The 144179-nt window shown below is 39.1% G+C and overlaps 1 protein-coding gene across 4 annotated transcripts; it reads right to left on the bottom strand.

Moving 5' to 3' along the window:
• Window positions 1-78487: 78487 nt before the first annotated feature.
• HERPUD2 (HERPUD family member 2) lies at window positions 78488-120212 on the bottom strand. Of its 4 annotated transcripts, none has more exons than XM_053553428.1 (9): window positions 119844-120212; window positions 119217-119638; window positions 100222-100299; window positions 97066-97179; window positions 93153-93304; window positions 84291-84413; window positions 80979-81188; window positions 79848-79965; window positions 78488-79361 (listed from the first exon to the last, which is right to left on the bottom strand). In XM_053553428.1, exons 2-9 carry the CDS (start codon window positions 119361-119363, stop codon window positions 79200-79202), a joined length of 1104 nt encoding a protein of 367 aa, XP_053409403.1. In that variant the 5' UTR covers window positions 119364-119638; window positions 119844-120212; the 3' UTR covers window positions 78488-79199. The 4 variants fall into 4 exon arrangements, with proteins under 4 accessions (XP_053409403.1, XP_053409400.1, XP_053409402.1 ...); XM_053553425.1 differs by having other exon boundaries at window positions 80865-81188; window positions 119844-120208; XM_053553427.1 differs by lacking the exon at window positions 97066-97179 and having other exon boundaries at window positions 80865-81188; window positions 119844-120210.
• Window positions 120213-144179: the final 23967 nt, after the last annotated feature.

Raw genomic sequence — 144179 nt, 5'->3', positions numbered from 1 at the left:
CTTGGTTCTGTACTACGTGTTGTGACCGCTAACAAATGGACAATTGTCTGTTCCCTTTCTCTTTCTTGTTTCCCCCTACCCCCCATTTTCTGCCTGTTTCTTCTTGTCTCAGGTCAAGGATAAGCTGTTGGCCCCTGAGCAGGTGGAGTCCCAGTGCCAGGTTAATGTCACGCCACACAAGGGTTAGACCAGCAGTTCTCAGCCTGTGGGTCGCGACCCACGGGAACTGTATTAAAGGGCCGCGGCATTAGGAAGGTTGGAAACCACTGGGTTAGACCCTTGTGAATTCTCTTTCTCTTGGGACTCTTCCTGCCATATGTCTACAGAAAATGAAGTGGCCAGTGCCTACACCCTCAGAGCAGGTCCAGCCATCACTTTCTCTCTCCTTTTCTTTCTCTTTTACCTAGAAAAAGAAAATGTTTTACCTAAAGAAAAGTAAATGTTTCTAGACTGTCCTGAGCAGCCCACACCCCTCTCATACCTTTTGGATGCTCTCATCTCTCTCCACCATGCGAGTTACAGTTGAGCCATCACCTGGCCTGAGAAGGTCTGAGCAGGAGCATAAACTAGTTGGATTCTTGGTGCTGGGGGATGCTCCTGTCCCTGGATCTCTTCCTGCTGCCCACTGCTGTGTGTGTGCACGTTCAGGTGTGTTTCGTGTACCTTTAAAGCAAAGGCATTAGAATCAGCAGACCCGAGTTCAAATCCCTGTCTTCCCTCTTAATAACCATGTGACTATAAGGAATTTACCTAACCTTTCTGAATCACAGAGTTCTCAATTGTAAATGGGTCTCTGAAGGCTACTCGCAACTGTCAGGACTGAAAGAGATGGCAGAGTGAAGTACCTAGCACGTAATGCAATGTGTCTGAGCACTCAGTGATCCCCTGGGAGATGAGAAGACAATGCAATATGTCCCAGCACTCAGGGATCTCAGAAGACATGTATATTACATTATTTCATATAAAGCATTCACTCCACCTCTGAGGACAACAGATTTCTTCTATATCAAAGTCATTACAGAATAGGGCCAGGAAGAAAGTGGTGAGGGGGGAGTTTCACACCCCAGAATAGAGAGGTCTTTTGGAACAGGTGTCCACAAAGACATTGGGGCCTCGGGGCCTGTGGAGTGGTTTACAAGTCTCCCTGCATCTTGCTCATGAGTTCATGGCAGGCCCCAGAGGTTGTGGTAGGAGTGAGCCTGCCTGGAAGTGACATCAGGGCACATAGAGAAAGGTCTTTTGATTCCTGAGGATCAGAAGGTTTTCCTTCTCCTACCCATTCACTGGTGCTGGAAATTCCTCCTACAGGGGATACAACTTCTTTTTGTGCAATGAGAGAAGCTGAAAATGCAAATACACTTGATCATTGAGAAATCACTTGTTGGCTAAAATGTATTGGTAACAGCTAAATTAAAACCTGGGCACTTTCAAAGCCATTCAAGGATAGGCACAGAATGGAGGGAAAATGAATTGCCAATACTCCTGTTCTCAGCTGAGCTGAAACAAGGAGACCCTCTGCCTTCTTGTTTCAACTCCTTTTCTGTAAACAAGCATCCTTTTCACAAGCCATTTAGTGCTACATTTTTTATATTTGTGTGCTTTCTGTTGGTGATGTCACTGTTTTGAAATGGCTCCTATGCCTGGTGCTGACGTGCTGTCTGCCATTCCCAAGCGCAGGAAGGAAGAGCCTTACAGGGAAATGTGTGCGCTAGATGGCTTCATCCAGGCAGGAGTTACAGCGCTACTGGCCGTGAGTTTCATATTAATGGATCAACAATACAGGACATCCAGAAAAGGAAGGAGAAATTTATCAATTTGTACAAGAAGTCATTTCTGGAAGGTGCTCAAGTAATATCTACAGTGCATGACAAAACCACGAAAAAGATGGAAAAGCACCAACTCTGTGGATTCATGAGATAATGGTCCAAAAAAAGTGTGGTGGGCAGCATTGTTGTGAAGCTAAAAGCCACAGTAATTTGTGATCATATTTTAACAACTAAAATATTGTTTTATTATTGAAGACATTGCATTGAGCTAATTATTTACAAAACATATATATGTGCATTAAACAAGGTGTCTTTAGACAGAAAACACATAAACCAGGCTGTGTACAGATCAGTTGACAAAAATGTTGTGACCAGAGACATGAAGGAACCTCATCCAGTATTTTGCCTACAAGCAAATATTCCCTAATTCAGCATTCATAGTGACTTCCTAGGACATAACTACTGCAAATAATGGGAATCTACAGTAGTGCCTTAGAAAGGGAATTCTCAGAATCAACGTGACACTGAAGTATGAATTCCTGACAGTGTCTGCTTTCCTGACAGCACTTTGCAGGGTTACTGAATGTCATCACTTTCTCACTCCTTTTCTTTCTCTTTTACCTAGAAGTCAGAAAAGTAAATGTTTCTAGACTATCCTGAGGTGTGAGATCACTGCAGAGAAACAGAGGAAATCCTAAAGAAAGAGAACAAAGGGTGACCTTCTACTTCCCCATGAGATTGTGGTTCTCCCAAAGAGCCAACAACTCAGTGGCTTCTGGAGTGAAAACTCAGTGAGATCAGAATGCCCAAGACCAAAGGAGCATAGCAGCAGGGGGCTTGTGCTTGCAATTCAGTTCTGTCCTCTCTGCACTTGCTCCCAGAGCTAGAGAAAATTTTCCTCACGACAGCATCAGAACATGAACTTTGCACACCGGCAGCCCACTGGCTTACCAGGCCAGCACACTGAGAGATGGCTGCCCGCAGTGAGTCCTGGATTGGAGGAAGACCACACAGCATGATTCAGCTACAGATACTTCAGAAAAAAGGCAGGCTGACCGATAAGCGAATTCTTTCCATTAGACCCACTTCCTAGGGCTACGATCATTAGAGATCCACTCAACAGAGAGTGACATTTCTCAATGCCAGAGAACACACACAAACATATACGCCTGGTAATATTAACAAAAATGATAATAGCAATATTTATTGAGCACTTCATCTGTGCCACACATTGGGTTCCTTGCTTAACTTGTTAGCGAGCAGAACGGAGGGTACATCAAAGGCTGTGCCAATGAGCACAGCCTTGGAGGAAACTGTGTCTACAGACACAAAGGACACTGACAGATTTATGTAGACATAGGCAGTGTTATTTCTGGAGATCTCACATTGAAATGTGTATCCTGGCAATAGACGATTGCTTAATTATATGCATTGTGGGATAAATATTTCTTAAATACACACCGTGAGAAAGAGGGCAGGCTGGGGCCTAAGGACACCAAGCAGAATAGGGTCTCTGTCCACAAGGAATTTATAGCCGGCAGCAGAGAGGAGTCATGTATAACTGAAAATTAAGAAATGCGACTGTGAGAAGGGAACCGTGGACAGGTGGCTGCAGAGGTTCCGAGGAAGGGGCATTTTCTCCTGCACAGGAGACACTGGAAAGGCTCTCAGCGGGGGGGGGGGGGGGGGGGGGGGATATTTGACCTGGGCATGAAGAGAGGACTTGGGGGCCAGGGAAAGGGATGGGGCTCAGGAGATGGGTAGAGGGGAAAGCAAGGCAGGGAGGCGGACAGCAAGCATAGGGCAGAGAGTGTCCAGCATCTGTCCTGTTATCAGGTTAGAAGGAGGAGGCAAAGGTGGTTAAGATAAGGCTCTCCTGCATCACCAAAAGTAAATAAATGGGACACAATCAAGCTAAAAAGCTTCTGTGCAGCTAAGGGTACCACAACTAAAGCAAACAGACAGCCTTCAGAATGGGAGACAATATTTGCATGCTATAAATCTGGAAAAGGGCTGATAACTAGTATCTACAGAGAACTCATTATTTAACAGGGAGAGAACAAACATTTACAAGTGGGCAAGAGACTTGAAAATAATAGACAAATGGCAAAAAAACACATGAAAAATGCTCATTGTCCCTAGTCATCAGAGAAATGCAAATCAAAACCACTCCGCAATATCATCTAACTCCAGTGAGATTAGACCACATCACAAAATCCCAAATCTGCAGATGCTGGGTGGATGTGGAGAGAAAGGAACACTTCTGCACTGCTGGTGGCATTGCAAACTAATACAGCCTCTATGGAAAGAAGTATGGAGAATCCTCAAAGAACTAAAAGTTGACCTGCCATTTGATCATTTGATTCCACAATCCCATTACTGGGTATTTACCCCATTTTACCACAAGGACTTTGCACTAGAACGTTTATTGTAGCTCAATTCACAATTTCCAAGTCATGGAAGCAACCCAAGTGCCCCTCAACCCATGAAGGGTTTAACAAACTGTGGCATATGTATACCATTGAGTACTATAAAGTCATAAGAAAAGATGGAGACTTTACATCTTTTATGTTTACCTGGATGGAGTTGAAACACATTCTTCTTGTAAAGTATCTCATGAATGAGAAAGAAAATATCCAATGTACTCAATACTAATATGAAACCAATATAGAAATAACTACATGCCCACACGAATGATAAAACACAAATATAGTCTAGCAGGGGGGTGGGGGGGTGGGGGGCAAAGGAAATAGAGAGGGGAGGGAGGAGGGAGGTGGCTGTCAGGTTCTCACCTAATATGCAGTACATAAGGGTGTTCAGCATGCCCCCTGGGTGAGGGGCTCAACTACAATTTGAACTTTACCTTAGAATTGAAAACAATGTAACCTAAAAATGTGTGTACCCTCAGATAAATTTGAAATTAAAAAAAAAAACCTCTTACAGCTCTATTTTCTCATCTGTAAAATAGCACGAATACTTTCATTTCTCCAGAGAGCATGAGGATATGGTGAGATGATCACAAGACAATGCGGACTGACCTATACCAGAAATTAATGTGCAATGTAAAATATAAGGGATTATTATTAACATTGCTGCCATCATTGTGGTCCTAAAACTCACAAAAGGAGAAGTGAATGATTTCTAGCTGTGCCACTGCCTCCTGGTACAGCCTAGAGAGGCCCAGTGACACCCCAGGGCCCACACTTGCTGGAGGTTCCTGAGCCGACCAGCAACATCTCCTGTGCACAGCCATGTCTGGAGGCGGCCCGGGCCACACCCACTCACGGACACAGAAACTTGTCCAGCTTTCCACATCTTTCATTCCAGAAATAGCCAGGAGCTTTCTGCGGTTTCTGGGAAGCACCATGGAGCTACTGCTGTGTTTTGATTTTCCCCAGAAGTTATCAGAAGAGAAGAGCAGTTCCAGAGCCCCACTGAGCAGGAATGAGGGCTATGCCCTTAACTCCCTTCACTTAGCTAAACATGCTCCCTTGGCCAGCCTGACGGAGGGTAGAAAGAGTAAATATTTTTAAAAAGACAGACAAGTGATTTTGTTTTCTAAATCTATGCTGGCAGGGGGCCTGGAAAGAAGAAATATTAGTTCAGATTGGGTCTAGGGGACAGGAATTCACATTGGAGCCCCAAATGTGTACCAGACCAGAGCTGGGCATGCACTCCTTCCCTCCCTCCTCCTCACAGCAGCTGTGGGGAGAAAGGGTGGATCCTCATTTTATTGCATATGAGGGTGGGGCGGCTTGCAGAAGCTGGTGGCCTGCCACAGACACGCGGGTGACAAGTAATATAATGGGGGTCCACGTCTACAACATCCACTCTGTCTCCAGGGCTTCATTTGGCCAGATGGCTAAAGAATTGGACACACTGTCAAATGTCAGTGACTTTTATTTCCCCTCTTCTTCTATCCAAAGACATAACTATTTTTCCCCTGGCAGATTACAAAAGTAGCCCCTTTGGACAATAAAATGATGGTGCTGAATTTTCCAGCTCTCCCTTGTAATATTATAGTGTCCAACCTTTTTTCTTTTCTACTGCACATTGGAAGAATAAGAGTTGTTTGAAGAAACACCGTAACAAGAGCTGAATAGCAAAAAAAAATAGTCTGTGCATACTTTTTGTGATTTCCAACACCACAGATAAGGAAAATGAGTCCTCACAAAATCAGCATGTGGCCCATGGGCCATAGGCTGGACACCCCTGCTAGAAGTTGACACAGATGTCCCCACTCTCCCTTGATTTCATTTTGTCCTTAATTGCTAGATTCAGTCTGCACATGTGATGCTACCCAAAGCTATAGTGCTAGAGCAGGCCCCCCTGGAGGAAGCCAGGCCTCAGGCAGCAGCAACAGACTCACTGGTCTGTGTTCCTGTGATCCAGGAAGCCACAGGGGCTCCTCTGCCTCCCCCTGTCTCCTCACTGGGACTTGTAACCTAGCATGAGAGATACCAGGTTCAGTTTAGGCTTGAAACAAAAGGGAGGATTAGACACTGTCTGGAAGAAAATGTTAAACATTATTACAGAGATAAAAGATAAGAAAGACAAAAGGAAAGAAAGAGATGGAACAGTCACTTTGCTTAGAGAAAGGAGATGCAGTTGAATACAGTCAACACCTAATTTTTGTTGTAGAAAATCCAAAGACTTTGCATTTTTATGCCAGGCGAGGTGGCTCATACCTGTAATCCCAGCACTCTGGGAGGCCGAGGCAGGTGGATCACCTGAGTTCAGGAGTTTGAGACCAGCCTAAGCCACAGCAAGACCCCCATCTCTACTAAAAATAGAAATGGGTGTCATGGCTGGCACCTGAAGTCCCAGTTACTCAGGAGGCTGAGGCAAGAGGGTCACTTGACCCCAGGAATTTGAGGTTGCTGTGAACTATGATACCAGGCACTCTCCCATGGCAACATAGTGAGACACTGTCATAAATAAATAAATTTTTTATATCATTGGGCATTTACCATAGAGTGGACCTTGGTCTGCCTCTTTTCCCACATTTCCTAGAATGGGGTACTTCTCCAATCCATACTGCATATTTGTTGATAACTTTAGAGAGAAAACAAAGAAAAGAAAATGGGGGAAAGAGGAGGGAAGGGCAGGTCAGGAAAACAAATTGCAACTTCCTGGGCTTGTGTGTGTTCTGCATAATGTCAGGCTTGTTACCAGTGCGTCTCCTTCCTCACACCCTCTCTGCTAACTGGGATGTAAGCAGGATTTCTCTCATTTGAGAGATGAGAGAACTGCAGCTCAGATACTGAGTGACTTGCCCATGGTCACAATGTTTATCAATAGCTAGTTGTCACTGCACAATTACCCAAGTTTGATTCAGAGGTAATAAATGGGCCAAAAAGAATTGTGCTAGGATAAAGAAGAAAATAAATTTTCTTTGCTCCCCCAAAATAATTATGTCATTATGGCAAAAATTTAAATTTTATTATGTGTATATCATTGGGCTACTTGCTTTTGTTATGAACTTTAGCCCTGTTCTTTGATGCCAGGATCACATGGGACAGTTACATCCAGAGCTGTCATACCAATTTTACAGGGTGTAGAACTGTACAGGGTATAGAATTGGGTATAGAAATGATATGACAAAGGATGCCATAGATAGGGAAAATTAACAAACTCATATTTTATATTTATATATCAATGCGTAGTGAAATATTTTGTAAATATTTTGTAAAATTTTATGAGTATTTTGTAAATAAAAGTACCTTTAGCTACAATTTCTCATTTTCCCTATGTATGTATATATGGCAAACTTTAGGACACCCTGTAGTTATTTCATAACTATTAACATTTTTTGTGCTTTTGCATTTATTAAGTGAAAAAGCTCATTGAGTTTTTGCACAGCAAATATACTCTGCCACCAGTGCTGCGACCGAGAAATGGAACAGTTTCCGCATCCTAAAGAGAGGTTATTATTCTGACTTCTAGGACTGCAGGGTAAATTTTGTCTTTTGTGTTCAGCTCCTTTTGCTCTATATTGTTATTGATGATATTCCAGGTTGTTAAGTGTAGTTTTAGCTCATTCCTTTCCATTTCTGTCCAGTGCTCCACAGTATGGTTGTTCCATCCTTTATTGATCCATTCTCCTAGCAAAGTGCATTTGGATAGCTCCGGTTCTGAGCTCAAATGCACAAAGCTGCTATGAACATTCTAAGAGGTCCTGTCTCTCTGTGAACATCTTGCAAACGCTTAGTTTTAAATATGAGTGTAAAGGTCAACTAGCTGCCTGTCTCTTTTTCACAAATTTTCAAACTTCTTCTATTGGTTGAGTATAGAAAATGAGAATCCCAAAATTACCTCCATACAAGCCATCTGGGGGTTACATGACAAAAGAAAAGGAAGCAATGGAACATGAATTTTATGAGTCTTTGTTGTTCAGGCCAGTGTCCCTGCCAAAACTTCTCCCTCCTAGATGACTGAGTTTCTGGACCCAGTGACATGGCCAAGTTCAAGAAATTTATTCAATGGCACTCTCTAGGAAGGACAGAGTTTACAGACAGTTGGTCTCTCATCAGAATGGCTACACAGCACAGAACCAAAGCCAGCAGAGAAGTGACTAGATGGTGGAGAGCACTGGCCCTTTTCAGTGCAGTGTGTGAACTCCAGACACCACTGCCTGTCACCAACATTCAATTCTATCCATGGGAGTCAGCAACTGGTCTTCAAGGCCAAGAGGCTTTGACCATAATCGCATGGTGTGGAGGATGAACATCAAAATGCTTCCTGGTGGAGGGGCTGTGGTCAAAAACAAGTCCCTCCCAGGTGTCCAAGAAGCCCCAGAACCAAGATCAAGGATTAAAAGCAAGATAAGGAGCTGAGGAACCAAGAAAGCTAAGAGCAACATCTGTCAGGAGCAGCAGGCTGAAGCAGCCACAGATTAATAATGGAGGTCCTTGTGATGCGTGTTTCACCTGTTCCAAGTGCACATTGAATAAGGAGAGCAGAATGGTGTAATGGGGGCCAGCACCGGCACACTCAAATCTATTGATACTGCATTTCTACTATAAATTATTACCTTGACATTCTGGTTTCTACCCAGTGCTTAGTGCTGTGCCTGGCACATAGAAGGGTCTCAGTAAATATTTGTTGGAGTACACAAATGTAAACATTGGTTTTTAGTGGGCTGGAGATTGAGGTTTCTAGATTTATGCATCTTGACCCCACCTGAGTGAGAGGAGACCATCTGAGCAAGGCCAGCTGGCAGCCCGAGATACTGCCTCTGCCTCTTTCTTGTACAGCAAGACTCCCAGTTGGAACAACACAGCTTCCCCCTACTCAGCAAGCCATTTCTGCATCAGCACAAGAAATCTGGGCCCACTTCACAAAGAAGAAGCTGGAAATCTAGACAAAATGTCCTGTGACCTCTACTTATCCTTTATTCCCAGAGGGAAAATTCTAGAGAGAAGAATATTTCACAAAAGCCAAAACATGTGAGCTAACCTGTTAGTTCCCCAAACCCAGCCCTGACATCCAGTTTGGAGCTATTAGCTCAGGGTCTAGAAGAATACTGATGGAATTTAGCCAATAAACACATTTTCTCTTATCCCTGATTCCCTCTAACTGCTGTGAAGTAGTTCCCAAGCTTTCATGCACTGGTCTAATTTCAAAGCAGATTCCCTCAGAAATTTCTAATGGACAAAACAAATAAAAGAATCAGAGTCCCCTATAAGAGTAAATCACAAATGTGGTCACAGACCAACTGCTCAGAAACTACAAATATTAGAAATATATTTTCCATGCATTTTTTAAACCATTCTTTGCCTATTTATATAAATCTCACTTTCTTCCAATAGAGTTAAGGCACATACACATATATATTCTTTCCAGGGAAGGAATAGTGGCAAAGGAAAGGAATAAGTACTTAATTTACCCCTGAACCTCATAAATGTATCAATTTACAAAGTTATGTTTTAATAAAAAATAATTTAAAAAAATAAAAGGAATGCAAAAAGAAAAGTAGTTAATTTAGGAGCAAGACTACCTGGGTTCATTTTCAATCCAGCCCATTCATCAGTGGTGTGACCTTGGGTTAATGCCTTTGGCCTCAGTTTCCTCACTTGGAAAACAGAGGTAATAATATAATAGCACCTACCTCACAGGAATGTTGAGTGGACTTGAAAACTCAAAATAAGTGACTGAGGCAAAGATCTTAATTCATGGAGGTTAATTAAGCCAAAATTTGAGGCTACTCCCAGGAAAAGTACAAACCATAGAAACATTTGCTCTTTATGAAAGGGATTCAGGAACTGAGTAGTTAAGGGGAGAAAGCACACAGAAAGAAAGAAAAATGAGTAGGAAAGAAAAAGAGCAAGTGGTTACATTCTTGTGAGACCTTAGTGCCCAGGGAATCTATGTTTTACATAAGGTAAGGTTTGAAGAGAAAAGAGGAGGGAAGGAAGAATCAGTTAGGTAATGTCTCTGGGCAGGTGGGAGAACTATCTTGTCTCTCTTCTGCACCTGAGAAGATAAACTTGTAATCAACATTATTAGCCTGGAATCTAATAAACTTTAGTTTTAGGAGCTAGCCCAGGATTTTTCAATCTTTTTTAATCTCATGGCACAGTGGAACCTATAGTTAAACTTCCACAGTACACTTAACTTATGTTGATCAAAAAAAAAAGAGTTAAAAAAAGAACATACTTACTTTTTTTTTTATTAAATCATAAACACATAGATCATGTATACATTACTGCATTTATGGAGTACATTGTGCTGATTTCATATAAAATTAGGAACGCTTACATCACACTGGTTAATATATACCTCATCTCGTTTACTTAATTATTGTGTTAAGACATTTATAATCTATAGTAATAGATCTGACATGTACCCTTGCATTATGCACCATAGGTGTGATCCCACCATTCACCCTCCCTCGATCTGACCTCCTTCCTTCCCTCTTATCCCCCCTCCTCCCTCCTTCATCTTGGGCCATAGTTGTGATCTATTCCTCATATGAAAGTGTGAGTGATTGTAAATTTGTTTCATAATAGTACTGAGTGCACTGGATATTTTTTCTTCCATTCTTGAGACACTTTACTAAGTAGGATATGCTCCATCTCCATTCATGCTAAAAATTACTTTATAACAAAGATATTTGCACCAAATTGTTCACTGCAGCTCAATTCATAATAGCCAAGTCATGGAAGAAGCCCAAGTGCCCATTGACCCATGAACGGATTAATAAATTGTGGTATATATATACCATGGAATATTATGCAGCCTTAAAAAAGGATGGAGACTTTACCTCTTTTACGTTTACATGGATGGAGCTAGAATATACTCACTTTGAACCTCTTTCAAAAATAATTTAATTAATGATCGTTTCATGGCACACCAATGCGCTGTGGCACACCAGTTGAAAATTACTGAGCTAGAACTATCCTGCAAAGTTATAATTTGCATGTCCTTGTTGGAGGCCAGCAAGGAATTTTCTTATGACTGTGGGTCAGTCCTTGTAGATGACTCAGGCCTTTCCCTTTCCATGGGAGTCTGGCTGATGCAAAATGTTGGTAATGGCTGTAGGTTCGGAAGAGGTGTTGCCTCCAGGCTAACCACCCTTTTTGTATAAAGAGCTGGGGAGGAGGCGTTGTCCTGAGATTTTTTTATTTTCCTTTACAGATCAAACTTTGCTTGAGGCATAAGGAGAAAAATTAACTACCTTTATTGACTACCTATTAAGTATACTATACTTATAGGTACTAGATACTTCGTCATAGTTAAATTCAACACAATTCACAACAACATTACAAAGTGGATATGACTATGACATCTCTTAGGTAAAATACTAGAAGCTTAGAGAGGTTGAGTTTTGACCAAAATAGCATAGGAGGGTTGGTATTTGAATCCTGGTCTTTCTCATAAAAACAATTAAAAACAAAAAGAAGAACTAAAAAAAAAAAAAAAAAAGCAAGGCTATAGATGCTGCTTTCCAGACGCTGAATGGCAGTTCCTTATTCCCATAATGATGGGGGCTCAGCATTCCCTAAATACTACCCCTTTCTCTGAATTCTCAGAATACAGAAACTTCTATACATGTGGAAGACAACATTCAAATTTACTGCCTACATCTAACTACTCTCCAAAGATATTAGGAATGATCACCTTGGTAAAAGTGTTTATATAATACAACGTAAGAAGAACATGAATATTATTAAAAACACTCTGCTTTCACAAAGCTTAGGGATTGCTTGTGAGTCAGCCTACTCCCAAAAGATTTAGTTTGATACACCCTAAAATAATTCACAAGCTAGTGCAGTACAAGAGCATGTAATAGTATTCACATGTACTCAATAAATGGTATGTTTTACTCTTAACTCATTTTATCTTCAAAACAGCATTATGAGATATTTGTTATCTATACTTTACAGATGAGAAAACCAAAACTTAGACAACAAAGCTGCTAAATAGCTGCGTTAGTTATCTACTCAAGTATAAAAATAAATTCCTCCAAACATAGTAGCTTAAAACAATAATAAACATGTATTACCTGGCATAGTCATTGTGTAATCAAAAGTTAGGAAATGGCTTGAATCAGTGGATCCAGCTTAGAATTTGTCATGACTTTGCAATCAAGATGTCAGCTGGGACCAGTCATTGGTAAGCTTGAATGGAGCTAGAGGATCTGCTTCCAGGGTGGCTCACTCACGTGGCTATCAGGCTGGGGCTGCCTGGTGGTGAGAAGCCTCAGTTACTCTCCACGTGGACCTCTGCACAGGTTGCTGAAGTGTCCTCATGACAAGGCAACTGGCAACCCTTGGAGTGAGCAATCCAAAAAAGAGAGAGCCTAGAGAGATTAAAGATGGCAGCCGAGTAACAGCTTCCCTGCAACTGGGAATAGTGAGTCTGGGGGACAAGACTCCAGGCATCTCTGGCTGGTGGGATCTAACTATAATCATCCCTTTGAGGATACAGGAAGCCAGTAAGGGACTTCTGGACCCTAAGAGGAGGACAAAAAGAGTGGAAAACTGGCAAGTGGTTGCGTGTGTTCGATCAACCTAATCACGCCAGCAACTGTAAGTACAAGCAGCAGTGAGACTGCAAACCGGAAAGGCCTTACCTGTGAACTGTTTCGGTGTTCTTGGACTTGGCACTCAGTTGAACTGCCTTAGGGAGAGCTTGAGCAGGAGTGTGGAGAACTTTGGGCATTGTCTGGGGCCCCAGACTGAGCTACTGAGCTGGGTGCAGGAAGCCATTGTGAAAGAACTGCCCTGGCAAGCTCCACCCTCAGGGTCACAGAGCAAGAATTGGGCGGGTCAAAGTAACCTACTGACTGAGCAGCCTAAAGGTGGGGACTGAGCTGCCTTACAGACTTAATCCTTAGGGGCAGAGTGAGAAGGTTTTGGCACACTGGAGCCTTGGGCTGTTGCCCCGGGTAGAGTGCCGTGACGTCACAGCTCATAGCAACCTCAAACTCCTGGGCTTGGTGCTGCCCAGACCGCCATAAGAGCTGTGCAGCAACCCCCAACCGGTGACCCACACCCACCAGGCCTCCACATTCCCTGACCAGGAACTGCAGGAGCCACGCAACCCTGCATCCTCCCTCCTGTGTCCTCCAAGCTTCCACACTAGCCCGTTCATCTGGACAGGGACTCTGGTAGCTGCATGACCTTTGGAGCCCTCCCTGCCTCTGCGTGGAGCTCTTCTCCTGGCCAGAGACTGCTGGAGCCTTGGGCTCTCTGTGCCAAAGTCACTGGGTGCCTGGCACTCCCAGAACCGTGCGCACCACCCCCAGCCCTGTTGCTGGATCCGGGTGTGTCACAAACCAGAGCTGCTTCCACAACCAGAACTCCCTAGCTAGAGCAGCCCCAGAGGAACTACACAGGGTCACTCCCTACAAAGATCCAGCAACAACAGAGTGATCCCGCTGGGGTCTAATCTTGGAGAGACACCTCCCCAACTCTGAAGAAAGCCAGAGGCAATGGTGAAAAACAATCATGAGGCGAAATCAACAGAAAAACTCTGGCAATATGAATAATCAGAGTAGATCAACTGCCCCAAGGATCAATGGGGCAGAAACAGCACAAGACCCCATGCACAAACAAATAGCTGAGATGTCAGAAATTGAATTCAGGATCTGGATAGCAAATAAGATCAAATTAGAATTCCAAAAGTTATATCAAGAATTCAACAGATTCAAAGACCAAATGACCAAAGATTTCGACACATTAAGAAAAGAAGTTGCATCCCTCAAAGATCTGAGAAACACCGTAGAATCCCTCAGTAACAGAATGGAGCAAGCAGAAGAAAGGATTTCTGACATTGAAGACAAAGCTTTTGAATGCTCCCAAACCCTCAAAGAAGAAGAGAAATGGAGAGCAAAAACAGACCACTCTCTCAGAGAGCTCTCAGATAATTTGAAGAAAACCAATATTCGTCTTATAGGGATCCCCGAAAGTGACGAAGTGGCTTCACAAGGCCCAGAGTCTCTTCTCCATGAGATTATGAAGGAGAACTGTCCAGACATGCCAAGAGATTCTGAAATTCAGATAGCAGACAGTTTCAGAACTCCACCATGACTCAACCCAAATAAGACATCCCTCAGACACATCATAATCAATTTCACTAAAGTTAATATGAAGGAGAAAATTCTGAAAGCTGCCAGATGAAAGAAAACCATTACCTACAAGGGGAAGAATATCAGAATAACTGCAAATCTCTCTGCTGAAACCTTTCAAGCTAGAAGAGGATGGTCATCGACTTTTAATCTCCTAAAACAAAATAACTTTCAACCCAGGATCCTGTACCCAGCTAAACTGAGCTTCATTTATGACGCAGAAATTAAATACTTCAATGACATTCACATGTTGAAGAAATTTGCAATAACTAAACCAGCTCTCCAGGATATTCTCAGACCTAACCTCCATAAAGACCAGCATAATCCTCCACCACAAAAGTACACTCACCCAGAAAATTTTGATCAAATTCCAATGTCCACAGTCGCAAAAGGATTAAAAATGTCCACTGGACTCTCCAAAATCTTATCAATACTCTCAATTAATGGTTTAAACTGTCCTCTAAAGAGGCACAGGTTGGCTGACTGGATACAAAAACTCAAGCCAGATATCTGCTGCCTACAAGAATCACATCTTACATTAAAAGACAAATATAGACTCAAGGTGAAGGGATGGTCATCTATATTCCAGGCAAATGGAAAGCAGAAAAAAGCAGGCGTTGCAATCCTGTTCGCAGACGCAATAGGCTTTAAACCAATCAAAATAATTAAGGATAAGGATGGACACTTCATATTTGTTAAAGGTAATACTCAATATGATGAGATCTCAATTATTAATATTTATGCACCCAACCACAACGCACCTCAATTTATAAGAGAAACTCTAACAGACATGAGCAACTCGATTTCCTCCACTTCCATAGTAGTTGGAGATTTTAACACCCCTTTAGCAGTCCTGGATAGATCCTCCAAAAAGAAGATAAGCAAAGAAATTTTAGATTTAAACTCAACCATTCAACATCTGGACTTAACGGACATCTACAGAACATTTCATCCCAACAAAACTGAATATACATTCTTCTCATAAGCCCACGGAACATACTCCAAAATTGACCACCATCCTAGGCCACAAATCTAACCTCAGCAAATTAAAAAAAATAGAAATTATTCCTTGCATCTTCTCAGACCATCATGGAATAAAAGTTGAATTCAATAACAACAGGAACCTGCATACCCATACAAGAACATGGAAGCTAAACAACCTTATGCTGAAGGATAGATGGGTTATAGACGAGATTAAGAAGGAAATCACCAAATTTTTGGAACTAAACAACAATCAAGACACGAATTACCAGAACCTCTGGGATACTGCAAAGGCAGTCCTACGAGGGAAATTTATAGCAGTGCAAGCCTTCCTCAAGAAAACAGAAAAAGAGGAAGTTAATAACTTAATGGGACATCTCAAGCAACTGGAGAAGGAAGAACACTCCAACCCCAAACCCAGCAGAAGAAAAGAAATAACCAAAATCAGAGCAGAGCTAAATGAAATTGAAAACAAAAGAATTATACAACAGATCAATAAATCCAAAAGCTGGTTTTTTTAAAAGATCAATAAAATAGATAAACCTTTGGCCAACCTAACCAGGAAAAAAAGAGTAAAATCTCTAATTTCATCAATCAGAAATGGTAATGATGAAATAACAACAGACCCCTCAGAAATTCAAAAAATCCTTAATGAATACTACAAGAAACTCTACTCTCACAAATATGAAAATCTGAAAGAAATCAACCAATACCTGGAAGCATGCCACCTACCAAGACTTAGCCAGAACGAAGTGGAAATGTTGAACAGGCCTATATCAAGTTCTGAAATAGCATCAACTATACAAAATCTCCCTAAAAAGAAAAGCCCAGGACCAGATGGCTTTACATCAGAATTCTATCAAACATTTAAAGAAGAACTAGTACCTATACTACTAAACCTCTTCCAAAATATAGAAAAAGAAGGAATATTACCCAACACATTCTATGAAGCAAACATCACCTTGATCCCCAAACCAGAGAAAGACCCAACAAGAAAAGAAAATTATAGACCAATATCACTAATGAATATAGATGCTAAAATACTCAATAAGATCCTAACAAACAGAATCCAACAACACATCAAAAAATTATACACCATGACCAACTTGGATTTATCCCAGGGTCTCAAGGCTGGTTCAATATACGTAAATCTATAAATGTAATTCAACACATAAACAAACTGAAAAATAAAGACCATATGATTCTTTCAATTGATGCAGAAAAAGCTTTTGATAATATCCAGCATCCCTTCATGATCAGAACACTTAAGAAAATTGGTATGGAAGGGACATTTCTTAAACTAATAGAGGCCATCTACAGCAAACCAATAGCCAATATCGTATTGAATGGAGTTAAATTGAAATCATTTCCACTTAGATCAGGAACCAGGCAAGGTTGCCCATTGTCTCCATTGCTCTTTAACATTGTAATGGAAGTTTTAGCCATTGCAATTAGGAAAGAAAAGGTGATCAAGGGTATCCACGTAAGGTCAGAAGAGATCAAACTTTCACTCTTCGCAGATGGTATGATCGTATATCTGGAAAACACTAGGGATTCTACTACAAAACTTTTAGAAGTGATCAAGGAATACAGCAGTGTCTCAGGTTACAAAATCAACACCCATAAATCTGTAGCCTTTATATATACCAACAATAACCAAGCCAAACAAACAGTCAAGGACTCTATTCCTTTCACAGTAGTGCCAAAGAAGATGAAATATTTGGGAGTATACCTAACAAAGGACGTGAAAGATCTCTACAAAGAGAACTATGAAACTCTAAGAAAAGAAATAGCCGAAGATGTTAACAGATGGAAAAACAATACCATGCTCATGGCTGGGAAGAATCAACATTGTTAAAATGTCCATACTGCCCAAAGCAATATATAACTTTAATGCAATTCCTATTAAAGCTCCATTGTCATACTTTAAAGATCTTGAAAAAATAATACTTCATTTTATATGGAATCAGAAAAAAACCTCGAATAGCCAAAGCATTACTGAGCAATAAAAACAAAGCAGGAGGAATCACGCTACCAGACCTCAGACTGTACTATAAATCCATAGTGATCAAAACAGCATGGTACTGGCACAAAAGCAGAGAAGTAGATGTCTGGAACAGAATAGAGAACCAAGAGATGGATCCAGCTACTTACCATTTTTTGATCTTTGACAAGCCAATTAAAAACATTCAGTGGGGAAAAGATTCCCTATTTAACAAATGGTGGGGTGAACTGGCTGGCAACCTGTAGAAGATTGAAACTGGACCCACACCTTTCATCATTAACTAAGACAGACTCTCACTGGATAAGAGATTTAAACTTAAGACATGAAACTATAAAAATACTTGAAGAAAGTACAGGGAAAACTCTTGAAGGAATCGGCCTGGGTCAATATTTTATGAGGAGGACTCCCCAGGCAATTGAAGCAGTATCAAAAATACACTACTGGGACCTAATCAAACTAAAAAGCTTTTGCACAGCCAAGAACATAGTGAGTAAAGCAAGCAGACAGCCCTCAGAATGGGAGAAAATATTTGCAGGTTATACCTCCGATAAAAGTCTAATAACCAGAATCCACAGAGAACTCAAACGTATTAACAAGAAAAGAACACATGACCCCATCTCAGGGTGGGAAAGGGACTTGAAGAGAAACTTCTTTAAAGAAGACCAAAAATAAATAAATAAATAAATAAATAAATAAATAAAAAAAAGAAGACCGATGCAAGATCTACAAACACATGAAAAAAAGCTCATCATCCTTAATCATCAGAGAAATGCAAATCAAAACTACTCTGAGATATCACCTAACCCCAGTAAGAGTAGCCCACATAACAAAATCCCAAAACCAGAAATGTTGGCGTGGATGTGGAGGAAAGGGCACACTTCTACACTGCTGGTGGGAATGCCCACTAATATGTTCCTTCTGGAAGGATGTTTGGATAACACTTAGAGACCTAAAAATAGACCTGCCATTCGATCCTATAATTCCTTTACTAGGTTTATACCCAGAAGACCAAAAGTCACAATACAACAAAGACATCTGTACCAGAATGTTTATTACAGCCCAATTCATAATTGCTAAGTCATGGAAGAAGCCCAAGTGCCCATCAACCCACGAATGGACTAGCAAATTGTGGTACATGTATACCATGGAATATTATGCAGCCTTAAAGAAAGATGGAGACTTTACCTCTTTCATGTTTACATGGATGGAGCTGGAACATACTCTTCTTAGCAAAGTATCTCAGGAATGGAAGAAAAAGTATTCAATGTACTCAGCCCTACTATGAAGCTAAATTATAGCTTTCACATGAAGACTATAACCCAACCATAGCACAAGACTATGGGGAAAGGGCCAAGGAAGGGGAAGGGAGGGGGGAGGTTTTGGTGATGGGAGAGTAATGTGTGGGGCCACATCTATGGTGCATCTTAGAATGGGTACAGGCAGTTGCACTGATGTACACAGCTATGATTTAACAATAAAAAAAAGAAAAGAAAAAAAGAAACAATAAAAATTAAAAAGCAGAAAGCAAACAAAAAAAAAAAAAGAGAGCCCAGTGGAAGTTATCCTTGTGATGACTCCTAATGAGCTGCATAGCACTGTGTCAACCACATTCCATTTTTGAGGAGCAAATCACTAAGTTCAGCCCATATTCAATAGGAAAAACAGACTCCACTTTTATAGGGGAAGTGTGTCAGAGAATTTATGACATATTATAAAATAACTGCAGAGGAAACAGGGAATTCTCATTTATCCCTTTCTAACTTGTAACTCCAGCACTGTCCTTGACATCCAAGGTAGGGAGAATGTGGCGTGTTTCCACAGTTCACCTCCACATGAGTAGCAAACAACATAAATTCCAGAACTCATTCTGCTGCATCTGGGCCTAGCCTCAGTCTCTCTCACCTGGTGCTCCAGGACGTTACCACCAATCCTTTGGATTTGGCACATAAGTGGAAATTTAGTCCATTCTGTCTGTACCATGTACAGAGAAACATCACAGGTGCTTTGCCATCTAAGAACCCCTAACATTATGGATCACCTCCGGGACCCTCTGTGAAACAAGCTTTGGAATAATAAGCCCTTTAAACAAAAATTCTTTAAGAAGGAAAAATGCTTTAGAGAGTCTCATCTGTTCTAACTTTCAGAAGGGCTTCCAAATTGCAGAAGTCCACTATAACTGTACACCCTCCACTCCAGTAAATACCATTTGCTCCTCTAATTACAGGAGGAGAGGATTGAATGTAACATGCGCTGTTTTCTTTGCCTAGTACAGCAACTCTCACCCATGAATGCCCCCTGGAATCATCAGTGCTTAGGGCTGGTCCCCACCCTTAGAGACTCTTAAGTAATTGATCTGAGATCCAGGGACTTTGCAAAGCTCCCAGGGCAATTCTACCCTTCAGCCGGGCTGAAAACGTTGACTTAATGCTTCATTTTCATTGGCAAATAAGCGATTCAGCTGTGTTTGCATTAAACTCTGCCACCTTGTAATTGGTTAAATGAACATATTAATAAAGTTTAGAGGGTGATGAACCCCCAGGCAATATTCAAACTATACTAGTCTTTTTCAAAATGTCAATGTCAATTGGACTTTGGATTGCCTTCCCCCTGTGGTTTTTCTCATCTCTGTGAAATGGACCGATCCATCCAATTCCAATAAAAGTCCAATTATGGTATTTTGCACATTTATGTGACTTTAACATACACTTTTCAGAAGTACCTCCAAAACCACCTCTGTTTTACACAATGTTCATGTCTTCCATAATTCATCTCAATTTCAAAAAATCTGAGATCACCTTGGAGCAAACAAAAATTCTGCTGATGTGAGACTTTATGATAGATTTTTAGTAAAAACTCTTTCCGTACCCAAATAAACAATGCTTACTTAATTTCCCAGGTAAATAAAAAGGAAAGTAACTCATACCACTTTTTTATCTAATGCCATATCTATCTTAAAAAGGGAATATTTTTACCTGAAACATTTTTGTTTTTATACCCCAAGATATTAAAGGCTTTGGGGGGCATGGAGGGAGGTCAAAGGAATGCACCAATCCCCTTAAGTGTCCCCAAATTTTATCATACATTGAAGTCACGTGGAGTGTTTTTAAAAGTGCTCATGCCTTTAAGAGTTCCATAAAGTTTAATCAGAATCACCAGCAGTGCAAGTCAGGCATTTGTAAATGTTAGGAAATTTGTAAAATTTTCCCAGGTGATGCTATGAGCAACAGAGTTTTAGGAACTACTGTGTTAACACTTTATTACTAACTTTTTTACTTTTTTTATTTTACAGAGTCTTGATCTGTCACCTGAGCTAGAGTGCAGTGGCATCAAATAGCTCACTGCAGCCTCAACGTCCTGGGCTGGGCTCAAGAGAACCTCCTGCTTCAGCATCCCAACACCTGGCTGATTTTCCTATCTTTTGTAGAGACAGGGTCTCACTATATTGAGCAGGCTGGTCTCAAACTCCTGGCCTTGAGCAATCCTCCTGCCTTGGCTTCCCAAAGTGTTGAGATTACAGGTGTGAGCCACCAAGCCCAGCCACTGCTAGCTTTTTGTGGCTCAGTAAGCAGAAGAAATTTCCCCAAGTTGTTTTAAGAAAAAGAATCTACTCAGATTGGAAATATTTGCATATAAAAGTTTGTTTACTGCAATAGACTGTAAAGAACTTGAGAAATACAAATGTCTCCTTATTTGCCAATATTTAAAATTAAAACAGAACATATTCTTTCAATAAATTATTATCTTTATTGATCTTCACATCTGACTTAGGTTATAATAAATACAGAGACAAAGGGCTCAATACCACAGGTGCACTCAGCAAAATATAGACTGTGGAGGACAGACAGCCGATTTTTTCAACACATGGAAGAGAAGAGTCAAGACCAGTGATTTTCAACCAATGTGCGGTGGTGTGCTGTGAGAGAATCTTAGAGTGCCTGAAATTTTTTAAAGATCATAAATTAAGTTACTTTTGAAAAAGTTCAAAGCACTGTAAGTATATTCTTTTCTTTTACTTTTTTTTTTATCAACATAATTTAAGTGTGCCATGGAAGTTTAATTATAGGTCCAAGTGTGCCATGAGATAAAGAAGATTGAAAAACACTGCTCTAGATTAATTGACTGTTAAGAGACACAGCAACTGAGGGCAACGCTGCCTATCTTGATTTTAAATAAACTTTTTTTAATTTGAGAAAATCAGAGAAATTGAAACATGAATTGGATAATTATTTAATCACAACAAGGTATTGTTAAATTTTTTAGGTTTTATGTTGTTATTATGAAGATCCTTATCTTGTAGAATTACATGGTGACAAACCATGGATGTAAGTATAGATTTGCATTAAAATAACACAAGGTGGTGAGAAATAAAAATGTAAAAACATTGATTCAGAGTGGATATTAGTTGAAGTCAGATGACAAGTACATGGGATTTTACTATTCTGTTCTATTTTCATAATTATAGGTTTTACGTTTTCATTTTTTAAAAAAGCTTTAGGTGCCTGTGGCTCAGTTGGTAAGGCGCTGGCCCCATATACCGAGGGTGGCGGGTTCAAACCCGGCCCCGGCTGAACTGCAACCAAAAAATAGCCGGGCGTTGTGGCGGGCGCCTGTAGTCCCAGCTACTTGGGAGGCTGAGGCAAGAGAATCGCTTAAGCCCAGGAGTTGGAGGTTGCTGTGAGCTGTGTGATGCCATGGCACTCTACCGAGGGCCATAAAGTGAGACTCTGTCTCTACAAAAAAATAAAATAAAATAAAATAAAATAAAATAAGCTTTAGGCACCCCAATCCTTTTTGCAGGAATTATGGACCCTGTTGGTTTGCATCTCCTGTTCTATTGCATTCCCACCCTTTACCCTTTCCCAACCTGATGCAGAGAGTCAAAACAAACATTCTATTTCACTTGGAGCACTGATGGCCCTGACCAGACTTAAAGCATTATAACTAACAATGTTATGTTAACCATTTTGACGTAAGCATTCCAAATTATATATAAAATCAGCACATTGTACCCCATAGATATATAAATGTATACAGATATGATTTAATTAAAAAAAAAATAGAACTAACAACGGGTGCATAAATTCCTACAAACTGGGATAAGCATGGTCGTTCATTCTTGCTGCTATCCACACAACACACATAACATACGCAACCTATTTACACTTCATATTAATTCAATGGCTTCATCTCAATGAGATGCGGGGAATATGGCTACACTCAAATTGTGCCTAGAATTCCACATAGTGTTTTAGCAAAACAAAGCCTGGTGTTTCACCACAAGACAGAGTTTGAATGCTGAAAAGACATGTATGAGTTGCTTCAATCAGTCGATAAGTGAGTGCTTACAATATGCTAAGAACAAGCAAATAAAGTAAAATCATTCATAACAGAATTCTAATAAAGCTCTCCCTGAATTGATGTTATGTCAAAGGAGGCTACTAGTTTCCATATGGGTCGAAAAGTAGAGATTCAGCGTGGTGGAATTCAAAATAGACATTAAGGTAACTTGAACAAATGTTAAAATATTACTTAAAAACACAAAATGTTACTGAGGGATAATAAAATGAAAGCTAATTTAAGAATAAGCCACCAATATACTTGATGTATATTGAGGTGATAGACTTTAGAGACATGGATTTATGGTGATGAATAGAATCTGTAAAAATGTATACAGGGATCATACGTCTTTCCCTATGATGTTTCACTCTTAAGATGTTTAGAAGTGAAGGTTATATTGGGTCTACTTGATTCTTTATCAAGTCGCTGTAACATTTACATGTAATTTTCCTCCCAAATTAATATTTACATGCACTTTAATAAAATAACCCATGTTCTACAGGGTTCAAATTACAACACAAATGTTCAGTGGCCTTCTCTTATTGTAAGAGGCTTCTCTTTGTTGCTGCAAGTTGGGGGGGGCTGTCTTTTCTTTTTTAATTTTTTTCCCACCTATTTTCCTTCCTTCTGCAAACTACTGTTTTGTTGCCATCCAACCAGGTTCATGTGCCCACTGCCCAAGAGGAAGCCAATACCCAGAGACAGCAGGGTTCATAACAGAAAAAGAATTTATTCTGCATAGTGCTGAGAGGGGATAGGGAAGGAATTTTTCAAATCCACCTCCCTGAGAATTTGGGAGACAAAGTGTTTAAGGACAGTTTGATGGGCAGAGGATTAAGCAATCAGGGACTGCTAATATTCTGGATTCAGGACAGAACCATCAGTCCCCTGGCCTGGGCCAGTCAATCCACTAGAATATAGGACCAGGTTCTTGGATAAGGGATCACAAGACCAGATGAGTCAGTTCCTTGGTCTGAGTGGGTCAACCAATCTGCCAGAATGCAGGACGTGGAAGATATCTCAAAAACTAGTGGCTCAAAGGAGTGGGGCACTGGCCCCATATGCTGGAGGTAGCAGGTTCAAACCCAGCCCCAGCAAAAAAAACAAACAAAAAACAACAACAACAACAAAAAAAAAAAAACTAGCCTTACCTTTCACAAGAGTGATGGTATCTACGGGCAAAGTTAAGAATCTTTATGGCCACCACATATGTGACTCGAGATTGTCAGACAGGGGGAAGGTGACTAATAAATATCATTATTTTAGGGTAAACCTGTTCCTTCACAGAGTTTTGGGGCCCTTACTCTCATTCTCACCTTGCTCTCCTTCCTCAGTTTGTAAGGGTGGTTTCAGTTTGACAAACACTTAGACATTCTGTGATAAGCAGAAATGCATCCTCAGAAAGTAGCTCCCTGAGTCTGAAAAACAGCTTTCTTGTGGAGGAGTATCATCTTGTTTTTAAAGATCAAAAGGAAGTTTAAGAGAAATATTTGATAATTATTTTCTCAGTTAGTTGACTTTTCCTGGGAAGAATTAACTTTGTTTCCAATATTTGTACCTCAAAAGATAGGGGACTTTCTTCTTGTCCAATATAATCACAATCTTTCATTTTTTGTCTCCTTTCCACAGATAAGTAAGGTACGAGATAACTGTAGTACATAACGAGCTGTCTTATTAATATTTGCCCATGTGTCTTTCCATTGCTTCCAGAGTTTTTGTTTCTTACAGTATTGTTTTTCTATTCTTGTTACAATAATTATAGAAACCTTCAATGATACTTCATAATAACAGTTTGATTTGCGATCAATGTAAACTATTTTTGAAGTTTAGCACATAGGTTACTATACAAGAGAAAGAACCAACCTAAGAATATGGGGAAGGGGAAGAGGGAGGGGTGGGAGGGGGGAGGTGGGCAGAGGGAGGGTGATTGGTGGGATTACACCTGCAGTGCATCTCACAAGGGTACATGTGAAACTTAGTAAATGTAGAATATAATTATCTTAATACAATAACTAAGAAAATGCCAGGAAGACTATGTTAACCACTGTGATGAAAATGTGTCAAACTGTTTATAAAACCAATGTATGGTGCCCCATGATCGCATTAATGTACACAGTTATGATTTAATATTAATAAAAATAAATAAATAAAATAAAATAAAAAGTTACAGTAATAAAAAAATCAAAATAAAAAAAAAAAAAAACAAGAGAAAGAACCTAGGAGTGAAAAGAACCTTGTCCTGAATTCAAGTGTCAGCTCTGTCACCAGCTACCTGTGTGAGCCTAGGCAAGTTCTTTGACCTCTCTGGACCTCAATTGTCTCATCTACAAAATCAAGAGCTTAGGAGATGTTTTCATCTCCTTTAGATATTTAGACCTCTTTAGTGCTAAAATTATATGATTTTTCTTAGAACTGTCTGACACACAAAACCTTTGTGCTGTACTTGGTGGACTGGCTATCACAAACAATCTACATGCTCTCTCTCCCTGCCCCCATTTATCCTCCTTCCTCAATCTTAGCCTGGCAAGCTAATATTCTTGGTTCTCAGACTCCCTAGCACTTACATGGAATGGATGTGTAAGCAAGTTTTGACCAGAGAAACTTCCAGAAAAGCATTTTAAAAAGAATAATCTTGGGTGTGACATTCCCTCTCTCTTTCATTCCTTCTTCCATCTTTCTGCTTTATGATGTGGCCATAAGCCTAAAGCTGCAGCAGGCACAAACATGAAGACCAAGGCTAAGTTCTAGCAGATAGAGGAAAACAATGTAAGGAGCCTGATTTACAAATGCATCGCTGAACCATTATCCCAAACCCACCAGGCCTACAATCTCACTGCTTGTTGCCTGAAACAAATAAATTCTCCTCCGTTGAAAGCACTGCTAACTGGGCTTTCCATGAGTTGCAAATGAGTGCAGCCTTAATAAACCTTAAACAGTCTGATTTTTCCCGAATAGTAATTATTTTAGAACATACTTCAGTACACTTTGGAATGAATCCTCCTCCTTAATTCCTTCGGCTTGGTTCACTTTCCATTGAAATGACTTTCTTTCACCTTGTTTAGAGCTTCTAGAAATAATTCCCACACAGCATTTGAGACACCACTCATCCCCCACCTCCCTGACTCTTCCCAGTGGAGCCAATCACAGCCTTTTGTGTGCCACTGGCATCCCTGGCACTCTCCACTATTCCTGTTCTCACCTCACTGTACTATGACTAATTTAGCCTACCTTAACTAAACCAAGAGTCTCCAGAGGACAGTCATCAGATCTTACGTAGCTTGGTTTATCCCAGATACGCTTTGAATGTGATATGTGATAAATTTTCAATAAATGGTAGTTTAATTCTGCACAAGTACATTCATTTATTACTATCATAATCATTTGGCAAACTCTTCACTTCTAGGGACACTTATGGGGACAACTGGACCCCATGTTGATTGTTTTATATACAGAGTATTTAATTCTGGATAGCTCTATATAGACTGTCTCAGTGCCACTGTCATTACCTCTAAACACATTATAAACTAACTGTCAATAAAAGGTTTCTTTCCAGTGTAAAAATCTATGTTGAACTCAGCCACCCTCTTTACCTTATCTGAAGTGTGTAAGCAGCAGTAGGATTGATCCTCCCTGAATTTATTTATTAATTTAATGGAAAGAGAATATGTTATTACAGCCCTTAAATTCATGAGAATGAAAACTAGGGAGCTTTCACAAACAACGCTCAGTAACGTGTATCATGCCTGGGAGGAACATATTACGCCTGTCCTGGGCCACTATGTGTTATAAAACGAAGACACAGCAAGACCCTAATTCTTTCTGATCTATTGATCTCCTTGGCAGAGAACTGCAGATTGCATGTTTTTAAGGGAAGAACTATCCTAAAAAAGGTCAAAAAAGTAATTGGAACATAAAAGGATTATGTGACCTTACATTAAAGCCTATAGTTATTAAGTTTATTACATTTTGCTATAAACCACTAAAATGTCTATCTATCTAGGCAAAGTGAAGCTGATTCAGTTACATTTAAGAATACTTAGAAAATTAATATTTTAGTGGCTCTCATTCACTGAAGCTATGGATAAAATACATTTTATTTCTCAAGGAACATGCTTAGTGAAAAGACATGGTTGAGAAAAACTTTCTAAAAGTAATTCATATACAGAATTCACAGCTTTGGCTACAATTTTTACCTATACTATCATAAAATTAATGAACTAGTTGGGTTTGGGGGGAAGGGAGAGGAAATTACTCTCCTTTTTACTTTTCTACTTAAGTAAATTTACTTTAAAAGGAATTACAGGCAGAGGGAGAGGCATTAGGTCTTGTGGTCCACACACCCCCTCCTCCTCAGCCAATCAGAAAATTAATAATACACCGAGGAGAGCAAGATGGCGGCTGAGTAACAGCTTCCTTGCATCTGGGCACCATGAGTCTGGGGAGATATGACTCCAGGCATCTCAGGCTGGTGGGATCTTCCTATCATCACCCCTGTGACAGGCAGTCAGCGACCACACCAGCAAGTGGTCACGTGTGTTCAATGGGTCTAAACCCGCCCGCAACTTTAAGTTCAGTAGCAGCGAGACTGCAAACCGGAAAGGCCTTACCTGTGAACTGTTTTGGTGTCTTTGGACTTGGCACTCAGTTGAACTGCCTTGGGGAGAGCCTGAGCGGGAGTGCAGAGAACTTTGGCTGTTGTCTAGGGCCCCAGTCTGAGCTGCTGAGCCAGACGGAGCTAATAGTGTTTGGCGGTGGGCCACAGGGAGCCATTGTGAGTAATCTGCCCCGGCAAGTTCCGCCCTCAGGGTCGCAGAGCTAGAATCGGGTGGGAGCTGGTAACCTAGGGACTGAGTAGCTTAAGGGTGGGGTCTGAGCCGCCTTGCAGCCCTAACCCTCAGGGGCAGAGTGAGACCGGTTTTGGCACACTGGGTAAGTGGATAGCCACTTCAGCAGTGATTCCAGTGACAAGCACTTTCCTGGGAAAGCTTCTGCTCAGCAAGTTTACAAGTTCAAAGTGCCTTTTAAGAGGGCTGAAGAGAGATTTAGGGAGTCCACCTGCTGGGGTTTGAGAAATCAGCAGCCTGCAGTCGTATCAGAACTGTAATTAACATCTCACACCCCAGAAGACCACGTGTCGCCCAGACAACATTCAACGACATATATATACTGCTTTGTTTTTGGTTGTGTTTTTTTTTCTTTTTGGTTTGGTTGTTTTTTTTATATTTTGATGTTGTTGATGTTGTTTTGTATTTTAATTTCAACCTTTTCCGCACAGATCTTTTTTCTTTCTCAATTTTTCTAGTTTAATTATAATTTCCCATTGCTGCCTTTTTCAATAACTAGAACTTCATTTTTGCTAGTGTTTCTACCACTATTATTTGGTTTTTCACCAAATTTTATCCCGTACAGTTTTCTTTTTCCTTGTTTTGGTTTGATTTTATAGCATTTTTGTCTTTCCTCTCTACTTGGTGGAGGTGGGGTACTGTGTCTGATCAGGATAGCAAAGAGCTGCTGAACTCAAGGGAACCACCCAACCGGGCACCCCCAAAAGGTGGGCTTTTTTTAAGGTTGTGTCAAAGTACCCTACTGTACACCTACATTGCTCTGTCTCCCTCTTTCTGTGCCTCTCTTCTTTTTGTAAATATTCCTTTCACCCACCCCTTCTCCTTTCTCTATTTTTTTTTTCTATTCACTCAGTCCTCCTTTCTTTGATCACTTTCTTGCTCTTCAACCTTCTCACACTTCTGGTCCTGTACAAAAGGACTCATCTAACCCTTAGTCCATGAGAATTTAAAGAACAAGAGGAAGTGAAAGGAAAATTAGGGCAAGGAAACAGATAAAAGAAATCACTCATGAGGAAGAATCAGCAGAAAACTCCAGGCAACATGAAGAACCAGTCCAGAACAACCCCGCCAAGGGACCATGAGGTAGCTACTGCAGAGGATTCCACCTATACAGAAATGTTAGGAATGACAGAAAGGGAATTTAGAATACACATGATAAAAACAATGAAAGAAATGATGGAAACAATGAAGGAAACTGCTAATAAAGTGGAAAACAACCAAAAGGAAACCCAAAAACAGAATCAAATAAGAGATGAACAATATGAAGAATATAAAAAGAATATAGCAGAGCTGAAGGAACTGAAACAGTCAATTAGGGAACTTAAAGATGCAATGGAAAGTATCAGCAACAGGTTAGACCATGCAGAAGAAAGAATTTCAGAGGTAGAAGACAAAGTTCTTGAGATAACTCAGATAGCAAAAGAGGCAGAAAAGAAGAGAGAGAAAGCAGAACATTCACTGTCACAATTATGGGACTTTATGAAGCATTCCAACATACGAGTTATAGGAATCCCAGAAGGGGAAGAATACCCCAGAGGAAGGGAAGCCATACTAGAGAACATTATAAAAGAAAATTTCCCAAACATCACCAAAGATTCTGACACACTGCTTTCAGAGGGATATTGGACCCCAGGTTGCCTCAACTCTAACTGAGCTTCTCCAAGACACATTCTGATGAGCCTGTCCAAAGTCAAGACAAAAGAAAAGATTCTGCAACCTGCCAGGAGTAAGCGCCAGTTGACCTACAGGGGAAAATCCACCAGAGTGACGGCAGACTTCTCTAATGAAACTTTCCAAGCAAGAAGACAATGGTCATCTACCTTTAATCTACTTAAACAGAACAATTTCCAGCCCAGAATTCTGTACCCTGCTAAGCTAAGCTTAAAAATTGACAGAGAAATCAAATCATTTACAGATATACAAACATTGAGAAAATTTGCCACAACAAGACAGCTATACAGGAAATACTTCAACCTGTTCTGCACACTGACCACCACAATGGATCAGCAGCAAAGTAAGAACTCAGAAAGTAAAGGACAGAACCTACCCTCCACACTGATGCAAAAGACAAAACTAAGCAATGGACTCTCACAAAATAAGATGAATAGAATACTACCACACTAATCAATTATCTCAATAAATTTTAATGGCTTGAGTTCCCCACTGAAGAGACATAGATTGGCTGACTGGATTAAAAAACACAAACCATCCATTTGCTGTCTACAAGAAACACACCTAGCTTCAAAAGACAAATTAAAGTTCCAAGTCAAGGGTTGGAAGACAATTTTTCAGGCAAATGGAATTCAGAAGAAAAGAGGAGTTGCAATCTTTTTTTTTTTTTTTGTAGAGACAGAGTCACTGTACTATCCTCAGGTAGAGTGCTGTGGCATCACACGGCTCACAGCAACCTCTAACTCTTGGGCTTATGTGATTCTCTTGCCTCAGCCTCCCAAGTAGCTGGGACTACAGGTGCCCGCCACAACGCCCGGCTATTTTTTTGTTGCAGTTTGGCTGGGGCTGGGTTTGAACACGCCAACCTCGGCATATGGGGCCGGTGCCCTACTCATTAAGCCACAGGCGCCTCCTGGGACTTGCAATTTTATTTTCAGATCCATGTGGATTTAAAGCAACTAAAGTCAAAAAAGACAAAGACGGTCACTTTATATTGGTCAAGGGAAAAATACAACAAGAAGATGTTTCAATTCTAAATATTTATGCACCCAATTGAAATGCTCCCAGATTCTTGAAACAGATCTTACTCAGTCTGAGCAATATGATATCTGATAATACCATTATAACAGGGACTTTAACACTCCTCTTACAGAGCTGGACAGATCCTCTAAACACAAACTAAACAAAGATATAAGAGATTTAAATGAGATCCTAGAACAACTGTGCTTGATAGACGCATATAGAACACTCCATAACAAAGATAAAGAATATACATTCTTCTCATCACCCCATGGAACATTCTCCAAAATTGATCATATCCTGAGACACAAAACAAATATCAACAGAATCAAAAGAATTGAAATTTTACCTCGTATCTTCTCAGACCATAAGGCACTAAAGGTGGAACTCAACTCTAACAAAAACACTCAACCCCACACAAGGGATGGAAATTAAACAATCTCCTGTTGAATAACAGATGGGTGCAGGAAGAAATAAAACAGGAAATCATTAACTTCCTTGAGCATAACAACAATGAAGACACAAGCTACCAAAACCTGTGGGATACTGCAAAAGCAGTTTTGAGAGGAAAATTCATCACTTTAGATGCCTACATTCGAAAAACAGAAAGAGAGCGCATCAACAATCTCACAAGCCATCTTATGGAATTGGAAAAAGAAGAACAATCTAAGCCTAAACTCAGTAGAAGAAAAGAAATATCCAAAATCAAATCAGAGATCAATGAAATTAAAAACAAAAGAATCATTCAGAAAATTAATGAAACAAGGAGTTGCTTTTTTGAAAAAATAAATAAACAGATAAACCATTGGCCAGACTAATGAGAAACAGAAAAGTAAAATCTCTAGTAACCTCAATCAGAACTGATAAAGGGGAAATAACAACTGATCCCACAGAGATATAAGAGATCATCTCTGAATACTACCAGAAGCTCTATGTCCAGAAATTTGACAATGTGAAGGAAATGGATCAATATTTGGAATCACACCCTCTGCCTAGACTTAGCCAGGAAGAAATAGAGCTCCTGAACAGACCAATTTCAAGCACTGAGATCAAAGAAACAATAAAATATCTTCCAACCAAAAAATGCCCTGGTCCAGATGGCTTCACACAAGAATTCTATCAAACCTTCAAGGAAGAGCTTATTCCTGTACTGCAGAAATTATTCCAAAAAATTGAGGAAGAAGGAATCTTCCCCAACACATTCTATGAAGCAAACATCACCCTGACACCAAAACCAGGAAAAGACCCAACCAAAAGACCCAATCAGATTGGTCTGATTGAATTTCAGACCAATCTCACTCATGAATATAGATGCAAAAATTCTCAACAAAATCCTAGCCAATAGATTACAGCTTATCATCAAAAAAGTCATTCATCATGATCAAGTAGGCTTCATCCCAGGGATGCAAGGCTGGTTTAACATACGCAAGTCCATAAACGTTATCCACATATTAACAGAGGCAAAAATAAAGATCACATGATCCTCTCAATAGATGCAGAAAAAGCACTTGATAAATCCAGCATCCTTTTCTAATTAGAACACTGAAGAGTATAGGCATAGGTGGCACATTTCTAAAACTGATTGAAGCTATTTATGACAAACCCACAACCAGTATTTTATTGAATGGAGTAAAACTGAAAGCTTTTCCTCTTAGAACTGGAACCAGACAAGGTTGTCCTCTCTCACCTTCACTATTCAACATAGTGCTGGAAGTTCTAGCCAATACAATTAGTCAAGACAAGGAAATAAAGGGAATCCAAATGGGAGCAGAAGAGGTCAAACTTTCCCTCTTTGCTGACAACATGATCGTATACTTAGAGAACCCCAGAGACTCAACCACAAGACTCCTAGAAGTCATCAAAAAATACAGTAATGTTTCAGGATATAAAATCAATGTCTACAAGCCAGTAGCCTTTGTATACACCAATAACAGTCAAGATGAGAAGCTAATTAAGGGCACAACTCCCTTCACCATAGTTTCAAAGAAAATGAAATACCTAGGAATATACCCAACGAAGGAGGTGAAGGACCTCTATAAAGAAAATTATGAAATCCTCAGAAAGGAAATAGCAGAAGATATTAACAAATGGAAGAACATACCATGCTCATGGATGGGAAGAATCAACATTGTTAAAATGTCTATACTTCCCAAAGCAATCTACATATTCAATGCCATTCCTATCAAAATACCAACATTGTACTTTCAAGATTTGGAGAAAATGATTCTGCATTTTGTATGGAACCGGAAAAAACCCCATATAGCTAAGGCAGTTCTTAGTAATAAAAATAAAGCTGGGGGCATCAGCATACCAGACTTTAGTCTGTACTACAAAGCCATAGTGGTCAAGACAGCATGGTACTGGCACAAAAACAGAGACATAGACACTTCGAATCAAATTGAAATCCAAGAAATGAAACTAACATCTTACAACCACCTAATCTTTGATAAACCAAACAAGAACATACCTTGGGGGAAAGACTCCCTATTCAATAAATGGTGTTGGGAGAACTGGATGTCTACATGTAAAAGACTGAAACTGGACCCACATCTTTCCCCACGCACAAAAATTGATTCAAGATGGATAAAGGACTTAAACTTAAGGCATGAAACAATAAAAATCCTCAAAGAAAGCATAGGAAAAACACTGGAAGATATTGGCCTGGGGAAAGACTTCATGAAGAAGACTGCCATGGCAATTGCAACAACAACAAAAATAAACAAATGGGACTTCATTAAACTGAAAAGCTTCTGTACAGCTAAGGAGACAATAACCAAAGCAAAGAGACAACCTACACAATGGGAAAGGACATTTGCATATTTTCAATCAGACAAAAGCTTGATAACTAGGATCTATAGAGAACTCAAATTAATCCACATGAAAAAAGCCAACAATCCCTTATATCAATGGACAAGAGACATGAATAGGACCTTCTCTAAAGATGACAAATGAATGGCTAACAAACACATGAAAAAATGTTCATCATCTCTATATATTAGAGAAATGCAAATCAAAACAACCCTGAGATATCATCTAACCCCAGTGAGAATGGCCCACATCATAAAACCTCAAAACTGCAGATGCTGGCGTGGATGTGGAGAGAAGGGAACACTTTTACACTGCTGGTGGGACTGCAAACTAGTACAACCTTTCTGGAAGGAAGTATGGAGAAACCTCAAAGCATTCAAGCTAGACCTCCCATTTGATCCTGCAATCCCATTACTGGGCATCTACCCAGAAGGAAAAAAATCCTTTTATCATAAGGACACTTGCACTAGACTGTTTATTGCAGTTCAATTTACAATCGCCAAAATGTGGAAAAAGCCTAAATGCCCACCAACCCAGGAATGGATTAACAAGCTGTGGTATATGTACACCATGGAATACTATTCAGCTATTTAAAAAAATGGAGACTTTACATCCTTCGTATTAACCTGGATGGAAGTGGAAGACATTATTCTTAGTAAAGCATCACAAGAATGGAGAAGCATGAATCCTATGTACTCAATTTTGATATGAGGACAATTAATGACAATTAAGGTTATGGGGGGGGAGGAAAAGCAGAAAGAGGGACGGAGGGAGGGGTGTGGGGCCTTGGTGTGTGTCACACTTTATGGGGGCAAGACATGATTGCAAGAGGGACTTTACCTAACAATTGCAATCAGTGTAACCTGGCTTATTGTACCCTCAATGAATCCCCAACAATAAAAAAAAAAAAAAGGAATTACAAACCCCTTACCACAAAATTAATGTGTGTGTGCATGGGTGTAGGTGTGTGTGTGTGTGTGTGTATACACACATGTAAGAACTGTATGTACATATGGTAAAGAGGGTGGCTGATTTCAACATATATATACAGTTCTTATGTGTGTGGATTAATATATATATAAAACTTGTGTGTGTATACACTCATGTAAGAACTGTGTGTATATATATACATATGTACACATACATTTTACCTGCAAGGGTCTAAGCCCAAGGCTTGATCTTTTTGTTTTGAAGCGAGATTAGAGAGTCAAGAGGTGTTAGAAACATATTAGTACTAACATGAAACTTTTTTTCCAGGTTAATAGGAGGGTACAAACAATTAGGTTACATTGTTTGCATTTTCAAGGTAAAGTCTGAGTTGTAACTCTGTCCTTCACCCAGGTGTACCATATACCCATACATTGTATCCATTCCGTGACAACTTCCCAAACCCCTCTCTCTCCTCCTTCCTTCTTGAATTTAACTGTGATTTTTCTCTCATGTGAGCCTGTAGTTGTTAATCTACTAGTTTCAATTTAGTTTTGAGTACATGGGATGCTTGACTTTCTATTCTTCTGATACTTAGAAGAATGGTCTCCAAATCCTTCCAGGATAAAAGATGCAAAACTCCATCTTCTTATGGCTGAAGAGTATTTCACGGTGTGCGTATACAGCAGTTTACTATCCATTTATTAGTTGATGGACACTTGGATTGTTTCCACATCTTTGCGATTGTGAATTCAACTGCTATAAACATTTGAGTCCAAATGTCCTTATGGTGAAATGATTTTTTTCTTCTAAGAAGATATCTAGTAATGGGATTATAAGATTAAATGGAAGGTCTACTTTTAGTTCTTTGAGGATTCTCCATATTCCTTTCTATAAAGGCTGTACTCGTTCGCAATCCCAACTATGCAGGGGTGTCCCTCTCTCTGCACACTTGCCAGCATCTGCAGCTTTGGGACCTTGTGATGTGGGCCACTTTCACTAGGGTCAGGTGATATTGCAAAGTGGTTTTGATTACATTTCTCTGATGATTAGAAATGCAGAGCATTTTTTCATGTGTTTATTGGCCATTCGGCTGAACCTGAGACTTTTTATTGACATAATAATAAAGATAATTTAGAGGGAATAATTTTCTCATTATATGATTTAACATTATTTAACATGTAAAGTTTTTTTAAATACCATCAGCTGTGCACATCCTAAAGTTTGGCAAATATGAGTATAGTAGGAAGAGCTTGGGGGATTGACAGAACTGGGTATAAACTCTGGCTCCCCCACTTACCATGTAACTTGGACAAGTTCCCTTACCTCTCTTCTTCATCTGTACAATGGGGTAACAAGGTCCCACAATGGCATACAGTTAAACAGTAGGATATCATAATTTGCAAAAGCATACTGAAGTGTGAAGATGGCTGTAGTCTACTTTAAAACTTTTTTTTTGAGGCAGGGAAGAGTCTCACTCAATTGCCCTGGGGTTGAGTGCCAGGGCATCATAGCTCACAACAACTCAAATTCTTAAGATCAAGTGATTCTCTTGCCTCAGCCTCCCTAGTAGCTGGGACTACAGGCACCTACCACAATGCCTGGCTATTTTTTAGAGATGGGGTCTCACTCTTGCTCAGGCTAGTCTGGAACTCCTAAGCTTAAGCAATCCATCCACCTTGGCCTTGTGGAGTGCTGGGATTAAAGGCATGAGCCACTACATCTGGCCTACTTTGAAACTTTTTATTAATAAAATGGCTTTATGTTGGCTAGAGTAAACCATGCCCCTCAGAATTCCCTTCTAGTTCAGGTGTACCTCAATAGACATTTTTGCATGAACTTTGGAGAGTGAAAATGAAGCAGCAGCCATTTTTATGTTCAGGCTATTATATTAATAATAGAAAAATCCAAATAAAAGCCACTAGAATTGCTTCTACATGTTAAAATAGTAAGCCAAAAGCAATATCTCAACCAGGCGCAGCGGCTCACACCTGTACTTGTAGCACTCTGGGAGGCCAAGGAGGATGGATCACCTGAGCTCAAAAGTTTGAGACCAGCCTGAGCAAGACCAAGACCCTGTCTGTAAAAAAAATATCTGGGTGTTGTGGCTGCTTGGGAGGCTGAAGCAAGAGAATGACTTGAGCCCAAAAGTATGAAGTTGCTGTGAAGTATGAAGTATGAAGAAGCCATGGCATTCAACCAAGTGCAACAGAGAATAAGACTGTGTCTCAAAAAAACAAAAAACAGACAAAAAAAGGCAGTATCTCCTTCCTTTAGGGATTGCAGAGATTAGTGCCGCCAGAATGCCCTTGAAAGATACAGAGGTGGTGATTCCTACCCCATCCCCATTCTACTCGCTGATTTGGCTGGGGCAGTAAACAGAATGACAGTGAATTATTATAAATGTATTTATTCAGGTGCTGACTCCAACTGCAGCTGCTATTCCAAATATAGCTGGAGTAAATCAATATAGCTCTTAGTACCTGACATGCTGCTCTTGGTTTAGGAAATGCTTTTTATTTTCTCTCACTATTAGTAAAGATAATCAAAAGTATCTGCTTTCAGCTGACAAGGTCAGGAATTTTCCTTTGCTGTCCTATTTCAGGGGTATATAAACTCTCCAACCATAGTTCTATAAGGGTTCTGACCACATTATCCATGCTATAGAACATTATTCTGGCCAAATGCATTGATGATATCTTGTCAACTGGCTCTGGCAAGCAGGAAGAAATGACTACTGTAGCCACCACACTGGTAAGATAACTGGCCACACACACACAAAAAAAAAAACAGGGGCTTTCTACCTTGGTGGAAAAGCAAAGGGTCTGGGGCATGTGGACACATCCCTTCCAAGTTGAAGGGCTTGTGGTTGCATGTGGCCCTTCCTACCACTGAGAAAGGGGCACAATCTCTGGAGAAAGCTTGGGTTCTGGAGGCGATATGTACACGGACCTCATTTGGGCATGTTACTCTAACCCATTTACCTAGTGATCCAAAAAGCTCCCAGCATTGAAGGGAACCATCACAAGAGGACGTTCTGCAATAGGTCCAGGCTGACTTGCAGGCTGCTCATTTGGAAAGCAGAACCCATAGGAATTACTGGTGCTTCAAGCCTCAGTGGTAGACAGATTCTGGGGGTATGTCTGGCCTACCTCTACAGGGAAATCATAGTGCAGATTCTAAGGATCCTGGGCCAACCCTGTGCATTCTTACTGATTGACTACTGACCGTTTTTGTTTTTGTTTTGTTTTTCCTTTTGCTAAAGAATATTGTTTATTCCAGCGATGGATCCTTGAAAGCTGGTGGTTTCACAGAATTAGCACAATAAACCATGGCAGTTAGATTTCCACTGGGTTTTAGTAGAGACAACAGTTGGCCCTGGGCCTCCAAGTCACCGTATGGCCTGAGCTGCATATAACGTACTAGGTGCTTCTGACCTACCGAACCATAACCTTGAGGTACAAAGCAGCCCTCCTCCCCAGCTGAGACGGAGCTTCAGGGCCCTGCACTAGAAGCAGCCGAACGCCTGTGTCCTGCTCCTGTGGCCCAGCCTCCTCTCCACGCACCCGTGGCCTCACCGGCAGTTCCTACCGCCAGCAGACTAGCGGGAAAGAAGCATGGGCTGGTCTGACAGCGGTTCAGCAACGCCTGTCACTCTGCAGCTTCACTGTCCCCTGAGGGACAGTGGGGAAGGGACAACCCCCTCACACCCGGCAGAGCAGAGTGATTGTTCCTTCTGGCCCGGAGAGCCAGCCACAGGCAGGGGTCACCAACTGCAGGCCCTCTTGACACTGGGTGACTATCCTGTGCCTGGCTCCGGCTGCCCATTCTGGAGGCAGGAGTTCCCAAAAGGAGACTCCAGCTTCCTACATGCGGTTTTGTCAGGACTGGGGTGGCCAGGCGATTTACATGTTTCCTGAATCAGTGAGTTAGTTCCGTGCCAACTTCTTCCCAGTAAACAGAAAGCCAGGGTTTAGCTGAATAAAAATTTCTGAATGATCACTGAAGAAAGAGATCTATGAAAAACCTGACCATGGCAGGCGGTGCCTGTGGCTCAAGGAGTACGGCTCCGGCCCCATATACCAGAGGTGGCAGGTTTGAACCCAGCCCCCCCTTGCCAAAAACTGCAGGAAAGGACAGGAGGGGGAAGGCGGGGGAAGGAGGAGGAGGGGAGAGGAAAGAGGGGGAGAGGAGAGGAGTGGGAGGGGAGAGGAGGGGGAGAGGATAGTTAAGAGAAGTAAAAAGAAGAAAAATCTGACCACGGCTGTGGATGTCACAGGCTCCCAGAGCAAGAGGGAGTCAGAGCCTGGACTGGGCCTTAGGTATCAGTCACCTTCCCGATCACCTTCCCAGGAACGGCCTCCAGGGGGAGCTGTGCAGAGGCACGGGGAGCTCCCGGCAGGGGGCGCCCCAGGCTCACCCCTCACCCCCGCAGTGCAGCCCGGGCCGGTACCTGGGAGGTGAGGACCCGGAAGAGGCCAGGACCGGTTCTGTGAAAGATTCCCAGGTCATGCTTTTCTATTAAAAAATTCCAAACATTAACAAAAGTAAAAAGAATATAGTGAATACTTATGTATCAGTCCCTTCTAACCAAAAATCATTAACGTTTTCCTGTGTGCGCGTGCGTCTTTAGAGATTCATGGTAGGCTTTGCGGTGATGAAGCCTCTGTTCTTAGTCCCACAGTGGGACTAAGGGTGGTTGACTCGACCCTCCTCTTGGCTTCTTACAACTAACACAATCTAGGGTTTCCGGTTGTTACATCTACTTCTCCTTATTTCACACCACACCATGGTGAATCCAAGGGCCAGGAACGATGCTCAGAACTCAAGCGCCGGCTCTTTCTATTGCTACCCTTACGGTTATTGTTACTATTAGAGAAGACTGCTTGGCTGTGCAGAATGTGTCTGACACAACAACCAGGGCTTCGGGACAGGGAAGCACCCTGCCCCTTCCTACGCACACAGTAAAGATCCGAAAAGTGCAGATGCTGGGAATCCAAAAGGGAAGGAACTTGTCCGGCGAGATGGGAAAAGGGATGGGGAGAAGATTCGCCGGGGCTCCTTCAGCTTCGACTCTGCCATGCCCAGTTCTCATCTTCCCCAGACAGCCAAACCAAGGGAGGGATGACATTAAGAATCAGAAATGTCCCCTAAGGTTCAGACCTAGTAGGAGAAAGAGTGGTTTATACCCACCGGAGGCCCTCAGATTGTTTACAACAGTATTTCAAAAATGTCAGTAATCTACCTATCAAAGCCACAATTTTTGCTGTAATTTTTGCCACGTACTACCAATATTGTCACTTGTTGAATAGTTTTTGGGGGAATTGAGTCACGTTTTTACTTATGTAAATGAATATAAAAAAACTTTATATCCACTGCCATGTATTTTTAAAATATAAAACTTAAGCATATAGAAAAATGTAGCCATAAATCATAGAGAGGTATACAATTAAATATAAAGAAAATAAAACATTATTATGTTTGAGAGAGATCTTGTTGCCAGTAAGTACTCTGAGCGTGGGGTCCACTCTTTCTTTGCTACAAAGAGAGATTAGAAAGTGCTAGAGAAAGCACAGTCACTGCCCTGAGGCCTGGACCTCAACGCAGTCAGGAAGGTCCTTGTAAAACCATCTCATAGCCTTTGGAGCCAGCAAGAGCTGCGTGTAGATTCCAGTTCTGCAATTTCCTAATTGTGTAACTTTGGGCAAGTTCCCTCATTTCTTTGTGTTTCACTTTCTTTCCTCACCTAGAACAATACCACAGTTGACATATGGAAATGACCACAATACATTTTCAGGTGTGTGCTGAACCGTCAAGTCATCTCTTGCTTGAAATATTTCAGAAAAAAGAGACAAATAGAAGTAAATATAGGAAAATGTTAACAACTGTTCAACCTAGCAGGTACAAAGGCATTCGTTGCACTGGCCTTTCAACTTTTCTTATGTCTGTATGTATAAAATATTTCACAACATAAAAATAATTATGAGAGATTGAGGACTAGAGAAAGACAGTGGGAGGGTGCACTGGCCAGAAGTCCTGCCCTTTCCCTCTGTCCCAATGTCGCATACTGCTTCCCAGGTGCTGCTGTGGGGGCAACTCATTGGTGTGTGGGGGATGTGCCCTTGTGGAACCACTTCTGTGGGATGGTGCTCAGGGAACCCCCTGCAATCTCCCCTTTGAGGTAGGGAGGTGGTCTTAGGGAAGGTGAGCAGGGAGGCAGCCATGACCCTGCCCAACCTAAATCTTGACCTTGACTCCCTGGGTCTTTTGTGGGAGTCGGTGGCATGTGCAGCCATGTTTGGATGTTTCATAGGTCTTGTTATTTTTCCAGAAAAATTAATCAGCTAAAAGCCAACTTTATGTTAAACAGAGACACAGCTGGCACAAAAACATGTCCTATGGATTCAGAAGAAACATAAAACTACTGACAATGTCAGCTCTGATTTGAGAAAGAAAAAAAAAGCATGAGAATCCAGAATCTTTCTTAAAGAGCACTGGACTTTTAGATTGTCAGCAGGAACCTAGAACCTGCAGTAAAAGCAGAAAAGCTGAAGAGGATCCACTTAGTTCCTCACGAGAAACTGCAGGAAGAGAAGTTTAGACTCCCAACAAAAGCAGGAGACAGTCAAAGTTACAGGAAAAGTACAGTTACTAGAAGATGGATTCTGAGTCATCACCACAAGTGACTTTTCCGAACAGAGCAGTTGGTTTAAGGCTGGTCCCTCACCAGCAAGTGGGCGGAGCTCAGCTCAGCTCCCCCTAAGCTGCAGGTTGTGCACACCCACCTCCCACCCAGGGCGCAAGATATAGGCCCCCCGAGGACTCTGTGTGTGATAGTAAAAGTTCTCCTTTTTGTCCCCAATTTCTCCTTCCTCCTCCTCTCCTCCTTTCCTCCTCCTCCTCTCTCTCTTCCAGATGCCATACATGGACCCCCACCACTTCCACCAACATCAAGATGTCCCTCCACTTCACAACCTAAAAATAGAAATGAGTGTCTGCAAAATTAATTCAGTCTTCAGACAAACAACTAGTGGACTTCAAACAATACCAAGAAACTTGGAGCTTTCTTTAGTTGCTTATAAAAAAAATTATTGTAATTGTCCCTCCTTCTTTATTTGTTTATGCAACTGCTGCTGCTTATGAGACTATATTTTTGCTAAATAGAATCATAATTTTAATATTTTTATAAATGGTAAGTATATCATTTATGAAATGACTGTGTAATAGGTGTCCATGAAGTTCCTGTGCAATTTTAAATAGTGTGCAACATGAACTTTATGGACACCCTGTGTAATTACTTTTTATTTTTACCCCTTAGAGAGTATAAAAACTATATCTTAATTTTAATTACCAGTCCACAATAACATCAACAATAATGTTTATGAATGTCAGCAATAGATTTGCTGACAAATGCAATATTGTCTGTGCCCAAATACAATTAAAAGGCAAATGTAAAATTGTTTTTAACCTACATAAATAGATTATCTTAAATCTATTAATCTATAATATAGATCCTTAATCTATAATGTATATTACCTTAAAAAGTAGATAGGTAGATATGAATTTTTTACCTGAAAACATATCTTTCTAATATGCCTGAAAAATGTTCATTTATACACTTACTATACATAACAAAATTTGTCCATAAAATGAAATTACAAAGGGGAATTTTTATCAGACAGAGTTGTCACAATCTATAAAACATAGTGTTGGAATGAGGTTGATCAAGCTGTGAAGTCTTTAGAATGGTGCGTAACAGCACTAAGTCTGTCCCTCATAGCTTATGTGTAATCCTTCAGCAGACACTATAGCTCTGCCCCCTGGTATAGACCAAGTCTGATCCTTGTTACCGCTCCACTTCTCACACCCAGTCCAACCACCGCCACTGCCACCTGCACCATTGCAATGGCCTCAGGATTTGTTTCTCCACCTCAGTTATGATTCCCAGGCGTCTCCAAGTAACCATTGTCTCATCACAGCCAGAGTAAGCTTTACAAATAGAAAACATGTATGTATGTGGAATGTTGAGTTTCTGAAAAGATGTTCAATCTTGACAAGAAATAAGCATTTTGAAATTACTTCATTTTTTCCCCCACAGCTTCCACTAAACAAAGAACATTTTGAAATTAACATCTTGTTCAATGCAGAGTTTGTCACAAAGTAGCTATTCTATGAATATTTATGAATGAAAAATAATTTTTCATCTATCGATTAGCAAAACTTTTTATTTCTTTAATTTCAAATTAATATGAGGGAAAAATGTTTTAGGTAACACTGTTCTCACTTCCAAGGTAAAGTTCAAGTTGTAGGAGAGCCCCTCATCCAGGGGGATTGGCAAAACTTTTTAATATAAATTCATAGTATTGGCAAGGGCTCACAGAGATGGCTAGAGAAACTGTGCATTTTAGCAGGAGATTTGTCTCAAAAGTCTCTGAAATGTCCATCTACTTGGAGCAAGCACTTTCATATCTAAATGTTTAGTGTAAGAGTTTGACTAAAGATGTGCACAAAGTTGTAGCTTCTGCATCTTTGATGCAACCAAATGAGACCTTCAGAAACTAGTTGGCATCTGGTTTGTTCATTTGCCTTTTCTATACCTCTAGATTGGATCAGGAAGTTAAGAAAAAGGATTTTTTAGTCATGCACACTGATTTTTTTTCATATCTTTCTTGTCCTAAGAAAAGCTAATGCTGCTGTGGTATCAGAGCTCACAGCAACCTCAAACTTTTGGGCTTGAGCGATTCTCTTGCCTCAGTTTCCCAAGTGGCTGGGACTGCAGGTGCCCGCCACAACACCCAGCTGATTTTTAGAGACGTAGTCTCACTCTGGCTCTGGCTGGTCTCGAACCTGTGAGTTCAGGCAATCCACCTGCCTTGGTCTCCCAGAGTGCTAGGATTACAGGTGTGAGCCACTGTGCCTGGCCAAAATCTCAAACTTTTTAACACAGTTTTATTGGATGATCTTTCAATTTCACTTTCAAACATGTAGGAGAGAAGGGAAAATAAAACATTGTCTAAAGTTTCTTATGGTTATAAAATGTACAGTAGCAAAAATGTGTGATGAATTATGATTATTTTTAAAATATATTGATTAGAATGCTAAGAAATTGAGGTCTTCGGAAAAACACTGGGTAAATTCATTTTCTTGAATGCTCCAAGAAAATTACCACCTTGCACACTAGCCTTTCTTAAGTTTGGTAAACTTTTCTTAAGTAACCAGTTTTCTACTATTTCCTCTTTAATGTTTTTTGCTTTGGATAGAAAAATTGAATCCAGGGTCAGAACACCTTAGCTCCTTTCCACCTTTACTGTAATACCTGTAGCACTCTGACATTCGCTGGACAAATCTAGATTTAGAACTCTTTTTATTTTATTTCAGGGTAATGTGAGGGTACAAACAGCTAGGTTACAATATTTGCATTTGTTAGGTAGAGTCCCTCTGTATTTAGAACTTTTCACTAACATTTGTAACAAATGCTATGAAGAAAAAATAAACTGAACAGGGCACGATGGCTCATGCCCTGTAATCCTAGCACTTTGGGAGGCTAAGGCAGAAGAGCTCAGAAGTTTGAGACCAGCCTGAGCAAAAGTGAGACCCCGTCTCTACTAAAAATAAAAAAACTAGCTAGGCATCGTGGTAGGTACCTGTAGTTCCAGCTACTTGGGAGGCTGAGGCAAGGGGATTAGCCAAGATTATGTCTCAAATAATAATAAAATAAACAAGCTTTTGTCCAAGTAAAAAGAAAGAAAAGAAAAGCTAATGCTTCGCAGCCTTGATTTGAGTTCATTAATCTGGAGAAAAACCCAGAAAAAAACATTTTTAAAGCTCTCCATAGAGGAGTTTTCAAAGTAGTAGGATTGACCTGGGTTTTCCTCACCAACAGCAGAAAGGGCTGTTCTCTGCACTGCGGTTTTCCTGAGATAGGTGTGGCTGCATGGGGGATTAAATGGGGTCCAAGCCCCTGACTTGACAGAAGCTAGAAGAGCTCCTGGTGCCTGGCCAGAGGGCATCAGGGGAAAGCTCCCCAACCCCCCTGCACTCTGAACTTCTGTAACAAGCTGCTTTTCCATAAAGCAATGCTGTAAAAGGGAACTTCTTTCAGAGCCAGTCCAAACTGCCACCTTATCCAAATTCTACTGTCTAAATGAACTAGATTTTCTGTGAAGATTTCAGAATCACCTGTCACATGGTATTATGGACTGAATGTAGTTGCCAGATGAATGGCACAAGGGTCCCAAGCCAGCTCCTCCTTTGCTTCCCCTGGCCAATCCTACCACCAGCACCTCTTCTCCAAGTACACATCAGGTCAAGTACTGGTGCCGCCAGATTCTGGTGGGAGAAACATAAATACCCTGAATTAGGATAAATGTCTCCTCTGCCTGTGGGCATTTGCTCTCCGTCGGGCTGCTGAGAATGGCCTGGAGGCAGCTCCAAGTGGGTTATTCCAGGCTCCCAAGAGACCTGGGGCTACCAACGGGCACTGGGGCATATTGGACAGCCCTCGGCCTCAGAGTTAGCCTTCCCTTGCTATCAGACCTCAAGAGTCAAGATCAGAAACATCCCAAGGCAAAGGGCTGCTGAGCCTACCTAGGCATTCTACTAAAATCCTCTTAGTACCTCCATGCATCCCAGTGAGGGGAGCAGCAGTTCATCCTCTCTGGTTCCCAAATATCAGTATTCAGACAGAAAAAAAAAATATATATATATATAAACACAATAATCCAGGCATTTTAAGTGTCAATGTAACCATACATGTTCAAGGATGGATTTTTTTTTTCCCAACGGTGGATTTTTTAAGGTTATAAAAATTTCTCATGAAATAGAAAGGGGTTTTGTTGTTAGGGGAAAGATATACTGATTTCCTATGGCTGCTGCAGCAAATTACCACCAACTGAATGGCTTAAAGTAACACAAATTCATTACCTTACAGTTCTGGAGGCCAGAAATCAGAAACGGGTCTTACCATGCTAAAATCAAAGTGTCACCAGGGCTGCGTTCCTTCTGGAGGCTTTAGGGAAGACTCCAGTCCCATGCCTTTTCTCAGCGCTCTGCACATAGACTGCATATCTTCCTACATGCCTTGGCTCTTCAAAGCCACCTGTGAAGCATCTGCAAATCTCTCTCTCTCTGACCTCCTCTTCTGCCTCCCTCTTCCACTTAAAGGACTGTAGCAGCCCACATAGCCTATGGCTAGGAGGAGTGAGAGTTATGAGAAATACCTGTATAGCTCAACAATGGAACACCTTGGTGAGAAGGGCATGGAGAGGGATTTAGCTCTCCTTTTTTTTTTTTTTTGTAGAGACAGAGTCTCACTTTATGGCCCTCGGTAGAGTGCCGTGGCATCACACAGCCCACAGCAACCTCCAACTCCTGGGCTTAAGCTCTCCTAACAAGGGTGAGAGCTCGCGAGATGAGAGCAGTGGTGAATTGGCAGTCTCTACACCTGTGGTGTTGAGAGGCACCAGATCAGCCTTATATTAGGCTGGAGGAGCAGGCAGTCGGGAACATGCACATTCTATCACGGACCCGCTTACTCTGACTCTGTCTCCTCTCCTGCCTGCAGAACGCCAGCATGACGTCTCTCCGCTGAAGATCACCAAGCTCTACTAAAGACTAACATCTGTCTATTCTAAGACTGCTTTATTCTAAGTCTCTCAGTCTCTCTCTCTTTCTCTTTCTCTCTCTCTCTCTCTCTCTCTCTCTCGTCAGCTAATAGTAGATAGCACTCAGGCACCTAAGAGAAATTGTTCCTGAGCAAGGTAGCTTAGCAGTCCAGGTCGGGAACCTACTTAAGCCAGGCCCGAGACCTGGCCAGTCCCAGGCCCTGACAAGCGGTGCCAGTGGTGGGCTGTGACAAAGGACCACTATAATTACATTAGACCTACCACGATAATCCAAAATAATTTCCCAACTAGAAGATGAGCTGATTGGAAACTTAATACCTTCTGCAAACTTAATTCCTCCCTGCTACGTAACATAATGTATTCATAGGTGCTAGGGATTAGGTGTGGACATTTTTGAAGGACCATTATTCTGCTGACCATGGGGGTATATGCAAAATTTTGGTCTGGCTGCTAAACAAACAATGACCCTCGACCTACCTACAGAAGGGTCTTCAAACAACAAAAGAAGTCTTGAAACTGTGGCCTCAGGCTGCAGACAAGGAGCAAGACTTTGGGGCATCATCAGGGAAATTTCACTTGAGAAGTTTGTCATCAGGATAGTTAGGAATCTATGTTGTTGTTAATTTTTGAAATTCAACATTCAGGTGCCTAAGGTAGCATGACCAGAGCTCAGATAGGTATTTGATTATCCGACAAAAAGTAGGTTTCCATCTACATGAAACAATCAGACAGGAGAAGGCCAGAGCTTGAGTGCTTAGGCCATCTGAGAGTTAAAGCTGGGGAAATAAAGTTGAAATACAAAATTCATGCAGAAAAAGTAGGCTGACACTGTAAGACCAAGTGCATGACAGAAGCCAAGTAGAAGCACACAGAACTGGAATTTAGCATCCTAAAATTAAGCTCATAGAAGTAGAGCACCACTGGAGGCCTATTAGCCATAACGTTTGGGCAAGTCAGCCTGGATTCAAGGTACAGGGTTTGGCTGACATCATTATTCTCAGAGGTGAAATTAAAACTACATTTTTATTTTGATTCATTTTTGTTTTCTTCCACAAATTGAAAAAGCTCAGTGGTTAGAAGACAAAACTTGGCCCCATGCCCTAACCCTAGTGGAGAAGTGGCATTAGAGCTACTTAGCTGGATTCTCCCAGCCCACCTGCTCCAGCATCTTGCAAGTTACATATTGCAGAGCTCCCAGATGGAAGTGAAATGAAATGGAAACCTGGCGTCTTAATGTTTACCACTCACACCTTTCCAAGCAGCTTCACCTTCCACTGATTCCTCTTTCACTCAGGTGTCATCATGCATTTTCTGTCCTGCAATAATGGAGTGACACGTTAGTGAAGGAAACAAAATCCTGTCAGAGTGATATATGGAAACCCCTCATTGATTCCACTGTGGCTCAGCGAAAAGCTTTAATGTGCAGCCTGCTGACTAATGTACTTCCTAGATTGGAGGAGAAACAAACTACAACTGATTTCACAGCAAAATGTTATCTAAGTCCATTTTTTAAGGCTACAAAGATCTCTAATATACATATTAAGTGCTAATTTTTAAAAATATGCTATAGAGGAAAAATTTAATGGAAAGAAAACAAACAAAAAAATGTTATTGTCCACCAGATGTCAGCCTGGGTGCTACCACATGCTTTGTCATGTACACATCACAGTAATCCCATGAGAGAATGAATGATTCCCCTATTCATAGCAACTGAGCAATAGAGGCTGACTCAGAGTACAGGAAGCATTTGTCCAACGTAACTTTTGTTTTTGTTTTTTAAACAGAGTCTCACTTTTTTGCCTTCAGTAGAGTGCCTTGGTGCCATGCTCACAGCAACCTCAAACTCTTGGGCACAAGCCATTCTCTTGCCTCAGCCTCCCAAGCAGCTGGGAGTACAAGCACCCACCACAATGCCTGGCTATTTTTGGAGGTGTGGTCTGGCTCTGGCTCAGGCTGGTCTCGAACCCATGAGCTCAGGCAATCCACCTCGGCCTCCCAGAGTACTAGGATTACAGGCATGAGCCACGTGCCCCACCTGCCCAAGGTAATTTTCAAAGTTCATGCTTACAGGCTCAAGAATCCTTTACATTTTAAGTTAGAAAATGTTAAGAATGAGATTCACACATAGTTGTCTCTGATTCCCCATATCTTTTCCTCTATCATATAACATTCTAAATACTATTATTAATCCATTCGTGGATTGATGGGCACTTGAGCTTTTTCCATGACTTAGCAATTATGAATAGGGCTGCAATAAACGTTCTGGTACAAATATCTTTGTTATGATGTGATTTTTGGTCTTCTGGGTATATGCCCAGTAGAGGAATTGCAGGATTGAATGGCAGCTCTATTTTTAGAACTCTGAGTGTTCTCCATATATCTTTCCAAAAGGAATGTATTAATTTGCATTCCCACCAGCAGTGCAATAGTGCTCCCTTTTCTCCACATCCACGCCAACATCTCTGGTTTTGAGATTTTTGTGATATAAGCTAGTCTCACTGGAGTTAGATGATATTTCAAAGTAGTTTTGATTTGCATTTCTCTGATGATTGAAGATGATGAGCATTTTTTTCATATGTCTGAAGGCCGCGCGCCTATCTTCTTCAGAGACGTTTCTCTTCAAGTCCCTTGCCCAGCCTGCGATGGGATCCCTTGTTCTTTTCTTGCTTATACGTTTGAGTTGCTAATGCGTTTGAGTTCTCTGTGGATTCTGGTTATTAAACCTTTGTCAGAGACATAACCTGCAAATATCTTCTCCCATTCTGAGGGCTGTTTGCTTGCTTTACTTACTGTGTTCTTGGCTGTGCAGAAGCTTTTTAGTTTGATCAAGTCCCAGTAGTGTATTTTTGAAGCTGCTTCAATTGCCTGAGGGTCCTCCTCATAAAATACTTGCCCAGACTGATTGTGGTATATGTACACCATGGAATATTATGCAGCCTTAAAGAAAGATGGAGTCCTTACCTCTTTCATGTTTACATGGATGGAGCTGGAACATATTCTTCTTAGTAAAGTATCTCAAGAATGGAAGAAAAAGTACCCAATGTACTCAGCCCTACTATGAAACTAATTTAGGGCTTTCACATGAAAGCTATAACCCAGTTACAACCTAAGAATAGGGGAAGGGGAAAGGGAGGGAAGGGAGGGGGGAGGGGGTAGAGAGAGGGGGATTGGTGGAATTACACCTGAGGTGCATCTTACAAGGATATATGTGAAACTTAGTAAATGTGGAATGTAAATGTCTTAGCACAATAACTAAGAAAATGCCAGGAAGGCTATGTTAACCAGTGTGATGAAAATGTGTCAAACAGTCTATGAAGCTAGTGTATGATGCTAGTGTATGATGATCATATCTATGTACACAGCTATGATTTAATAAAAATTAAAAATAAAAAAACAAAGTTGGCTAGGCGATGCCTGTGGCTCAAGGAGTAGGGCGCCGGTCCCATATGCCAGAGGTGGTGGGTTCAAACCCAGCCCCGGCCAAAAACCACAAAAAAAAAAAAAAAAAAACAAAGTTGGAAACAAAAAAATAAATAAATAAATAAATAGTATTATTTTTCTGTTACTTTTCTAACCATATTTCTCAGCATGAATACAACAAACTTGTTAAAATTACTCTGTGGTCCAAGAACTGAAAGACAAGTCTCCCATGTTCTCATTCATATGCGAGAGTTAAATATAATGATAATAATAATAATAATTCATGGAAACAGAGTAGAATGACAGTTACCAGAGGCTGGAAAGGCTAGCAGGGAGGGGGCTGAGATCAAGTGGGAATGGTTAACAGGGGCAAAAATACAGTTAGATAGAATGAGAAAGATCTAGTATTTGATAGCACAACAGGGTGACTATGGTCAAAAATGATTTATTGTATTTTATATATATATATATATATATATATACACACACATATATATTTGAGACAGAGCCTCAACTGTGTGCTGTGACATCACAGCTCACAGCAACCTCCAACTCTGGGCTCAAGCAATTCTCTTGCCTCAGCCTCCCAAGTAGCTGGGACTACAGGTGCCCACCACAACGCCCAGCTATTTTTTGGTTGTAATTGTCATTCTTGTTTAGCGAGGCCGGGCTGGATTCGAACCCTCCAGCTCTGGTGTATGTGGCTGTCGCCTTAGCCGCTTGAGCTACAGGCGCCAAGCCTTTATTGTATATTTTTAAATAACTAAAAGAGTGGAATTAGAATGTTTCTCACACAAATAATAAATGCTTGAGGTAGCCAGACCTCCCGTTTGATCCTGCAATCCCATTACTGGGCATCTACCCAGAAGGAAAAAAATCCTTGTATCATAAGGACACTTGTACTAGACTGTTTATTGCAGCTCAATTTACAATTGCCAAAATGTGGAAACAGCCTAAATGCCCACCAACCCAGGAATGGATTAACAAGCTGTGCTATATGTATACCATGGAATACTATTCAGCCATTAAAAAAAATGGAGACTTTACATCCTTCGTATTAACCTGAATGGAAGTGGAAGACATTATTCTTAGTAAAGCATCATAAGAATGGAGAAGCATGAATCCTATGTACTCAATTTTGATATGAGGACAATTAATGACAATTAAGGTTATGGGGGGGAGGAAAAGCAGAAAGAGGGATGGAGGGAGGGGTGTGGGGCCTTGGTGTGTGTCACACTTTATAGGGGCAAGACATGCTTGCAAGAGGGACTTTACCTAACAATTGCAATCAGTGTAACCTGGCTTATTGTACCCTCAATGAATCCCCAACAATAAAATAAATAAATAAATAAAAAATAAATGCTTGAGGTGATACCTTCCCTAATTACCCTGATTTGCTCCATCATACCTGTATCAAAGCATCACATGTACCCTATAATCATATACACCTATTATGTACCCATAAAAATTAAAAATAAATGTTTGAAAATATATCTTTGAATGATTTAGTGGACTTATAGAAGGGAGAGGTTGGCAGGTGGTAACTTGAAATGTGTTTCTAAGAAGGAGTGTTAGGGAACTGGGGGAGACCAGGAGTCCAGGTGGGAGAGGGAGACAGGAGAGCAACCTGGAGCAGCGGAGTGAGAACTGAACTCATCCTCCATTAGATGAGGCATGTGGACTAAAACGAAAGTATCCACAACCTTCAAACCCACAACAATTGAAATCATGGAAATGTATCCTAAGGGATAATTTAGCAAATAATATATATAAACAGGCACATATATGCAAAAATGTTCATTGCAAATTACATTGATAAGGATTTGGAAATATCTCACAAGAGTATAAAAATTATATAGTATAGAAGTCCAAGAGCTAAAAATCAATTAGCAAATTTTTATACTTTTCTGTCATGCCACATTATATTTTAAAACCATGCTTTTTAAGTATTTAAGTATAAAAAATGCTTATGATACAAGATTCACCTTTAAAAATAAGAAAATGAAGAAGCTAGGAAAAGATCATTACAAACATACGTGAATGAGAGTGTCTCAGGCTGTGAGAGGAATAGGCTTCAGCTACTGTGAGTCAGTCCCCACCCAGAAGGGAGAAGCCACCCAGCTGCAGGGCACTACACCTCAGAGTCCCGCCCTCCCACCTCAGAAGGTAAGGTCACCACCTCCTCATCTGCTCAGCGTGAAAATCTCCAAGTCATCCTTGATTTCCGCTTTCCCTCACAGCCCAGGTGCATGCTAGCAGCAAATCCTATACCTCTGCCTGCACAGTAGTCCCAAATCTGACCCAAATTCTCATGATCTCCACTTTGCACACCTGCACCACTGCAATGGCCTCTGGACGGATCACCCGTCTTTTATCCTGATCTCCTGGTCTTCCTGCCACATCCATTCTCACCACAGCCAGAGTGAACTTTATAAAAAAGAAAAACAATTAGCTACTGGGCTCTGATAACTTCACTTTTCACTGCCAGTGAAACTTAAAATCTTATTCAAAAAGTCTCAAAAGTATCAAAAATGTCCCATAATTTCATATCTAAAATTTCAGCCTAAATTGACTGTTTCCATTTGGGACAGGCCAGGGTTCCACAGAGAATGATTAATCTAGGACACTTGGGTGATGGGTGTGGAGCAGAGAAGTGATGGGATCTGAATTATATTTTAAATGGACCACGAGCTGATAGGATGTGGGTAAGCACTGGTGGTTTAGTAGATGCAAGAAAATCAGGTAGGACATTGCTGGAGTAGCCAGGGAAAGAGAGAACAGGACTTAGCCCAAGGTGGTGGCAGCAGAGTTGTTGAGAAGGGAGAAGATTCTGGATATATTCTGAGGTTAAATCCAGCATGTCAAGAGGGGTAAGAGATGAGGACAAGCTTCCAGAATGACTTTGGGGTTTTTGGAGTTTCTTGACTAATGTTAGAATCTCCACCATCTGTCATCTTTCAATAAAGAAATGGAACATTTCTTGCATTTGGAATATCCGAGAGCAATTCTTGCCTATTAGATTCAGGGCATTTCATTAAGGGATTTCCAAGACCCTCTGTGCGGTTCTGGGGACCAATTACAATGTTTGGCCAGCAGAAGCAAGGCCCTGTCTGAGAAGGGGGAAGGGAAGAGGGAAGGGTTGGGTAGCATCAAGATGTAGGCACCTCAGCAAGTCCTGTTGTTTCCAATGAAAGAACAAAATACAAAAATCCAACTCTTCATTGTAAACCACTACTGGGTGTCAAAACCCTAAAATTCTTAGGACTTAAAAGGCAAGAAGCCACAATTTACTAATCAGCTGAAAGAAACCAGGTCTGGATGAAGTTATCCCAAGACTCAGTCACAAACACCAGTCTCCTTTCCTGTGCCAGAAAATGCATCTGTCTGGCATGAAAACAAATTCTCTCTATTTGACAGCAAGCTAAACTAACAGAAGAAACATTTCCTTCTGTCCTGCTTTGTTCCAGAGCTTTTGTTTCACCAGGGCCCAGGGCTATGGAGCCAGCCCCAGGGGCGGGACTTCTCACCACACATGAGGGAAGCCATGTTGAAAGCAGAGTATTTGATTCCTGGTCTTGAGGACTAAACATTTAGCTGTAAAACGTGTAAACTGTGTCCTGGAATTCTGGCTGTGGAATGTATCAGACTCTGAAAACAGCATACCATCTCATCCCTGTGTAACACACAGAGACTGAGATAGAGAAACACAGAAATATGCTGTTAGCTATGACCCTAAAATAAGGAAACCACTGGGATAATTTATCCCCTCCTGAAAATTAGACCTACCAGAGTATAAAAGCCACGTAAATCACCATCAGTTAAGTAGTGGTTATAAAGTGTTGTCCCTGGAAATGTATTAAGATGAGGACTACCATGTTTTTTCATGACACAGTTTTCTGAAAAATGTTAAAGCAGATTTTTATAAATAAAATCATGATAGATGTACCTCTGTTTTTTTTCAGTGGCAATCATCACCTTCTACCATAACAGATGATTTACTTGTTTTTTGTGTTTATTGTTTATTGTCTCTTTTCTGCCTACACCATGTACACATGTAGACCTTGACATGGTGGCTATAGCTGCTACTATGGTAGTCAGCCCAGGATGCAGCTAAAAACGCGATCCCAGGTCTTCCTGACTCTACACTTGGCATTTTCTTTCTCTCCTACTCCAGCCCTGCAGGCCTAGGATGTGAATCATAATACTTTATTAACCTACATGCTACAGGACAATTTGGTTCCCAAACAATAAAGAGATTCGCCCTTTATCAACCCTTCTCTCCTAGTGTGAGTCCTGTTATTGTGAGTTCCTCCATGTAGACAGGCCCTGACTTATTTTGTTAACCTGAAGATTTCTGAACTTACTGAGCACCTACTATGTGCCAGGCACTGTCCTAGGTACTTGGGATGTAAACATGGGCCAAAATCCTGAATTAATTGCCTGTGGAAATTGATCCTGTATGCAATAACCCTCTATAAATTCACTCTAGATCTCCATGTTTTAAATCAATCCCACACTGAAATCTCAATCATCAATTTCTGATGTTTGCCTTTAAGATAAGCAGGTAATAGGACTTATCGTACTCCAGGTTTCTGGATTTTTTTATTGAAAGTATCTTACCTTACACTTACTATAAGTGAATAAGTGCTCACATCCTGTCCCATAGCACACTTGGAAAAAAGGATCATTGATTGTAAAATATCATGGGTTGCATTAATCCAATTGTTATTTTAAGGAGATGCCTCGTACATACTCCAAGAGGCCAAACTGAATTATTACATAATTCTGAAATAACCCTCCTAAGCCTTTCATGAATCTTTGTCATTCTGCTTGCATCTGACCACACTGGTCTCCAGTCCACCAGTGTGGAGACTCTTGCCCAGGCAAATCACTGGAGGTTTTTAGCTAGAGTACAATATATGTGAAGTCATAATATCTATCTGGAAAATATTAGAAAAAGTCAATATAACGAAAAGCTTTCCCTCATCTCTTTCTTAAAATTCTTCTCCAGCTTAACCCAATTTTCCAAGTCACTTAGAGGCCTTTAAACAAAATGAAATCTTAATGATGTCTCTTCCATGAATAATTAATTGTTGGTGTACAATCTTCTGAACAAAATCCATTCTCATTAGATTAGAGGTTTTCTCAAGATATGTGAGTTCATTATGGACATTTTTACATCCTTCTTGTATCTTTCTTTCTTTGTCCATCTTATTTGTGTCTGTGATCTGAGATTCCATCACCCTGACAGCCTTCCAAAGAGAAATAGTTGTAAGACAATTAAAGACCTCTGAGAAGTGGTTAAGATGTTTTCCAGCTTTAAAACATGGCAGCTTAATTGAGGAGAGTAATGAAGGACAGGGAAAGCCTGAACTTGCTATGGTAAGGGAGGGTGGTTTGGTTTTTCAGTGAGAAAGAAGAGCATCTAGGGAAGATAGGCTTAGCTCCCTTCTTAGAAATGACTTCAGCCATCAGTCTTCTGTCTTCATGAGAACGCTGTGGTGACCAGAAAGACCTGGGAAGAAAAGAACATTGTAACAACAGAATAGGTTGTGAGTTCTTTTTAGATGATGAAATTCAGGATCATATACAGGATGGACATAAAGTTTTTTGTATTGTTTTGTTTTGTTTTTTGAGACAGAGTTTCACTGCGTCGCTCTCAGTAGAATGCTCACAGCAATCTCACACTCTTGGGCTTAAGCTATTCTCTGGCCTCAGCCTCCCAAGTAGCTGGGACTACAGGCACCCACCACAACACCTGGCTATTTTCTTTGTTGCAGTTGTCATTGTTTAGCAGGCCTGAGGCAGTTTTGAACCCGCCAGCCTTGGTGTATGTGGCTGGTGCTGTAGCCACTAAGCCACAGCACTGAGCCAGGGTGGCCTTAAAGTTTAAATTGCACACAAACTTAATGGACACCTTGTATATAATGAAGAAACTTTGGAGTCTATTTCCTTCACACTGGACAAAGAGCTGGACACTGCCATCTATTATAGTTCCGGCCACTGTATCACAAAGAACCTTATTCCTATGGCTTTCTCAGTTCCTCCTTATAAAATTCTTCCTTTCTCCCTCCTTACACGTGAATGTGTTCAATTCTTCCAAGGGTATTGTTGAATCAAACCAGATTTACTATATCTGTGGTTAAATTCTAAAAACTGATCTAAAAGAAGAGAAGGATCTCATGTATAACTTCAAACACGTGCTTGAATTTTCCCTCATAAACCTAAGTCTGTACATTGAATTACACCTAAATTATTGTTATTTTTTGAAGCTATGGTCTAAAGGACAGTTAGGTGTAGGATGGGCTTGGCAGATGTCAGGCACAGAACTTTTCGTTCTATAAATTTTGTATATAGCTATCATAACTCAAGAGACACATCTTGTTCTTTTTAATCTAGCCTGTCATGTGCATTTTTAAGATCACAACATCATCTCTACAGCCATCATTTAGGAAAGCTACATGAAATTGTGTTGAGTGGATACACTCTAACACCATGCTCCTTTCTTTCCATTTTTCACTCCTATTAACAATGTTACAGTGAGGACCTTTCTGCATTAAAAACTTTTCCAAAATTTTAAAATTATTTCCTTAGGTTCAGCTCTTCAAATTACTACGTCAAAGGATAATATAAATATTTAAATCCTTGTTATGTACTGTAAAATAGCTTTCCCAAGACACTGTTACAATTTATGCTCCCATATGTCCTATTGGCTAAACCAAGGTGAAAAGGGTAAGCTATTTTAGGTGGTCATAACGTACATAGAGGGTGACTTTAAATGTTTAGAGTGCAAAGTATAATATAAGAAGAAAAGTATATGCAATTTAAAGAATAATAAAATTAGCATCCATCTACCCTCGCCCAGTTCAAGAAATAGACTATCATGAGTACCTTAGAGGCCCTCTGTGTGCCTGAATTAATACAATATATTGTAGCAGACAGGCTAAGGAGCTCTCCTTGACACCTCCAACAGTAATTTAAGACTCTGGGTTGCATCTCTCTTATAGTTTCACCACCTTGGAGATTTTGGCTTCTAATCAAGTAGAACCAATACAAGAGAGACTGAGAACTTAGATCTGTTTTAGACTGCCTTTCTCAAGGAATGACACATCTCTGCCTTCTTTGGTGAGACCTGCCACATGGTCTCAACTTAACCATAAAGGAGGTTGGCAAATGTGCCCTTCCTTTATCCCCATACAGCACTGCCCATCACACACTGCCACTGCCACATGGCCCTTTTCTCCAAGGGATAGCCCACTCCTGCCTTCTGTGTTAACCATGCCCTTGGTTTTCTTTGTAGTTAAAAAACCGACTAGAAATCAGAAATCTGTGTGAGAGATGGATAAAAGTGACACTGTTTACACAAAGGCTCCCAAAAGAAGATAAGATGACGAAGTGTCCGAGTCATAGTCTGCTTTCAGCTTGCCTGAGAATTGCCCTTTCTGAGAATGCCAGAGGAAAAGTCATGAGTGAGCCTCGGACATCGTAGGAGTCGATACTGTTGGGGCTGAAAAATCTGTAATTTAGATCACCCACTGGACATCCATCAGAAATAGCTTCAGTGGGATGAGCCTGCTCTGTATTTTCTTCTGAATTCACAATGGTCTGTCAGCCTTCAGAAGTGGTTCAAAGCTAACCCACGCATCAGAAGGGGAGCAGGAGTGTTCATGGTCACAGTCAAGACAAGCCAAGTGCTGAAGAATCTGGGGCATCTCACCCAGATTATAAGAACAGCAGCAAGACAGCAGGGTCTTGGAATGGATGGTGCTCAGCAGACGGAGGCTGCCTCTAGGGCCGCTGTTGGCCACCCTGGTCTCTCCAGGGTTTCCTTTCACCTCTCTTCTATATTGAACCTCCTGATGCAGCATCCTGGGGATGCTTCTTTTTTGCTTTGCTCTTATTATTTGAACCATAGTAAGTTTTGCAACGCAAAACACCAATGTCTAAAGTCCAAAGAGCCCTTTTTAGTGCCTGTTCGGTTTTTTTTTCCCCCTTGCTGGACACGTGTCCTCCAACAACTTTTTTTTCTTTTTATTTGAAACTATTAAGGGTGTACAAATCAATAACTTTTTAAGAAAGGGTACATGAGAAGTACATTTTTTGAGAAAATGTAAATGCATTTTTGAGTTTGCAACACAGTTTTTACAACCATCACATACAAAGTCTGCATGAGATTTCATCGAATGGATATATCCTATTTTACCATATCCTTTTTTAGAAATTGTTTTCCATTTTTCACTACTATTTCTAATACTACAATGAGCATCTCTCTGCATATGAATTCCCTCTCTGGACCTGATACCCTGGTGGGCACTGTGGAAAAAAAGAGTCACACACAGTCTAGTGAGCACAAAACAAGAAGGTGATAGTAAAAAAGAAGAAGAATACACGCACCACACACACTCACCTAACAGAGAAACAAGTGGCTATGTTTTCCTAACAGTATGGGGTACAAAATGGCCTACTGCAAAAACTAAATTTTTCTGGGGCATTTATTACCCAGGCAAATTTTGGATTTAAATTTGTAATTATCTGCAATGTTTTTGACATCAAATAATGTTTTAAATTAGTCACCAGGCATTGCATCGGTGGCACCAGTTTCTTATCTGAGGACCTCCACACCCACATCTTGCACACCCATCGCTCACATGCCAGTCTTGTATCCAAACTTGCCTGCTGGGCCCTGCCGCCTGCAAGGCTGTCCTCTGCTCATCCTCACTTACACCCCTAAGTCAGCATATCCAGACCTGAACACAGCATCCCCGTTCCCCATCAAACATGGCCCTAACCCTTCTCCCTGCCAGGAGTCTGGAGATGATATTCCCACTATAAGTCTTCCAGGTACCAGCTGATTTAATGAGCTGAAGATGTTTATTCACTGAGGTTTCTCTCAAGAAAATTCTCAAGGATGACTAAAGTACTATGCTCACAAGGAACTTCTGTTTACCACCCTTTGAGAGGAGTTGGGGGCATCCTTGGTCACTCTACAGTGGCTCAGAACACCTGCAGGGCTCAGAAGGCCCAGGAGTAACCTCTGGTACAGGAAAGAAGGAGGGAAATACAGCCTGACAGTGAGGAGGAGAGAGTCAGACTGGGGATGTCTGAATGCAGCTTTGTGGAAGGACTGGGCCACAAGGAACCCAGTCTTTTATTCAAACTACTTCATGTTACTTAATCAAGCCTTAGTTTCCTTAGTTGTAAAACAGTAATAACAGACCTCAGCCCCAGAGATGTAGTAACAATTGTTTAATTCTTACATTTCATAAATTCTGGAATATTAGCTATAGGGTCAGCCCTCAGGATATCACAATAATGGGACATGGTCCCTGCCTTCAGGGTATCTGTGGTCGGCCTGTGAGGGAAACAAGAAAAAAGACAATGGCAATGTAGTTTAATAAGTGTTTCTGGCTTGGCGCTTGTAGTACAATGATTACAGCACTGGCCAGGGCCAGCTAAAAAACAATGACAACTGCAACAAAAAAATAGCCGGACATTGTGGTGGATGCCTGTAGTTCCAGCTACTTGGGAGGCTGAGGTAAGAGAATCGCTTAAGCCCAAGAGTTTGAGGTCGCTGCGAGCTGTGATGCCACAGCATTCTACCTAGGGCAATAAAGTGAGACTACGTCTCAACAACAACAACAAAAAGAGTAACTGTTTCTGGGCAGTGCACAAAATGAGATCATGATTACACAGTGCTTGGAAACTTGAGAGTGCTATGAAAAGCTTAGCTTCATTGTTACCAAGATACTGGGCACTCCTGACCTTGTTCACAGATCTCTCACTACTCTTGCTGTGGCTCTCCTATTTCTCCATGTCACACCATTGAAGCAGAAGGAGAGCCTTGGTTCCTACAGCCCCTTGTAAGGACAACTGATGTTAGAGCCTCTGACTAAGGGCAGGACTAAGTGATCACTTCACCTGACTCCCCCTAACTCACAGGCAGCAGGTGGTGAAACCAGGTTGGCACTAACTCAAGGCAGCCAATTTAGATGCTGGCTTTTGATAAGTGATATGGCCTGGCAAAAAAAGTTGGTGTTGAGGCAATTCCTTTCTGTTGGGAATTTAAACTTGGAAACAGAAGAATTCAGCAGTCAACAACAGGGCTGAAACTAAGAAGATGCAGAGAGCCAAGCCATGAGACAGGCAGAGGTTACCAGGAAACTGTGAGTAGAGAAAAGCACACCAAATGGAAGGGGAAAGCTGAGAAAGTCTGTAGTGAGAAGGCAGTGGAACAGATGCACAGAGAAAAGTGGCACCATCACAGAAGCCCTGGGCCATGAGGGCAGGACAGGGAGTGCATGACTCACCAGTGCCCCACCCTTTCCTCTCTTGTTCTATCCTTTCCTACAGAAAATGAAACCTTTCAAAGGAAAACCAAAGAGGCTATCTTTGAGCACTCAACAATCAAGCTGATTCTAGAAAATGTCTGTCTATTGATTGGTTCTCAGATATATTTCTTCTTTTTCTACTGCCTTCTGTGAAAGTGTGGGGAAACTCTTGATGATGTCAGCCTGGGGAAAGATTTCATGAAGAGATTTCGTTGGCATTTGCAACAACAACAAAAACAAAGAAATGGGATTTAATTAAGCTGAAAAGCTTCTGTACTGCTAAGGATGCCACAAGTAAAGCAAATAGACAATCTTTAGAATGAGAAAAGATATTTACATGTTATGAATCTGACAAAGGGATGATAATTAGAATCTACAGAGAACTCAAATTAATAAAAAAAAAAAAAACAGCAAACAATCCCATTTATCACTGGGCAAGACCCTTCTCTGAAGAAGACAAATGGCCAACAAACATGGTAAAAAAAAAAAAAAAAGCTCATCATCCCTAATTATGAGAGAAATGCAAATCAAAACCACCCTGAGATATCACCTAACCCCAGTGAGAATAGCCCACATCTGCAGTCCCAAAATTGCAGATGTTGGCACAGATGTGGAGAGAAGGAAACACTTTTACACTATTGGTGGGACTAAAAACAAATAGAACTTCTTTGGAAACAAATATGAAGAGTCCTCAAAGAACTCAAATTAGACCTTCCATTTGATCCCAAATTCCATGACTAGGCATCTACCTAGGAGAAAATAAATCATCTTATCATTAGAACACTTGCACCAGACTGTTTATCACAGATCAATTTAAACCTGCCAAGATGTGTAAACAACCTAAGTGTCCATCTACCCATGAATGGACTAATAAACTGTGATAGATGTATACCACGGAATACTGTTCAGCCATAAAAAAGATGGTGACTTTACATCTTTTGTATTAACCTGGATGAAGTTGAAACATATTCTTCTTACTAAAGTATCACAAGAATGAAAAAGCAAGTATCCAATGTACTCAATACTAATATGAAGCCAATAGATGATCTAATACATGCCCACAGAAGAGAAAAACTCTATTCAATTCAAGTTGGGGGGAGAGAGACGGGGAAGGGGCATTGGTGTTCTCCCCCACAGGGGGCACAATGTAAGGGTATATGGCACACTTCCTGGGTGCAGCACACAACTACAACAGGGCTTTACCTAACAAATGCAAACATTGTAACCTAATTGTTTGTAATCGCATATTCATCTGAAATAAAACAAAATAATATAAAATAAAATAAAAATTACTGACCTCTATATGCAAAATCTAGAAAGAAAGATGCAATTACCTTTCATGACATCACATGGTACTTGAGCATTTGCTATCAAGCATCAACAAACTTCCCTTTCGAGAAAATCCTAACAGTAATCAAGAAAGCAAATATCTTCCAAAAGCTCATGTGAAAAATGATTGATACTAAAAAAAATTTAAAAATTTAAAATGGCTGATTCTAGCACTGAAACAGAAAATATACAAGACCAGCCTGGAACACCCATTATACTTCCTGGCATAATAGCCAGGAAGTAAGGAAGTGCTCAAAAATAAGTCCAGTGGGGTGGCGCCTGTGGCTTAAAGGAGTAGGGTGCTGGCCCCATATGCCGGAGGTGACAGGTTCAAACACAGCCCCGGCCAGAAACGGCAAAAAAATAATAATAATAAGCCCAGTGATAGGGGAATGTCAAAGGGACAGGACATCACTAACTATCAGGAAAAGACAAATCAAAATCACAATAAGGTATCATCTTCCCTCACTTAGAATGGCTAATGTCAAAAAGACAGAAAATAACAGATGATGGTGAGGATGCAGAGAAGGGGAAAGCTTATATACTATTGCTGGGAATGTAAATTAGTACAGGAGCCATGAAAAACAGTATGGAGGTTACTCAAAAACCTAAACACAGAACCCCATATGATCCTGAAGTCCTACTGTGAGCAAACATCCACAAGAAAGGAAATCAGTATTTCAAAGAGATACCTACATTCCTGTGTTTACTGCAGGAGTATTCACAAAATATGGAATCAATTAGGAGTCTAGACAAAATATGGAATCAATCTAAACATCCATTAACCAATGAATGGATCAAGAAAATGTGGTATAAAAAAGAATGAAATTGTCATTTGCAGCAACATGGATGAGATAATCCAAGAATAGAAATAGAAATATTGCATGTTCTCGCTTTTATGTGAGAGCTAAACAATGGGTCTCATCAAAACAGAGCATAGATGGCCAGAGGCTTGGAAGGGTAGGGAAGAGGAGGGTATGAAGAGAGGTTGGTCAATGGGTAAAGAAAAGCAATTAGATAGAAGGAAAAAGTTCTAATGTCCAATAGTAGAGTAAGGTGAATATAGTTAACAAGAATTTATTGTTTGTTTCAAAACAGCAGGAAGAAAAGATTTGGAATGTTCCCAACACAAAGAAAAGATAAATGTTTGGAGTGAATACACACACACACACACACACATATAACTCTGAATTACTCTGATTTGATCATTACACATTGTAGACATGTATCAAAATACCACATATATTATATAGCAATAAAAGGACAAAAGGATGGGGCGGAGACAAGATGGCTGACTGAAGTCAGCTTTCCACAGAGGCTCCCGTCCAGAAGGAGACTTAAAGGACAGAAATTTAGCAACTAACCTGGTGGATTAGAGCTGCACCAAGAGAGACAGTTGAAGAACGCTCATCAACCCTGCTGAGGCAAGCTGTGACCCCAAGGAAACAAACAAAAGGTACAAAATCCATCACCAAGCAGATGAGAGTCCTCTTCCCCATGAGAATGGCTCAGAGTACCCCACAAACAAATGAGCAGAGTTCAAAGGTCCTCCCACTATACTCCAGGGGAGAGACCCTCTAAAAACTGGACCTATCTCCCCTACTAGTGTGCTATGGTGCTCTCCTGCCAGGCATAAAACTGTATATGTTCTCTACCTGCAATTCTGAGCTCCCAGCACTCCCCTCCACTCTCACTCTGAGGTCTGGAGGCCTGTCCCCCAGGAATCCAGATTCTTGGGTGATTTCTCAAGGGGTGTGGACAGGGCCTGGACTGCAGCTGGTCAGTGCTGATTCTGTGGCATGGGAGTGAGGAGAGGATGATCAGCTAAGAGGAAACAACACTGGAGCAGCAGTGCCCTGAGGCACAGAGCAGCAGCCATCTTTGGCAACAATAGGGCTCACCTCCAGATATTCCAAACCACACCCCCTGTCACTCTGGGCAACCAGCGGAGGCCGGGTATCTTCTCAGGTGGCAACCACCGTGGAGCAGATCTGGGATGGAAATGCAGGCCCCATGAGTAAAGGGTTTGCTGAGGTAGTACCCACCTGGGTGGAGCGCAGAGACTAGAAAACACACGGGCAGAGCCGGAAGATTCCCAAGGCAGGGCTGACCCAGAAGACTGCTTTACTCACCCTAAGACAAACCCGGCCCCCAGAGGACCATCAGCTTAAACAAAGGAGGGCAGGCAGAGTCTGGATCTGACAGGTAACTGTGCTGCAAATATAAACAGCTGAGACCGTACAGCAGCACAGACAGGGCCTGAGGCACAGGTTCTGGGAACTCAAGACAGCTTCTCTTCTGCAGGGAAATTTAGCAGGGACAGAAACAAATTCCCACAAAGTTGTTCTGTTCTGTCAGTAACATTAATCAAGGGCGGGGCTGGAACTGAGTGAACACTCCCAAGCCCCCATCAAGTGCCCAAGGTTGTCAGGCCTCATCTCCCCCTGCTGGATAGAGGCAGAGAGCAGCAACCTGGCTGAGCAGACATAGATTTCCTTGTGATTCAAGGAGATACCCCTGGAGTATCTGCTCATTGGAGGCAATTGGGTCACAACCCTGCAGGGTTATCAGTGACTGGGTGTGACAGAGGTGAAAGGTGGGGAAAGAGGCATCAACCTTCACAGAAAATGTACTTTCTGGGTGAGTCCTCCTGACTGGATGGAGCACCAGAGCAAGGCATATTTGAGTTGTCACCAGACCTCTGTGATCTAGTTGCCAGAGACCTTTTAAACTCTCCCCCCACCCCCGCAAGACAGATGCTGACTGACAAAATTCATTTGGATGTTTTGAACTGAGCCAATCACCCGAGGACTATCCAGGTGGTGCCCTGGGTGAGTGGTTGTAGGAAGGTTTGATTTTCCTTTTCCAATTGTTACCTGTGGGGAGCAGAGTGACATAATTGCTGGTATTTCTCCACAGCTAAGACTTCAACCCAGAGTAACTGTTTCACTAGGGTCGGACAGAGACCAGCTGAAAACAAGACAGAGCCACTTAGCCCAACCACACCAAACACGTCCCCACTTTCTCAGGCCATAGCACTGTAAGGGTCCTCAACAAAGCTCCAGGGGAAAAATCAAATGGTGTAAAATAACCATGGGTGGGATCAGCGGAAAAACTCTGGGAACATGAATAACCAGAATAGATCAACTCCCCCAAGGAAAGATATGGCAGATGTAACTGAAGATCCCATTCATAAACAGCTGGCCGAGATGTCAGAAACCGAATTCAGAATTTGGATTGCAAACAAGATGAATAGAATGGAGGAAAATTTGGAATTAGAAATTTGAGGAGCAATTCAAAAGTCAGAATTAAAAATTTGAGGAGCAATTCAAAAGTTGTCTCAAGAGATCAACGAATTTAAAGACAAAACCACAAAAGATCTTGAAACACTGAAACAAGAAATTGCAGCCCCGAAAGATCTTAAAAATACAGTAGAATCCCTCAGTAACAGAGTGCAGCAAGCAGAAGAAAGGATTTCTGACACTGAAGACAAAGCTTTTGAATGCTCCCAAACTCTCAAAGAGGAAGAAAAATGGAGAGCAAAAACAGATCATTCTCTCAGAGAGCTCTGGGATAATTCAAAGAAGGCTAATATCCACCTCATTGGAATCCCTGAAAGTGATGAAGTGGCTTTGCAAGGCACAGAGGCTCTTCTCCATGAAATTATGAAAGAGAATTTTCCAGACATGTCAAGAGATTCTGAAATTCAGAGAGCAGACAGTTTCAGAACCCCAGCACAACTCAACCCAAATAAGACATCCCCCAGGCATATCATAATTAACTTCACTAAAGTTAATATGAAGGAGAAAATTCTGAAGCAGCCAGACGTAAGAAATCCATTACCTACAAAGGGAACAATATTAGAATGACTGCAGATCTCTCTGCTGAAAATTTTCAAGCCAGAAGAGGGTAGTCATCGACTTTTAATCTCCTAAAACAAAATAACCTTCAACCCCGGATCCTGTATCCAGCTAAACTGAGTTTCATTTGTGATGGAAAAATTAACTATAAATACATTGACATGTTGAAGAAATATGCCATAACCGAACCAGCTGTTCAGGATATTCTCAGACCTATCCTCCATAACGACCACCCCAATCCTCTACCACAAAAGTAAACTTACTCAGAAACTTTTGATCAAACTCCAACTTCCAAAGTGGCAAAAGGATTAAAAATGTTCACTGGAATTTTGAAAAACTCGATACCCAAAATTTTACCAGACTTATCAATATTCTCCATTAATGTGAACGGGTTAAACTGTCTTCAAAAGAGGCACAGGTTGGCTGACAGGATACAAAAACTCTGGCCAGATATTTGCTGCATACAAGAATCTCATCTTACCTTATAAGATAACTATAGACTCAGGGTGAAAGGATGGTCGTCCATATTTCAGGCAAACGGTAATCCCAAAAAAAGCAGGAGTTGCAGTTCTATTTGCAGACACAATGGGCTTTAAACCAACAAAAGTAAGGAAGGATAAGAATGGTCACTTCATATTTGTTAAGGTTAATACTCAATATGATGAGATTTCAATTATTAATATTTATGCACCCAACCAGAATGCGCCTCCATTTATAAGAGCAATTCTAACAGAAATGAGCAACTTGATTTCCTCCAGCTCCATAATAGTCAGAGATTTCAACCCTCCTTTGGCAGAGTTGGATAGAGCCTCCAATAAGAAGCTGAGCAAAGAAATTTTAGATTTAAACCTATCCATCCAACATTTGAATTCAGCAGACATCTACAGAACATTTCATCCCAACAAAACAGAATACACATATTTCTCATCAGCCCACAGACCATACTCCAAAACTGATCACATCTTAGGTCACAAGTCTAACCTCAGTAAATTTAAAGGAATAGAAATTATTCCTTGCATCTTCTAGGACCACCATGGAATAAAAGTTAAACTCAGTAACAACAGGAATCTGCTCATACAAAAACAATGAAGCTAAATAAGCTTATGCTGAATGATAGCTGGTTCATACATGAGATGAAGAAGGAAATTGCCAAATTTTTGGAACAAAACGACAATGAAGACACAAATTATCAGAACCTCTGGGATACTGCAAAGGCAGTCCTAAGAGGGAAATTTATAGCACTGCAAGACTTCCTCAAGAGAATGGAAAGAGAGGAAGTTAACAACTTAATGGGACATCTCAAGCAATGGGAAAAGGAAGAACATTCCAAGCCTAAACCCAGTAGAAGAAAAGAAATAACCAAAATTAGAACAGAATTAAATTAAATTGAAAACAAAAGAATTATACTACAGATCAATAAATCAAAAAGTTGGTTTTTTGAAAAGGTCAATAAAATAGATAAACCCTCAGCTAACCTAACCAGGAAAAAAAGAGTAAAATCTCTCATTTCATCAATCAGAAACAACAAAGACAAAATAACGACAGACTCCTCAGAAATTCAAAAAATCCTTCATGAATATTACAAGAAACTTTACTCTCAGAAATATGAAAATCTGAAGGAAATTGACCAACACTTGTAAGCACATCACCTTCAAAGACATAGCCAGAATCAAGTGAAATGTTGAACAGGCCTATATCAAGTTCTGAAATAGCATCAACCATTCAAAAATCGCCCTAAAAAGAAAAGCCCAGGACCAGACAGCTTCACGTCAGACTTCTACCAAAAGTTTAAAGAGGAACTAGTACCTATATTACTCAACCTGTTCCAAAATATAGAAAAAGAAGGAAGACTACCCAACACGTTCTATGAAGCAAACATCACCCTGATCCCTGAAAAAGACCCAACAAGAAAAGAAAATTATAGACCAATATCACTAATGAATATAGATGCAAAAATATTCAACAAGAACCTAACAAACAGAATCCAGCAACACATCAAAAAAATTATACATCATGACCAAGTCAGTTTTATCCCAGGGTCTCAAGGCTGGTTCAATATCCATAAATCTGTAAGTATAATTCAGCATATAAACAAATTAAAAAACAAAGACCATATGATTCTCTCAATTGATGCAGAAAAAGCTTTTGATAATATCCAGCATCACTTCATGATCAGAACACTTAAGAAAATTGGTATAGAAGGGACATTTCTTAAACTGATAGAGGCCATCTACAGCAAACCCACAGCCAATATCATATTGAATGGAGTTAAATTGAAATCATTTCCACCCAGATCAGGAACCACACAAGGCTGTCCATTGTCTCCACTGCTCTTTAACATTGTAACGGAAATTTTAGCCATCACAATTAGGGAAGAAGAGGCAATCAAGGGTATCCATGTAGGGTCAGAAGAGGTCAAGCTTTTGCTCTTCGCAGATGATGTGATTGTATAACTGGAAAACACCAGGGACTCTACTACAAAACTCCTAGAAGTGATCAAGGAATACAGCAGCGTTTCAGGTTACAAAATCAACATTCATAAATCGGTAGCTTTTATATGTACCAACAATAGTCAAGCTGAAAAAACAGTTAAGGACTCTATTCTGTTCACAGTAGTGCCGAAGAAGATGAAATATTTGGGAGTTTATCTAACAAAGGACGTGAAAGATCTCTATAAAGGGAACTATGAAACTCTAAGAAAAGAAATAGCTGAAAATGTTAACAAATGGGAAAACATACCATGCTCATGGCTGGGAAGAATCAACATTGTTAAAATGTCCATACTACCCAAAGCAATACACAATTTTAATGCAATCCCTATTAAAGCTCCACTGTCATAGTTTAAAGATCTTCAAAAATAATACTTCGTTTTAAATGGAATCAGAAAAAATATCGGATAGCCAAAACTTACTCAGAAATAAAAACAAAGTAGAAGGAATCACGCTACCAGACCTCAGATTATACAATAAATGGATAGTGATCAAAACAGCATGGCGCTTGCACAAAAACAGAGAGGTAGATGTATGAAACAGAATAGAGAACCAAGAGATGAACCCAGCTACTTACCGTTATTTGATCTTTGACAAGCCAATTAAAAACATTCAGTGGGGGAAAAGATTCCCTATTTAACAAATGGTGCTGGGTGAACTGCCTGGTGACCTGTAGAAGACTGAAACTGGAACCACACCTTTCACCATTAACTAAGATAGACTCTCACTGGATTAAAGATTTAAACTTAAGACATGAAACTATAAAAATACTAGAAGAGAGTGCAGGGAAACCCTTGAAGGAATCGGTCTGGGTGAGTATTTTATGTGGAGCCCCCCCCCAGGCAATTGAAGCAGCTTCAAAAATACACTACTGAGACCTGATCAAACTAAAAAGCTTCTGCACAGCCAAGAACACAGTAAGTAAAGCAAGCAGACAGCCTTCAGAATGGGAGAAAATATTTGCAGGTTATTTCTCCTCCAAAGGTTTAATAACCAGAATCCACAGAGAACTCAAATGTATAAGCAAGAAAAGAACAAGTGATCCCATCGCAGGCTGGGCAAGGGACTTGAAGAAAAACTTCTCTGCAGAAGACAGATGCACGGCCTACAGACATATGAAAAATGCTCATCATCCTTAATCATCAGAGAAATGCAAATCAAAACTACTTTGAGATATCATCTAACTTATTAGCCCATATCACAAAATCACAAGACCAGAGATGTTGGCGTGGATGTGGAGAAAAGGAAACACTTCTACACTGCTGGTGGGAATGCAAACTAATGTGTTCCTTGTGGAAAGATGTTTGGAGAACACTTAGAGATCTAAAAATAGATCTGCCATTCAATCCTATAATTCCTCTACTAAGTATATATCCAGAAGATCAAAAGTCACATTATAACAAAGATATTTGCACCAGAATGTTTATTGCAGCCCAATTCATAATTGCTAAGTCATGGAAAAAGCCCAAGTGCCTATCGATCCATGAATGGATTAATAAATTGTAGTATATGTACACCATGGAATATTATGCAGCCTTAAAGAAAGATGGAGACTTTATCTCTTTCATGTTGACATGGTTGGAGCTGGAATATATTCTTCTTAGTAAAGTATCTCAAGAATGGAAGAAAAAGTATCCAATGTACTCAGCCCTACTTTGAAACTAATTTATGGCTTTCATATGAAAGCTATAACCCAGTTATAACCTAAGAATAGGGTGAAGGGGGCGAGGCAAGGGAGGGAGGGGGGAGAATGGGCAGAGGGAGGGTGATTGTGGGATTACACCTGTGGTGCATCTTACAAGGATACATGTGAAACTTAGTAAATGTAGAATATAAATGTCTTAACACAATAACTAAGAAAATGTCAGGAAGGCTATGTTAACCAGTGTAATGAAAATGTGTCAAACGGTCTATAAAACTAGTGTATGGTGCCCCATGATGGCATTAATGTACACAGCTATTATTTAATTTTAAAAAAAGGACAAAAGGATACAGCAGCCAATTAAAAGAGCTCCCAATGGGCAAAGTTGGAACAATTTCATCAGAAAAATAAAATAGCATTAGTAAAAATACCAAATCATAAAATAAATATCCATGAGTCCATACTAACACACATAAATGCATGAATAAATAAATAAATGGGAAACAAGAAACAATCTTCCATGTAGATACTCAGTCCTCAAAGTGGTAGGGAATTACTTCCGACTCCTTAAACATGGGCTGCACACAGAGACTTCCTTCCAAAGACAGTGCACAGTGTGGAAGGTAGGGTGGAAATAACTTCACAGTAGAGAAACCTGACCAACACTACCTCAGCCAGGTGATCAAGGTCAACATCAAGAGTGTTAGGTCATGTTGATATACACACCCTGGATAGGATGGGATGAAAATGGCACTTCACTTTGTTGTCTTCCTCCTAAAAAGGAAGTCAACCCAGTTGAATCATGAGAAACAACCCGGCAAATTCTAGATGGAGAGACGTCATGTGGAAGACCAGACCAGTACTCCTTATAACTGCCATTGTCACCAAATCAAAAGAGAGAAACTGTCACAGCTGAGAGTAGCCTAAGTAGACATGACAATTAAATTTAATGTGACATCTTGGAGGGGATTCTGGAACACAAAAGGGACATCAGATAAAGACTAAGGAAAATCTGACTGAAGTATAGACTTTAGTTAATAATAATGTATCAGTATTGGTTCATTAATTGCAACAGATGTACCAAACTAATATAACCTTATAACAATAGGGGAAACTGGGTTGGGAGTATCTGGGAATTTTGTACTAACTTTGCAATTTCTCTGAAACTCTAAAACTGTTCTAAAATTAAAAATACATTTTTTTAAGTAAAAGTAAAGTGTGGAAAGAAATATTAAACGATTGGGGCCATGTGTGTGTGTGTCTGTGTGTATGTTTTCGTTTTAGACAGTAAGGATTAAATTCCTATAGAAAAAGATGAGAATGGCAAAAATAAATAAATAAATAAAATCTCCCAAGAGAATTGCTAAGTAAGATGTAAGTTGCCATCTCATTAAGCAAATACTATGGCCTTAAAGATAGATTTTCTGCTTATTTGTTCTAAAAAGAAGGTTGTCAAAAATATAAATTGCCTTTTCCTGAAAAATAAGAATCTGTCTGAACCACCAGGAAGTGTCTATGGACCTGGAAAGATAGTGTGACAACAGCGCTTCTTGCCTAAGTCCTGGCACAGCCCCTTCATTTCTTGTCTATTGCCCTGACAGCACCCTTGAGTCTTCTGAGCATGTGGTTGGCCTTATTCTCTGTATTTTTTCTGCATGTTCGGGATATTCCTAAATAATATTAAAGTAACGTTTTAATAATTTTTTTCTTATTTAACTTTCAATTTGGAAACAATTTCAAATTTGACAAAAAAGTTGTAAAAATAGAACAACCTTCAACCCACCTTCCCCAAATATTAACCTTTTTTTATCCGTAGTAATGATCAAAACCAAGAAATTAACGTTGAGGCAACAGTATCAACTACCTAATCTACAGACTGTTGTCAAGTCCCACTAAGCTCCTCCCACAGGGCATTGGTGTCTTGTCTCCTCCAATCTGGGGCAGTTCCTCAGTCTTTGTCATTATGACCTCGACACTCTTGAAGAGTCGAAGCAAATTATTTGAACCCACTGAGTTTATAAAGGTCTGCTCGAAACAGTTCTCCTAAAAGTAACTCCAGCCGCCGGCAGTCAGGGAGCAGCCTCGACGCGGGTCCTCCTTCCAGACGACGCTGCCACCTGGAGGAAGAGCCGGGAGCGGCGGGAGCGGCCCGGCGGACCGGCTTGTTCCTGGGGATGGCAGACAAAGCGAGTTTTTAAATGTACGGTCTCGCGAACATCCGCCACGGTGCCAGCCTCCTGAAGAGCCAGGATTCCCCGCCCGGTCCGCGGGAGCCTCGGGGCAGGGGAGCCGAGCGCAGTCCGCGCGCCAGGCTCGGTGGGCCCGGAGGGAAACGCGCGGTGTCCGCCGGGCGCGCACGTCCTGGGGCCGCCTGGAGGCGGCGGACTCCGGCTTGCTCGACTTGGGCCTCAGGTACCACATCTGCTGGGTCCAGTCTTTTTCACGCTCCGGCAGGCAGCGTCTTCCCGCCAGTGCCCCCGCGCTGACCTCTCCTTCCTCCGAGAGCCCTGGCCGGAGAGATTCGTGGGGTTGCCGCGTCATCTAGTGATAGACACGGTGAAGTGCTGCCGAGCTGTCCCTGCCTCTCCGCCCCAGAGACAGGGTGTAACCTTTTAGCAGAGGTTGACACCTTGAAGAAGCAATATGCCAAGATGTAGTAAAAGCACTCTAATTTCATGTGACAGCCAGTGTGATTTATTAGGAAGATACATTTATTAGAGTCAGAAGAATGCCTGCTCTTACCAATGTGCCTTGTTCAGTCTCTGATGGTCCCATAAACATATTTCTCTCATCTTTAAAATGGGGCTGCTGTACCTAGATGAGTTCTGGGTTCATTTTAGGCCCTAGTAAACACTTGTGTTTTTCATCCTTTTCCTTTGTGTACATGGGGTTTACATGACAACCTGGAGCCGTTAAAATCAAAGGGATAGGCTGGTGCCTGACTCATGCCTGTAATCCCAGCACTTTGGAGGCCAAGTCAGGAAGATCATTTGAGGCCAGGAATTTGAGACTAGGCTGAGCTATGAGACCTCCATCTCTACATAAAATTTTCTTTTTCTTTCTTTCTTTTTTTTTTAATTAAATCATAGCTGTGTACATTAATGCAATTATGGGGTACAATGTGCTGGTTTTATATACAATTTGAAATACTTTCGCAAAACTGGTTAACATAGCCTTCACCGTATATTCTTAGTTATTGTGTGTCAGCACTATTAAGATATTTATAGTCTACACTTAGTAAATTTAACATGTACCTTGTAAAATGCACCATAGGTGTGGTCCCACCAATTACATTCCCTCCACCCATCTTCTCCCCTCCCCTTCCTCCCCCCTCCTCTCTCCCCTTCATCTTGGGTTGTAGTTGGGTTATAGCTTTCAAATGGAAGGGTGCATGCTTATAAATTGGTTTCATAGTAGGGTAGTACATTGGATACTTTTTCATAGGAAGTGTGGATGCTTATAAATCGGTTTCATTGTAGGCTGAGTATACTGGATACTTTCTCTTCCATTCTTGAGATATTTTGCTAAGCAGAATATGTTCCAGCTCCATCCATGTAAACATGAGAGGTAAAGTCTCCATCTTTCTTTAAGGCTGCAGAATATTCCATGGTGTACATATACCACAATTTATTAATCCATTTGTGGGTCAATGGGCACTTGGGCTTCTTCCATGACTTAGCAATTATGAATTGGGCTGCAATAAACATTCTGGTGCAAATATCTTTGTTATAAAGTGATTTTTGGTCTTCTGGAGTCATATACCTAGTAGAGGAATTGTAGGATCGAATGGCAGGTCTATTTTTAGATCCCTAAGTATTCTCCAAACATCTTTCCACAAGGAACACATTAGTTTGCATTCCCACCAGCAGTGTAGAAGTGTTCCCTTTTCTCCACATCCATGCCAACATCTCTGGTTTTGGGATTTTGTGATATGGGCTAATCTTACTGGAGTTAGATGATATCTCAAAATAGTTTTGGTTTGCATTTATATGATGATTAAGGATGATGAGCATTTTTTCATATCTCTGTAGGCCATGCACCTGTTTTCTGCAGAGACGTTTCTCTTCAAGTCCCTGCCCAGCCTGCGATGGGATCACTTGTTCTTTTCTTGCTTATACATTTGAGTTCTCTGTGGATTCTGGTTATTAAACCTTTGTTGGAGACATAACCTACAAATATCTTCTCCCATTCTGAGGGCTGTCTGCTTGCTTTACTTGCTGTGTTCTTGGCCTTGCAGAAGCTTTTTAGTTTGATCAAGTCCCAGTAGTGTATTTTTGAAGCTGCTTCAATTGCCCTGGGGGTCCTCATAAAATATTCTCCCAGGCCAATTCCTTCAAGAGTTTTCCCTGCACTTTCTTTTAGTATTTTTATAGTTTCATGTCTTAAGTTTAAATCTTTAATCCACTGAGAGTCTATCTTAGTTAATGATGAAAGGTGTAGGTCCAGTTTCAGTCTTCTACAGGTCACCAGGCAGTTCACCCAGCACCATTTGTTAAATAGGGAATCTTTTCCCCCACTGAATGTTTTTAATTGGCTTGTCAAAGATCAAATGACGGTAAGTAGCTGGGTCCATCTCTTGGTTCTCTATTCTGTTCCATACATCTACCTCTCTGTTTTTGTGCCAGTACCATGCTGTTTTGATCACTATCAATTTATAGTATAATCTGAGGTCTGGTAAGTGATTCCTCCTGATTTTGTTTTTATTTCTGAGTAATGTCTTGGCTAATCAAGGTTTTTTCTGATTCCATATAACATGAAGTATTATTTTTTTGAGGTCTTTAAATTATGACAGTGGTGCTTTACTAGGGATTGCATTAAAATTGTATATTGCTTTGGGTAGTATGGACATTTTAACAATGTTGATTCTTCCCAGCCATGAGCATGGTATGTTTTTCCATTACATAAAATTTTAAAAATTAGACTGGTGTGGTTGCACATGGCTGTAGTCCCAGCTACTGAGGAAGATGAGGTTGGTGGATCACTTGAGCCTGGGAGTTTAAGGCTTTAGTGATGATTGTAACTGCACTCCAGCCTGGGCAAGAGCAAGACCTTGTCTACAAAACATAAAGGAAATAAAGGAAAGAACAAAAGAGAAAGAAAGAAGGAAAGTTCATGAGAAATATGATAATGTATATCCAAAAGTTGGACAAACTTAAAAATTCAGAGTTGACCCTATTTTGAAAAGCAGCTCTGATAGTTGGTTTTTCCATCTATAGAAGTGAAATGGTAATGATACCTAACTCCTAGGGCTACTGTGAGGATTAAAAAAGTTAATACCTACAAAGCACTTAGAACAAACAGTACAAATTTGGTAAGTGTGATCTATCATTAATAACATTTCTTAGTGATCTTGACCCAAAAATAACCGGGGGGTGGGGGGGGCTTCAGAGACAGCTTTTGATTTATAAAAGAAAATGTCACATTTCTTGTCCTTTTGAATAGTACACTCCACCCCTGTGGTTTCCCCTTAGTGAACGTACAACACACACACACATACACACCATCTTTATGTGTTTACTAAATTTAGCTCCTCTTCGACCTGCTTCAACCCTGACTTAGCTTCCTGGGCCATTCAGGTAGGGCCATGGGCAGCCTTTCCGAGCTTCACAGACAGCTCAAAATACCTCAGCAAGTTGTATATTCTTGGTAAACTGAAACTTTTATCATTACGAAATATTCCTAAAGAATATTCATATATTCATAAAGAATGCTTCTAACCTGAAAGTCTACTTTGTGTGCTAAATATACAAACTTCCTTTTGGTTAATTATTTGCATGATAGGTCTTTTTCCATCCTTTTCAACTTTCCAACCTTTGAGTATCCTTATACATAGTTAAAGGTGTATTCTTTTTAAGTCTCAGAGAATTAGGTTTTGTTCTTTATCCAGGTTGGCAATATTGACTTTAAATTGGAATATTTGTTCCATGTAAACTTAATGTACATGTTGATGGATTTGTTTGTTTTCAGTTTGTTCCCATCTGTTCTGTGCTTTTTCTTTTTCTTGCCTTCTTTTGGATTATTTTTTTTTTCATATTCCCCTTTTATTGTCTTAATAGTTTTAGATTATTTTAGAAAGTATCATAGCAATTAAAGCATACACAAATGCCTTATTAATTTTTCATGTAAATCAGTGCCTTAACCATTTCCGTTTCCAAGGCAATTCAAGGACTTCAGAATATTTTAATTCTATTTATCTCCCTCTAAACTTAGATGGCTTTTTTTTTGTCATGTATTTCAGTTTTTTATATATTTAAGACCCCGTAAAGTATAAAATTGTTTTATATAGTCAAGATTCATTTAAGTTTATAAACTCCTTTCTGCACCTTTAGCTGTGATCTAAGATCATTTTCTACTTAAGATCATTTAGTGCTTCATTACTTTGGGTACTTTTCAGTAGTGGTAAATCTTGTTTTCAATTGTATGAAAGTATCTTTTTAAGATATTTTTGTTAGATAGTCTTCTAGATTGCCTATTGTTTTCTTTAAACCCTCTGAAATATCATCCATTGACTTCTGTTATTACTTTTGCTGAGAAATCTTATTGTTACTCTTTTGAAAATAATTTACATTTTCCTCTGGCTACTTTTAAAATTTGTCTTTATTTTTCGGCAGTTTTACTGAAGCAAACACAGCACACTAGGTGTGATTTTCTTTGTAATTTATCCTGTTTAGAGGTCAATAGCATTTCTTACTTGTGTAGCTTGACGTTTTCCATCAATTTGGGAAAAATCCTTAGCCATTAACTCTTCAAATATTATGTCTGCCCTATTTGCCCCAGCAAGAGTCTGGATATCCTGTGATCTTTTGGTTCACTCTATCGTGCCATCTGCTGATCTCTTAAATTCAATGACATTATTCTTCAATTCCAAAATATCGTTTCTTAATATAGTTTCCAGTTCTCTGAAATTTCTCTATCTTGTTATTTATTCCTTGAACATTTTAATTTATAGTTATTGTCAGGTCACTGTCAGATAATGCTAAATATTTGAATTTCCTGCAGGTCTTTTCTTTTTTGCTTTCTCATTTTAGTCAAATTTTGCATTCCTAGTTTTTTTTTTTTAAACAGACTTTGAATATCATAGAGAAATTTTGAGAAATTTGGATGATGTTCTTTTCCATCAGTGGGAATTTTTGCTCTGGCTACTAGAATTGAGGCTGGGCTTCTGTCTTGTAAGAACAGGACCATTTCTAGTTCACCTTTACTTAAAAAGTAGCCCTTTTTGGTCCCAATAGCAAGCCTGGACTTGGATCCTGAGCTGTAATTTTCATTCCCAATGAGTCTTCTAAAAATTCTGTCTTCTCAGCCACTGCTCTTGAATTAACATGTCCCATAAGGTAAAAACAGTGGCAAATTCAGGTTTCATCTCACTGGCATAGTTAACTCTTGCTTTCTTGATAACTGATGCCTTAATAGATATGAATATTTTGGCTTTCTAGTTTTCTCACCAGAAGGATTGGTGCAGAACAAGCTCATCAATCACCCTTTGCTCAAGACTAAACTCCCTGCATGTCTTATTTGCATAAATTTTTTTTGAGTTCAAGTGTAGGGTAGAATAGAGTAGGTCCAAATCTGTTTTCTTCCTTACTGTGTGACATTAGGCAAGCAGTTATTTAACCTCATTAAGTCCTAGTGTCCTCATCAGGAAACAGAAGTAACCTGTGGTACCTACCTTGAGTTCCTTTAAGAATTCTTCAAAAGTCGTAAAAAATTCTTTTAAATTCTTTAAAATCACATTTAGCAAACTTCCAGGAATATAGCAAATGTTCAAACATTAGTAGCAACTTTTAAAGCATAATTAATAATTTCTCATCATCTAATTAGAAAAGAAGGCACTAACAGCAGCTTAGCTTTACTCTTACATACCCTTTGCGAGGGCTGGTAACTGGGAAAGACCCTCCGTGGGTCTTACCTTCTCCCACTTGCTCTACCTATGGCTTTGGAATATTGGGTGAAATGGCTTCCTGCACCATGGAAATACTTCAGACAGGTATTGGGATACTCATTTTGGAAAGCAGTTCAATTGGAGGAAGAGTGAGAATTCACCAGTAGGATCAAGGTAGTACGCTTTGGCTAGAAGACTCATGAAATTGGTACCCTAGACTAGGGCATCCAGGGTTTATCCACTAAATATAATAGGGGTCTTTCTCTTTAGGCCCCAGCCAATAGCTGGGAAGCAGGGACCCGCTCATTTCCTCCAGTGGAGTGTCCCTGACAATGCTTAACCACTCTGTGACTTCTCCTCTCTCTACACACCCACCTCCCCACCCCAACAGAAATAAGACTGATCAGTCTCATATGTCTGCATTCTTCTCTTTCCACCCTGCTATTGCTTTAGGAACCATGAAATATTTCTGCCAGCTTTGACTATTTATTTAGCTCTCAGATTAAAACCCAGACCCTCCATCCCTCTGGATGTAATGATTGCACCATCCCTGGAACTAGCCATCCCTAATCGTGGACCCAAACAGTATTCAAATGTACCATCTGCCCATTCTTGTTTTTTTCTGTTATAAACGATACAATGAACATGTTGAAAGCTAAATCTAAAAACATGCATATCTTTTCAGACTTATGCTGGTTGAAAAGGCTATGAGCTCATTCAGGATTGAACTAAATGCCAGGCATTCTCCAAACTCATAGCACTTACATACTGTGGATGAGACAAATAGGTAAATAAATGTAAATGCCAGCGGTGTAAAACCCAAAGAAGTAAATTGTGCTTCCAGGGAAAAGCCCACCTAAGGAACTGGCAATTACATTCAGGGATGAGTGATTAGTGTTAATGAGGTAAAGAAGAAAGGAACTGTTTATGTTCTGAGCAAAAAGAAGAGCAATTTTAAAAATCTTGGAAGGAGAGAGTGCTGGAATTAGAAGAGCAGCCTAACTAAAACAGAAGTGTGAAGGGGGAGCTCAGACTGACAGGAGGCCAGAGCTCTACCTTTCAGGACTTTGTAAGCCATGTTCAATTTGTCTTATCTTTATTCTAAAACAATAGGATGACACCGAATGATTCTGTGCACATTCAAAAATATTGATGCTTGCTGGGAAGGTTATATATTACTTTAACTTCCCCTACAGCTTCACCAACACTGTGTACATCATCTTACCAATTTGATAGTTTTAACTACTACATACTTTTTTTCACAGCTTTATTGCCTATTTCCTATTGGAATACTTTTTCTAAATTTTTACTGGACTGAACCTAAGACTTCATTTATTATCTTTAATATATTTTTCTCCTATTGTTTGCCTTTAAATTATATATGTCAAAATATTACATATATGCAATCTTTTCTTTTGGGATCCTGACATAAAGGTATTTTCTCACACCAATGTTACAGAAGCATTTGGCTGTATTTTCTCTTAGTACTTCATGGTTTGATTGTTCAGATTCAATGTCTTAACTGACAACCAAAAATAAAAACCTAACTTTACTTTTCAAAAAGCTAACCAGCTACCCTTGAACTGTCACCTTTATCACTATAAGTAAACAAGGTAGAGAATTCATGAATCTTCTGCTCTATTCTGTTAACTAATCATATATGTCTGTGCCAGTACCATACTTGTAATTCTGTAATTCATTTCATGTGAGATAAGGATCTCCCTTCTACATTTGTTTGATTTTTGTTAGCTACCCAGTAGCTACCTCGTCCTTTCTTATGAAATACTAAAATGACTTTCACAAGGATTTGACAATAATCTACCAACATTTCAGATTACTTAATAACTCGGAAAGTCCATTTGGAATGGAAAGGGGCACAAAATGACTTCAGCAATGCTTCGAAACTACTGAAAATTCCATAGATTTTCACACATAAAGGGTACATTATTGACAAGTTTAAGAAATATCCCATTAAGACTGTTTACCATAATTGACTTTTTATTGAAAAAAATTACAGGGAGCAATTTCCAGCATATCTTATTTTATAAAAGTATTGCCTGTATCAAACATTTTTGTCACTGTTGATTCCACTGAAGAGCTGCCTTTTTTTCTTGAAGGTATTAGTTCCAATTGATGGGATACATGCCCTTAAAGTAGAAAGTTTCCATTTACTTTTTCTAATGTCAAAATTAAGATTACTGAGAAGTTTATTGCTTTATGGCTGGGCAAGATGCTACTAGCACATTTTCGGTAAATAAGATTCTTTATTAAAAACTCTGAGTTCATTCTGTTTTAAAACTTTCAGGATAGTTCACAGAAAATAGATAGATTTATTCAAATTACATATTAAGGGTTAGGCTACTAGCTATAGACATTTATATGTGAAGCAGCTCTTTAAAGAAATAAAATGTACAAATAGTCCTGTCTTGGTTTACTATACATAATTGAAATGAATAACACCTGGAAGACCAATAGTTATGCTATGTTCTGTTAGGATCTTAAAAAAAAAAAAATCACACATTTAGCAGTCCATTTGTGCTTAAAATATTCATATGCATGAGAAGCTTAAAGAAAAAAACCTCTGTACATGATAATCAAAAGAAAGTTATAAATTTTTTTGAAATTGCACTGTTATTTAAAACCATTTTCCTAAAGTCAGACCCTTCTTTATAGCTGGCACAGTTTTTGAGGTCTAATTGGCAACCTGGGGAGGCCCCTCTGGTATTAGTGAAGTGAAGAAGGTGGTGATGAAAGACCAAGCTGAAGCCATTAATCCAGGCCTTTGAATTGCACTGGCATCTTCACTTGCATCTTCTCCACTCTCATCTTCCAGCCCATCATCCATAAGACGCTCCTTTCAAACAAAACAAAGAAGTATTCCTGTGTCATTTCAACTACTAGTATTAACTCACAATAGCAAAGGAGACGGTTAAGTTCTTCATTAAGTATAACAAAGGAATATGAGCATGTACAAAGGAAGTGGTGCACAGGTGGTCATTAGAAAGCTTTAAGTCCAAAGTCGATAAAACCCTTGATGTTCAAGGTTAAAGGGGATAATTGTCAATATAATACAATATAGTCTTACCATGTGCATAATTTTCTTTTCAGGCTACTTTCAAGGAAAATGTTACTTCCTCCCATTTAATTCTAATACATGACAGATTCAGTATTATATTACAAGTTCTTCCAGATAAAACCACCACAATTTATAAGTTAGCTTTTCTTCTTGTGGCATTTCACAAGTATTTATGGAATATCCAATATTCTTTTATCACGTTAGTCCCACATAGTCCTGAGAAAATATCCATATTTCAAGTCTACAAAAGCCTTAATAACATACCATTTCTTCAAGTTCTACATTGTTTGGGTTTTGTCCATCGTTGTTAACTCTGGCATTATTGTTGGGAGCCTGTTGTTGACCTCCTTCTTGCTGAAAAGGAAACCATCCAGCTTGGTGCCTGTTCAGTAAAATAAAGAGTACAGAAAACAATTGTTTTTATTTATTACATTATAAAACACCTACAAGAGAAAAAATAATTAGAACTTTAATACATTAACAAGTATATACATATGTGTACATATGTATCTATCTCATATTAGGCCAGGGAACAACCCTTTCCAAAGCAATAATAGAGCCCAGGCAGAGCTAGAGGCTGCAATGACCTGTGATCACACCACTGTAACTCCAGCCTGAGCAACAGAGTAAGACCTTGTCTCTTAAAAAAGAAAAAAAAAAAAAAAGAAAGGCAATGACAGCAATACAAAAACAAGTTCAAATCTGTATATCTATCATAGGCTTAACTCCCTCTGTCAAACATTAACACATAAAGGGAGTCCTAAAATATTTTTTGGTATTTTTCAAAAATAAAAGATTCTTGTTTGTCCTTGGGGACAAGTAGACAAGGGAAAATCAGTCTACTTCTGAAACAAATCTGGCCTATCCCTATAGGACATATTATTTGTAATTATAATTTAAAGGGATGTCCTTATGCAGGAGTGAACCACATGCTTCTTCAAGTTCTACGTGACTGATAGAGTATGTTTCACTGAATTAGCAATTTTTTCTCTTTTTTTTTGCAGTTTTTTGCCGGGGCTGGGTTTGAACCCACCACCTCCAGTATATGGGGCCAGTGCCCTACTCCTTTGAGCCACAGGCGCCACCCTGAATTAGCAATTTTTATAAAATACAGTAAACAAAAAATCTGCTTCTAAACAATTCTAATAAACATTCTTGCTTAACAAAACCTGCCCTTGCTTTTGGCATCAGAAACATGCCAGCATTAATACTCCTTCACTGTGCAAACAGTTTTAAAAAGCAGTTAAAAGAAACCACAGAAAGTTAATGAATGTCACTCACAAATACACCAGTAGCATGGCTCCCATTACCATGATAAACCGACTAAAAGAAGAATAGAAGTACACAATGCTAAGGAGAATTGCAGCTCTTGAGAACGTGTACATCCAGTCTAACCAGTCTCGATTGAAGTCTTCCTCATTTAGCACTGGACCTCCCTGTGCATTCATTTGAACATTCTCATTCACAGGTTGGTTTTCTCGGGCCACGAGGTTTGGAGCTGGTGGGGGCTCTTCTCCAGGAACATGTGCCAAATTAAGAGGCTGTGAAGCAGTAGGCTGGGCTGAGTTGGCATTGGATGTGGCCTGAGCTGAAACTGCAGCTTGACTGAAATATCAAATAGATATTAAAAATAAATGTTAAAAAGAAAAAATATTTATCATATTGTATTATATTTTTTAATACTTCCCGGGGAGCCATATGTATTTTTCATAAACCTAATGTGGAACACAGCAATTCCTATACCACATTTCTTAAGTAAGCACAAAGTCCATAAAAAATAAAATAAAATTATACCAAAAAAAAGAAAAAGAAAAGCAGAGCCAAGACAGGTGGTAGAAGCAGCTCAGGAAAGGCTATTCTCTTAGCCTGGTAGTCTCACACGGGGGAGAAGAGGTGGAAGACAAGAGCAGTCAAGGTAACTCACTCTTGGACAAGAATGTTCAAACCTTTTCACTAATGGCCTCTTTTGTTGTTCTACATGGGATGAATACTCAGGCCTCTCCCTCAGACCCATGTTTTGAAATACTTATCTAAAAATGTACATTAATTATCATCCTATGCTTCTATTGTCAATGATAAATGATTTGTATTAATACATCTCAGATAACAACCCTTCAATCCCAATCCTGATTTTTTGGGAAACTCCAACTGGGGGTCCCCAGTCCTTGTCAACTTATGAAATGAACTGTAGTCCTGAAGTTTGTTTATAACTTGATTGCTTAAAAGTCAGAATAAATTTCTAAGTAAAATGATAATATATCTTGGATTTGCTTTAAATTATCCAGAAGAAGGGGAAAGTTGTAGAGTAAGACTGGCATGAACTGATACATGTTGAAGCTGTGTGATGGGTACACAGGGATTCTGGGATTCATTTTACTATTCTATTTCATTGTATGTTTTAATTTTTCTAAAATAAAAAGTTAAACAAGATAGCAAAGAAATATTAAGTACATGTTTCCCAGGCTACAAAATACTCTTTAAGCCAGCACACTAATACCTTGTATACATTTAGGGCTTTTTAGTTTACACCATACTTTGTACCTTGTGGATATTCTGGTATATAGGTGAGTTATTTTATTTTAAGGATGAAAATTTGAGACTCAGAAGTTAGATCATGTATGTAAGATATATGAGTTAGTAACAAGCTACAATAAGCTCCTCGCAGTTCTCATGAGGTTTACAAATAAGGCGAGGAGTGGACAGCAGCCAGCAGAGTACTGAGCACAAAGAAGTCAGCAAGTGACAACCATTCCCACTGCAACATACACAAACAGCCTGCGTGCAGCCAAGGACTTACAAAAGAGAGCATTAGGACAAAGGTTCATAAAGCAGGTTAGATTTATGGAGAAAGGGCTGGAGGAAAGATAATGATATGGGCAAGAGAGCCAGTGAATATTCCAGAGCAGTGTTTTTCAACCTTTTTTTAATCTCATGGCACACTTGAGTTAATCTTCCACAGCACACTTAAATTACATTGATCAAAAAAAAGTAAAAAAAAGAATTTGCTTACTGTACTTTGAACTTCTTTCAAAAATAATTTAATTAGTAGTCTTTAAAAATTTTTGCAGCACACCTAAGATCCTCTCACAGCATGGTGTGTCCCTGCACAATGGTTGAAAATCACTGTTCTAGAGCAGGCGTCCTCAAACTGCGGCCCGTGGGCCACATGAAGCGATGTGATTGTATTTGTTCCCGTTTTGTTTTTTTACTTCAGGATAAGATATGTGCAGTGTGCATGGGAATTTGGTCATAGTTTTTTTTTTTAAACTATAGTCCAGCCCTCCAACGGTCTGAGGGACAGTGAATTGGCCCCCCGTTTAAAAAGTTTGAGGACGCCTGTTCTAGAGGATGGAGAATAAATGACTCAATTATGTGTTAAAAATTTTAACCTGGCAATAGTATGAGGTAACGATGTAAAGAGCCTAAAAGGAGGAAGAATTATTGTAAAGTGGGTTTAAAATGAGAAAAGATCTGGGGGAAATATTGGAAGTAGATACAGGGAAAGGACAGGTCTATTCATGAATTACTGAGTTTGGGAAAAACAGAAATCAGAATCAAAGCCGATTAAGGTTCAGAGCTTTGATGGTAATTAAAAAGAAAGTATTAGTGACAAAGAAGTCAGGAAGGTAAAGGCATTTAAGGGAATGGAGGAATCAAATTTTTAATGTTCTGAATTGGGGGTAAAAGCTAATTTCCCTAGGGAAATCTTTCAAGGGTTAAACGGGGATGCAGGATAAAGCCCAGAAGGTCAGGAATTGGGAGTCTACAACTAAGGCATATAAAGAGATAACACGAAGGCCATACCAAAGGAACAGCCCCAGGACTGATTCCTAACTTCTCTATCAACTAGGAATGCCAAGAGACGCGAGAAGGAAGTACACAAACATACTTTGATGAAGAAGATGAAAGAATCAGAGAAACAAGGAGAGGAGAACAACAAAGGGAAGCTAGTTGATGTTAAATGAATGCAAAAAAGTCCAGAGAGTGAAAGCTGAGAAACCGTACTGAGTGCTACGTCTGCCCCACACAGACCACAATCAAGACTCAGTAAATCCAGCTCTTAGTCTGTAGCTTAGTGGTTGGGGCGCCAGACACATACGCCAAGGCAGCCAGGTTCAAAGCCTGGACCTGCTAAACAACAATAACAATGACAACCAAAAAAAAAAGACTCAGTAAATTCTCAGATACTTAGCCACATCTGAACACTGCTTAAGACAGGGCCTCCCTGGGTGGCACCTGTGGCTCAAGGAGTAAGATGCCAGCCCCATATACCAGAGGTGGTGGGTTCAAACCTGGTCCAGCCAAAAAAAAAAAAGGGCCTCCCTGACATGATTCGGTATATTCCCTTTTTCATTTGACTTCCTAGCTCTTTGTGTAGACTTGCTGCCTTCCAGTGAAACCTTCCTAAATTCTACTCTCTCAAATTTATAAAATGTTATATTAAAGAAAGCATCTGAATAATGATGAATACAATCAGGGGAGAGAGGGAGGAGCCATGAGCAGATTTAGTTGATGGAAACTGGAGGTTAACCAGTTCTTCTGCGAAATAAGTTAAAATAAAGAGACGTCTGTAAATTCCTTCTCATAATAATTTTAAATATTCAATTAAATAGATCAGTAAATGAAATAGAAAATCAACTTATTTAGGAATTTTAAAAAAGCAAATAATATAGTGAGAAACTAAAAAAATAAATCAGAGGAACTTACTATTGCATGTAATACTGATGAGCATACATCTGTTGCCACCACAGCATCTGCAGAGGGCTAAAAGCAGGATATGCTGGAAATCCAGCTGGAATAGCTTGCTCAGGAAACTGGTTGTCTACATTTCTGCAATAGAAAAATAAAGAAATGAAGTCTTTCAATGCTTTTACAAGTTAAAAGCATTTCTCTAAATTTTCATTTCTGAACTACAAGTCAACCATTCACAGAATGTATTTAAAAGTTACTCAAAAGAAAACTACTATTTTCAACATTTTTCAAATAAAACAATATGTCTTATACAAACTGACCCTAGGCCCAAGTATATAGAATAATATTTCATCCCAGTCTAATGGGAAAACAAAACAAGCCACCCACAAAATGTGTAGCAAGCCTGAATATTTATCTTCTCATGTCAACACTTAAGACCAAAAATACTTTCATTTTTAAGTATGTTCTCCTTAAGACAGATTTTGAAGTTATGTTCTCCTTAAGTCCAAAAATAAACTTCATGAAAAAATATTTTAAGGAACAGGGAACTAGCTGAATAATATTTCATATTGGTAATAAAATATTATTCTTAAAAAGTCAGGCATGATGGTGTATCCCTGTAGTTGCAGCTACTCCAGAGATTGAAGCAGGACGATCCCGTGAGCTCAGGAGCTTGAGATCAGCCTGGGTGACACAGTGAGAACCCTTTTCAAAAGAAATGTGTGGAGTTGAGCAAGGTGTCTTTCTGCCTATAATCTTAGCATTCTGGTAGGCCAACGCAGGTGGACTGTTTGAGCTCAGAAGTTCAAGACCAGCCTGAGCAATAAAAAACAGAAAAATTAAGTCATGCATGGTTGTGAGTGCTGTGGTCCCAGCTACTTGGGAAGCTGAGGCAGGAGGATTGCTTGAGCCCAGGAGTTGGAGGTTGCAGTGAGCTAGGCTGATGCCAATGGACTCTACTAAATGCAGCAGCAGCAGAACCTATCTCAAAACAAAAGTGTATATATGTGTCATGTATATAACAGTTAATAGCTGTAAAATAAACAGACATTACAAAAACATTTATAAAAATACCATAAAATATTTTTTAAATAGCCAAGATTAACAGAACATGTTTATGAATACATTGTTGTTGTTTTGAGACAGAATCGTACTCTGTTGCCCGCCCTGGGTACGGTGCCGTGACAGCAGCTCACAGCAATCTCAAACTCTTGGGCTTGAGCAATCCTTTTGCTTCAGCCTCCCAAGTAGCTGGGACTATAGGCACTGGTATGTATACATTCTTAAGGTAGGACATAATTCTATCAATTTAGCGAAAGCTGAGGTTTACATTTAACTGCTCTATTCCTCAGTTTCCTCATTTCTAAAGTAAAACTAATAATAGGATCTTCCTGATAGGAATGTTATTCTGTATTCAATAAATCTTAGCTACTTTTATTTTTACTCTCCCCTACCCATAATTCTGAACATGACTTCAAAATGTGTAATGTGAGATTTGTAAAAATTTGTAGAAATCAAGACAACTACAAGGATAAACATGTAAGTAAATGCAGAATTATTTATAAATTTCCTAATTCTCCTTTCCTCATACTACCTGAATTTTATATTTAACAATAGTTTGTCTGTCCAGAGTGAAATAAGAATAAGATATTCATTAACTATAATTTCATATTCTGAAGACTGTTTACACATATGATTGGTAAAATTGATCACAGAAACCTATTTAGAAGAGCTTAGGCAGGAGGAGGCTAAAGCTTATCAATATATTATTCTTGAACCTCAGTGCTAAGTAAGGCATCCACTCCCCTCCATATTATTTTCTCTGTCTTTGGAAGAGCAATAGAAGCTATATACAGTGGCTCACTTCTTCAAAACATCTTTCATCCTTCTGAGTAACAGCCCTCCCCCCTAATTCTCAAATTACCTCTCAAAATTCAATTAATAAGAAAAAGCAGAGAATCCTCTATTAGAGTTCCTCCCAGCAACCACACCAGGGAGCTGATGCATCTCCGAGAAAATCTGAATATTAACTTGCTGAATCAAGTATTATCAGTAAATGAGGCTGTTATCTAGATATATACTTTAAATTTTATTAGTATTCACAGTAATTGAATAATTGAATAATTCCCATTCCACTGAAAGTCAAGCTCCACCAATCTCTACCAATGGTAACAAATAAAACTTCAACAAGTCTGTTACTTTGAATGTAAAATGGGAAGACTCAATCTTTTCACTGTTTTTAAAAGTGAAGGAAAGAAAAGTCCACTAATAACCACTCTAAAAAATTTCTTTTTGCTTTCCACTACAATAGACAGTCCAGAACATAAGGAGAACATAAGATGATTGCTGAAGGGACCCGGTGCAATAGCTAACGCCTGTAATCCTAGCACTCTGGGAGGCCAAGGCAGATGGATTGCCTGAGCTCATAGGTTCAAGACCAACCTAAGCAAGAGCGAGACCCCATCTCTAAAAATAGCCAGACATTGTGGCAGGGGTCTGTAGTTCCAGCTTACTTGAGAGACTGAGGCAAAAGAATTGCTTGAGTCCAAGAGTTTAAGGTTGCTGTGAGCTGATGCCATGGTACTTTACCAAGGACAACAAAGTGAGACTCTGTCTCAAAAAAAAAAAAAAAAAGATGATTGCTGAAAATACGGGCCAGCTGCTGTGGCTCATGCTTATAATCCCAATGAGGCCAAGGCAGAAAAGATCCCTTGAGACCAGAAGTTGAGACCATCTGGACAAACAGCAGGACTCCATCGCTACAAAAAACTTAAACATTAGCCAGTTGTGTTGCATGTGCCTACAGTCCCCAATATTCAGAAGACTAACACAGGAGACTTGAGCCCAGAAGTTTGAGGCCACAATAGGTTATAATTGTGCCACTGCAGTCCAGAGTGAGACCCTGTCTCAAAAACAAACGAACAAAAAAAAAAAAAAAAAACCTGAAACAAACTAGTGTTATCAAGTTTGATAGCATAACCAAGCACACATAGAATTATTCCACTAACTTCAAAACAAAGTATTTTAACTGTATATCTCTAGTAAGATAAATCCTGAAGACAAAAGAACCACAAAAATTTTAAACCATATTCACTGATCTTACATAAATGTATGAAATAGTATTGCCATTTTAAAACTACAGTGGAACCTTCAATAGTTGACCACCTCCCTACAGCCCTACAGTGACCACCTCAATCAAGTAGATAGCCCAGACACGCACCTCATGTATTTGTTACTACAGTAGGCCTCGTTCCCTTTGTTGACCACCTCCATATGTTGACCATGTTAACAGTCCCTTGTGTGGTCAACTTACAGAGCTTCTACTATATTTAAAAAAATAAACATATACACATATAAAGCTAACAAGCAATTATGCTAATTCACTGGAAATCAAGATTTTGAGCATAAAATATGTATAAGACATTCAAATACATAAATCAAAGAAGATCTGTAAAACTCTTTAATTTTTAAGCTGAGTTTAAAATATCAGTATGAGTTCATGATTTTTTCATTTTTTCTAAAAGGAACATATTCCCTATATCTGACAAATGAAAAGATTAAGAAACATGACAACTTAAGTAGCAATGAGTACTTCTTGGCACCCAGACTGTGGTTTCTGAATACTATTTCATACCAGGGTTCCCTGAGGATGGGGTCAAGATAAGCCTGGGGCAACTTGTCTCTAAGACATTATCAAAAATACTAAAATCAAGTCAAAAGGATACCAGAGACAAACTAACTAAATGGCTACAAAGGCAAAAGAAAAAACAAAATGAGTATCAAGAAGAATGACTCTATTCATTCACGAGATGAATGCGTGATCATCAATGTCTAGTAAAAGGTTGATGAGGAAGTTTATGATGGGTGGATCAGGCTATAATACCTGAACCCACTGGACAATCTTAAAATGACTAGGGGTGAAACAGCCAAACTTTATGTGCCTCTTGGTATGATACAAGGATATAACACCAAATATGGAGAATTCCTTAAAAAATTAGCTGAACCTTAGCTAAATTTAATCAAGCCCTAGATCTAACTATCAGTTTGCAGACAATACGGGGATAGAGCGGAATGCTAAATAACACCACTGAGACAGACCCAGTCAAATCCAGATTACTGTAGGACAAAAACACAGAAACAACAGAAAAAGTACGAAGTAAAAAGAGAAGAGAGAAGAAAGGATAATTCCACATTTTTACATTTTTTATAAGATTCTTTTATTTTATAAGCACCTTAAGAAACATCAGCCAAAAGCAGTACTGTCAATTCTTTGAATAATGACTCAATCAAAACTATAAAGATATTGGAGACAATCAATAAAAACTCAACACAAACTGAGCATTATATAATACTGAAGAATTTTTAATTTTGCTGAGTTTTCCAATGGTATTGTGATTCAGATTTTTTTTAAGTCAATAGTTGTCGTATCTGTTAGAGATGCTCAGTGGTTAGCCTGCCCTCTGACATTCCTGGCATTTGCCAGAAAAACATGTGCTAGGGAATTACTGATCGACAGAGAATGAGAAACAAGAAACAGAACTGAACTCAAGCTACAGCCTAAAGCGAGAGCTGTCCTAGGTGACTAACAACCCTGTGAACAATCAGTGTCCGGTGTAAGCCACTGAGACTTTGAGGTTATTATGTAGCAATACCAATTAATAACATGCTCTGTTAACAGAAATATTAATGATTTGGTTTATCCATACAATGAAAAATCATACAGACTTTAAATGTTGTAGATTTATACATAATCCAGAAATATGTATGAACTGTGATTTGCAAAATGGTTTTAAAAGGCCAAGAGCAGTGGCTCACACCTGCAATCCTAGCACTCTGAGAGGCTTGCTCCAGCTTAAGAACAGCCTGAGCAAAATAAAGAGTCTGTCTTTATAAAAAAATAGAAAAATTAGCAAGGTATGGTGGCACATACCTGGCATCCCAGCTACTCAGGAGGCTGATGCAGGATGGTTTAAGCACAGGTGTTAGAAGTTGCAGTGAGCTACAGTGATGCCATTACACTCTAGCCAAGGCGACAGAACAAGTCTCTGTCTCCAAAAACAAATGTTCCATTTTTAAAGCACATATAGGCTAGGCACAGTGGTTCACACCTGTAATCCTGGCACTCTGGGAGGCTGAAGCAGGTGGATTGCTTGAGCTCACAAGTTCGAGACCAGCCTAAGCAGAAGCAAGACCTGTCTCTAGAAAAATACAAAAACTCAGGCAAGGGGATCATCACTTGAGCCCAAGAGTTGGAGGGTGCTGTGAGCTATGATGCCACAGCACTCTATCCATGGTGACAGTTTGAGATTCTGTCTTGAAAATAAAAATAAAATAAAATAAAAGTGCATATAGAGGGCTGGGCATGGTGGCTCACGCCTGTAATCCTAGCACTGTAGGAGGATGAGGCAGGTGGACTGCCTGAGCTCACAGGTTCGAGACCAGCCTGAGCCACAGTGAGACCCCGCCTCTAAAAATAGCCAGGTGTTTTGGCAGGCACCTGTAGTCCCAGCTACTTCGGAGTCTGAAGCAAGAGAATTGCTTGAGGCCAAGAGTTGGGGTGTTGCTGTGAGTTATGATGCCACAACACTCTACCAAGGGTGACAAAGTGAAACTGTGTCTCAAAAAAAAAAAAAAGTGCATCTAGAAAAGAGTTTGGAAGGGTATTTCTAAAAATGTTAGTAACAGTTCTTTCTGAGCGGTGGGCTACAAGCAATTTTTACTTTAAAATATCACACGATATAGAAGAGTACAATTAGTAGGTTTTCAGTTTTTTTATAAAAGAAGGCTATTAATATATCAGAGGGAAAAACTGCTGGTACAAAAGGTATTCCATAAACCAGCCAACAATTTTTGGAGTTAAACTAAATAAATGCGACAGCCCAAGAGAATGAGTTCAGAAACAGGACTTAAAATGTAACTTTGGAAATGGACAGCCAGTGTGAAGTACATGTATTGCTTTGTCCCTCTCACGTTTTCTCAACAGCTAGAGAAGCAAATAATCACCTGCATTAGGATTTCTCAATATGAGGTTCCCAGGGTATTGTTAGGTAGGCAGATTCCTGAGCACCACTCCAATACTACTAGTGATTCAAAACCTCAGGGAGTAAGGACCAGAAATTACAAATTTTAACACACCCATAAATATTGAAAATAACCTATGTGGTAGAAACACATGCAGACCAGTTAAATGTAAATTGTTCTGAAGTTTGAAAAAGGAGAACGGATCTTTTTTTTTTTTTTTTATGATGGTCAAGGTCACTAAATTACTGCTTTTACACATTTAAGTTAAAAAGACTAAGACTATGTTAAATAAAGTTTACTTAAGGATAGATACAAAGTCTTCATCATTAAAAAATGACAACTATGAGATTAAATTAAATCATGTTCACTGCTAAACTAAAAACCTATTGTTGAAATTGCATGTCAATTGTTTTCTAAATCACATAGTACTCTCTAAATATAAAGACTGATTTTTCTAACACTGACATTCATTCATTTGAATGTTTCAGCATACCAGCCACACAGATGCCTATAAATGTGTTTGCTAAATGAATATACAATGTTCACTTACAAGGACAGATGAATTTCTAAGTAATTGCTAATATATCACAATGTGCCAGTCACTGTTTTAACCACTTTGTGTACAGCAACTTTTAATCCACACAGAAATACTCTAAATCAAAAATAAGTACTATTACCTGCCTCACATAAGATAAGGATAAAACTAAGGCACAGCAGGAAAGAGACTTGCCTAAGCTAGTCAGTTAACAGAGCCAGGATTCAAACCTAGGCAGGCCGACTCCAGAATCTGTGCAGCTGCCCTCCTGATTTAAAATCAAATAGTATTCACCTAACAATAGATTCACTAAATGAAGCACAAGTACCTTTCAATGGCTTTATTGCTCACCACTCCAACGCTTTTGTCAAAATAAACACTCTTTCAGAATTTCTAATCAGCTTAATAGACTTCAAGAACTGAATGCCTTTGTTTTTCCACGTTTGTTTATTGATTTCCTCAACAGCCTAGTTTAGAGAGATTATTAATCTTTTACCAAAATATCTATTGTCTGATTCTGAAGATCTGCAGTCTTATAAGTTTGTTTTGTTTACTACAAAATATATTTACCATGAGTATGAGAAAGAGTTTCAAGTCTTATCAGCCACCGATAAGCCACTGTTAATGCATCCTTACATATTTCTCCCAGGCTTATTTATAATATTCCCAACCTTCCACCACTACAACCAAGTAAGTAAAATCTCTGTATAAATGGGGAGAAACTGAACTGTCAAAAGAAAGGAAATGAATCACAATCATAAGATAGAAAGTATTTTAAGCTACTATTCCATAACGTAAACTCTGAGAACATTGCTTTTTATAAATGAGTTTTGAGTTTTAGTAATCATTTTCTGAAAACAAAAATAGTTTCACAGGTACTTTATAAGTACTTTATAAAACATTATTTTGAAAGAAAAGACTTCACATTCAATACATATGAGACAAATGAGTTTTTTTATATTCTTTATGTTTCAGTATTAAGAACGGAATTAAGTTAAAAGTTCTAAGTAAAAAGCACCTGAATGTTTATGCTATTCTGTTTAACATAGCAGCCAATGGCTACTCCCTGGTTACATTACCTACATTACAATACTGGGGTCCTAACCATTTTCTCATTTCCATCCCCAACATTATGGATCCAGACTAGTTCCACATACTAGAGCCCCATGGCTTGCTATGTAACACAATACCTATTCCTCAAGTCGCTTTTACTTCAAAACTAAAAAATAACAGTACCCCAGTAAAATATTCCGCTTTCAGACACAATCCAGGTCCGAACCATGAGATTCTCTAAGATCTTTCCCCACGCTGAAAAATGTGCTTCACTTATAGCTATTGGCTGCATTTCCTTCAGAATTATTTAACTCAAGGAACCTGCTGTAATTGCTAAATACACAGTGGCCATAGCAAGCCTCTTGAGAAAACTACTATATGAAACTCTCAATGGGTATTACAACGAAGATTCTGAATAACACGTAATGGGTTAGCATATCCTTGTAATACACTATGGTTTTACTGTACTTCAGTTATTACCAAGACTGGCTGATCAGAAACACCTATGCAACTTTTTAAAAACGGAATGCAAGGACCTATATTTTTCTAAGCACATCATCACTCACCTATCCATTCCCCTGAAGACTAAATGGAGTAGATCTACAGTGAAACTGAGTTTTTAAAAATTTAGTTACCTAGGCTCGCTGCCCATAGCACAGTGGTTGCAGCACCAGCCACATACACTGAGGCTGGCAGGTTCGAACCCACCCCAGGTCAGCCAAGCAACAATGACAACTGCAACAGAAAAATAGCCAGGCGTTGTGGCAGGCACCTGTAATCCCAGCTACTTTGGAGGCTGAGGCAAGAGAATCACTTAAGCCCAAGAGTTAGAGGTTGCTGTGAGCTGTAACATCACAGAACTCTATAGAGGCTGACATAGTGAGACTGTCTCAAAAAAAAAAAAAAAAAAAAAATTTTTTTTTAGTTACCTAGATCCTTGCTATCCAAAGTATGGTCCAAGCATCAGAAGCATCAGCATCACCGGGAAGCTTGTTAGAAATGCAGAATCTTAGGCCCCATCAGACCTACTGAGTCAGAACCTGCATCTTAACAAGATTCCCAGTGAAAAGCACTTCCCTACATGATTCTGATATACGACCAGCTTTCAAAAGCTCTCCTGAATCCTCTAGTTCTAAAACTATGAAATCAAGTACAGGAATAAACTTCAAATATATTTTAATGATTGCAAAGAAGCAACAGTGAAAACTGAAAGTAATTCATTTTTAGGAAGGCCAATTATGACCCACAGCTACCACAATTTTACTTACCCTTGCATCACATATGGGAACTGATGGCTCTGTGCTCGGTCAGTTTGTGCTTGTGAAGGGGTTCGCTGCCTCAATCCTTCTGAGGAAGCAGCAGCTAAAGACAAAGTTTCTTGACTGGATGATGGAGTTGTTGATCCTGAATGATCTGAACTCTAAAAACAGAAATGTAATAATTTTCCAAGCATGATATTACATACATATTACTAAAAATGTATTCATGCAATCACTGCAGAATAACTGAATTTTAGAAATTTATCATTTTAAATCTTGTGTCCAGTATGATAACACATAATTAATAAAGCCAAAAATACTTAATTAAACAACAGTATTCCTAACTGGGCATTGTGGTAGGTGCCTGTAGTCCCAGCTATTCAGGAGTCTGAGGCAGCAGGATCGCTTGAGCCCAAGAGCTTGAGGTTGCTGTGAGCTATGATGCCACAGCACTCTACCCAGGACAACAGAGTAAAATTCTGTCTCAAAAAAAACAAAAGTATTCCATTTCTCAACTAGAAAAGACTGAGAAGCAGAGGAATACAAAATGCAAGTTAGCATATTAAATACAAGGTATCGTATTAAATTGTAAGGATTAAATTAATGCATAAAATCTCCTTTTATATGATTAAATTAATGAAGCAAAGCTCTTTTCATTATGCCTTAACACACAGAAAGTATCCAATAAACGGTACTAATTACTAATATGTGTAAATAGTTACTATGTGCCAAATAACGTACTACTACTACATGCTATCAGAAACACACCGGTTTAAAAGAATGAGGAACGGGCTGGGTATCGAAGATTTACAATTTATTGTTACCTCTGACATTAACAAGGACTAATGAAATTAGACTAGATTTTCAAGATTTCCTTAAGCACTAAAATTCATTCAAAAATGCCATCAACAAATATCGTTTTTTAATAAAATGAACAAGGTACCAATCAGGATTTTTAAATTCTCATGATCAAATGATGTCAGTTACTAACAGATTCAATAACTTAAAAAAATATAACTCCTGAAAACCACCCCAATTTGTTGCTGTTTGAAAACAGTTTGTCAAGTATTTTATGTAAATTTAAAACACAATTACACGTTATATAAATTATAGTTCTTGCACTTTAAAAAGCTTACTACCATATTGTTTTAACACCCTTCCATGTCCGTTAAACTTGCATTTACCTGTACTGCCTTCCTATGGACAGGCTCTCCTACCTGTCTACCATCCTAAGCCTTGCTATGTGAAAGGCCCCACCCAAGTATGCTGGTCTTTTGCAAAACTAATGAAAACAGATACCAAATACCTTACTAAACACTTTTATTCTTAGGGACATAACCTTGGCAAGATGTCTCATTAAATAGGACATCATAATACGGTATTCATTAACACAATTAACAGAGGAAAAGCATGCCTCGCCATTTGGTAGCACAAATTCAATTCTTTAGAACTAATGATTTCTGACCTTATTATAGATGATCTTTCATGATTAGCTCTTTAAGACATTTTCAAATACCTCTGAAATTTCCAAGCCATGAAAAATTAAAGGGAATTCAACTGAACTTTCCTTTGATACTTGTTGTATTTTCATAACACACACTGAAAAAAACAAATATGTATACGAACAATACAAAATCATGACTGTGCAACCCAATGGACAAGTCAATTAAGTTCTTTTCCAACAAAAACTGGAGCAATACAACTGTGTCTAAAGATTACAAATCAAACTTCTGTGCCAATCCAGAGTTATCCCTTCTTAAGCCAATGTAGGAACCATATGAAGACTGGTGGGTATTCTGACAGAGAAATTTCAGTTTAATGTAAACTAAATTCCTGTGGCTAGTACCAGAAAATATCTACCATTGAGACCTTACTAAATTAAACATAGCAACTGGAGGATCTAGTTTCTTAACTAAGCAGTTAACTGGCATCTATTAAAAGATCTTCCAATAGTTATTACTTGTCACTTGCCTCTAAGTTTTGGCTAGATTCTGGGTGTTTTTTGTTGCTGTTGTTTTTAGAGACAGGATCTCACTCTGTCATCTAGCTACCACAGTTCACTGCAGCCTCAAATTTCTGGACACAAGGCTCATCCTCCTTTCTTACCCTCCCAAGTAGCTAGGACTACAGGTCCATGCCACCATGACAGGCTAATTTTTTTTTTTAATTTTTGTATAAAGATAGGGTCTTGCTATGTTGGGCACACTGGTCTAGAACTCCTGGCCTCGAGCAATCCTCCCACCTCAGCCTCCTAAAGTGCTGGGATTAGAGTGAGCAACGGCACTCAGCCTAGATTCTTGACAAGAAAGAAAGCATATTTAGCAGTATAAAAGTTCCCTGCCTGTTTAAGAAGTTTAAAGCAAGCTTCTAATCATCTCTATCTTCTTACTCCCAAAGGTGTCACATGAAGCTTTTATGAGAAACCAAAAGTAATTTAATATAAAAGAATTAGGGATAATGTCTTTAAAATTTGTGGAAATGTCCAAGTTAAAAAGTTCAACTATTACAAAGTATTTCCAAAACAGTTTTAGGCAGATGGAAAAATAAGAAGGGAGAAATGAATACTCAAGTTTGAAAGAGATGAATACATTAAGTCTTGCCCCTGCAAGTGGAATGTATGCCCAAATCCACCCTCCCTCCTTTCCTTCCTTCCTTAGAGACAAAGTCTCACTCTGTCACCCTGGTAGAGTGCCAAGGTGTCATAGCTCACAGGAATCTCAAACTCTTGGGCTCAAGCGATTCTCTTGCCTCAGCTTCCCAAGTAGCAAGGACTACAGGTGCCAACCACAGTACCCAGCAAGCTTTTCTATTTTTAGTAAAGAATGGGTCTCATTATTGTTCAGGTTGGTCTGAAACTCCTGAGCTCAAAGGATCCACCCACCATGGCCTCCAAAGTGCTAGGATTATAGGTGTGAGCCACCATGCCTGTCTCCACTCATTTTTTTTTAAGACAGGGTCTCACTATGTTATCCTCTGTAGAGTGCTGTAGCATCATAGCTCACAGCAAACTCTAACTGTTGGGCTTAAGTGCCCTTGCCTCAGCCTCCCAAGTAGCTAGGACTACAGGCGCCCACCACAACACCTGGCTATTTTTTTTGTTGCAGTTGTCACTGTTGTTTAGCAGGCCTGGGCCGGGTCCAAACTCACCTGCCTCCGTGTATGTAGCTAGCACCCTAACCACTAAGCTATAGGCACCAATCCTCCACTCATTTTTAAAACAAAATTCTTGCCCAAGGAATCTAGTCAAGATCTAGGTAGACTTGGTGCCTGTGGCTCAAGCGGCTAAGGCACCAGCCACATACACCTGAGCTGGCGGGTTCGAATCCAGCCCGGCCTGCCAAACAACAATGATGACTGCAACCAAAAAATAGCCGGGCATTGTGGCAGGTGCCTGTAGTCCCAGCTACTTGAGAGGTAGAGGCAGAAGAATCACTTGAGCCCAGGGTTGGAGGATGCTGTGAGCTATGATGTCACCGCACTCTATGCAAGGGCAACAGCTTGAGGCTCTGTCTCAAAAAAAAGAAGATCTAGATACATAAAATGTAAATAATTTAATCCACCTTGAATAAAATATACTATATTAGACTATCTTAAATATTTCTGAAACTTCACTGGCCTGAGTGTTTATATTATATAATCCTATCATAACTCTGCTTTCTGAGTATTCTAGTAATTAAACTCCTAAAAATTGAATTTATTACTAACTCGTCACATAGCAAATTATAACTTACGGTGAATAGGCTTCAAGGTATAACTGTGTATTAGGTTCTCTAAAGACGAATTTTAAATGCCTAAACTCCAGTTGTTCAAAACCCAACCTCAATACCCGTAAGTTCTAATTGTTCTGTTTTTCATTTAGTTTTTAAAGGCAAAAAAAGATAATCAGGAAACTTCAGGGTTTACTCCTCCCAAAACAACTCACAGAATTGCTGCTGGATGCCAGTGCTTCATGAGTTTCTCTATTGGTGCTGGATTTTGGAGAACTGGGAGGAGTCCGAGAAGTACATACTAGATGAACCATATGATACTCATCTTGCTAAAATTGAAGAAGATTACATTTAAAGGGTAGTACTGCAAATGTACAGTTCAAAAAGTCAGTAGCTAAGCTGAAATATTTAAGTCAAAAATTAAGTTCTTTTCCAGCCTCAACATTTTGTAAGTAATAAATATTTATCATTTGAAACAGTTTTTCATGTTAGTATTGGGGGCCACTTCTGAATTCAGTACTTTCTCCAAGCTTAAAAAATGGTCTAAAAATACTCAGTAATTGCTATCTTAAAAGTATTATTTGCATACCAACTAGCCTTGATGCAATCAATGCTATAAAGTTGTGTCAACACAATCTTAGTATTTCTATATAGAAATATCCAGCTAGCACATTAGTATCAGAACTAAGAGTCACCTTGAAGCATAGGTTCACAAACTCTAAATCAGGGATCCTCAAACTGCGGCCCATAGGCCACACGAGGTGGTGTGATTGTATTTGTTCACACCAAATTTTTGTTTTTGTTTTTTTACTTCAAAATAACATATGTGCAGTGTGCATAGGAATTTGTTCATAGTTTTTTTTAAACTATAGTCCGGCCCTCCAACGGTCTGAGGGACAGTGAACTGGCCCCCTGTTCAAAAAGTTTGAGGACCCTTGCAAATATTTCCATTACTTGAGACTTAGCCACTATAACAGAAACTCAAATAATTTCATCATAATCTCATTTTAATTTTGACAGTGATATATAGTTTGTTACTATTTTTTAAGTCAAAACTTTTTACCTATAACATTTTATACACAGATATAAAGCAAATATTATATTTAGGCTATATTCTATAAATATTTCATGTGTTTCCACAAACCTATAGTTATGACTAAAAGAAAATATTCTAAATGATAATTAGGGTTGGCTTTCAGCTTAGTAAGATCATCAGTATGTTTATACTTCAGACATAAAGCTGATAAATAAGATGGAGAAAGGAAAGAGAAAATAAAGGAGGGCAGAAAAAAATAAAGGATGAACCAGCAATTTAAAAAGAGAAAGGAAAAAATAGGATGATAAAGGAGGCAAGAAGAAAGAAAAGATGCTCAGTGGTGAGAAAGGGAAACAAAGCTATTAGAAACTGTAAATTTATCAACTGTCCACCACAAACCTTGAATTGTGCTTAATTCTGAGATGAACCCAGGAAAAGGGTAAGAGTCATTCCCCTCCTTAAAGTAGCTCACAATGTTGTTAAGAGATCAGACTAGTGCTTCCAAGTATAATAAAGAAATATACAACACGGTTTTTTGCACTAAACTGAAAAGCACAAACTACAACTGCATTAGGAGGTTAGAGAAAGAAGCTAAGGAAAGGCTCCAGAGAAAGCTTTACCTAAGGCATGCCTAACAAAGTAATTGAAGGTACTCTTGAGTTACAATGTCCCCTTGGCTTCTCAATAGGGAATAAAATAAGCATCCAAGTATCAGATGTTTACTTAGAAACCTAGTTTCAAAAGGTCACATTAATCACAACTTGCAGTATCCATTAACCTTTGGGGAATATTTCTGTAAACATTTAATAACTAAATAGAGAAAGCTAATGTAGCATTTAAACAATAGAAAGTAATACATTGACTTTAACAAAAATAGTTCAAAGCTCTATTCAAAATGTAAACATATTCAAATGTATTTTTAAGGGACACAACAGGTTTTGACTGAAGCAGTTTTTATTTTAAGTCACCTAGTCTGAAACCATTTCTGGCAGTAAAAGCCTTTATAAAAAGTATTCATGTGCAGATTCAAGCTCTCTTTGGGATAAAATAATAAATATATCTGTCTTTCAAAGAGCAAGTAGTAGAAAGGCTTAAGCTTAAAAGTAGCAAAAAAGTGAACAAAAAAGTGAAAGTGGAGGTTTTTAGAGCTATTATATATGATACTATAATGGTGAATATATGTCATGATACATTTGTAAAACCCATAGCATGTTCAATACAATATAAACTGTGAACTAAAAACTTTGGGTAATACCACATACAGATATGTCAATGTAGGTTCATTGATTGTAATAAATGTACCATTCCATTAAGAGGTGGTGATAGTGTGGCAAACTGTGCATGTGTGAGGGCAGTGAACACATGAGAAATTTCTGTACCTCTTGCTCAATTTTGCTGTAAAACCTAAAACAGTTCCAAAAAATAAAGTCTATTGAGAAAGAAAAAAATAATATGTGAATTCCACTATTTTAGAGGGGATAGGTATTAAGCCATTTTTGAAATTTTGCAACTGCATAATTAAAATGAAATGACAAGAAGTCACACTAAAATGTCAACTAGCTAACTGGAAGGAATATACTAAGATTTTTTTTTTAAGTTTCCCACAGGTGATCATAAACAGACAGGAATGGTTTTAGATCTTCTAAATCAGATCAAGAATAACTAGAACAACATTAAGCATTAGGTAAAAGATGTAAGACAAAACATAAAAGCTATTCAATTCTGCTATATTCACAAACCAAAAAGCAGCATTCCAAGTGCTAAAAAGTTCTAAAAGTATAAATTCCAAAACAAAAAACTGCCATGAAAATAATCACGATAGCATTCAGGTTGATTTTGTCAAAAAACTATATGGAAATGTATTTTAGGTCTGAGCACAAGCATTCAAAATTAGCTAACCGGGCTTCATTCTATTTCCTGTCCTGAAATTAAACTTCCAACCCAGGCAGTTTGTATTAAAATGTCATACAGTTTAGTTAAAAGGGAATTCAGAGGAAAGATTATTATCAATGAAAATCCTTCACCACTACTGAACATTCTACTCCTGTACGTCTGAATAAGTCAATAGTGTTCTCTTAAAAAAGATGATAAATATATGAACACAAACACATGCTACTAGCTCAGAGTTAGCTATCAGATAGATAAATATACAACTGTTACCTAAGTTAATCAGAATATGTCATGTTCTTTACTTTCTAATTTATCTTTACCTGTTACACTACTCTAAGAGGTTGATTTTAAGTATCTAAAAACTGAACTGGCTAGATGAAACTGCAGAACCTATGTCCTCTCAACTTGAATGTATCTGGTATCAAAGAGTGGTAGAAAAGCTTACTTTTCTGAGAATGTCTTTCAGCTGCAGATGATCGGGAAGCAGTCTGCCCGAATACACCAATCTCTGATCCTTCGTCAACTAAAAAAATGGGACAAAGAAAAGAATTCAACTTTTCTAATTAGACATAATGAAGGTTGGGAATAGCATGCCTAAATGTAGGCAAAATAAAATTCCCTTTTGGCACAAATAAGCAGAAAACTGACATGATTAAAGAATTTTTGTTTTTCCTAATTCTATGTAAGACATTTTAGACCTCAGCAAATGGTAGCATTTCTACATAGCTAAAATAAAATTCAGATTACTATATTAAAAAGAACTTGAGGGAAAAAGGTAAACTGGAAGTTTGTCTTTTCAAAGTTGTAATGCAATGCACTTATGACTACTATTAAAAACCATTCAGCCATTTAAAAAAGATGGAGACTTTGTATTTACCTGCAAGGATTTGGAGAACATTCTCCTACATAAAGAATCTCAAGAATGGAAAAACAAGCAGCTCATTTACTCAATACTAAACTGAAACTAGGAGATTAACAACTACAGGTCCACATGGGAGAAAAGCATGATTAAATTCAAGAATGTGGGGAGAGGATTCAGTAATTTCCTACTTAACAGGTACAAGGTACAGGTATATGGGAGAAGGTTACAAATGCAAACAATGTAACCTAGTCGTATGTACCCTCCTATTAACCCAAAATCTAAATAAATAAATTTGTAAAAACCTTCAAGACTACAGAAAATGAGAAGGTGACTGGCTTTATTTTAATAGTTAACACTAGAATAAAATTGCACGGTCACCAGAGTTATTTTGCATTATTTTCTTAGTATTTTTAATCAAAACTGTATAACTAAGATTTATGTTCTACTTTACTAACATGCAGAACAATTTACTGGTTTTAATTCAAGAGCCATTTGGGGGCGGCGCCGGTGGCTCAGTGAGTAAGGCGCCGGCCCCATATGCCGAGGGTGGTGGGTTCAAGCCCAGCCCCGGCCAAACTGCAACAAAAAAAAAAAAAAAAATAGCCGGGCGTTGTGGCGGGCGCCTGTAGTCCCAGCTGCTCGGGAGGCTGAGGCAAGAGAATCGCCTAAGCCCAAGAGTTAGAGGTTGCTGTGAGCTGTGTGATGCCACGGCACTCTACCGAGGGTGATAAAGTGAGACTCTGTCTCTACCAAAAAAAAAAAAAAAAAAGAGCCATTTGGATTTAGTTACAACTTGACATAACTATTCCAGTTTTTATTATTCCTGCCACTCTCAGGAATACCTTTGTACATTTATCAAGCACACAAAACTAAAGAAAATCAATATAAGTACATGCAGATTCAACTGTCATTTCTATATGAAATCCAAAATAGGAAGTATGTTTTGGTTATCTGTCATGCTTTGTACTTAAACTAAATCTGCTAAATGTTCACATTCCTACCATTGTTTAAAATGAAAGCATTTGTATATAGTCCTCTTAAGGCCTATTTCATAACTTAGAAATAAACACTGGTCCTTGAATTCTATTAAAACAAATAACTAGCCGGGCGTGGTAGTTCACGCCTATAATCCTAGAACTCTGGGAGGCTGAGGCATGTGGATTGCTTGAGCCTCATGGGTTTGAGACTAGCTTGAGCAAGAGCAAGACCCCGCCTCTAAAAATTAGCTGGGTGTTGTGGTGGGAGCCTATAGTCCCAGTTACTTGGGAGGCTGAGGCAAGAGGATTGCTTGAGGAGTTTGAGGTTGCTGTGAGCTATGATGCCACAGCTTTCTACCCAGGGTACAAAGTGAGACTCTGTCTCAAAAAAAATAAAAAATAAAAATAACTAAATCAACAACTGTTAAATTGCCAAATCTAAGCCACAACTATAATAATTTTTAAGCAGATTATATATTCAACATGGCTATTACAAAAAGGTCTTATATTAAAAATAGCCATAAAAGAAATTGTCATATTAAGATTTGTGGTTCAGTTCTTATGCACCAAAGACCGATGGAAAGATACAGCTATCCTTCCAAAATACTTAACTCTTATGCATAATCTTAGCTTCCCTTGCAAGCATGGTGAGCGAGCCATTCTTAAAATGTGCATGTACAAATTCCTACGTATAAACAACCAAATATAATACAAGAGCTTTTTAAAAATGCATATCACAAGTTTTGAAATTTCAATCAATACACAGTAGAACCTGTGTAATTTGATCACCCAAGGAACTGCAACTGGTCAACATAAGGAAGTAGGCCTACTGTACTGATACATACATGTGGTGCATGTCTAGTCTATGAAAATTAGGTCAACAGAAGGAGGTGGTCAAATGTAGGGAGGTGGTCAGCTACGGAGGTTCTACCATGTATAAATAATGAATGAGGCACTGTGGTTTTGTGTAATAAATATATTTGGTCTTCATTATGTTTCCTGCCATGTAATCCTAAAAGCCTTGGAATCTCTGGATTGATGAGTGTCTTCTGTGTGCTAACATGGATTAGGTTGGGGGGGCTAGACTGCCTCAGCATAGGGGATGTTTGTCAGGGAAAAACTTTTAGTCCCACTCCTCAGAAGGTTGGGAGGTTGAGCCCAACCTCTGAGCCTCACTCAGAGGCCCAGAGGTTGAGCTGATAAACCAATGGCAAATGACTTAATCAATCATGCCTACCTAAAGGAGCTTCCATAAAAATCCAAACGAACTGAGTTTAGGAGCCCAGATAGTGGAACAGGTGGAGGTACCTAGGGAGTGGTACCTAGTGAGAGGGCATGGAAGCTCCATGTCCCTTCTGCCATCCGACCTCTTATGCTTCTTCCATCTGTCAGTTCATCTGTGTCCTTTGTAATAGTCTATATAATAAATGGGTAAATATAAGTAAAGCGTTTCCCTGAGTTCTGTGAGCTACACTAGCAAATTAATTGAATCCAAGGAGGGGATCATGGAAACCTGACTTATAAATGTTTGGTCAAAAGCACAGACCACAACCTATGCTTGCAACTGGTATTTAAAGTGAAGGACAGTTTTGTGGGACTAAGCCCTCAAACTGCAGGATCTGATGCTATCTCCAGGTAGAAGGTACCAGAATTGAAATGAATTAGAGCACATCCAAATGGTGTATCCTAAAGAGAAGCATCTGCAGAATTGCTTGCTTATTGGAGGTGAGAAATCTCCACATATTTTGATGAACAAAGGTTGTGAGAGTATAATAGGAGAAACTGAGTTTGTTTTTTCCTGTATTCTTACAGACATTGAATGGTAAATTATATAAACATAAGTTGAATACTAAGTTGAATACATTAATCATTCACTAATGAAGATAGTGAATGATTTAATTCCTGGAAAAAATGAGTTAGCTAATGCTTTATAAATTTCTCCAATGTACTTATTACTTCAACTGGAACCTAAATAAGTTTAGTAAGTATTTACAGCCATCATAAACAATCGCTTTTGCACCAAATATTTAATGAATTGATGCTTCTATGGCCCATCATCACTCTATACAAAAGACACTAGTCTCGTTTAATGGAACTTTTTTTACTATATAAAAATTCTTCAACATACAAAGAATAAGGAATAAAGTGAACCCCCATCTTCAATAACTACCCAGCTTTAACAATTACATATATTCTTCTATTCTTTTTTTATCTCCCCTTTCTTATTTGTTTAGAAGACAGTATTATATTTTTAAAGTATTGCAAAAATGGAAAGAAAAGTACCTAATGCACTCAATACTAATATGAAACCAATATATAAACAACTACATGCCCACATGAAAGAAAAACACTAGTCTAGTCTAGAGAGGGGTAGGAGCAAGAAGCGGGAGAGGAAGAGGGGTCAAGGGGGGGTGATTGGCAGGATCTCACCAACAGGCACAATGGAAAGGTGCTCAGCATACCCCCACTCCTGTAAAGGGCTCAACTACAACTAGAACTTTACCTTAGAATGAAAACAAGGTAATCTAAATATTTGTACCCTCGTATCAATGTGAAATTTTAAAAAAGAATAAAAAACAGTACAATACATATTTTAAGCATCATACATCATCTCTTTACTCCTGTAAAAATGTAGGAATTTTTTAAATAATCATAATGTTATCACATTCAACAAAATAAATAATTTCTTATTATGTCATATTCAGTGCAGCTCAACTTTTCCCACTTGCTCAAAAATTGTTTTTAGAAATGGTTTAAATCAGAAGCCAAAGTTCACATACAAGATTGGGTTGTCCTGTGGAAAATCTAAAAGTAGGCCTTCCATTTGATCCCACAATCCCATTACTTGGTATCTACTCAGAAGAAAAAAAAATCATTTTACCTTAACAACATTGGCACTCGAATGTTTAAAAGCTCAATTCACAATTGCCAAGATATGGAAACAACCCAAGTGCCCATTAACCCATGGATGAATAGACAGACAGACAGACAGACATTCATCCATCCATCCATACATACATAGATATACCATGGAATACCATTCAGCCATAAAAAAGAGACTTTACATCCTTTGCATTTAGCTAGATGGAGTTGGAGAACATTCTCCTTTAGTAAAGTATCTCAAGAATGGAAAAGCAAGTACCCCATGTACTCAACACTAATTTGAAACTAGCAAATGAACTACAGGTCCACATGAAAGAAAAACAATTTAAGTACAAAGGAGGGGCAGAAAAGGGGAGCTTACCAAGCTCCAACCTAATAGGTATAATGCTGGGGTACATGGCACAGCTCCTGGGTGAAGTACTCAACTACAACTGAGGACGTTACCTAACAAACTCAACAATGTAACCCAATTGTATGTACCCTTATATTAATCTGAAATAAAATAAATCAATTTGGAAAATAGTTATAAAAATAAGAATACTATATCTGGCAAAACTATCCTTCAGAAATAAAAGTAAGATAAAGACTTTTCCAGATAAAAGCTGAGGTACTTATGACCATTAGACCTGCCTTCCAAAAAATGCTGAGTTTAAACGAAAGGATGCTAAACAGCAGCATAAAAGCATACGAAAGCTTACTGTCAAAGGTGAAATACACACAAATGCATCATACTATAACTTGGAAATGGTAGTGCTTATGCTGATTCACATCACTGTTAATTTTCACAGAGAAGTTAGATAAAAGTATTTTAGAAATCCAAATACACAATAAAAAGATGAAATGTGACATCAGTAACACAAAGGGTGAGGTGGGGTTAAGTATATAGTTGTTGTATAAAATTGAAATTAAGTTGGCATCAGCTACAAACAGGTCAACATATTTTATGTAAACCCATGATAACACATACATTATTTAATCTTTGAATAGTTTCCACTTCCTTTTAATTTTTCCCATGCTATTTGTTGAAGAAGTTGTGTTTGTCTCGTGGAATTTCCCAGTCTGTTTTGGACGACTATATCCTTCTAGTACTGGATAGCATGTTCCTGTAGTTCCTGTAAACTAGATTCAGATTTCTTTTTTTTTGACAAGAATACTACATGTGCACTGGTTGGCTAATCTACTTGTAGTGATGTTAGGACTGAAGAGTGGGTTCCAATGTTGTCAGCCTGATCTATCCCTTACGTAGTTTCCATCAACCTTATTAGTTACCTGAGGTTCGACTACCTAAATCCGTTATTTCATAAGTAGAAAACTACTATTTTCCTGATTCTATAATTCCTTATGCATTTATTAACTGTGTTTCTTCTAAAAGAACTTGGCCTCATCAACTATTTGGTTCCCTGGTCGATATAAGAAAGGTAGTAACGATGCACAGGTTTTCTCTTCATCAGTTTTCAAGGTGACTGCCCAAGCAACCTTCAGACGTGACAATGAGTTTTGGGTTTTACTTTTTTAAGCGTCATTATTAGCTTGTGATTTTTGCTTTTCAATGATGTGCCATCATTTTTTTTTAAATCCTCAAACTGTACCATCTTTGAAGGTAGTAGGAGTCCCTTCATTTCACTCTTATGTCATTTTTACAAGACTTGTCTTCTCTAATAGCTTCCTTACTTTCAAGCACAAAATGCCCCAGGTTCATTTTCCACATTTCTTGCCCCAGACATGGGATCACCCAATGTTCCAGGAGCCTTGATTTTTTTAATGGGAAATTGTATCTGAAGACCAAAATCTGGAAGTAATGAGTGGTGATTGTTACTTGTCATTAATTCTAAGATTCTTCAATGAACAGAGAAAGTGGGTATTTTTTAGAAAGAGAAACTTAAATCCTAAATTCATACTGACATTTCCCATTAAATTATAAAGTACAGTTTTCATTCATTTTATTTGTATTTTCTCTTCCTTAAAATCTTGCTTGCTAATGACATTAATAAACATATGCCATTAGCAAACAGACTTATTTTATTCTACTACATGTAATTTCAAAATAACAATAACAAGATTGATGCTAACCATATTAAAGTTTAAGATTCCTTGTGGCTTTTTTCTGCCCTTAGGATACACACATTAGGGATATACAATCAAAATGCTATATTTCAGTTACTTGAAATAATTTTTGTAGCTATGTCACCATCTTGACTTTGTTAAATTCTTGTGTTTCCATTTAGGGACTTTTTTCTCTTTTTTAATTTTGGGGTGTTTCCAAATTATAAGTTAACATACATGGTAATAAACTTAAAAACTACATAACGAGGAGTTTAGTTTCTGTCTCTGCCCCTTTCCCTAATTTTGGATTACCCTCTATCATTTCTTTTTAACAATATAACACACCCCTATTTTCCTTCTTTTCTTTTTTTTATTTTCCTTCTTTTCTTACATAAAAGTACACTATACTTACTCTCCTGCATCCTATTTTCACACTAGCAGTATAAAGACATCTTCCCTATTCTTTTAGGCAAATACATAATTTCCATGATTTGGAAGTACTACAGTTTATTAATAGATATTTGAGTGTGCCCAGGCTTTTGTCATTAAGCATAGTATCCTTCCTTCATATTATGCTATTTATATATATTCTTCAAAAAGGAGATCACTAGTGAGGCTGTTATTTAGATTGGTGCAAAAGTAATTGCGGTTTTGGACCATGAATTTTAAATAATTATAACTAGGCTCAAATACATCTTTATTAATCAAAATAGGAACTATTTACAATCAAACATTGTTACCAGCAAAAAAATACGTTTATTCCGTAGCATAAAAATCTGTGCTTTGGAATTTGACGAACTCTTTTATGCATCATGCTGGTTGTGAAAGCGTTTTCCCTACAAAAAGTTGAGATACTCGAAGAAGTGGTAGTATGCCGGCGAGAGGTTAGGAGAGTATGTTGAATGAGGTAAAACTTCACAGCCCAATTCATTCAACTTTTGAAGGGTGTGACTGGGTGTTATGGAGAATTGCGCCACTCTCTGTTAACTGATGCTGGCTGCAGGTGTTGCAGTTTTCAGTGCATCTCATAGATTTGCTGAGCATACCTCTCAGATGTAACCTTTTCACCAAGATTCAGAAAGCTATAGTGCAGCAGTTCTCAACCTGTGGGTGGTGACCCCTTTGTAACAATGAAAATACATCACGACATTAGAAAGTTTAAGAACCACTGCTGTAGTGGATCAGACTGGTAGCAGACCACCAAACAGTCACCATGACCTTTTGTTGGTGCAAATTTGGCTTTAGGAAGGTGCTCTGGAGGTTCTGCTCAGTCCAACCACCAAGCTGGTTGTCACATGAAATCCATTTTTCATCATACATCATAATCCAATCGAGAAATGGTTCACTGTTGTTGGGTATAACAAAACATGACACATTTGTGGGCTGGGCAGGGTGGCTCACACCTATATTCCTATCACTATGGGAGGCTAAGGCAGGCGGAATGCCTGAGTGAGACCCCATCTCTAAATAAATAGCCAGGTGTTGTGGGCTCCTGTAGTCCCAGTAACTTGGGAGGCTGAGGCAAGAGGATCCCTTGAACCCAAAAGTTGGAGGTTGCTGTGAGCTATGACGCCACAGCACTCTACGAAGAGTGACAAAGCAAGACTCTTGTCTCAAAAAAAGAGATGACACTTGAAAACAACAACTGTTCTGATTTTCAGTCAGCTCTAGAGGCACCTCCTCACCGAACTTTTTCACCTTTCCAATTCTCTTCAAATGCTGACCAACAGTAAAAATGGTTGAGTTCTTCAGCAATTTCTTGTCTAGTTTTCAGAAGATCAGCTTTGACATTTGCTCTCAATTGGTTGTCAACTTCCAACAACAGCCAGTACACCGATATTCAAGGCTCTCCTCTCTTTTGCAAAACTTCTTGAACCACGACTGTCCTATACATTCATTAACAGTTCCTGGGCTAAATTCATTGCTGATGTTGCAAGTTGTCTCCCCAAAATGGCTTTACAACCCATTTTGAGCTTGAGTAAGAAAATCACTCAAATTTGCTTTTTGTCTAACATCATTTCCATAGTCCAAAATAAACAAGTGATAAGTCATTAACAAAAAATAAATTAAGAAATGCACATTAAAATGATATACAATATAACCACATTTATTTAAGAATTCCTTCCCTAGCATCAAATGGCAAATTTCAATAATGCAAAAAACGCAATTACTTTTACAAAAACCTAAATAAAAGCAATCTTGGTGGAGTGGCAGGGTAAAAAGCAAATTGGAATGAATTCAAAAGAAAAGAAATACAATGAGATAGTTAATACAGGTAACTAATGAGGAGTTTTGCACTAAAAGGAAAAAAAGAAATAGGACAACAGCTAGAAGGAAAGGGAGATCAAGAGCTTGGTTTTTTTTATTATTTTGCCTGTTTTTTCTTTTAAGAAGAGAGAAACAACATGTTTATATGCCAATAGGAATTAATCCAGTAGAAAGAAAAAAACTGATGATGCAGGAAAAAAAAAAAAACACCAGAATTTCAAGAACAATGTCTAATAAGGATGAGGTTATATGCAGAAGAGTTGGACTTAAAGAAGAATATGGCAGATACAGATGAAGAGTGTTGGGAGGCCTAACATAGCCACACATGAACCCTGTTCCTTCCTCCTCCCTCTTCCTTCTCTCCTCCTAAGACAAAAAGATACAAAGGGTCTGGTTAGCCTCACCCCCAGATACCAGGCAAGCTATGGAATTTGCCCGACCACTATTGCCCCATATAAAAGGGGTCTCTAACAGATTTCAATGAACAGATGCCACCTTTGCACTAGCCAGGCAATTCACCCTCGCCTTTCAATAAACCTGGCCTGGACATCTCTATTGTGGCCATTGGGCACCATTGCTTATGCCTTTCAAAGAGATGTTAAGAAATCTGGACAAGGTCCCATCTGTAAAATGAAGACAGTAACATCTACCTCACAAGGCTGAATTTTCATAACAATGGAAATGCAGATAAACCTCTTAGAATAGAGCACAGTGTCTAATGAGATTTCAATGAACGTTAGGTAATAATTTTTAATAACCACTCCTCCTACACCAAGCAGTTTCACAAGGATCTAATGATTATGTGCAAAGATTAAGAAGTTATGTGGCTAACAGGAGATTGTGTATGTTCATTAGGTACAAGACCATGAGTAGGAGGCTGCTAAAATAGGTTTGGTTAAAGGAGCAATGGCTATCACTTCTAATAACTAAGAAAGAATGTCCCCATCCTCACATAACTTAAAATAACTTTCAAGTCTCAGTTTAAAATGACATTTATAAATAACAAAAGGAAATCTTTTCATGATTTTACATTCTCTACAGAGAGAAAAATATTTTTATGTTGGTAAAAAGAAACTCATATTCAAAATCTAAATTATTAATAAAACTTCAGAATTTTAGTGAAAGGATGTAGTGTTCTAAACACTACATCATCCTATTTTTCCTGCATCATCCTTCAGAATTTTAGTGAAAGGACGTAGTGCCAACTACTTCTATATATATTTGCTTTCTACAAAGGTTATCTCTATTTTCCTAGTAAGCTGCAATAGTAATGGAATTAATCAGGTACTTTACCACAAGTATCACTTCTAAACAAAACAGGAAAAAAAATGCTAGAAAACTCAGTATTACAACGAATATATATAAATTGACAATTCAATTTAAAGAGTTTTCTCTCATAATTTGTTAATAGTCAGGTTTGAAACAAATTTTTGACAGAAACAATAATCACTGTCAATCAAACAGAGAATCCAGTCCCTAGAAGCCCAAGATTGAAAAACTTTGTAACACAAGTTAAACATGTTTAGGAAGATCATTTAGTTAAAAACATGGGTAGTGAAATTTCATGACAGTCAGCTAGCGATCATCCAAGATTATCAATAATGATAATTCTATACCAAGAATCTCAACATCAAAGGTTTTGAGAACTCCTAGTCCCAAAACTATGGGTTCCAGGTTAAGAAAAACTTACAAATAATTATTGAGAAATTAGCACATATTGTATTTAACCCCAAATATAGCTGACTAGTATTATTAGCAGCCCAGAGAAGGAATGGTAATCTATTACTCCTAAATCCTTCTTCTTAAAGCCCATAACTACACTCAACTGAAAGGTTGGGCAGCCGTTAACCTAGTCCCCAGCAGTATGAGGAAAAGACCAAATAGCACCCAGCAAAGGTGCTGACATTGGCAAGAAAACACACCACAGCTTTTTCACCATTTGCACCTCTGGAAGAGGGCTCAACGGCTCACAAAAATCATTCGGAATCATGTGCACATTTCATTCAAATCACTGGTCTTTGCCCCTCCAATGCTAAATCTAAAAGTTAGGGTTCTTTTTTTTTTTTTTTCTTGAAACATAGTCTCAAGCTGTCACCTTGGGTAGAGTGCCATGGTGTCACAGCTCACAGTAACCTCAAACTCTTGGGCTCAAGCGATTCTCTTGCCTCAGCCTCCCAAGTAGCTGGGACTATAGGAGCCTGCCACAACGCCCGGCTATCTTTTTTTTGTTGCAGTTGTCCTGGTTGTTTTAACTGGCCCAGGCCAGGTTTGAACCCGCCAGCCTCTGTGTATGTGGCCAGCACCCTACCCATTATGGGCACTGCCAAAGTTAGAGTTCTTAAAATGAGTTATCAATTTATCTCTCTATTCAAGGCCTCTCTCTCCCTCTTAAACCCAGATTCACATATCCAAATTCTATGACATCTGACACCTTCAGGTAACTCAAAGTTTAAAATTGTCTACAAGGGATCCCAATTCCCAATTCCTGAAATCTTTCCTCTTATTTTTTCCTGCCTCCTAACAACCTGTAGCCAGTTATTTAAACCAAAAACCTAAGCATTATTCTTGATTTTTCTTTCTGTTGTCTTGCCTTCCATAAATATCAGCACACCCTAGAGACCCTAACTCCAAAAATCCCTCTCAGATTAGTCTATCTCTACCTGCACAGCTATTACTCTGGTCTTCTGCAACAGCCCCTTACCTTTTTTTTTTTGTTTGTTCGTGTTTTTGCTTCTCTATAGTGCAGCTAGAATTATCCTTTAAACTTAAATCTCTAACAGATTCCCAATACATTGAATTTAATTCTAATCCCTTACCATGGCCAGACCTGGCTTCTATCTCACTCCAATCTCCTCTGATAATACTCTTTTCCTCCTCACTCACTAGCCAAAGTAGCATTCACTTAGATCTCAAGCTCTTCCCCAACTCAGACACCCCATGCCTGCGGTATTCTCTGCCAGCTCTTGCACAGCAGGCTCTTAATTATCTCAAAGATCTTAGCTTTAAAATTACCTCAGTCAGGTCTTCCCTTACTAACAAGATTACAGTACAGCATTCCTTTCACACACCCTGTTTACTTACTTTGCAACACAAACCACAATCTGTAATTAGGTTCCAATTCCTTTGTTTCTCCTAAGTAGAATATAAGCGCCAAGAACAAAGAGTCCATGTCCATCTTGTTCATTACTGTATTCCCAGAGCCCAGCGGGTTCAAACCCAGCCCCGGCCAAAAACTGCCAAAAAAAAAAAAAAAAAATTCGGAAGACTCAGGATTAGCAAATCTAAAAGTACTAATTTAATTGTCAATTAAAAGGTTTACTGGTAAGACATTTGCTCCAAAGATTACCTTATAAGTACCACTACCACTTGTTCTTTATGGTATTCACTCCCACATCCAGTAGTCAGCAAATCCTATCATCTATACTCCTTTCACCACTTCCTAGACAAAGACCAGTCATATATGGTAGAGCAGAGTCAGCTAAACATTAAGATGAAGAACAAGTTGGAAACATCCTGATGGTACTCTGTGCAGCCCAAAGAGAGAACTCTCCAACTCCAAATAAACAGCTATTCAACCAGATGGGCAATAAAAGCTCTGCTACTCGCTTAACATACATTGCTAAAAACCAAAATGAGGAAAGTTCAGCAACTGGTATAATATCCAAAAATAAATCCAAATTTGTAGAGATTCTTTTTCTTTCTAAAAGGTTTACATAAATACCATTATCTGAACTGTTTGCTCTCTTAATGTTTAACCAGATATCAAAAACAGATAAAATATTATACATCATGAATACATTTAAAATATTCACAAGAGTCTGAGAGATGAGTTTACAAAGCCAAAAACACTTTCATATTTTAAGAAAGTCACCTAGTTAGTAATAAAAGATTTCTCTATATCAAGAACTAAATGGGTCTCTCATAATTATGGCTTAAAAAATCATGTTCCTAGTATATCCAAATTTAGCATAATCAAATTCCATGTGCTAATTTTAAAATATTGACTTTTAACTTTAAAATACACTATCTAGCATATTAATAGCTCAGTAAAACAATCTTCAACCTATAGATTAGTTTGAAGAACTACAACCCACATCTTCTGAAGGTAATAACTAGTAACATGTCAGGACTTAGAATTCAACAAGTCTTAAAATCATTTAAAGATCTGGATCCTAGGAGGTACATGAAATATCTTTTCTGTGGGAAATGAATTCTGTGGATTTGTACTGGTACATATCTCCTTCCCATTTCCCATTAAATTCACCCAATCTAAAGAGCTCCAGGAAATTCAGAAACACTATAAACAGAGGCACAGTTACCCAAACTGCCTTCACCTCTTATCTCTTTGCAGCAGGAATAAGCAAAACTGGCTTATGGAAACTTAAAAAAAGTAATATTCTCCAGAATTCCAAGGGGACATTCTCTGCTTAGCTGTGTCCACTTAACAGGTCATTCACATAAAAGATAAACTTCTGATAAACATAAAAGATAAACAGAGAATGCCAACGTATACAACTGCTATATTTCATACAAGCCAGTACATTGTGAAAAGATGGTGACTTTGCAGTCTTAGGATGTTATGTTCCCATACATTCCCTATAATTTATCAGAATAAACAGAAATAACCATACACTAAGTTGCAAGGGTGTTGGGACAGCAATAGGCTATTTTATCCATTCATCCATTTATTGTTAGCTTTTGGACAACAATCTAAACATGTACATCTCTGTTTATAGTTCAATTGGTTCTTTTTAGTCTATTTAGTTTGTTTTTTAGTTTAGTATATAACAGAGATGATCATGTCCTTAAACGCCTTTCCTCATATTATTATACATAGTTATCATAAATAATGTATATAGTAATGATTAAAGGTTAGACCTTTAATTTAAGCTTCTAAGTTAGACCAACCTGGATTCAAATTCCAATTCTATTACTTAGTAATTCTACCCCAAGTCACACACTGGACCCAGTGCCTGCTGGGACAGGACTGTGGGTTTCTTGTTCACACCTGTGTTGGTGCTCAATGCAGTGTAGACGTGTTTCAAAATAAAACATGATTGTGTACGGAAAAAAAAAAAATAAAAAGAATTCTATGACCAGGCGGCACCTGTGGCTCAAAGGAGTAGAGCGCTGGCCCATATGCCAGAGGTGGTGGGTTCAAACCCAGCCCCAGCCAAAAACTGCAAAAAAAAAGAATTCTATGACCTTAGACCAAAAAAAAATGTCATCAAAAAAAGCCTAAGTTTCCTCACCTGTAAAATAGAGCTAATAATAAATCTTACATCATAAGGTGTATAGGAGGAATAAATATGATAAAGTATATCAAGTGCTCAGTAAACGGCCTGGTATACAAGGCTACCACTTAGTACACAGTAATTTCAAATCAGCAGTTGAATAAAAGCATTCTAGACAATCAAACCAGTATTTCTGTTCAGAGATTAAAAAAAAAGTTCTAAAAAAAAATCCTATTTTAAAAAGCACTGATGCATGCCATGATTAAAGAAAACATTCCTTCATGGTACTATTATTTTCCAAAAAGATAATAAAACACTATAAAGAACACCAATAACACAAATTTTGGTCAGTAGTCAAACTTTTAGCTTAGTCTCTTTTTTACCAACTTTCACATTCAATTTGAGAGTACTGAATCAAGTCCAGTAGTTTGATTCAAAGCTTTTAAAAATTTGAACTATATTGCTAGGTGATATAAAACCCTCCTAAATTTATTTTTAAAAATCTTATAAGACAAAAATTAAAATTTTTGTATACAGATTATAGCCCCTTTAAATCAACAGTTCTAAGCTGGTTAAACTATTAAGTTTTAAAAACAACATCCCAAAATAAGGTAAGAGAGAATTATAAAAATGAAAGAGATAAATTTTGAATGATTTACTATGTATTACAAGTGATTCCCACTGATTAAAGAAATTAAGACTTCCTTCTGGCAAATCTGGGTAAGGACTGTTACATTGTCAGAATAGACCCTATACAATTGATTTTAGTCTTGCTTTTTTAATTTAACAGAATCTCACAATAAAGGAATAACTTGAAAAAGCAGCACAAACCTGCCTAGCTAATCAGGATGACTGAAATTATGAAAGTGACTTATTCAGTGCCTGAGGAAACCTACCCAGAACTGAGGGACACAATCAAAATCAAGACCCAGAAAAATCTGCCTTCAGAACTGAATTCAAGGTGAGTCAGTTCCATTTTCATTACTATTTGTGTAAGAGAACAAATAGTAAGAAGATAATGAGAAAGGTGGGTAGTAGGACTTAGATATTCATATTTTTGAAGTTTTCCCCAGGATAATCCATTCTACTAGGTAAGAAGTACATCTATTTTGATATTTACATCTCTGATAACTAAATCTAAACTCAGATTTATGTCTGAAATGCAAGTAAAGTGGCCTTGTCAAGTATCTTCACTACCTAATAACAATTACCAAAACTTCAGAATTATTTCATGCTATGGGCCAGTTTCAGGATCTGAAAAACTAAAGTCATGAAGTAATGATAAAAATCATATTAGAATAAGATTCATAACTATCCATATATACTACATACATTATCATAAACTGATGTACCTCCCAGTTTCCAAAAAGTCCTAAGCTAATTACCAATACCATTCAAAATTAACTGAACTCCAAAAGTGCTTTAGTCCACACCTAAGATTTTTAATGACCAATTTGCTCAACAGTTTCATAAATATGACAACCATCTAGAAAGTATTTTTCCTTTCATAGCCCATTAAGGATCTATAATCTTTTTACTTAGTACTATATTACTAAGTAACAGTAATATGAAGTATTCAGAGTCATCAATGCAAACATTAAAATAGTGAAAACCAAAAGTGCTATCTGATTATTCTGGCTCATCTTGTCTGCTTAAAACTGTTACCAGCTCTTTAAGAAAACTTAAATGTCCCTGTGAACCTTTTCTTGAAATATTTACACAGTCCCCTAACCCCGATTGTAGAGAGCACCATTCCCTCCCTGTGTTCCTATAGCATATAGTATGTCCCTCCTGTATAACACTAGTCACATATTAATATAGTTATTTACTTACATGTCTGTATCCCCTACTAGATCTGAGCTTCTTAAGAGCAAAGGACTCTTATCATCATCTTCATGCTTAGTATAGACATTCGAAGGCCAGGTCAATAAAATCCTAGTTAAATAAATAAGTGAAGCCCAAGAAAGCGTGCTTTAGGTGAGGAAGGATATATGTATTGTGAGTTTAAGGGGGGAGGGAATGATGAATTTTAAATCTCCACAGGGCAATTATCTGTGATTAAGTCAAATCAATATCTGACCAGAAAGCTAAGATCTTAAGATTTTAAGACTTTGCAGAGGTTAGCCAAAATTCTATTAACAGCATGTAGACATGTGACCCTATCCTTGTAGGGATCCTAAAAGGACAACTTCAAATCTACATTCTCCCTCCTCCAGCAGCTCCCACTTATTTTCCTAGAAGCCACTGCCCACTGAGACCAAGACCCTCCACCTACTCCTAACCTATGAGATCCAATTAGAGCGGCGTCCACCAGACCTACCAATTTTTCTACTTCTTACTGTGAGAACTCCTGTTCCTATAAGGCTCTAGAGCTCTACTCTGTTTCCAAGTCCACCCACCTTCACCAGGTAGATGTGCAAGAAGACACACAAGAAATGATCTCCATTAAACACCAAATAGCACTTGAAACAGAATCAATGATAAGTAGTCAGTATGGGTGGTTGTAAGAATCTAAACTTTCTTTATAATATTGCTAAATATCAAACTGTTCTTAATTCTAAATAGCAACGTCACAAAGTAAACTTTTTGGACTCATATTCCAATGTTGTGAACTACCTATAGCCTTGGGGTACCATTAAGCAGCTACTCAGCAACTGTGGTGCTTCAAATCAATTCTCATGGAATAAATAAACCAGGAAGTAAACCTGTCAAATCTAATCTTTGTATAAGTTTTCAGGGAAATTCTATGACAAAAAAATACATGAACACCCCCCCAGTCCCAGACCCCACCTGCTCTCATTAACCTAGCAAAGAACTTTAGATGTTACAATTCACTTGAAGAAAACTTAGCAGAGGAGAAAAAAGGTTAAGTTTGCCACAAGGTTAGGTGATTATTTAATAGACTGGTATTTGATACACATAGTCTCCAAAAGTGTCTCCAGTGTGTCTACAAGAGGCAGGAGACTGGGAAGGAGGAAGAGAAGTTCTGCCACTGAACTTGGTCTCAAGGACACCAACAGTACTGCACAGGCAGAATTCCTGCCACTGGGGCAGAAGAGACAAATAGGTTTCACAGCCCCCTTTCAGATACTTAAAAAAGTTACAGAAAGTGGTAACTTTCTGGTCTTGGTCTATTCAGGGGCATCCAACCTGTGGGCCACATGATTTTGTATGGACTGTTTTTGCTTATCTGTCGTGTCAGAATGAAAAGTATGCATGGGGTTTTTTTTTTGCTAATCAGCTTTTGTTAGTGTTTATGTATTTAATGTATGGCCCAAGACAACTCTTCTTCATCCAACGTGCAGCAGAAAAAAAATTGGGTACCCCTGGCATATACTGCAGACCAGGTCCCTTTGGGTTATAAAGGGACCTTTATAATATATAAATATTATTATATAATATATTATATATAAAGGGACCTTTATATATAATATAATATAAAGATCTCACATAAGTATATATGTTCGAGAAAGTTCTTACAAATGGTATCTGGGCTGTATTATGGAAGTCTATCACTTTCAATCTTGACAACTTTAAAAAGCTATTTTCTACTTCAAAAATGTGTAAAAACTAATCATATGCAACAGGATAACCTCTGTAAAGCAGAAATTTTCAAATTGTTACTTTATAAATCTTAACATTTTAACAAAACATGTGAATGAGAGCTCCCAGTAGTTTGTTCCAAGTTCTTAAATACCTCAGGGCTTTTTCTCCTCTACTGAAAATATTTGTATTTCTAAGTGCTGACGAACACAGCTAATGCCACCTAAGTTTTTTTTCTAAACCTATTTTTGCAACAACTGCCCTATTTCTGTAGTTATTACAGAAGACTAAAAACCTAACTAAACAATATTGCAACTGACACAATCCTAATCCACAGGTATCTTAATACAGATCGAATGTTTTCCTTACTTAGGTGCATAAAACGTGTTAAGCCTAGAAAGCATAGTTGCCTTCTAATGGATCCATGCTTAAGTCTGCTTGATGCTAAAAATATTTATCACCCTAAAATCCAAGCTCTTCATTATTTAAACAAAAGGTGTAGTAACCAAACACTACTTATTCAAGAATAAAAATTTAGCGGGTATGGTAGCTAGAATTTTTGGAGGCTTGAGGCCAGGAGTTCAAGACCAGCCTGAGCAATACAGGGAGATCCCCATTGCTCCATAAAAAATAGAAACATTAGCCAGGAGTGGTGGTACATGCCTGTCGTCTCAGCTACTTGGGAGACTGAAACAATAGGATGGTGTGAGCCTAGAAATTTGAGGATGCAGAGAACTATGATGATGCCACTGCATTACAGCTTGAGCAACAGAACAAGATCCTATCTCAAAAAATAAAATCAAAAATTTATACAATGGAGAATGTGAACGCTTCACTTTTGTACACAGTACTCCATAAGACTTATTACTAACTATGTCCTTTCAAATCTGACTCTGAGGACAGATGGACCTGTACTGTCTGTATTTATGTTTGCAATATCCAGATATGATTCAGAATGAAAAACGCTGACACAATGATCTACATATGGCCATATGAAAGGAATAAAAAGATGTACCAAACGGTGGGGGGTGGAAGGACAGTTCTCTTCTAAAGATATGTCCATGCATCCTCTACAGGAGAAAAATGTGAAAGGAGAAGTGATGTAAGAAATTGAATCCACATCTTTAACTCTTTGCTTCTTGAAACAGATATAGTAGTCGTGAAAGTATAATTTTTACAGGTGTCAGACACTTATTTCCAAGAAAAAATTATTTCAATTTCTCTCGAAACTTCTGCACCAGCTGCTGAAAGTAAACTAGGATCTTAGTCTATTATGCAATAAAAGTTTTAGTGCTTCTTTATCTTTTTTCTTTTTAAAGGGATGCATCTGTTATTCCCATATTAAGTTGATGACTTTTAAGTTCAAGGTGTCTTTTCCAAGCCTGCCAATTACTGTGTCCCTTGATATTTCTGCATACTCTAATTAACTGAACCTCATCAGGAAGATACTAATAATGTTTCAGACACTCAAGAGACATTCACAACCTCTAAACTCAAAATACTTCACAGTGTACCAATGAGAGGCCTATTTGATTCAAGAGGGGAGTGAGGGGAGAAAAAGGGAGAAGGAAGGTACATGGCACGAAAAGCTGCTGGTCAGAGAATTTGCGCCCAGCTTTTACACACTTACTGGTTTACTAGGGTATACGTTAGATAGATGCGTTTTTAGTTTCCCCACGGTCCAGTTCAAGAAGCAGCTAATAGTCTGGTCACTGTATTTCTGATTCGGTGCTTTAATGATGAGAGTCACAGGAATCTCCATCCCACTTTGGTCCATGGTTCCCCCAAAGTCGGACAAAGTCAAGAGGAACAACAGTTAACCCCAAATGAGCCGAGGTCGTTACCGCCGGCGCGAATGGGTTAAGACGGAAGTGAGTTCTTAGTATTTCGTGTCCAAATCAGTCACAAGTGCATCCGGCGATATGAAGGCCATTGCCGGTACCAAGGATGGACCGTGGCGGTGGCGGTGGTGGTGGCGGCGGCGGCGAGGTCTGGGTGCCGGGCCGTGGATGCAGCTCTCCCCGCCAGGTCCGGGCTCCGCCGGGCTCCGGACTGTGGAGGCAGGCGGGGGAGGGGGGAGAGAGAATAAGCGATGAGTAGGGAGAGTGGGAGGGGTGAGGACACTACGGCCGCGGTCATCGCCCCATCCCGCCACGACCCCCAAAGCTGAAACGCAACAAGGCCCCTACGCGACGGCCCAGCTGCGCTGGCCAGGGAAGGGGTTAGACGCCTCAGGGCGGTCAGCCGCGGAGAGTACCTGAGAAAAGGCCGCGGGGCCCGCCACCGCCGCCCTCCGCGTCCAGACAGGGCCACCCGCCACACAGTCCGGCTGGGCGTTCTCCCCGGCGGCCACTCCCTTCCTGCTGCGCGGCGGCGGCGGGCACAACACAGTCCCGGGTCTCGCGAGGCGGCGCGGGTGTCAGTGAGAGAAGTTGGCCGAAGGTAGAGGCTCAGCTCTCTGCCTGACCCCGTCGGGCTGGGTAGCGGAGGGCTGGGCAGGGCTGGGCTGGGCACTGCCGAGGTGACGGCAGGTGGCGGAAGGGTGGGGACGTGAGCCGCGCCGCTGGCCGCACGAGCGCTGGTTTTGTTGTTGTGAAGAGGGTCTGGGTCCCCTTTAAGCCAGAAGTCTCCGGGCGGAAGTGCGTCACGCGCGGCACGCCCCTGCGCGCGGCCAGTCGGCGCGGCAGCGGCGCGGGGATGGGCCGGGTCCGGAGCTGCAGGGTTCCGCGTTAGCTGGAGGCCGGTCGGGTGTCTCCGGCTGCAGGGCCTGGCTGTCGCTTGGCCCCGGGGCCCAGCCCTACAGCGGCCTAGCCATTAGCTTAGCTGGCGCTAGCTTACCGGGTCTTGACCACACCCTGAGGATTTAGGAAGTGTTTCACCGCCCCAAGAGTTGTCTGCAAAAGTTGATGTCCTTCCTGGTGCTGAATCACACTTAACGTTGTCTGCAAAGCACGGTGCCAGAAGCTTTGGCAAAGAGGCAGTGGGGTACACTACATAAGGATTTCGGTTCAACCTGAAGTCCACGTCTACTTCCTGTATTTCCCCCACCTAACCTTTCTGGGCCTGTTTATTTCTCTAAATGGGGACAGTAATGCCTACCTGATGACTGCATGCTGATGACTAGATGATTTCAATTTCCGTCTCGTTTCTCATAATCTTCGCAAAAGTTGGCAGGTGTTCACTGAGCACCTATCAACGTGTGATGAAGTGGGACAGCAGTATTATTTTTAGGTTTTTTTAGACGTAGGAATGTAAGGTTGAGTCTACTGCCCAAAGTTAACTTTTCATTTTCTGCCCCAGTTTAGGAGTCGGTGTAGTGAAGTTACATGTTATTAGAAGCACGTTTTCACAGCTCCAGACTACCACTTACAGATGGTATAGGTGGCTTTGGGAGGCACTCTCTTTCCCTCCCAAAGTCATTAGGGGCTTAAAGCTACCAAAGGGAAATTCTTCTCCCAACTGCTAATACAACAGGATGCCTCACACAGCCCTGCCCTCCCCTTCCTGTTTATGGTAGAACACCAACCATGTCTTAGCTGTACCCTGTCAACTGCACATCTGAAATGGTGAAGTCCCTTTAATTCCAGTCTTGGAATGATGACAATTCGCTGTGATACAGGTTTTCTATAATGGACTCTGTTACCCTGTCACTCTAATGGAAGCTTAATTCTAGTTAAAAAATAGTGTTTCAGATACCCTTGCAGCTCGGGGCAGCTGTTTGACACTGTTCCAGCCAATGAAATGAAAGTTGGAGGGCTCCTAAGAAAGCATTTAGGTGACCTGTCTCAACGAGAGTTCGTCCTTGCCCTTGACCTATACCTGTCCTTCCTGGAGAAATGTGAAGAAGTAACAGTTGACTCGTGAAGCAACAAACCCCCTGGCTGAGCAGAAAAATTCAAAGGGGCTGTGTCTTTGATGGCGTCATTGTGCTACCCTAGAGGCCCTAGGCTGTCTAACCTCGAGACTTCTTGTTTTTTATCAATTCCTCTTTAAGCCAGGAAGTCTTAACCGCCACACTACCACTTAACCCTGCAGCTCTTGTCACTTATGTCTATGACTAAACTTTCAGGAATACTTTGAAGGTGATGTGGCCATCTATGAAATGTACATTATTAATAAAATGTGTATTTCATGGTGATAAGCACTATTTAAAAAAGAGTCCATCAAAGATTCACTGCTATGGACAAAAAAATTTGCAATCAACATTCAACAAATCAAGATATATAGGTATGAAGATGATACTGTGTCAGACAAAAATTTTTTTTAAACTTTTCAGCCACTTAAGTACCTTAAAATTTGATGATGTTGATTTTGGCCACAGTAACAATAGTATATAAATATTCTATTTTTATTAAAATATATGTATACAGCTGTGTGTCTAGAACAATGTATGAAAGGGTGGTCCCCAGAATACTGATAATCTTTGACTTGGAATTTGTAGTAGTAAAAATAATTACCTTTGCAGGGATACAAGATAGCAGCAGTTGGTGCAAGGCAGCTCTGAGCATTGAGCTGCCCGTTTAAATCACTGTATGTGTTGTAGATAAGAATTGAAAATATGAAAGAACAATTGTACTTCTCAGTTACCATTTGTTACTAAAGACAACCCCTAATGAGTATTCTCAAGAGCATGATGGTAATAGATAATAAAAGATTTGTGATTGTTAATAATAAATACTTATCTACTTTAACAATATTAACTATTCAGGGCATGTAACTTGGTTTAGGGTGATTTCAGGGTGATTTCTGCCCGTAAGTTAGCTCCCGCTGTTAACAAATAGAAATTTAAAGAAAATTATCAATATTTGTAAATAAAAATTGATTTCTAGTGCTTGTGGGATGTTCATATACTTCTACTTCTTTTAATCTTTGAGGTAGAAAGAAGGACAGCTAGAAAATATGTTATGATTCATTCAATGAAATTCCAGTTTCACTTAAAAATTCAAAGAAAGTGAAGTGCTTGTCACTGAGTTTTTCATACTGAAATTTGGAGTATCTTCCAGGAAACTAAAATAGTTTTATCATGTTGAGTAGTAGAGTTTGTTTGTTTGTTTGTTAGCTCTCTTGGAAGCAATGACTTCAGTGAAATGATGATCTGGCAGTTGCAGATTTCAAGGATGATGTTGGCCATCTGGCTTCTTATTCCTTCCATTTCCACTTTAACCATGCTCATCAGTTTTTTAAAGATGCTGTGTCACAAACCATCTAATTAAATCTTAATCAAGTTTATTGTTTTTTTTTAAATGAAAACCTACCCTTGAAGCCTAGGAAAATTAGTTCATTTCAGTACTGTACTTTAAAAATCTTAATTGGTCCCAGATGTTTGATTATAAATCATCTTATAGAAAATGGAACAAAGAAAACTGCACATGCATTAAATGCTGAATAGGTGTTTTCACCTAATGAATTCTTAGAACAGCCCTGAGAGGTGGTAAGGATGGTGGAGCTTAGAAAGGGTAAATGCCCTGCTCAAAGTCACACAGCTAGTAAGTTCCAAGTAAAGTTCTGATTCTACTATAATGCATACTCTTTCCACTACATGGATATTTCTTATTTGAAGATAACCATTGAGAGGCCGGCTTATGTCTGTAAAACACATGTAGCACTCTGGAAAGCCAAGACAGAGGATCCCTTGAGCCTTGAGTTTGAGACCAGCCTGAGCAAGGGTGAGACCCCATCTCTATTAAAAAGAGAAAAACTAGCTGGGCATTATTGTGAGTGCCTGTAGTCCTACTCAGGAGGCTAAGGTAGGAGGATTGCTTGAATCCAGAAATCTGAAGTTGCTGTGAGCTAGCCTGACACCATGGCACTCTAGCCTGAGCAACATAGTGAGACTCTGTCTCTAAATAAATAAATAAATCCATTGATAACAAAACATTTTCAAGAGGAAAAGTCTTTCAAGAATAACATCTTTGAGGTCATCTAGATCAGTCTTGCAGGTACTGCTGGAATGAATCACTTACCACATCTCTGAAGTATTAGCCTACCTTGGTTTAAATGTTTCCAGGACGAGGGAGTGCCATAGTTTTCACTCCAGCATAATCTGTTATCAAAATAGCCATGGTTGTTATAAGTGAATTGAAATTTGCATTCCTAAAATTTTTCATTAGGCCTACTTTTCCCCTTTTGATCAATTCAAGATGTGTTTACTCTTAATTCTACATGCTAGACCTTCAAATAGACAACTATAAAATGCTGTCTTTTCCAGACTAAACAGCCTTAGATCCTTCAGCCATCCTTAGGAATAGTTTCCAGATCTCTCAGAATGGTGGCTTACCTTTGGATTAGACTGTAATAGCCCTCATACATTATGATGAACACAACAAGCACAGTAGTTCATACTGTGATTTTCTTAGACTACTCTTCATAAGGACACATCTGTGTTTCTATTGGTTTCTCTCTTAATAGACATCTGCCTAAACTGGTTGAATTTCCTGCTTTTCAGTAGCTATTTGTCTAGTCGGTATTTAGAACCATTTGACAAAAATAGATGCCTCTAATTTTTCTGATGATCCAATCTAGTGGCTTATTAAGGATAATTTTTGGAGAATGTTATAGCTAAATAGCATGTCATAGATGCTCTTCTAGGTGACCAGGGGTGGAGGGTAAGTCCTTTATACTGTTCACCCTTTGAGAATTTTGACCTAAATGTATGTATTAGTTAACTACTACTGCAAAACAAGTTATCTTCAAAACTGGGAGCAGCTGTTAGCTGCTGCTTCTGGTTTGAGACACTCATGACATTGCAGTCAAGATTTCAGCTGGCATGCAGTCATCTGAAGACTTGATTGGGACAAGAGGATCTACTTTCCAATTCGTTTATCCATAATGCTGGCAAGTTGGTGCTGGATACTGGTGTGAAATCTCAGTTTGTTCCCATATGGCCCTCTCTGCAGAGTGGAGTTTGAGTATCCTCACAACATGGCAACAGGATTCCCCCAGAATGAGAGATCCAAGAGACCAGTAGCACTGAGTCAAGTAGGAGGAGAGCAAATACAGGCATAAATATCAGGAGGTAAGAACCATTGGTCTCAAATTGGAGACCAGCCACCATAACCAAAGCATAGAAGATCATACCAGATACCCCTTTTCTTTTACATACTTATTATCCCAGTTTGAATCCCAATATCAGTCAGTATTGCAGTTTTTCAACTGCTTGCCCTTCTACTGGCAATCAGCCTCTCTCTTCCCAAAGGTTTTTCACCAGTTTTCTCCCTGCCAAATTTAAAACTATGTAACTCTACTGGCTGTATTTCTCAAATGTTCATAAACATTTGTCTTTGTTGTGAAGAAGCAAATATAATTTAGTGGAGTTGGGGGAAATTACATGCTACTCTACATTTGAACAAAGTTAAGAATATGTTCAATTTATTAAAACGAACCTGGAAAAAAGTCATTGGCCTACCCCAGAGGTTCTTTATCTGGCTTTAGGGATAGACATCTGAGCTGTACATACACCTGAATTGTCTATATAACTGTGTGCATTTACACACATGGGCATTTATCTAAAGGGAGAGTCCAGGGTTTTTATCAGTTCCTCAAAGAGGCCTTTCATATTGCCTTTCAGAGAGCCCCTGAAAAAAACCTCACTGTGAGGTTTTTCTAGTTAAAGGAAATGTACTCCTGAGCCAATTATCGAGTTGCTGCTTCAAGGTTCCAAATAAACCTTTCATTGCCTGCTTTGTGATAATAGAGATAAATCCTGTAAATATTTCTCCTTTTCCAGCTAGCATGAGATTAAGTTCTGTCAGTAGAGGGCATAGGAGTAACACTGGAGAAAGGAGACGTTTGCCTGTATGTCTGGTGTGCTCCTTTAGACAGGTTCTTACAATGTATGTGGCTTCTGTAGCACCCAGTTCCAGCAGCACTCAATGGCCAGCAGTTCATAGCACCTCCCATGGACACCTTCTCTGGGAACACTCCCAGGAACTTTGCAAGCATCTCCTATGAAGACCTTTGCCTAGAACCCCTCAGGTGGTTTTGCAGTGGGGTACCTCATGAATGGCTCTCCACAGCCTTTGGATAGCTTTGCACCCTCAGTGCATTTTTTTGGCATCCATTGAATCCCAATCATGGGACTTCTTCAATATCTCAGCACTAAGGGCAGTAGCTGATCCCTTGATCTGCTATTCATATATATATATATATATATTTTTTTTTTTTTTTTCTTCAGTTTTTGGCCAGGACTGGGTTTGAACCTGCCACCTCCAGTATATGGGGCTGGTGCCCTACTCCTTGAGCCACATGTGCCACCCTTTTCCTATATTCTTTAGAATTCTTTTTGCAGGCTTGGTGCTGGTAGCACAGTGGTTACAGCATCAGCCATATACCCCAAAGCTGGTGGGTTCAAATCCGGCGCGGGCCAGCTGAACAACAATGACAACTGCAACAAAAAAGTAGCCGGGTGTTGTGGCAGATGCCTGTAGTCTCAGCTACTTGGGAGGCTGAGACAAGAGAATCGCTGAAGCCCAAGAGTTTGAGGTTGCCATGAGCTATGACTCCACATCACTCTACTGAGGACAACATAGTGAACTCTGTCTCAAAAAAAAAAAAAAAAGAAGTCTCTTTGCATCTTACTGGTCACCCCCTTATTACTTTAATACCCTGTTACAAGTAATCATTCTTTATTTTAAATCTTTCATGTTAAAAATACTGTGTGATTTCTGTCTCATGATTGGATCCTGACTGATGATAAAATTAGTAGCAGGAGTGATCCCAGGAGATGGACGCACAAAGATAAAATTTGAGGATTTAATTAGTGATGCCCTTTGGCTGAGCTTTTCCCCCAGGGGGAATGAGGTGCTAGATATCCATGGCACACAGAGTATTCCAACTGGTCCAACTCTCATTTGTGGTTGCTCGGGATGAGGTACCAACTGAAGCTAATGGCTGACCCAGTAGTGGATGCATTGCCAAATATGGCAGTGCAGATGACTATAAGGACAGTGGTAGGGGATAGATTCATCTGAGTGTCCTTTAAGCATTCATAGGAAGGAAATGACAAGCTCGTGTCTTTCAGTTGAAGTCACAGTCAATGACCAGAATGCTTCCCTGAAAACTATAAAAGAACCTTTTCATATTATTGAAAGTCAAGTACTAAATTTCCTTTTAAGGGTTGCTGAATTATAGTAATAGCTGAAGTCACAATGACATCACATTTTTTATGTGAAAGTTAAGGCATGGATTGCAAAAGAATGGGATCCTGAAAATTGGAATGGGGACTTTTCCTTGGACCAGGTAACACCGACATCTTGAAACTCCAAGTCACTCTAAGTTTTGCCTGTTAGTGAAAATAGCATGCCCTCTGGAGACGAGCCTTCCTGTCCTTGAAAACTCTATGGTAACCTCACCTGAGGCAGATTAACCACCCTCTATTGCCAGTAGACCTATAACTATGGTTAAATGTCAGTGTGCTCCAAGGGAACAGAGGAACATAATATGACCCAGGAAGAACTAGCATACACATCAGAGGAATTGCAAGTCTTTGTCAGTACATATCAGCAGAAGTCTGGGGACTATGTTTAGGAGTGTACTCTAAGGATGTTAGACTAAGCAGGGTAAAATAGAGGGCCAAATCTCTGCTAGAGATTCCAGATTTTATATGTTAGCTCATGCACCTGAAGGTGGCTCTCAAAATTTATTGACTGAAACTTGGACTCAAAGATAGCCTATACTTGATACAGTTGAGATGCCAGAGCTTTTCTGGAATGATGTGGAAAAATCAATCCAAGGGCTTGGGGAGACAAGAATGTTAAACTGTATCATGTGTTACCAAGCATGTCCACCCTCTCTACTCTTCCATGAGAAGGCTCTTAAAGCACTCTCTTCACTACAGCATTACAAGGCACATTAAAGAGGGGAGCACCTGCATCCTTGCAAAGCTCTGTAGTTGCTTTTCTTTATAGACCTAGTATATCTGTAGGGAGTGCCGCCACTGAGAAGACATCACCCTAGAAAAATGGGGCTATGCTTTATGGAATAATGAATTGGAGACCGTTATATGCAGAGAGGTGTGTGGATTCTAAGCTCAACTGCAAGAATATTTAATATCCACCATTCCCATTAATATTTGTGGTAGACACTATTATAGAGGACACAAAGAACAAACAGTAAGATATGCTTGCCTACAAGGAATTTGCAGTCTAGCAGGAGAAAATACGGCAAGAACACGCATGACTATAAAAAGCAAAGTAAGGGAGGTTCCCTAGGCCCTTCTGTACCCTCATCTCTGTGTGTCTCGGCCAGAAGCAGAAGAGCAAAATAAGGAAAGGATGTGATCTGCTATATCAAAGTGGGTCAGGGCCATTTGCAAAATGCAAACAGAAATACAACATGATTCTTCCTTTCCTTAGTCTTTTCCAGTTTTTTCTTGCATTTCCTCCAGATTATATGTCATTAAAATTCCATCTATTGCTTTTTCTCAGGCCCATTTGAGACTCTTTCAGTTTAGCCACTAGGGAAAAACACCCAGCTGTGTGCTATAGGAAATGAGATTGGACCCAACACAACCAGACATAAATGCCTACATCACCCTTATTAATGCTACCCCACTGCCACATTCTTGAGGTAAACCTCATCCTTTTTCATCACACTCTCCCCCATGCTCTCCATCAGCTCCTCACATGTCACTCCCATTATCTACAATTGCTTTATGTTGGTGGAGGCTTCCTAATTAATCATGTTAAAATTCTGAGGCCAGATCTAGGATGAGCAGAATAATTAATTAGTTTGACTCACAAGGGTGAGGAATGGGGGAATGACAGTTAAGTCAAGTAGTTCAAACACTACATGCCAAAAACACATTTCACCCATTCATTCTAAGAATTAAGCATTCCAAAGTCGCAGATTTTTATACTTCTTATCTTGTCTTGAAAAGATTTCCACAAACATGCATAACAATTGTTAAATAGTTAAGTAACCAGTTAAGAGAAGAGGCCAAAGTTCTTGAGAAAAATCTTGGCTGAGTTTATTTTTTTTCCCCCATCTTAGTTTCTTTGTGTATTTCCCTTCATGAGTCCCTAGGGTTTGTAAACTAGGTACAGTCTTTGAAAAAGAATGTTAGCTTTGACTAAGAAACTTTTAAAATTTCAAGCTTTAGAGAGTAATGGAACAGCTTCTTGAATATAGTCTTTGTAATATTCATTTTCAAAAAGTACAGGAGTTTATCTCCCTGAAGGGATTTATGTTTCACAACTTTGATATCGCCTGGTACAAAAATGTTCAGTTCTGTTGCAAGAATGTGTAACTAATATCACTCCAAAATGAAGACAAAGCAACTTAACATTAGTGGAGTGCCTATTACAAATGTGGAGGCTGCTGGCTGTTGTTATCTGATGATCTCTTTGAATCCTTTCAAGATAAACCCCAAGCCTTCACTGTTATGGTTGTTGTTGTTGTTGTTGGTTAAGCAGACATCACAAGGTTTGTACCCACCACCCCTGGTGTGCAGGGTTGGCGCTCTGACCGCTGAGCTATAGCACCAAGCGTGAGCCCACACTTTAAAACTTACCCTGCCATATCCTCAGATGCTGCCTATCCTTCCATGTGACATCTACATAATAAATGCTTTTTCAACTCTGTCTTCCTCACTAGATTGTGAGTTCCTTGAGGCTATGTATTATGCCTTAATCATTTTTATATCATTATTGTCCAATTTTTTGCATAGTTATAATAATAATTATGGGCCTAATGATAATACTCATTTCACAGAGAGGAAAATGAACTGTAGAAAAGTAATTTAATTAAGGTCACCCAGTTAGTAATTGACAGAGCTGTTGATACAAGAGCCCTTGAATTATCTTCATTTCTCCTTTCATCATTTCTAGCTGTAGTTTTGTAGAGTTTCTAGGTAACCATTTCACGTCCTCTATCTTGTGTGTGATAACAAATAGCAGAGTGTCTGGGAGAGTCTGGGCCATATTGACATTTAGCAAAAAGGAGTTAAGCAAAAAAGACCACAGAAGCATCACAGGGACAAAGTTCAGAAGCAATGGGGGACATCGCTCTTCAGACATCTGCTAGGAATTTCATGCAGCTAAAAGCAGCATCCCTGATTAACTATAAACTTGCTTGTTATCTACTCAGCAAAACAGAAAAAACAACCACAGGAATTTCAGCATTGTACCAAAATCTTATCTCTTAAACATTTTGGTCTCTCATTTAATGATTGGCTATACCGCAGCCCATTTTCCTGTTAACTCCTTCTCTGCCAAACTCCATACTTTAATATGTTATTGTTATTGCATATATAACTGGAATTTCTCATAATGATCATGTTTGTAGCTTTTCTCTTGGGTCTAGGAAAGTCATTCATTGATTAATAAAGTCATCTTTTATTCACTCTCATCCAAAATTGTAGCTTATAACATAATACTTAGGGAAGATAAAATTGGAGCCCATCCTTCCTATAAATCACTTACATTTGTGAGGATGCCAAGGAATCTATGGCAGTAAATAAGTTTAAAGAAAGAAAAGAAATCTCGGCTTGATACTTTTTCTCAGATTCCTGTGAAAGACAATGTTCTTTGATCCCCATCATTTATATATTAGTTCTCCAGTTTTTTCTAAATTCCTTTAGAAATCTCCATTTTGGATACATGATCTCATTTTTACATTATTATTATAAACAGGAACCATTTTTAGGTTGATGTTTTATAGGATTTTAGTACCAGCTATGATTTTTTTTGTTTAAAAAATATTTTTAAATTTATAAAAATTTTAGTCTATCCCAGCACTCTGGGAGCCCGAGGCCAGAGAATTGCTTGAGCTCAGGAGTTAGAGACCAGCCTGAGCAAGAGCCAGACCCTATCTCTAAAAAGAGCCAGGTGTTGTGGCTGGCACCTGTAGTTCCTACTACTTGGCAGGCTGAGGCAAAAGGATCACTTGAACCCAGGAGTTTGAGGTTGCTGTGAGCTATGATAACACAGCACTCTACCCAGGATGACTGAGACTCTGTCCCAAGAAAAAAAAATTAAGTCTAATTTGTGTAACCTCACCACCCTAAGGCAGCAACTTATTTCTTTGTAATGTCTTCTACTTTTTATTATATGTGTCTTCATATCTATAAAAATATAGCTATGCACATGTATGTATGTATAAAGATTTATAAAGTTGTAATAGTAAGCATATGCAATTTTATAAATTCCTTTTTTCACTTAAGTGTTTTTGTAAATTCTTTTCATTTCTACTTGATTTTTCATTTCTATACCGTCATATTAGTGCTGGAGTTTCAAAATATAATATTACATAAATGTATCATAATTATATTGTATTTAATAGTTTCTGAAGTATTAGCTATGTAGATTCACAGTTTTTCATTTTTAAAAATAATTCTTCCATTGGGCTGAGAGCACTGGCTCACACCTGTCATCCTAGCGCTCTGGGAGGTGGATTGCCTGAGCTCAGAAGTTTGAGACCAGCCTGAGAAAGAGCTAGATCTTGTCTCTACTAAAAACAGAAAAATTAGCCAGGCATTATGGCGGGCACTCCTCAGAAGACTCAGATAAGAAGTTTACTTGAGCCCAAGAGTTTGAGGTTGCTGTGGGCTATGACACCACAACACTCTACCCAGGGCAACAAGGGTGAGACTCTGTCTCAAAAAATAATAATAATATATATGTACATATATATATATAAACATCCCCCCAAAAAAATACAAAGTCAAACATTTTGTCACTCTTGACATACATTGGCCATTATATTTTTATATCAATTGAAAATAAATTTGATGAAAGTAAGAATTTGACATTTGTTTTAACTTGCTTTAGAGCAGTTGTTAATATAAAATATGTGGTCTTCCAAAATTTGGAAGGCCAAGACAGTATGATTACTTAAGGTCAGGTGTTTGAGACAAGCCTGAGCAAAAGTGAGACACTGTCTCTATAAAAAAAAGAAAATTAGCTAGGCATGGTGGCATGTGCCTGTAGGCCCAGCTACTGGGAAGGCTGAGGCAGGAGGATGACTTGGCAGGCTTCTCCATAGTAGGAAAAATAGCCACTTGTGACTGTAAGCCTACATCTTTAAGATTTATGGCTTCCATATAGCAGATCTCAAGAAGGATTTTGATCGTCCTTGCTTATCAAGCTAATCAGAGAAATCAAACTATTTTTACTACAGGCAATGACTAACTTCCCTTTTAATTGATATGTGAGTTAATAAAGGGAAATCGATTCAAGTATATAAGACGTATATGTGTATTTATACACACATATATATCATATATCCATAGGCACACGTATAGTTTGGAGATCATTTCTCATACCAGTAAAACGTTTGTTCTTTAACTCTTAAAGAATCTTTCCCCTTAAACCCAAATCAAAGTTCAGTATTGCATCAATTGGACTCTAAGAAGCAGCCAGTCCAAGGAAAAGGACAAGAAACTGGGAGAACACTTTGAGAACAACATCCCATTCCTTTACTAATGAGACCCAAATGTTGTCATTAAGCTTGACCTACTTGTACTAGACTCTTACTTGGGTGAGTGGAGCTTCCCTCATAGGTCAGTGTAGGCCAGAAATACCTACTACTGTGCTAAATATCACACCCAGTGAACTGAAATTCAAAACTAAATAATATTTTCTTTTTTTTTTTTTTTTTTTTTTTTTGTAGAGACAGAGTCTCACTTTATTATCCTCGGTAGAGTGCCGTGGCCTCACACAGCTCACAGCAACCTCCAACTCCTGGGCGCAAGCGATTCTCCTGCCTCAGCCTCCCAAGTAGCTGAGACTACAGGCGCCCGCCACAATGCCCGGCTATTTTTTGGTTGCACTTTGGGCGGGGCCGGGTTTGAACCCGTCACCCTCGGTATATGGGGCCTGCGCCTTACTGACTGAGCCACAGGCGCCGCCCCACTAAATAATATTTTCAAATATTGCTAGGTGTAAAGTTACCGTTATGGAATTGCCAATATGACTTTCAATGTAAGTTGATCTGGTTCTTCACTATTCATTGGAATGGATTGCTGTTACTTCATGATCATTCTCTGACAACTGATGTAGTGCTTGCAGGAGTGTAAAGGAATACCATGTTTCTGTGAGTAATTTGCTAGTGCATATCAAACTCGTAAAAGAGGACTGGAATCAAGATGGGATGGGTCGGCGCCTGTAGCTCAGCAGCTAGAGTGCCAGCCACATACACTGGCTTCGAACCTGGCCTGGGCCTGCCAAACAATGACAACTACAACAACAAGAACAAAAAAAAAAATAGCCAGGCATTGTGGCGGGCGCCTGTAGTCCCAGCTACTGAGGCAAGAGAATCACTTAAGCCCAAGAGTTTGAAGTTGCTGTAAGCTGTGACGCCACAGCACTCTACCCAGGGTGACAGCTTGAGACTCTGTCTCAAAAAAAAGAAAAAAAAAAACAGGATGGGGTACATTCTGGGGGACTAATAATGTTCTATTTCTTGACCTGCATGATAGATACACTGTTATATATTTGCTAAAGTGTATATGCAAGTCATATGTACTTTATTATGTTATATTTCATAATTTAAAATTATTTTTAAATGTAATGCTGTTGCACATTTTAAATAGTTCTTCCTACACTTAAAAATGGTGTAAGCAATGATTTTAGGGCATTGGTTGTGATAGCAAAATTTGAAAAAAAAAAAAAGCCAACAGTGGGCATTTGATTAAATCATAACATAGCCAGACAATGGAATATTATACATATTTTTTAAATTATGTATACATAAATATATACTGAGGTAGAATTTTTAATATGCAAAAAGCATATTAAAAGCAAAAGCAAATTGCAAAAGCTATATTCAGTAAAATCCCCTTTTACTTAAAAAATTATATAATCTGTTTATAAAGAAAAATCTCTGGAAATACATAAACCAAAGTATTAAGAGTGAAGTAAAGTGGGAACTTTATATTTTTTGTTTATATTTTCTAATTTTTCTAAAATGAACTTGTTTTACTATTTTGATAAGGAAAAACTATTTCTTAAAAAAATTAAGGTCCATTTATTGCTTCACTCAGCAGCAAGTCTTGGCATTATTTCTCAATTTGATCCCTTTTTAAAAACAATAAAATATACATTACAAGAACAGCCAGTTCTCCTAATAACCCTTACATTTTGAAATTTTAATGTATTTTATTTGTTAACATTTTTATTTGGGAAGATCAGAAAGACATTTTCAAGTTTTAATTTCAAATTGTAAGTGTGTTAATTTCTATACATAATCCTTTCCTAAATCCAAATTTGTATTTAAGAAAGGAACCTACCTTCATGTTTAAAAAAAACTATAATTTTTTAAAATAGGCAGGAATGAATGATATTTTTCTTTTATTGTATTTTAAAATGTTTATTCACAAATCCTTCCATATTTTAGATGAGGGCCTAATTTTTGAGTAATATTCAAGCCATAAATTTCATAACTGCTATTTCATTATTATATTTCTATTTAGAGGTCTTTAGTATCATATTTTTAATAGGAAATAAAACACATGTAAAATAGGAAACAGACAAAATGCCCCATGAAATGCACTATTGCTGCGGTTAACCACATTAGCCACTGGGTGTCTCCGCTGTTTCACACCATTCGCTATCTCTGATGGAAGTTTCCAAAGAAAACAAGAGATGAAAAGCAAAGCTTTATTTACAGAAGAATACCTAATTAGGAACTGAGACAGCATTTACATGCCAGACGTTTTATTTAGAAACAGTTCTGTCATCCAGGCAATATTTTCCTGTGTTCTTTGATTACTAGGCATTTGATTTGCCAAGGAGAAGAGGGGAAATGTTACCTTTTCCTTACCATTTCATCATTTCCTAATCCAATTTTAAAAGCAGAAACAAAAATTCTTCATTTGTAACAATCTTGAGCTATTCTCATAGTTAACCATTTTCAGAGCCCTGTAATAAAATAACAAGGAACAAGAAAAGTTACCACTAGATAGGAATATAGTATGCTCTCCTTTTGGAAAAATACATTTCTGGAAGCTTTCTACCTCTCAGGAAATGTCACTGTCTGGGAAGGGCTAGTGAATAGAAGAAAAAGACAGGAAATGATCCACAGAGATGTAGAACTGGCTTCTGGAAAAGAGCTCTTTAAGGCTAATTCTCCCTGGGATCAGAGATCTATACTTTGAGACTGAGCATAATTTAGAAACTTAATCTCAATTTACATTTATAGATGCCACTCGATTTGCAATTTGTGATGAATTTTTTTCTCCATCCTACATTATTTTAGTTTAATTTTTCTAGTCTAAACCTACCGCTTTTCTCTGCATTCTTGGTTTCTTCTGCCATCTCCCATCCCCATTTTTATCTTTTCTTTGCTGCCCTTTTCATTTCTTAGCTTGAGAAGATAATTTTTGAATAACAGTCATTTTTTTTTTTAATCGTACTTTAGCCCTTAATCATTCCATCAGAGGAATGGCATTCTAGAAATTTAATATAAATAGTTCAGCATTTGAGGTGATTCTGAGCATGAAATACAAGTGAATACGTGAAAAGCAATATTTACTATGATTTAATAAATTAGCTATATAACTGACTTATTTACTTGCTTAGGGAAACTAATAAATGTTGAAGTCATAAGAAAAAATACAAATTCGACAGCAGCAAAATTATAGGGAGAATACATTTCTGATTCCACAAACTGTAAATAGAGTAAACACAGAACTGTGCAGATGACAGAACTCTAAATGAGAAAGTAGAATTTAAATATCAAATTCACCTTATCAGGAAAAGATATAGTCATGAGTTAGAGAATACATTATTTAAAATATTCAAATAGATGAGAGTGAAGAAGTAATATAGGATCATAGATCCCAATTTTGAGATTAATTTCATACCATGTAATTCACCGAGTTCTCTGCAGAAAAGAGGATTAAAGAATCCATTAGATGATCAAGAAGAGAGAGTGAATCTTAGCTGTCATCCCACCAAGAGAAGATAAATCCACCCAAACCCTAACAGTCATGTCATAAAACCTTAGGGTCCATCAGGTACCTTTTTGGCTATCAAATATGCCAATATACTATCTCTCTTGTCAAAAGCTAGGATATTTCTGGAGTGTGAGACCCAAATGTCAAGAGCCACATCTACTTTAGAGGCTTCATTATCTCCAAAGTCTTCTGGGATCAGACACATTTTTTGAATGAGATTCTGTACAGTGGCTGGACCCCATGGGACACCAACTTAAATTTGGGTTACATAAACCTTGAACGGGACTAAATAAATAATATTCTTCATCTATAGATGGACTTGTAGCAATAGAAAATTAGATCCAAAATTTATTTAAATGTTTTTAAACATCTATACATTTTTGCAAATATGTAGTCCCTTCTATTGCAACCTGATTCCACCATTCTTTTTTGTCTTTTTTTTTTTTTTTGTAGAGACAGAGTCTCACCGTACCGCCCTCGGGTAGAGTGCCGTGGCGTCACACGGCTCACAGCAACCTCTAACTCTTGGGCTTACGCGATTCTCTTGCCTCAGCCTCCTGAGCAGCTGGGACTACAGGCGCCCACCACAACACCCAGCTATTTTTTTGTTGCAGTTTGGCCGGGGCTGGGTTTGAACCCACCACCCTTGGCATATGGGGCCGGCGCCCTACTCACTGAGCCACAGGCGCCGCCCTTGTCTTTTTGTTTTAATTATGAACTGGTTCCATAATGTAGAAAACATAAAAGACTAATATAATGAACTTCCAGGTACTTATGATCCAACCAAGTCAAATCTTAATATTTTCCATATTTGTCTGAGCTCTTTACTTGGAATATTTTTTAAACCTTTAAATACTTTGGATACAGATGAAATCCCTTGTAACATCTCTCTTAACCTCACTCTCCATCATTCTCTCCCAGAGGTACCTCTACATAGATTTGGTATTTATTATTCCATTTATTATGCTTTTATAGTTTGAAAACATATCTATGTATTCCTAAAAAAAAAAAAAAGACATGAATGCTTTAACCCTTTGTAAAAATAGCATCATACTTTATATAGTCTTGTATAATTCGCTTTTGCCCTACTCCTTTGAGCCACAGGCACTGCCCTTTAAAATTGTATTTTTAAGATGTATCTATTTTGCTACATTCACCATCAATCTTCGTTTGGTTTCACTTAGCCCTGAAGTTCACTTTTACCTACTGTTGTTTATTGGTAAACAATTGGCCACACAAATTTTTACATCTAGTAGAAAGAATAAAGGATTGTAGACCATTGTTTTTGAAACATAGTCATCGTTTTAATCTCATCTGTTTACGGTAAAGAAACTAGTTAAGAAAAAAGGCATAGGCTCGGCGCCTGTAGCTCAGTGGCTAGGGCACCAGCCACATACACCAGGGCTGGTGGTTTTGAACCTGGCCTGAGCCTGTTAAACAACAATGACAACAATACCAAAAACATAGCCAAGCATTGTGGGGGGTGCCTGTAGTCCCACCTACTTGGCAGGCTGAGGCAAGAGAATTACTTAAGCCCAAGAGTTTGAGGTTGCTGTGAGCTGTGATATCATAGCATTCTACCCAGGGCAACAAAGTGAGACTCTGCCTAAAAATAAAGAAGAAGAAGAAGAAGAAGAAAGGCACATTTTCAAACTTTATTATATAGTTTTCAAAGATGATATGAGCTATTCAAGTAATTTCTCAGTTCTGCTATGTGGTATAAAGAATAGTAAATGCATTACTAAGCAGTTAGGCTGTAAGATCTTGTTAGGTGGGAGATCTTGTATTAGGGGTTAGTGGTCCTATAGTCTAGTCCTGACTTTATTACCTTTGACAATTTATTTAACTTCTTTGGGCTCTCTGTTTTCTCATCTATGAAACAAATCAATTGGAGCAGATGCTTTCGGTGCTAATTTTCAATGATTTGTGGCATAAAAAAATTAAAATTATAAAGGCTGAAAATTTACTTTAGCTCATATGCTTTAGCAGACTTTCATTTTCTGTATAAAATAAATTTTTATAACAATACTTTGATAAGGAAAGTACATAGGGTATGAATATTCATTCTTTTAGGACATAGAGTATATTTAACTATTTATATTATTATATAGGCAAATAGTTACCATTTTGCCCTCATCCCATCTTTTATTCACATCTGTAATTGATTTACTTCTGAGTCTTTGGTGTCAGGCTCTGCCCTGATTATGATGTTGCTCTTGTGGTGAAATAGGATCCACTTCTAGGATCTACCTTGTCGTGCAGATTCAGAAGCACACTGTAGAGATGCTCTGGGTAGGTGAATCCTAATGACTGCTGATGTACCAGTCTTGTGTTACAATCACCTACAGATTACTTGGCAGTTTCTCTTACTATTCCTGAGCCTTTTTTTTTTTTTTTTTTTTTGAGACAGTCACTCTGTTATGCAGGCTAGAGTGCTATGTCCTTATGGCTCACAACAACCTCAAATTCCTTGGCTCAGGTGGTCCTCCTGCCTTACCCTCCCAAATAATTGGAACTATAGGCGGCTGCCACAACACCAAGCTATTTTTAGAGACAGGGTCTCACTCATGCTCAGGCTGGTCTCAAACTCCTGAGCTTAAGCAATCAGGCTTGAGACTATTCCTGAATCCTTCAGTTATGAGGATAGGGCCCTTTTATTAAAGCTGTAACATATAAAACCCTTCTCAATCTTTTATCAGGAAGGGAAAAATAGCTGGTCACTTTGGAGGATTTTTGAATTCCTGATCACAGATATAAATAAAATTCAGTCTGGAAAATAGTTGAACATACTCAAAAATATAATCTTTCTAACATTGTAAGCTTTATAGCAAACAAGGACTGCTACCCACTTTACCTCCCTCATCCTCCCACTTCTACCAACTCCTGTCTAAAATTTCAAAAGAGACAACAGAAATTTTTATTTATACCATCATTTACTTTGACATAATTTTAAAAGTGTAATCAGGGATATAGACAACATAGGTGCTACAGCCGTGAAAATAAATCTTGGTGATTTCTCAGCCATCTACTTTCTTTTTCAACAATACCATGTTTTCAAAAATATAAATTTACATGAATAATAGATTATTATGATGCTTTGCTTTTGTACAGCCTTTTCCCCTTCTTTCCATGGAGGAATAATCCCAATTTATTGCTGAGGGAATTGTCCTTTATTTCCTTATTTCGGAAAAAATGCAGTCTACTTTTGTGGAAAACTGACCTCATCATGTCTTTAGCACATTGTTTTTCTTACATGCCAAATATATCATCTCTTAGGGATATGATGAAAGTATGTATAAAACTTATATTAGCCCAGGCGCAGTGGCTCATGCCTGGAATCCTGGGAGGCCAAGGTGGGTATATTGAGTTAGCTCATAGGTTCAAGACCAGCCTAAGCCAGAGCAAGACCTGGTCTCTAAAAAATAGCGAGCCGTTGGGGTGGGCATCTGTATTCCCAGCTACTTGGGAGGCTGAGGGTTCAAAAGGATCACTTGAACCCAAGAGTTTGAAGTTGCTGTGAGCTATGATGCCACAGCACTCTACCAAGGGTGACAAAGTGAAATTCTGTCTCAAAAAAAAAAAAAAAAAAAAACTCACATTAAAGTTATAGGTTTCCTTTGCTGTTGTGTGTATCAGCCTTTTCCCTGTGGACTTCACGAATTACATATAAGGAATTAAAAAAATTCTTGATTTTATTCTCATTAATTTTTCTAAGACATTAATTTATTAACTACAATCAATTGCTAAACTATGTCCATTAAGTGTGTAGGGTATGTTATCAGTTAAATGCCAAGTTTCTGAATAGGTAGGATTTCATGGTCAAGTGCACTCGCTTAATACTTACAATCTTGTTCTTCCATATCCCCCCTGCCAAGTCTTTCATTTCACTCTTTTGCACTCATACTTATGCCTACCACTAACTCCAGTTGGGTTCTCTCATCCTACCCCCTTTCCCATAACTCTTACCTTACAGTAAATTCCATTTTTCTCGCTTTCATTTAGTTACATCTACTATTTCATCATAAATCCTAAGCAGTCTGAGCAAAGGCAACATTGTTAACCTGTCCAAAAAGTTCTACAATCATGGAGGGAAGATAAGCAGGTGGTAATAAGAGCATCCAAGTGAATATGAGCCAGGCCAGGAACCTGGCTGGCCTGGCTCAGAGATAGTAAAGAGAAGGCAATACAAAGCAGGAGGCAGCACCATTATTCTAAGTTCCAGGAGTAAAAATGAGAAGGGTGCTCCCCGCCCCAAGGCAGCAAGGATGGAAGAATTCTCTAAAAGTCCAGAGGAGAAAGCCAACATTGGAATCCCAGGAAGATAAGTATCAGAGCCATTTCTGAAGGGTCAGAGACATGACCAAAATTAATGTGGTAGGACTAAGAGTTACCCTGGTGGTTTGGCCTTATCATTATGCGGGTACATGAAAGTGCCAACAGCTGAACCAAGAGCAGCCAAGAGGCAGAAAGCAAGCGTATTGGAGATTTGGGGCATCAATAAGGTAAAATGTGATGGCAGAAAACGACACCACAGGTGTTGTCGAAGCATCAGATAGGAAGTGGACAGCAGAACTATAAGAGGCTGCTGCACCTATTCAGGCACCAGGAATGACAGAGAAGGCTGGGCAGGACAGACCAGATTGGCCAGTATAACAGCAGAGAACCATGTGGGACTCTGACTCAGGAAGGTGGAGGCAATTATGAAAGAGAAAGTAGAACCGGTAGGTGAACCAAGGTAGTAGTCAGGATAAAAGGAGGGCAGGCCAGATGGTCATTATGGTGTGTCCAGCTTTTCAACAACAGTCAAATAACCAAATTTAAATGTAAGTTAGCTCAAGCCAAGATCAATTTTAATTCTGTGCTTTGCTGGTGGTACAGGATCATTAACTACATCAATAATGCCCATGCTCAACTCACTCTGGAATTGGAGCAACTGTGTAGCTTAATTTTGGTCTGGATACATTCAACAAAAGGCAAAGGATGAAGGCAAACCATGGAACTGTGTTTTAAAAACTGGCATACATTAATAATATGTAGGAAATCTAGATTTAAGTGACAATGTTGAAATTCATATAACTTTATGTTAAAGATTTTCTTTCTAGAAATAATTTATTTCAATTAATCACAGCATTATTTTCCACTGAAAATAACAAGTTAATTTAGTGTAAATAACCACCATTTGATTACTAGCATTATCTTTCTTCCTTTTCCCAAGTAGAGTGTTACCTTTTTCTTTATACAAAAAAAAAATTGTTTATGTGTGTAAACATGTACGTGTCAAGACTAAAAATTAAGCTTGGCTTAAAGTCTTCACCAAAGGACAAACAATTGGCAAGTTCACAAATTAGAATTTGAAATTCTGTTGTGAAGTTGACTAATTTGTTGGTCTAAACAAAATCATGAGTGTCAACACATAAAAAGGTAATCCTGTCTCAATTGTAGCTACAGATTGCAAATCTTGTGTCAGTTCAAATTTTTGCCAACAGATACTAATGACTTCACTGACAGCAAATGTTTAGAAATAGAAATGTAAACACAACCCTAGCTGATTAATATGCTTATTATACTCCCTTGTTATGATACTAACCAATATTCAGTTATCTTAAAGTTGATCTGTAATATATTCAGCAGTATCATGACAGCATAATTTTTTTTTATGACTTGTCCAATATTTCTATCAATTCATCCTAGCAACAGAGCCAAGTTTAGAGTTATTGCTGCCTGAGTTAGAACAGCTGCTCTGGGAATCTTGTCTGAACAGCAAGTTAACTGCTGTTCACAGTAATATCTGGTCTTTCCCACCCCCAAACATACACAAAAGATTCTTGTCATTCTTGGCATTGGGTAATAGAAGTAGCAAGACATGCTAGTGGAACTCTAAAGGCAGAATGTCCTTCCACCTGTTTTATGCTGTTAGACAGACTTCCAAGTGCGAGGCGGTGTAGAGGGCTGTTTCCTTGAATGGCAGCTGAATGCACCAGCGGGATCCTTGGCAGCAGTGCCCAGGCACTGAAGCTGGGCATTCAGGAGAGCTAAATGGAGAAAAGAAACTTGAGCAAACTGCTTCCTGGAACACTGAGAACCTGAATGAGAAATTAAGAAGTACCAGATTCTTTCTATTCTTACACCAGCTAAGGTCAGATTTTCCGAGTTCCTATTGATTCTAATCATTCCCTAAAAAGTGCTATGGCAATGTTTGAAGGCAATAAAAATACTCCTTTTGCTTTTAGAAAAGATTAAATGTTATTTATTGCTTTGTTATGCTCTTGCTTGAGAATTTTTCTCCCATCCTAAAATGAGAACTCCGTATCACGAATCAAGCAAAACCATGGTGGAGAAATGCATTTACAGGAGACAAGTGGCTTATTCTACATCTCAAAGGACAGTTCTTAGGCAAGAAGTGTGGACTCTGCCAGCTTGCTTATTGCATCTTTTGGTGTTATTTTAGCAGAAAGCTGAGACAAGTTGTCTCTAGATAAGGAGAGATTGAGGGAGGAATAACTGCCACAGACGAGCACCCATTACTAGTACAGAGGGTAAATTGAGAGCAAGAGACCTGGGAAAGATCACAGAGTTTGGTTAATTTGATGCTATCTGCCTGGCGCTCCCCTGGAACAGTAGTTTCAAACCTAGAATCCTAGCAGTTGAGGAAAATAATAACAAGCGTCTTGGGGCAAGAGGGGAAGAGGCATGGATAGACAGAGCATGAGAATTCATCTGGTTATCTTTAGTTTTTCAGGAAGCTTGAATGTAATAGTTTGTTTATTCAAAATTCAACGTCAAGGATGACTTTTTAGTTAGGAAAAAAGCCTGGACTCCTTGGCTTCCTCTTAGGAAGATAAATTCATTATTATTTAACAAAAATATTTGCTTATAAACAAAATCTTTCAAAACAGGGATTCGGGGTTGGGGGAATCATCTTAAAAAAAGTTTTCAGGGGTGATGAGATTAGAAACACTGTCCTAAAGAAAATAGTTTAATGAATGTTTTTTTTTCCCCAGTTGCTTTCATTAAAACATTTGCAAATGGTGGCTAACTTCCCATTCTACTCCATATCTAATTCAGAGTCCTGAAGGTTTAAAAAGAGAAGAGCGGCTGTGGGAAATTCCCATGCTGCTGACACTGGCAAAACCTCCCTTTCCTGAGTGTCTCAAGGCTGGTATAACAGATCCCAGACTTAGGGGATTTTTTGCCAAAGCTGCAAAAAAATGGTAAAAATTCAATAAATGTCAACCTTGATTGATCCAAGGAGACTCCTTACAGAGTTGTGGATTCTTCAGAGAGGTTTTCCCAAAGTAGGGGCTGAAGACACATACAGACTTCCACAGATTCAAGAAACGTAGGCAGCAATGTTTATCATTAGCCTTTCCCTCTTCCATCAGCAAGAACAAAATCATTTATTTTCAATTGGTGCAGAAGTGCATTCATTCACTAAATTATCAGACATTGCTCAGGTACCACACGCCAGACTCTGTACTAAGTGCTGGGCTCATACTGATGAAGACGACATGTAGTGCTGCAGTCAGGACTGTTAACAACTGACCTAGGTGGCTCATCTGCATTGCTTAGACACAAGCCACCTGGCACCTGGGTCCTTCAACCTTATCCCCACAGGAGAGGTTGAACTGAATCCACTCCTCAGACCAGTTTTCCCTTCCATAGACACCAAAGTTTTTAGGTCCTGAAGAACTGGCTTTTCCAGACAACGTAAAGAAACATAGATGTTGCTCAAGAAGTCTGATTCCTTGCACCCACTAGGTTGTTTTCATTCCTGCCCTATAGGAAAGAGAATAGCAAGGGGGCAAGTTTTCTTTCCTGGAATGCCCACCCACAGTGTGTCCAGCAGAGAACCTTGGCCCATCTCTTCTCTTTCCTTGCTACTTCTTGCTTTGTAAATTTCCCCCAGTGAAGCCCTTGAGATTCGATGGAATTTGTCACAAAATCACAAACCTTACTGCGTGATGAACATGAAAGGATCCATCTTCTCTAACACTTCCCAGCTTCTGTAGTACACTCAGCATAGTGCTGAAATCACCTGTTCCAAAACCTGGAGCCTGTCTTATGACAAGAAAAATTTAATCATCCATTCTAGTGGGGACAGGCCAAATGGAGGGAGTAGGAAACACTTCAAAGGGACCACAGCCCTTTCCAGCTGAGGAGTGCAGAGTTTGTGCCATGAAACTCCAGGGTTCCTTCTCTAGGTTCCTTCAAGGCAGTTCCCTCAACTACTAACTGTAGAGATGTTTGTTTCATTTGTTTGTTGATTTGCTTATTCACTTAATCAGAGCTGGTTTAAGACTTACCAGTTGCATACCAGTGGCAGGGGAGGTCAGGGATGGTTTGTTTTCAAAAGTCTCTGCCTGCCCAAACAAGTGGTTTGCAACTATAAGACAGTGGATTGCAAAGTGCCTTGGTTTGGGCATCAAAGGTATATTTACTATAGTCAGGCTCATTCCTTTTTTGTTCTTAAGGTAGAACTTAATGTTCTGGATAAAGGTTTATTATGAAGCATGAAATATAAAAATATAAATACACATGGATATACTCCATCTGAAGTAAGGTGGAGGGGTGGAACTCCAAGGATCAGAATTTTAAAAGCTCTACAAGAGATGACAAAGGGATAAAAGAGCTTAGATGTCTTCTTTTAAAAATAAATCCCACATGTTCTGCATCTTGACTGTGATGACAAATACACAACCC

This window comes from Nycticebus coucang, chromosome 11, assembly GCF_027406575.1.
Source record: "Nycticebus coucang isolate mNycCou1 chromosome 11, mNycCou1.pri, whole genome shotgun sequence".
NCBI classification, from domain to species: Eukaryota; Metazoa; Chordata; class Mammalia; order Primates; family Lorisidae; genus Nycticebus; species Nycticebus coucang.
The sequence above is the reverse complement of the archived record's forward strand: the minus strand, read 5'-3'. Positions and strand labels throughout refer to the sequence as shown.

Coding starts and splice junctions, on each gene's coding strand:
- HERPUD2 (XM_053553425.1), bottom strand. CDS start 119,363: ATGGACCAAAGTGGGATGGAGATTCCTGTGACTCTCATCATTAAAGCA. Junction 100,300..119,216: donor ACGTATACCCTAGTAAACCA/GTAAGTGTGTAA, acceptor CCATTTTTTTAG/TTGACGAAGGATCAGAGATT. Junction 84,414..93,152: donor TTCCCATATGTGATGCAAGG/GTAAGTAAAATT, acceptor TTTCTATTGCAG/AAATGTAGACAACCAGTTTC.